This window comes from Eleginops maclovinus, chromosome 11 (assembly GCF_036324505.1).
Source record: "Eleginops maclovinus isolate JMC-PN-2008 ecotype Puerto Natales chromosome 11, JC_Emac_rtc_rv5, whole genome shotgun sequence".
Lineage (NCBI taxonomy): Eukaryota > Metazoa > Chordata > Actinopteri > Perciformes > Eleginopidae > Eleginops > Eleginops maclovinus.
Window position 1 is genome coordinate 25,381,084 of NC_086359.1, and position 121,896 is coordinate 25,502,979.

At 42.2% G+C, this 121,896-nt stretch overlaps 10 protein-coding genes and 2 long non-coding RNA genes across 14 annotated transcripts; 6 read left to right on the forward strand and 6 right to left on the reverse strand.

Moving 5' to 3' along the window:
- Window positions 1–6,395: 6,395 nt before the first annotated feature.
- On the forward strand, window positions 6,396–31,107 carry LOC134871875 (RAC-beta serine/threonine-protein kinase-like). The gene is made up of 14 exons (XM_063894874.1): window positions 6,396–6,521; window positions 7,849–8,002; window positions 8,150–8,278; window positions 8,398–8,509; window positions 8,703–8,853; window positions 12,941–13,072; window positions 19,249–19,314; window positions 20,229–20,297; window positions 20,406–20,528; window positions 21,737–21,865; window positions 27,938–28,152; window positions 28,232–28,319; window positions 28,775–28,877; window positions 28,965–31,107. The coding sequence occupies exons 2-14, from the start codon at window positions 7,957–7,959 to the stop codon at window positions 29,042–29,044; spliced, it is 1,443 nt and encodes a 480-aa protein (XP_063750944.1). The 5' UTR covers window positions 6,396–6,521; window positions 7,849–7,956; the 3' UTR covers window positions 29,045–31,107.
- Window positions 31,108–45,565: 14,458 nt separating this feature from the next.
- On the reverse strand, window positions 45,566–48,543 carry LOC134871887 (uncharacterized). Of its 2 annotated transcripts, XR_010166751.1 has the most exons (4): window positions 46,455–48,543; window positions 45,988–46,279; window positions 45,803–45,912; window positions 45,566–45,718 (listed from the first exon to the last, which is right to left on the reverse strand). It is a non-coding gene; the product is annotated as an uncharacterized LOC134871887 (long non-coding RNA). The 2 variants fall into 2 exon arrangements; XR_010166750.1 differs by having other exon boundaries at window positions 45,988–47,133.
- A 798-nt stretch (window positions 48,544–49,341) lies between these two features.
- LOC134871863 (trichohyalin-like) lies at window positions 49,342–55,467 on the reverse strand. The gene has a single exon (XM_063894839.1). It carries the CDS (start codon window positions 52,629–52,631, stop codon window positions 49,836–49,838), a length of 2,796 nt encoding a protein of 931 aa, XP_063750909.1. The 5' UTR covers window positions 52,632–55,467; the 3' UTR covers window positions 49,342–49,835.
- Window positions 55,468–57,431: 1,964 nt separating this feature from the next.
- LOC134871522 (trichohyalin-like) lies at window positions 57,432–73,852 on the reverse strand. The gene is made up of 3 exons (XM_063894239.1): window positions 73,742–73,852; window positions 66,170–68,051; window positions 57,432–62,918 (listed from the first exon to the last, which is right to left on the reverse strand). The coding sequence occupies exons 1-3, from the start codon at window positions 73,744–73,746 to the stop codon at window positions 57,432–57,434; spliced, it is 7,374 nt and encodes a 2,457-aa protein (XP_063750309.1). The 5' UTR covers window positions 73,747–73,852.
- Window positions 68,232–71,498, reverse strand: LOC134871742 (protein FAM200A-like). Its single transcript, XM_063894592.1, has 2 exons — window positions 69,109–71,498; window positions 68,232–68,990 (listed from the first exon to the last, which is right to left on the reverse strand). Exon 1 carries the CDS (start codon window positions 71,182–71,184, stop codon window positions 69,112–69,114), a length of 2,073 nt encoding a protein of 690 aa, XP_063750662.1. The 5' UTR covers window positions 71,185–71,498; the 3' UTR covers window positions 68,232–68,990; window positions 69,109–69,111.
- A 4,866-nt stretch (window positions 73,853–78,718) lies between the features above and the next one.
- Window positions 78,719–82,416, forward strand: LOC134871567 (uncharacterized). Of its 2 annotated transcripts, XM_063894308.1 has the most exons (8): window positions 78,719–79,702; window positions 79,879–79,993; window positions 80,187–80,489; window positions 80,602–80,765; window positions 80,922–81,065; window positions 81,164–81,398; window positions 81,519–81,817; window positions 81,939–82,416. In XM_063894308.1, the coding sequence occupies exons 1-8, from the start codon at window positions 78,950–78,952 to the stop codon at window positions 82,293–82,295; spliced, it is 2,370 nt and encodes a 789-aa protein (XP_063750378.1). In that variant the 5' UTR covers window positions 78,719–78,949; the 3' UTR covers window positions 82,296–82,416. The 2 variants fall into 2 exon arrangements, with proteins under 2 accessions (XP_063750378.1, XP_063750379.1); XM_063894309.1 differs by lacking the exon at window positions 81,164–81,398 and having other exon boundaries at window positions 78,720–79,702; window positions 80,922–81,045.
- A 17,876-nt stretch (window positions 82,417–100,292) lies between these two features.
- Window positions 100,293–100,799, forward strand: LOC134872382 (uncharacterized). The gene is made up of 2 exons (XR_010166795.1): window positions 100,293–100,511; window positions 100,746–100,799. It is a non-coding gene; the product is annotated as an uncharacterized LOC134872382 (long non-coding RNA).
- A 149-nt stretch (window positions 100,800–100,948) lies between these two features.
- Window positions 100,949–107,836, forward strand: LOC134871523 (uncharacterized). Its single transcript, XM_063894240.1, has 2 exons — window positions 100,949–107,548; window positions 107,783–107,836. The coding sequence occupies exon 1, from the start codon at window positions 100,949–100,951 to the stop codon at window positions 107,282–107,284; it is 6,336 nt and encodes a 2,111-aa protein (XP_063750310.1). The 3' UTR covers window positions 107,285–107,548; window positions 107,783–107,836.
- A 120-nt stretch (window positions 107,837–107,956) lies between these two features.
- Window positions 107,957–109,597, forward strand: LOC134872381 (uncharacterized). The gene is made up of 5 exons (XM_063895666.1): window positions 107,957–108,099; window positions 108,275–108,468; window positions 108,650–108,797; window positions 108,947–109,151; window positions 109,253–109,597. Exons 1-5 carry the CDS (start codon window positions 107,998–108,000, stop codon window positions 109,561–109,563), a joined length of 960 nt encoding a protein of 319 aa, XP_063751736.1. The 5' UTR covers window positions 107,957–107,997; the 3' UTR covers window positions 109,564–109,597.
- On the reverse strand, window positions 109,588–112,940 carry LOC134872380 (uncharacterized). Its single transcript, XM_063895665.1, has 7 exons — window positions 112,527–112,940; window positions 111,518–111,607; window positions 110,951–111,204; window positions 110,666–110,856; window positions 110,458–110,545; window positions 109,927–110,120; window positions 109,588–109,801 (listed from the first exon to the last, which is right to left on the reverse strand). Exons 2-7 carry the CDS (start codon window positions 111,605–111,607, stop codon window positions 109,614–109,616), a joined length of 1,005 nt encoding a protein of 334 aa, XP_063751735.1. The 5' UTR covers window positions 112,527–112,940; the 3' UTR covers window positions 109,588–109,613.
- A 1,907-nt stretch (window positions 112,941–114,847) lies between these two features.
- LOC134871994 (uncharacterized) lies at window positions 114,848–117,031 on the forward strand. The gene is made up of 3 exons (XM_063895048.1): window positions 114,848–115,362; window positions 115,852–116,067; window positions 116,243–117,031. The coding sequence occupies exons 1-3, from the start codon at window positions 115,115–115,117 to the stop codon at window positions 116,400–116,402; spliced, it is 624 nt and encodes a 207-aa protein (XP_063751118.1). The 5' UTR covers window positions 114,848–115,114; the 3' UTR covers window positions 116,403–117,031.
- Window positions 116,793–121,408, reverse strand: LOC134871993 (uncharacterized). The gene is made up of 9 exons (XM_063895047.1): window positions 120,717–121,408; window positions 120,339–120,416; window positions 119,779–119,884; window positions 118,744–119,480; window positions 118,427–118,610; window positions 117,899–118,156; window positions 117,627–117,798; window positions 117,147–117,295; window positions 116,793–117,030 (listed from the first exon to the last, which is right to left on the reverse strand). Exons 1-9 carry the CDS (start codon window positions 121,095–121,097, stop codon window positions 116,843–116,845), a joined length of 2,253 nt encoding a protein of 750 aa, XP_063751117.1. The 5' UTR covers window positions 121,098–121,408; the 3' UTR covers window positions 116,793–116,842.
- Window positions 121,409–121,896: the final 488 nt, after the last annotated feature.

The following is a 121,896-nucleotide window of genomic DNA, read 5'->3' on the forward strand; positions in this document are numbered from 1 at the left end:
CTGGTGGTAAATGGCCTAGCACTACTCACCACTAAATCACCTTCGTCTTCATCATCCAGAGTCACCTGTTCCTCTGCTTCGGTTTCTATAGCCACCTCTTCTCCTTCGGCACCCATAGCCACCTCTCCTTCCACTTCAACATGTTCCTCATCAATACCTGCTGAGCATGTAGAACTAGCAAGTTCAGGAGCTACTACAGCGGATGCTGTAGCAGCAGGAGATGTAAAAAAGCCAAAGGACGTTAATTTTGGCAGTGTATCTGCAATTCTTTTGCTCTCTTTTGCTCTCTTTCTTTTAGAATAACCACTTTCGTAGCTCCGCTTCATTTTTACCGAGTCGCATACAGTTTACTTCCCGCTGCTTTGGTTTGAAGGCACGTCATTATTGCTACGTCATCATATTATGGACTAGTCAATGCACAGTAATGGAGGGGGGTATGTGTGCTTGGACAATTATTATTTAGACATTAATTCGGTATTATGCTGATATTTCTTGTTTTTTTATTAGAAATGTGTTTTGTTTTTTTACTTCACTTAAGTAACAAATTAACATTCGTTTTTTGTGTCTTTACTGTGACTGGGATGGTCAGATTTGGGGGCCCCTATTTGGTTGAGGCCCTAGGCAATTGCCGAGGTTTGCCTAATGGAAGAACCGCCACTGACAGTGAAGACCTACCTCAGCCAGACTCCATCAACCAGGGGCTTCACAGATGGAAGGTAAAGAACCAACCTCCAACAGTGCTGGCATCAACAGCAAAAGAAACATTGAATCAGATAGAAATGCAGTGCTACCCCAACATCCTCTGTATCCTCTCCATCTACCTCACACTACCAGTGACCACCTGTTCATGTGAGAGGCCGTTCTCTGCATTGAGGCGGCTGAAGACCTGGCTACGATCAAGCATGGGAAACGACAGGCTTTCAGGACTTACAATGACGCACGTCCATAGAAACAGAGCACTGGATCCTGAAAAAGTTCTCCAGCGCTGGGATGCCTCTGGACACAGAAGGATTGCATTGGCTTTTGATAGAAAGGTATAACATCAATGCTAAATGAATCCTTGAAATAGTTCTTATTTAAGGCTATTCATGTTTGGAATATGATGGTGTATTGTCAACAAAAATTGTTCAATAATCAATTTTATTGAACAATTTAATTAAACATTGTCAACATTCATTTTCAAACGTTTCGTGATCATTTTAGCCTCTTCTGTATGTCCTTCCAAACACCTTAAAAAGCACATATCTAAATCAGAGCAAAAAAAAAGCCAGCTCTGTTTTTGGACCTCAGTATTTCCAAAAACCTGCATACGGCAATGGGTGTATTTAATATGGAACTCCACAGTTTATTCTCCATTTACACACACACAAACACACTTAACAGCCTACTACTGCAGCAATGAATGAATGACAACGAGAACCAAGAACTCTTAGGTCCCACCCTCTAACGGGTTCGTGGGGAAACACTATAACACGTTCCCCACCCACAACAACACAACGATGAATTATGTCCCTCACTGTGTCACAACAACTCAACCTTTAGTAGGAAAACATCCATCAGGATAATGTCAACACTGCTAGGTCAAGAAACACACTACTCTACCAACAGGGCCGGGGTGGGCCATTTTCTCAGTCCGGGAATTTAATTCAAATTCAGGCCACTCTGATATGGAGGAGGAATTTGAGTCCATGAAAAGATAAAACAAACAAAAAACAATTCTCTCTCAATGCTTTTTATTTGTTTTAAACAAAGGTATATAATACTTTGCGTCACTTTAACAATATATAATTCAAATTCAAATAAAATAAAGATAATGATAAAGAAGAAAAGTTATTTCACAAATCAAAGTTATTTCAAAAATCAAACTGCACATACTGTATTTAAGATTAAAACAGCAAAAGTTTCCTCAGCAAAGTGCTTGTCTTTGCGAATTCGTTAATGACAGTGTCATTGTCAATGGACATCAAAATGTCCTTTTCAACACACATGAGCATAAATGCATCAAGGAGTTCCTGCGACATTGAGCTTCGTAGCCTGGTTTTCACACATTTTAAGGCAGAGAAGCTCCGCTCGCATGCAACCTGGGTGGTTGAAACAGTCAAGAGAAACTTATAAGCCAACCCGATTACATGGTAAGCATCTGTGAGGAGGTTATATTGTGTGAGGATCAAGTAAACGCAGATAGCACAGTTTTTGCAAGAAGAGCATGTCCTGCTCTCCAGCTCAAATTCTGGCTCCATGTATGAAATTCCACTACCCTCCTCATCAGTCTGTGTGACCTCTCTTCCTGTCCTGACCACATAATCCTCCAGAGGAGACTTTTTCAGTCTCTCCCACTGGGATGCCAGGCTATACAGCTCGTCATGCAACCTGCTGACAGTCGCTCTGTCATCAAACCTCAATACACACTTGCTTAACTCTTGCAGTGCTGTACTGGGGATTCCGTTTTCCCTCAACTCAGCAAAGTTGTTTGGGTCAAGGCAAGCAAAATCTGAGGCAAGTGTTGCATTGGCTGCAAACCTCCTGTTGATACTGCCAGCAACTGTGTCCAGAATAACATTATGGACCTTGACCTCAAATGCAGTATAAGGTGAGACTGGTGGGTCATCTTCCTGGAGCTCTCCTGGCATTCTTTTCTTTTTTCTGAGTCGTTTTTCTGGGAGAGAACTCTCCACAACAAGTTCACTGTCTGCCTCTTCCAGTTTCTTGTTGGCCCAACTCACAAACACATCAGCTGCTCCTTTAACTCCCTCAAAGTCCCTGGCAAATGTTTTGAGGCTTTCCTCTGTCCCCTCAACCAAACGCTGAGCTGACAAAATATTCATCCCATGTGTCTGTAAATACTTGGATAGAGGGGAGGTGTGCCTGAAGATGCGGAGGAAAATCTGGGCTGTGAGTATAACCTCATATCTCAAAAGGGTTTCCACATGCCCCTTTGCTTTGGCCCTGACCACTGACTTCATAGTGTCATCCGCTTCAATTGCCACCAGGGTCAACAAGAGGTCAACATAGAGAGCATCCCTTGGATCGCCAAAGCTCCCAAACACCTTTGTAAGGGCCTGATCCTTAGCCCACCACCTTGTAGCTCCTATTGGAGCCAATTTCCGGTGACGTCTGTCCTCACTCATCTCCTCCCACTTTTGCATGCGTTTCCACGACTCCTTCAGAAACACTGCCACATCATTCAGAATGGAAAAAAGTGATGTGCTTTCAACCACACTGCCTGTTGTGTCTGTCAGAACAAGATTTAACACATGGGCATAACACCACATGTGAATCTGTGTAGGAGCCAGTTCAGAGAGCAATGCTGAGAACCCCTGATATTGGCCCTGCATATTGGCAGCACCATCAGTGGAGTTGCCCACACATGTGCCAATATCAATGCTGAGATCATCCAAAGTCTGTTTCAACAGGTCAGTGAAATGCTGACCTGTGGACTTCTCACAATCCACCACAGCAACCAGTCACTCATGAATCACATCTGTCACATACCTTAGTATGACAGAACATTGGTCTGTGGATGACAAATCCTGAGTAGTGTCTATCTGTACCGAAAACATGCCTGCCTCTCTGACCTCATCAGCGATTCTGCGTTTTATCAGCATTTTGAGTACATCCACCACTTTGTTGACTATGTCCTTGGAAAAAAGTGTCACAAGAGACCCTCTTCCTTTTCCCCCACTGTCATGGTGAATATTGCTTTGCTCAATGCAACTGCTAATGTGTTGCTGAAGACAGGGATCATATCGGCCCAAAAGCAGTAGCAACTCTAAAAAGTTGCCATGATTGACTGCAGTGTTTTCTAGGGTGTAAGCAGCCTCTGCCTTATCCCCTCGATAACTAAGACCACATTTTCCAATGACTTTAACCACATCAACAATGCGTTCCATTACCTGGCGCTTCTGTTTAACTTTCTCATGATGTAAAGACATCTGTTTGCCTGCCAAAAGGCTGTTTACATTTGCATCTTTAGCCATCAGAAAGTAAGCATCTGCACAATTCCTATGTATCTTACTTTGTTCATGCTCTTCAATGCGCTGATGGATATGTTTCCATGCCTTCATACCACCCTTAATGATGGGATTGTTTGTTTTAGCAGGTGGCGCAAATGCCAAACAAACAGAACAGTACAGTGATTCTGTTTTGTCACTGAAAGTCAACCATTTGCGGTTGGTGCCTTGTTTGTTGTAGAACACTTTGGCTACAGGGGGTGTTGTGGGCTGCTGAGGATGGAAACTAAAAAACATTTGTAGGTCTTGTCTCTGAGGACGAGAAAAATAATCAAATGCCTCCTCATCTATGCTATTGGCTGCCTGTGAGATCTCCTGCTGCACTCCTGCTGTTTCTAAGGTTCCTCGAGCCTCCCTCTCAGCATCTGACTCTCCTATATTATAGCAATTAGTCACATAGACAATTATTGATTAATTATTGATTGAAGTGATTACTTATTTCATTTGGGCTTATTTTGATGCATTTCAAGTAATTAGTTTTAAATCCTGCTACCTGTTTCCTCTGTGGTCCTGGCCTCTCCATGCCTACTGCATTCTCCTTCAGACTGCACCTGATCCTCTGAGGCTACAGAAAATGTTCATTAAGAGTTGTCTATGTTGCTAGAAAACATGACACACTTTATTTATCCTTATATTCACTGATTAATTCATTTATTTATTTACTGTAATTGTGGTTGTATTAAATGATTTGCATGATTTAGTCTACCACCCTACCATGGTTTTCTTCTCTATGCCAATATTTTACATCACAAATGTCTATCTTGACTAACTACAGTATCTTCCTCTACCTGGCCCTTCAGTAGTCGTGCCCTCCTTGGGATCATCAGTAGCACTGGAAGTGGTCTGCTGAGCTGTTGCTAGAAAACAATCGATAACAGTAAAAAAATATATTTAATAGTGAGTTGATAACCACAGTGTGCGCGCCTCTGTGGAAATGCACGATATGACGGCGAGACGAAATAGGTTACAGTTGCAGAGGAGATAAGCGTGACAGCACATTTGAAACTGTTTGTCAAAAAATGGAAAAATGGAATGTAAAGCAAGTGTTCGGTTCGTTTACACACAGCAAGCACGGGACGTGAACATCTCTGCATCTGCATTCGTGCTCAGTCCGAAATGGATAGAAATGGACAAGAAAACAGATTCTTCCTTTCACATCAAAGCGTCGTGCCCGCGCGGTGTCCGGATAAGTGCTCATTGCAACTTGAAAATAGAACAGTCTATTCCCTGCACGGGTCTGAGCGGGCTCAGCTCACATTATAATAAATGGGAGGGGAAGGCTTGAACATGAAACATGATGCTGATTCCCGCGGATAGAACGCGCGTGCAGACTCTCCAGTAATTAAAAAAGGCAACTAAACACCCCAACGTGCTCGCGCTGCCCCTGTTCCTGCACACGCGAACCATGTACAATATTTGCATACAGCACTTCTAAATAATTATATTTATTTTAATTGCATGTTTGAGATGCATTTAATAACAAATATCAAACAACAAATGTGATCGTCCCTATTTAATATTGCGTTAGTAACCACATGTGCGCGCCTGTGGGAATGCAGGCTACAGTTGATGAGGAGATACAGTGTGATAAAGCGTTAAGCAATTGTTCATCAGAACTGGAATGTAAAGAAAGTGTTCGGTTCTTCTTTGAATATAGGAATACACTTCTAAATCATATAAATTGTGAGATTTTACATATTTAACAACAAAAGCAGTCAGATGACAGTTGAGTTGACATTGCAAACGTTCGCCACGTTATAGCCTATTTGATCAAATTCACAACCAGGCCTATTATCCATATCTCTCAGTAACCTACCAGCTTGTCTTGAGAACATATCTGTCAATTTGGCACATTTGGCTGCCACCTCCTGTCTTTTTTTAAGCTTAGCCCTCTCCGTTCCACCTGGCCTCTTTCTACCCTCCATCACTGACGCGCTCTGTTTCGCGCCGTTGTTATTTAAAAGACGAGCCGTGGGCCAAACCATCTGAAACATTTGGGAGGAGAGAATTCCCTTACATGGTAGAACCTATTTAATCTGCTGTGATGCAGCAGGCGGCTGCGCTGCAATGTTGAATTTATGCAGACTACAGTTGAATTGATATTAATGCAAGAATAAGATAAGTGACAAAAATTAGTTACAACTATTTTCCCCATGGGCCAATCAGGCCAGGTCGATGGTTTGGGCCGGGAAAGGTCCCGGATAATACCATTGCCACCCCGGCATTGTCTACCAACAAGAAGGAAAAACTCGAGCATTTTTTGGGGGTAGGTAAATGGAGTTCACGCTGCAATACAGTATGTGGCGGCAATGCACCTTTAACGCTAGTTGCCACCTGCCAGAAAACCATAAAAATAATAACATGTAGGAGTTACCTATGCCCGATAGGCGGCAGTGATGCAACATTACGGATCCGAGCTGCCGTTGAAGACACCGTAGAAGAAGAAGCAGCAGAAGAAAAAGAAGCAGCAGAAGAAAAAGAAGAAGACGCCGTAGAAGCCGAAGAAGAAGAGTCAGTGAAACTGCGTTAAATCTTTTGATATCATTAAATGTATAAAATATTGGATTACGAGATAACAGAGGAGCCTGTTATTTATATATATATATATATAGCTAACAACTATTTGACTAAAAGTAAAGTAACACCGCTATTAGCAAGGCAAAACCCAACATCAGTAACATACAACAAGACATAAATACCTAACATATGATGGTAGATCAGTCGTTCACTAATAACGTCACGGCACAAATAGCGTATGAAAAGCACAAGTGTGTCCTTTCTTCTCTAAAACACCAACTTAATCTGCTATATTAAGCGTTAACTCTAGGAAGCAAGGTGTTTTGTGTCTAGTATGAGATTAACGTAATGTATGCTAGCTAGGTGATCTGACATTCTGCTTTTTGTTCAGTTAATGGATGCATTTCATGTTTTAGTTTGAAAGTAAGGTTAATGTTGATTATTTGTCAACGATTGTTTAAGTTATAAACTTGCTTTATGTTCCCCAATGTATATAATATCGCCCTAACGGTGAGTTAACTGTTTACTGTTAGCATACAGCTAACAGCTGTCACTGTTAGCTTATTGCTAAAGAAGAGCTAACTGTGTTTTAAATGGTAGCTACAACACCGAGAAGGGCTGTAAATGGTCTTCGCTGATTCCGTTGGTGAGGCCAAACATGTAACTGTTTTTCTTATAGGCAAACCTCTCCATGATCTCAAATGAAGGCTTTGTTACTTAACTTAACGTTCTGTTACCAGTTCGCTAACATCAGACAGAAGCACTTTTTCCTCCAACGTGCTGTTCTCTTCGATGATCAGACCACACGCTAAGCTTGGAAATTATATATAAATGTAGTATAGCAGCATAGTGTTTGCAGAGTGGTTAATGTCCTTGCTTTCAATGACAGCTGAAATTACAGTTAAGGTTCTCATTGTTCGTCATATGTGTAGGACAGCAGTAATACGAGACGTTGTTAAATGTGCATAACAATGTGTTGTATTTATATTGAAACAAAATAAATGTGATCTGGAGCTTTCCATCAATAAGTCATGATTTGTAAATGAATAGTTTACGAGTGGTTGTGCTGTTATGCTTGTTTGTAGTAGGCTAACTGTTTAAGTCAGGGAGTGATCTGGGTGAAATTTACGAACATGATCACTATTATTGGATTGTTGGCTACACATCATCAACTTCCCAAGCAAACTTAGCAACTCGTCATAAACAGATGTCACATTATTTTGGCCATACTTTTCACAGAATGAAACATTCCATTATTATAATGAATTAATGTATGCATTTATTTTAGAACGTATTCGATGCTCGTATTATTTTTGTACAGGTGCTGTCCTGATTTGATAAGAACACCTGAGTCTTGAACGGAATAAGAATCCACTTATCCCCTCCCCGACCTCCTGTTCCTTACCCTCTCTGAAACACATCTCCCACCATGAATGAAGTTAATATAATCAGAGAGGGATGGCTTCACAAAAGAGGTAAGGCAGAAGAGAAACAGTAGATGTCATGCTCAATGGGTCTATCTGTATCTTAAATCTAGAACTATTAACAGTTGGAGTCATCTCAAAATGCCAGTTATGTTCCTATTGATAAGATGTAATAATTGCTTCCCATTTTTGACCCAGGTGAATATATCAAAACATGGAGGCCCAGGTACTTCATCCTAAAAAATGACGGTTCCTTCATTGGCCACAAAGAGAAGCCTGATCTTAACGACCAGACTTCACCACCCCTCAACAACTTCTCAGTTGCAGGTCAGTTCTCAAGATGGTAAAACATCCCTCAGAACGCCATCGCTAGTAGGCTCTTCTGAGTTCCAAACTGTTCTATCATCAGCAACTCCTGGTTGATATCCTCGTTGTGTTTTTCACAGAGTGTCAGTTAATGAAGACTGAAAGACCCCGGCCTAACACATTTGTAATCCGTTGCCTACAGTGGACCACTGTCATTGAACGCACCTTTCACGTGGACAGTAATGAGGAGAGGTAAGAACACGGTAAAATATCAAGCAATGTCAAGCAAGCTTTTTTTTACCAGACTTGTGAAAAACTATTGGTAAAACGTTTCAAGTGATTCATCAAATGGCATTCAGCGGCATCTGTGTGTGAAGCACTTTGCAATACTTGGTGTAGTTGTTTGATGTACTACCTGACAATATTTGGGATTTTTACCTGTCAGAGAGGAGTGGATGCGTGCAATCCAGTCGGTAGCAAATAGTCTCAAGATGCGAGAACAGGAGGAGGAGGAACCGATGGATCTGTTCGGCTCTCCCAGTGAATGCAGCCTGGAGGATATGGAGATGTCTCTGACCAAGAATGGCTCCAAAGTGGTGAGAGGATCAGATGTCGTGTTTTAAACATATTGAGCTGACATTTCAGATCCCTTTTTTACTCCCTTTTTATTACTTAGTAGTCCATCTCCAGACCTGTGTTCTGCCAACAGTTTTCGATAGGATTTAAATTCCTGAATTCCCTCAGTACTGTGCAGCTTGATAAGAAAAACAATTGATCCTTTGACTACCTCATTTTGTCTTTTTGCATGCATAATAGAAATACTTCTATGCTGTTCAAAAACCTGACCTAAGCTTCCTGAATTAGGTTTCTATCAGTCACTTCAAAACCCTTTTATAACAGATGTTTCCAACGTTTTATTTTTCAAGTTATTCATTTTTAATCACTTTTGTGATGACCTTTGAAGGCTTTGATGTCTGTTAATATGTTGGTTCTGTGGGAATTGTAGTCTTTTATCTTCAACCAGATACTACAGTTCACCACGATGTAGAAATAATATTCGACTGTCTATAACTTTAAATCTACTCACCTGTTTAATAAAGCTATGCCAAAATACACCCACTACTGTATAAGACGGCAAAAGGATATTAATGTTATGTTAAATCTGCAATAACAGACTTTTTGCCACTTAAGTGCATCTGATTTAAAGGTCCCCTATTATGCAAAATACACTTTTTAAAATACACATAAATATGTGTCCCTGGTGTGTAAGTAAACTCACAAAGTGTCAGAAAATACAACCCTCTCTCTTTTCCTCCTTACCCACATCTCTAAAAACGGGGGTACAAACGAGCTGATCCACATTTGCTGCTGATATGGCGTCATAACCGAAATGTGGGCTGGCTTTACATTGAACTCCTGGCAACGTCCCGCCCACGTGACACGTCCCAACGTATCGTCCCCCATATACAGTCGGCGAACTGAACCCCCTCGAGACTCGCGCAGCTCTGTCTGTCTGTCTGTCTGTCTGTCTGTCTGTCTGTCTGTCTGTCTGTCTGTCTGTCTGTCTGTCTGTGTCTGTGTCTGTGTCTGTGTCTGTGTCTGTGTCTGTGTGTGTGTGTGTGTGTGTGTGTTCTGCAGGACGGACTTAGAGTTGTTGTATATACAGTGGGGCAAAAAAGTATTTAGTCAGCCACCAATTGGGCAAGTTCTCCCATTTAAAAAGATGAGAGGCCTGTAATTTTCATCATAGGTAAACATCAACTATGAGAGACAGAATGAGAAAATAAAATCCAGAAAATCACATTGTAGGATTTTTAAAGAATTTATTTTCAAATTATTGTGGAAAGTAAGTATTTGGTCAATAACAAAAGTTCATCTCAATACTTTGTTATATACCCTTTGTTGGCAATGACAGAGGTCAAACGTTTTCTGTAAGTCTTCACAAGGTTTTCACACACTGTTGCTGGTATTTTGGCCCATTCCTCCATGCAGATCTCCTCTAAAGCAGTGATGTTTTGGGGCTGTCGCTGGGCAACACAGATTTTCAACTCCCTCCAAAGATTTTCTATGGGGTTGAGATCTGGAGACTGGCTCAGCCACTCCAGGACCTTGAAATGCTTCTTACGAAGCCACTCCTTCGTTGCCCTGGTGGTGTGTTTGGGATCATTGTCATGCTGAAAGACCGCGCCACGCTTCATCTTCAGTGCCCTTGCTGATGGAAGGAGGTTTCACTCAAAATCTCACGATACATGGCCCCATTCATTCTTTCCTTTACACGGAACAGTCATTCTGGTCCCTTTGCAGAAAAACAGCCCCAAAGCATGATGTTTTCACCCCCATGCTTCACAGTAGGTATGGTGTTCTTTGGATGCAACTCTGCATTCTTTCTCCTCCAAACACGACGAGTTGAGTTTTTAGCAAAAAGTTCTATTTTGGTTTCATCTGACCATATGACATTCTCCCAATCCTCTTCTGGGTCATCCAAATGCCCTCTAGCAAACTTCAGACGGGCCTGGACATGTACTGGCTTAAGCAGGGGGACACGTCTTGAACTGCAGGATTTAAGTCCCTGGCGGCGTAGTGTGTTACTGATGGTAGCCTCTGTTACTTTGGTCCCAGCTCTCTGCAGGTCATTCACTAGGTCCCCCCGTGTGGTTCTGGGATTTTTGCTCACCGTTCTTATGATCATTTTTGACCCCACGGGGTGAGATCTTTTGTGGAGCCCCAGATCGAGGGAGATTAGCAGTGGTCTTGTATGTCTTCCATTTTCTAATAATTGCTCCCACAGTTGATTTCTTCACACCAAGCTGCTTACCTATTGCAGATTCAGTTTCCCAGCCTGATGCAGGTCTACAATTTTGTCTCTGGTCTCCTTTGACAGCTCTTTGGTCTTGGCCATAGTGGAGTTTGGAGTATGACTGTTTGAGGTTGTGGACAGGTGTCTTTTATACTGATAACGAGTTCAAAAAGGTGCCATTAATACAGGTAACGAGTGGAGGACAGAGGAGCCTCTTAAAGAAGAAGTTACAGGTCTGTGAGAGCCAGAAATCTTGCTTGTTTATAGGTGACCAAATACTTATTTTACCGAGGAATTTACCAATTCATTCATTAAAAATCCTACAATGTGATTTCCTGGATTTTTTTTCTCATTTTGTCTCTCATAGTTGAAGTATACCTATGATAAAAATTACAGGCCTCTCTCATCTTTTTAAATGGGAGAACTTGCACAATTGGTGGCTGACTAAATACTTTTTTGCCCCACTGTATAATACATAATGTCGCTGTTCTAGTGGTAAACACTGAGAAGTGTTTCAGAAATAATGCTGGATGTTGTTTGGAACATAATAGGGGCACAGCAGTATCTCTGTTAGAAACTTCTCTCTTTAGACAGAGAGCTGCATGAAGCTCCAAAGGGGCGTGGCCAGCAACAGCTAGTTCGTTTAAAGCTACAGTCACAGACTCAGCACTTCAGGAACAGGGCTGAAATAGAGGGGGATGAGGCATGCAATGGGGGATCTGTTTGGTATTTTGACCTCACAGACATGTTTGTATAGATATGGCCCTACAATATATTGTTCAAATATAGCACAATAGGAGACCTTTAAAAAGTACATGGCATTGACTTATCATATCCTTTTTAATTGAATATTTTAATGACTTAACAATGAACTGGAACTCGATGAAGCTGTAAAGCTGAGGGAGCTACAGTTTTAGTTTATATCTCTTTCTTGCTTTATCGCTACCTGGTGTTGAGGAAGATATTGCTCCAGGAGTTTCCATTACACCAGGGACACCTGTGAATTCTCACAATTTTCACATTTTAAATTTTTGTTATTATTATAGAACATTAAAGCCGCTTGAAGTTTATTTGTTCCACCATTGTTTTTTTAAAAAATATATTTTGTTTATACAGATAAACATCAAACTCATTCAGACAACGACAATTCCGAAGCAGATTTCTGTAAAAGACTCATGAGATTCCGGGCTGCTTGTGAGCTTCAGAAATACTTCTTAAAGCTCTTGCATATTCCCCTTTGCACCAAATCAGTTGTTTTTAAGAGGCCCTTATTAAATTATCCATTGATGTTACTGGTCCAACATTTAATACTGTATTTGTATTCAAATTCACTTAAATACAACTTTATAAACCCAGAAAGGCAATTTCAATTTGGGCAAGTAAAAACAGACAGTCATTTCTAAGCAAGAGAGCTTTTAACTACGCGGACTGAAGGTGAGCAGGTGGAGGGGCCATCCACTGATTTTGACATTGTTAATTTTACTTATGTTCTGAACAAAGGGAGCTAAGAAGACAACAACAAGAAGTGGAATAGAGTTTTAACAGTACAACTCTGAGTAAGACTGGGAGCCAGCCAGTGACCCCCAGTAGACCCTATTCATTTGGTCAGTTTTTAATTCAGTAATCCAAATACGAAAGTGGTTTGTACTGAATAAGAAGAGTACATAATATAGTTAGAGAAACCTATTCAATATCAGTTGTAAAACAACAACAAACTAACAAGTGCAGGAAGAATGGTGTTTGGTCCTGAAGGGATCAGAATGACTCTGTTGTAGGATGTGTTTTCAAAGACTGTTTTATTTTAATTTCGCTGCACACATTTTCAGAAAATTATTTCATGTCCTTATTCTTAGTGAACTTTCTGACCGGCCATGTTCACATTTCAGACGATGAGTGATTTTGAGTACCTGAAGCTTCTTGGAAAGGGGACGTTTGGGAAGGTGATTCTGGTGAAAGAGAAGTCTACCGGTGTACATTATGCCATGAAAATACTGCGCAAAGAGGTCATCATTGCCAAGGTAAGGTGTGTGTGTGTGTGTGTGTGTGTGGCTATTATTTCAACTGCACCACAAAACTCATCATCCGTCCGCCATTCCATCCGAACCAACGTTTTTTGACCAATTTTCAAACCGCACCTACCTGCCATCCGCCGGTTGCTTTCAGGTCTATGTATTTATTTTTTGCAAAAAGAAAGAAAGCCCCAATATAATAACACGTCATTCACATTATAGGCGAATTAACTCTATACACTAATTAACCGTCATGTCAGGGTAACATCCAGGACAAGCCTGTTCTGAAGACGTTCATTTTGACTGCATGGGAAGAGAGCGCGTCTTTTTTCAGGCAGACAGTGCAATTCATGTTATAACAGCAGGCCTAACAATCATACAAGAAACAAACTATGGAACCTCGATATTAAAGAAACGCCTACTCTATTTATTCCGAAATTCGCTTAAAGTCCACCGCACAACAGTGCAACGTGCATGTTCACATTTTTAATTGTCCATAACAACCCCAAAACTTGCCTGCTTGTCTTGCCTGCACATCTAATAAATGGGCAAAGTTTTCCAACTATTTTTCTTACCTTCTTTCTTTGCTGTGGATGTTATTGAGCTTGTAGAAGTTTAGCTATTGCGTTCCGAACATCTCACGCTGCCATTGCCCGTTGTAATTTCTAAGTCATATCACTCCATAATCTGTGTCTGTTTTAAATGCCTATTCCCCGAGTGGTAGGCTACAATGACTGGCTGTTTAAAATATAACTAATATTGAAACAAAATAACCCAGGCAGTCTCATCAACGAGACGTTTAGGCCTCCTCCAAGCAGGGCGCAAAGCTTGCAGGTTTGCTACCTGGCCTACCAAGGCGCTGCAACGAGACACGAAATGGGAGATGAATCATCGGTCAACTTGCACTTTCTTATTGCACACTGGAGAGGAAAAAAATGCTGGTCTGTTTGTAGGCTACCATAGGATACTTATTTAAACTTTTTGTTACCTTTAGTGTGTGTGTGTGTGGGTTGCTCAGTGAAACATCGGAAAACACCAATTCCGCAACAGCTGAACCTTTATTGATATCTTCAGCCATGACAAAATATCAGACAATGCCTATTTTATGTGCCAAAAGAAACAACAGGCAGGAACATTTGATTACAATAAATAACTAAATAGTCTAATATTGTAGGCATAGGCCTATAGCCTCCTATGTTTTGGCAAACAGATGAAATAAAAAGTAAATTAAAAAAAAAACGGCATAGACTACATGTGCGTCGTAAGCCTTAGGCTATTAATCACCCCCACAAACTTAAATTAGACAATGAAATATGCCATCCCTCTTTGCACAAACATAAATTCTGACCAGGATAAATTGCCTGTATCACAGATCACTCCAAGGAAATGTCAGCAACGTAGTAACTTAGTGGCCTAGGCAAATAGTTGGGGGAGGGGGAATCAAACGGACAAGTCTATGCCCCAAATAGGTCATGGACTTTAGATCACCCCATCAAACTGGAATTATAATGAAATATGCCATCACAGTCGCGACAAACGAATTCAGGCAAAATAGCCTTACATAGCCTTTCAGAGATCCGCGCTCTTGGCCTTAAGCGACGCGCCTCGGAACGTAAAAGCGCCCAAAACGCCAGCTATAAACGTAACCACCAAAATGATTCAGCTGACCGAACTCAGAAGCTTAGGTTAGACTTGGGCTTTTTTGGTGTAGCCTAGGTAACGTAGACTAATTGGTTTAATAGGTCTAACCTTAAGTCGAGTTAGAATTTATCTTAGCACTATGCGGGAATAAAATAGCATCTACAGTGCCAGGAGCGCCTGGCCTCTATAATGCGCCCTGCTGCACTGAAGGAGCGCTCGCTCGAAGCACTTGTTGCTGGAACGCATAGGATTCTCTTGGCAAGGTGCTGTAGTTGTGGGAATGACTGGCCTTGTTTCTCCCAAAAGGAAAGTAGATTTTCCTCTGCTGATCCGTCTATATGGAAGTTTGTAGAGGAATACTCCTTTACTTCAGGGGTTTTCAACCGGTGGTCCGCGGACCCCTGGTGGTCCGCGGCGGCATTGCATGTGGTCCGTGACAAGAGCCTATGTTGATCAGTTCACCATTGTTTTTTTTTAATTTAAAAATTTTTTCCCTTTATTTTCAAACTCTTTTCCCAAAAATTTCCGTTACATATCTTTGAAAAAAAAGTTTAAAAAAAATTTATAAAGGAAATTCAAGCTGACAAAATGTAGTTTTGCCCCAAAATCCATTCAAAGGTTACCTGTTTTTTCGCAAATGGTAATGATTTGCGTCCCTAACCCATTATTATTCATTACGTACTTCTTGCAAAGAAAATTTGACACACATTTAAAAGCTTTCCGCAGAGTTTTTTAAAGTTTGGGTTTTGTAGTACAGCAAACATTTTTTTACATATTTTATAGCCCCTACCCTAAAATATCTAGCACCAAGGGATCTTTTTGTATGAGGAAAGTGCCAGGGGGACAGGCGGGCCTTGACAGAGGGTCATGGCTACCCACGAAGAGGGAAAAGGGCCCCCCACGATGGGAAAGGGGGACGGGGTTTCCCGAAGCTTTTAAAACTTCGCAAAAAAGCAAAAAAAAGAAAATACAATGGGGAAATTTTTAAAAAAGTTCACATTGACGACAGACAGGGGCGGGAGGGGGGAAACCATGTTTTTTCGTATTTTTAAAAAATTCTCTGTAATAAAAGCTTTTAAGCCGTCGAAACTTACGCGGAATATGGGACCATACGTCCATTTTAAAAGGCCCCAAACCCGTTGATAAATGCAACAAAATTTTCGTGTTTTTCAAAGGCAGCAGGCTACCTTGAGGAAGAGTGCAAAAAATAAAATAAAAAACTGAAAGCAACGTATCGGGCCCGCTCCGGGTTTTGCAAAAAAGAAAAAGAACCCCCAACCATTGCAGGCAGTTTATTTTTCCAGCAGCCTTAGATATGTCCCAAGCTATGGTAAGGAAGAATGTCCCCAAAAAAATTAAAAACATTCCGTTGTCAGACAACAAAATGGGAAATTTCAAAATTGGGGGAAATGGCAAATGATGTCAAAGACCAGCTGTTTGGAAAAAACTTCAAGACAGTTCTTTTTTCCCCTTCAAACGACGAGCGAAAGATGTTCTAAGATGCCAACTTTTAAAAAATTTGTGCGATACGAGGACAGTGGCACTATGTGCGAAAAATTTCTTTTTTGAAAACCATTTCCCCGGGCAAAATCCCGGGTTGGTAAAAAATTTTTTAAAGCACTGGCGTTTTTTTTTTTTTTCAGGGAAGGCACAATAACTCGGGGCCCAAGAGGGCGTTGCATTATGCAGCGAGGGGGCCCCGAGCCATGAGGGGCGGCAAGCGGAAACTGTTTGGGGATGTAAGGAGGGGGGGCTCCGGGGGGTAATTTGGACCCCACTGCCAAATTTTTAGAAGGGGGCTTCGCCTCCAAAGATCTCAGTGTTGAGCCCCAGTGTGTTTTTTGATGTCGTTGTCAAAAGGTCAAATTCAAAAAACGAAAAGCCCTTGAATACACCCCTTTTTTCCCTCCCTATGCCATGACTTGGGGAAGTGAACACAGCTCCCCTCCTTTTTCCCTTAGATTTCGTTGGGGTTCTCGCGGGGGCTTTTGCTCGCCCGTGTGTTTTTTAACTCGCGGAGCTATCTACGAGTTCTTGGGGCCGGGAACAAATTTTATTTGGCTTTTCCCAAATTTTAACCGGGAATAAGGGGTTTCTTTTTTTTTTTTTTTTTTTTTTTTTTTTTTTTTTTTTTTTTTTTTTTTTTTTTTTTTTTTTTTTTTTTTTTTTTTTTTTAACTAAAGCCGGCGAACCCCCACCCGGGGGTTTTTTTGCAAAAACTGAAAAGTTGCAAAAGCCCATGGGGAAGGGAAAGAGATGGGGGGGAAACGGGGGCCCAAAAAAACAAACTCAACGAGAATCCCACGGAAACCCCATTTGGTTTGGGGGAAAAAAAAAGTCAAAGTGGATTTGAACGAGTGGAGAGCAATTTAACTTTGGGGGTGTTTCCCCTTTAGTTGAGGAAAAACCCTGACAGCATTACATCAACGAAACTATATGGACATTTTTTAGGAAGCTTGTGCGTCAAAATTTGCAAAGTACTTTTACTGATTCGGAAGGGGGGGCCGGACAGCAAATGGAACCTGCTCCCCCTTCAGTGACGAAAGCATCAGTAGGGTCAAGTCTGACGGCTTTTGGAAGGGAAAGCTGTTTTGGGTGTTCCCCCAGACTCTGGCAGGAGGCTTTTGTAAAGACACACAGGGCCCCCTTTTTAAATTCTGGATAAGTTGCCAAAACAGAAAAAATTTCCCCAGCTTGCTGCAAAGCCCAAAGAGGGGTCCCCTTTTTTTCCCTTTTCCCCCCACATACCCGTGGGGAGAGTGGTTTTTCTAAAACTGGCCGTACTTAAAGGGAAAAAGTACAGGGGTAGGGTTTTATCCAGGAATGAAAATTTTAAATGTTTTTCTGTCTACCTTTTCCCCCACGAAAGACCTGTTTTTGGGCTTCCCACGCCAGATATCACCAACCCGACAGGTTGGCCCAATTCCCCATGTTTTCCATGTTTTCGACCCTGGCGGGTTTTTGGGGGCCCCCCCCTGTGTTAAAGGAAACCTGTTTTTTTTTCTCTCCCTGCTTTTCTCAATTTTCCCCTCTGCTTTTCCCCAATCTCTCTGTCTTACAGCAGGGGATTTGGTTTACAGGTCTGTCCTGGGGTGGGTTTTTAAAACCCTGACCAGCCCGCAGTTGAGGGTGGGCCCTTTGGGCTTCATTTGTTGGATTTTGGTTTCTCCCCGGGGTTGTTGGATTTTTTTTTCTCCGTTGTTGTTTTTTTCCCCACCCCCTAACTGACTTTGGGATGACTTTTTGTTAAATTTTCCCAAACTGAATTCAAAAACACTTTATTATTTTTTATTCTTTCTTTTTAAAAAATCTTTAATTTTTAATTTTTAAAATTTAAAAAAATTTCTTTTATTATTTTAAAATCTGCGTGGGCCCCTTTCATGTTTATGCATTGAAACAAAGCATGTAACACCAAATACCCCCCCCCGCCACGCGCAGGGGACATCAGTGGGGCCCCGGGGGTTGCCCTTTTTAGTCCGAATGGTGGGGCCCTGGGGCAAAAAACCCGTTGAAACCCCTCTTTAAAATTTAAACCCCAAAATTTTTTGGGGTTTTCCCCTGCCAATCCCTGAATCAATCCTTTTTCTTTTTTTGATAGTGCCCCCATCAGTTTACCTACAAAGGAAATTACATTATTATAATTAAAATATAATTTTAATAAAAATTAATTAAAACAAATTGATCCCTGTCGATACAAAGCCCCAATATTTTAAACCTATAATTTAAAAACAAAACAATTAAAATAGCCTAAATTTAAAATTTAAAAGCCTAGGCAAAAGTTTGACCCACTTTGCTCTTTCTTCTCCCCTAAAAGACTGAGGGCGGCCCTTTCCCCTGGTTTGAAGTTTTCCCGAACTTGCTTAATCACTTCTCGTCTGTCCTCTTTTACCAGCATTTTCAGGGACTTAAATTTCGGGTGGAGAAAAGTGGCGATTTTATGAGTAGCATTAGGGCACATCTCACCAAGCAGGGCATACGCGCGAGAGCGGAGACTTTTCATGTAAGGTGGGTCTCCAAACTTGGGCTCACAGTGTTTTTTGAGCTTGAAAACCAAAGCAACACCATGTGAATGGTTGGGTAATGTTCCCCTTCAAGCTCACTGATTGCTAACTTGAAAAGAGTGAGTAAGTCGATCAAGTGTGTGAGTTGATCCTGGTGGATGCCAGCAAGGCGATGTTCTTGGTCTCTGTTCTCTATTGGGTGGATGGGTGGGCTGGCCCTGGTTACCCTGGAAAATTGGGCGCATGGGAAGGCTTGTTGGACATATTGGAATGAACTTACATGTCCAAGAAGGCTTCACATTGTTGTCTGCATTGACAACAATGGATTTGAGCACCCAAACAACATGGCAAGCCTCTTATGATGCCATGCTGGGGTTTGCTGGTTAGTAGCAGAACAAAATAAGGGACTACTACTGTGTTTACTATCTAATTTCCTGTACCCAAGTTTCTTTTAATATTTGGGCACTCTCCCCTTTACATAAATCTTAACCTTTCCGAAATGTGTGTTTTCAGAATTCCTGACAGTAATGTTTTGGTTTGCAGGATGAAGTGGCACATACAGTTACAGAAAGCAGGGTGTTACAAAACACACGACACCCCTTCCTCACGGTAAGGACCTTCAGGATCACATATGACACAATGAATAAAGCATGTAAAGGCACTGCTTTCTCAGAAAGGGCAGCCAGCACTCACTTGAGATGTTCTTCCTCATCAGCCCAATTGTCCTCAGGTCAGTCTGAAATCTCTCGCCGAGAAACATGTCTCACCATAGTTCTAATTTGTATGACTACTGTATGGTTCTAAGTCAGTGTCTTTTAGCCACATTAGCAGCGCATTGAAGCAATACTATTGTAGTAGTATTGGTGGGTTCAAAACTTAAATCAAGACTATAATAGTTTATTTCTATTCTATGCATGTATTGCCATGACATCTGTTTTAGAGACTAATGTTCCCACAGGAGAATTGTAATAACTTTGATCCTTTCATACAGCACCATTATCAGGTTAAAACCAGAAAAACCCATTGCATTAGCCTCAGCTTTGATTTCAGGGGTGATAATTTTACCTAAAAAACATAGGTCTGTTTTTGTCATTTTAATATTTAACCTTTAAGTCACTGCACCTATGCCCAGGGTCCAAATTCACTTTTTGTTCTGTCTGCCGATGACTGGAAAATTATAAAAAAGAATCTGCTGCACTTATATGACACTTTCCTATTTTACCATGATCTTCTGTTTGTTTTTTCATGCCACCACATACTTTCAGACTCTCTTTGCGGTTAACACAAAATTCTCCTCTGTGGACCCGACCAGTACCACTGGTAATAGAGCGCAGAATAAACCTAGTAATCACAAACCTAGTAATCACAAACCTAGCAACAGTTGACAGAGTGGGTTACTCTTAGAATTTTGACACATGGCAGCCTGCGATTGGGCACTGGCTGCATTAGTTTGATTCACCTTTGTAGATTTTTAATTGCTTTCAATTCAGAAATTCACCATCACCAATCATTTGTGTCCGCAGACACTGAAGTATGCCTTCCAAACTCACGATCGACTTTGTTTTGTTATGGAATATGCCAACGGAGGAGAGGTGAGACTTCACATGGAGATATAATGTCACTTGATGTCACAGCGTGCCGTGCTTATTGAAACAGAACTTCTCTACAAGGTGTTTCCCTCCATGCTCTCATTGTTTCAGCTCTTCTTCCACCTGTCCCGGGAGAGAGTGTTCACAGAAGACCGGGCGCGCTTCTACGGTGCTGAGATTGTGTCGGCACTCGAGTACCTCCATTCACGTGATGTTGTTTATCGTGATCTAAAGGTAAATACTCCGTCAGTTCTAGAATATACAGTATTTATGTATGGTTTTATCATGATAATGTGATGAAGGATTCTCATTTTAGATGTTACTAGGAAAGTCAAGACAATTTAGCTTTTAGTAAAAAAAGAATTGAAGAACTTTGAAATGTTAAACTGCAGTTGCAGTGTATTTTTATTTTTTGCATACATCAATCCATGTTGATTATAAATTTAAAATAATCCAGAAACCTTTATTCCATAATCGTCTTGTGGGTTGGCAATAAAAATGTTTTCTTATATATTTTTTTCTTGAAATGGCATGAATCCATTTAGAAATGTGTCTCTGGAAGATGGAAAGAGCATTTCCTGCTGAAGGGAAATGGTATTTTTTAATTTCAAGTCTGAGTGTTATGTCCGTTGCACATTGTATGGGCAGATTTTGTCAATGTGCGGCAATATAATTTGTGGTGCTCCTTTGTTACCTCATATGTAGTTGAATAATAACTCTAAAGAATGAATCTATAGTCTGGGTGAATACTCGATTCTGATTGGCTACAGGGTATCCATCAATTCCTGATAAAGTTATTTTTTCATTTACAAGTAGTTTTTGTTAAAAAACGGTTAACCCTATGACATTAATGCACTGACTGTGCGAAAAGAAGTAACCATGATAACACCTACAGTCGAAATTTTTCAACCACCATTGCACATTAGCTTTAATGGCAAAATAAACAATTTTTCAGCTGTTAGCAATAAATAAATTACACAAGAACTGTTGATGTAGTTCAATGAAACTAATAATACAAGGGTGTTTATTCAAATTCAACACAAAATGCTACTTCTTAATTGCGCTACTTTTATAAAACCTAATGTGCGATGGTAGAATCATTTCGATTGCAACTGTATGTTAAAATATATCTTAAATGAGTAACCATAGCAACACGTGGTTACAATTTGTCGTAACACGTTAAGAAAGGGTGTAACATTCCAAAAAGATTGTGGTATAATATGATTTCAGCGCAGTATACCCTGTGTAACTGAAAACTACCGCATTATTAGCCATGTTTCTGATTTTGTTTTACATTGGCGCGTGGTTCAACAGGTGGCACTGATTTTGAATCGACTCAGTTAAGATGTATCAAAATATGATGAATTGTAAGCCCAGAATCTTTCATTATACATGTTCATATCATTTAGATCTGATGTGTGTGTCATTGTACTCCCTGTCAGCTGGAGAATCTGATGCTGGATAAAGACGGCCATGTAAAAATCACTGATTTTGGCCTTTGTAAGGAGGGCATTACCCCTGATGCTACCATGAAAACCTTCTGTGGTACTCCTGAATATCTGGCTCCTGAGGTAAGGTTCTGACATGTTCAACATGTGCCTCCCATGTAGTCGACCTCTACACAAGCAGTCCCATTCTGTGACGGAGTTGGTATCTTCACTACATGAATTGTATTAACTACCACAATTAGTTTATGAGCATATGCTGCAAATATAATTACTAGGGCTGGGCAACGAGTAAAAGTTTAAATCATGATTAATCTCATGATTTCCCTGATTAATCACGATTAATCGTATTTGTACGCAAAATTTAATTAATGAATTCAAAAGTACCGTATTTTCCGGACTACAAGGCGCACCTGAATATTAGCCGCACAAGCTAAAATTAGGGGAAAATCCTGTTTTGTTCATACATTAGCCGCACCGGACTAAAAGCTGCAGGTGTTTTAATGTTTAATTACCATATGTAAGAGAATATGCACAAAGGGGATTGTCAGGAAAGAGATGGCTGTTTGGGAACACATCCCTTTTATTAACATTTTGAAAAACAAGTTAACGGTACATATTTGCATAACTTTTTACATATATGTACAAGTACCGGTAATTACAAGTACGAAACATGTACTGTGCTGTATATATGTATATGTATATGTGTGTGTATATATATATATATATATATATATATATATACGTCTATCAGGCCGATGACGGTCGTGTCGTCAGCAAACTTGATGATGTTGTTAGAGCTGTGTGTGGCCACACAGTTGTGCGTGAACAGGGAGTAGAGGAGAGGGCTGAGCACACAACCCTGAGGGGCTCCGGTGTTGAGGGTCAAGGTGGAAGATGTGATGTTCCCCATCCGCACTGCCTGGGATCTGCCCGTCAGGAAGTTCAGGATCCAGTCACAGAGGGCGCTGTTGAGCCCGAGGTCCCTGAGCTGAATGATGAGCTTGGAGGGCACAATGGTGTTGAATGCTGAACTGTAGTCAATGAACAGCATTCTCACATAAGTGTTCCTCCGGTCCAGGTGGGAGAGGGCAGTGTGGAGGGTGAGGGAGATGGCATCATCCGTGGACCTGTTTGCTCTGTAGGCAAAATGCAGGGGGTCCAGTGAGTCAGGGAGGGAGGAGATGATAAAAGTTTTGACTAACCGCCCAAAGCACTTCATGATGATGTAGGTGAGTGCAACTGGGCGGTAGTCATTGAGGCAGATGGGTTTTGTCTTTTTGGGGACAGGGACAATGGTGGACTCTTTAAAACATGTGGGGACTACAGACTGGAGCAGTGACCTATTGAAAATGTCTGTGAACACATCTGCCAGCTGAACTGCACACACCTTGAGAGCACGGCCAGGGATGCCATCAGGTCCAGGAGCCCTGTGTGTGTTGATCCTTTTCAGAGATCTACACACATCTGCACTGGTTAAAACCAGTGAGCAGGGATCCTGGGCCTTCTGTGCCTCCACAGCCAGGGGCGTCTCAAAGCGTGCATAAAATGTGTTCAGTTCATCTGGGAGAGATGCAGACACTTCCTCAGCACAACTCGTTGTCCTTTTGTAGTCTGTTATTGTTTTTAGTCCAGACCACATGTTTCTGGCGTTGGAGCCCTTGTAGTTCGACTCCACCTTGTCCCTGTATTGTCTTTTCGCACTGCTAATAGCTCTCCGGAGTGCATACCTGGAATTCCTGTACTCATCCAAATCACCGCCGCTGTGCGCGATGGCCCGTGCTTTAAGTTTAGCTCGGACCTCGCTGTTTATCCAGGGCTTCTCATTTGGGAATGTCCGTACAGTAATCCGCAGCACGACGTCATCGATGCATTTGCCGATGTAGCACATAACCGCGTCAGTGTGTGTGTTTATCTCGTCCTCCTCAAACACACACCACTCCGTGATGCCAAAGCAGTGGCGGAGAGCAGAGTCAGACTGCTCGGACCAACGCTGCACTGTCCTCGTCACAGGTCGGTCCCTCTTCAATCTCTGCCGGTAAACGGGGAGCAGAAGAAGAGATATGTGGTCTGACTTGCCGAAGGGGGGGGCGGGGGAGGGCTTTATATCCATGCCGGAAAGGAGTGTAAACATGGTCCAGTGTATTTCCACCGCGCTTGGGGCAGCTGACGTGCTGATAGTATTTCGGCAGGACTTTCTTTATGTTGGCTCTGTTAAAATCCCCGGCCACAATAAATGCGGCCTCTGGCCGTGAAGTCTCTGTCCTGTCGATAATCCCACACAGCTCCTCCAGCGCTGTGTTGTTGTCAGCGTGCGGCGGAACATACACTGCTGTTAGAACAACAGATGTGAACTCCCTCGGCAGATAAAAAGGCCGGCATCCGATCATGATGTGCTCTAGGCTGGGAGAACTGTCCGAAGAAATGATTTCCACATCTGAGCACCACTTGTTGTTAATCATGAAGCACACACCTCCTCCCTTGCTCTTCCCTGAGTTTATTGTCCGGTCCTGGCGATGAATGGAGAATCCGTGTGGAGCAATGGCGGCGTCCGGTATCGTGGGGTCGAGCCAAGTCTCTGTGAAAACCAAAACATCACAGGTCTTAATGTCCCGTTGAAATGCCACCCTGCTACGGAGTTCGTCCAGCTTATTATCCAGGGATTGGACATTTGCCAGAAGCAAACTCGGTAGAGCAGGCCTGATCCTCGCATTCTTTTCCTCCTGCGCTCTTCAGATAGAGCTCCAGCAGGTAAACACAGAGACTCTCCATTGTTTGCAGGTCGTGGTGGATTATTGCTGTCCACCAGCGACCTGATGTGTAAAAGTTGTTCTCTATCATATTGGATGATAGGGCTCGCTTGGGCGGTTTTGCATGTTGCAAAAAAAGTTAAAAACAACCAACAAATTAAAACAATAAAAACACTAAGATGTGGAGTTGGTGAGGAGCTCGAGACACGGCCATCTTGCTTACTAATGAATTCAAAAGTAGTGTATAGTGTCCTGTTATTTTAAATGTACTGCCATATGAACAAAAGTGCCATAACATATGTTTTGCAAACACTTAACATCAGCATTTTTATTCAGTAGAAGTTAAATAAAATAAATATTTTGTGTAAATCTCAACTTAAACAATGTTAACAAAACAAACACAAAACTAAAGCTTATTGCCACTGCCAGGGCATTAATGTTAAGAGTGTGGTGAAGCACCAAAAAGTTCACTGCTGGCATTTACTGTGCAGAGGCCTAGTCTGTAAAGTCTATTTTTATACTGGATTTCCTTTGGTCAAAAAAGAACCAGAAAACACTTTCAGTGCAGTTTGTAGATTCCTGAAACTTGATGTTTTTTACTCCTCTGCACTAAGCCAGTTGCTAAGGCACATGAGATTATTTACATTTTCAGATGATAAAGAAGCTCTCTTCTTCTCGACAATATGACCAGCCAGAGAAAACAACCTTTCACATGGGGTGGTAAAGTACTTCTGTGCATAGGGGGCCAGCCTGCATGTTTGGACCACCACCCTAATGGACAGGAATCTGAACTGATGGCAGGCTCTGCTCTGTATCGATACACACTGTTCTCAATTGAGTCTTCTTCCTGTTCAGAATCAGACTCAGATGAAGCAGCCAATATCGCTAACTTTTTCTTTGCTGGCTCTGAGTTTTTTTTTTTCCTTGATTTCTCTGCAAAGATCCTCTGTTCCTTGACTAAGTTGGTGACTGTGGCCCACACCTCACTCCTCTCAGCTCTGGGTATACACTAGAGGTCCTTGAATCTAGGGTCCAATGCAGTAGCAATCTTCAGATATGCAATGTTGGCATTTTCCTTACGTGTCTCCAGGTCTTTTCTGAATGTAGACTTGAACTTGGTCACGTAGGTAGGGTCATCATCTGAGCTCTCCATCACCCGGGAGAGATTGCAAAAAGCAGGCAGAGCCACAGAGCATGAGACATACTTTTCTCCTCCCAAAAGCTCAGTCAAAGACCTGCAACAGAAAATCAACTCCACTAAAATAAATAAATTGCATTGTAGTGGCCGTTTTAATAATGTCCAAAGTTCCTAGGCCACTTAGTCTGCAATGTATCTTGGTTCTGGCTCGTGTTCCAATTAATTCCAAACCTTTGGTGAAGACCCAATGTAGTCACGGGAGGCAGGTAAAACTTGAACGAGGGTTTATTCAAAATAAGTACAATGTTACCGCAGGTGATTTTCATCCACAATTACATCTCGTCCGGTCCAATACCGACTTGAAGTTGGGATATAACACCTAACATGTAACACCTAACACGTAACACGTAACACGTAACACCTAACACAGTCAAAAACTTATAACGATCTACTCTTGCAGACTTCCAGCCTGTTACTAGCCTAGCATAGCTCCTAAAACTCAGCCTTGAAAGCTGCGTTTCAGGCCCTAATTCCATGTGGAAAATAGGAACACCTAGCATTTTATAGGAAAAAGTAGTAAACAGAAACATAACCTTAGCATAATCCACCTATATCACTGTATACAAAACTATACAAAAATGATAGTATAAATGAAATAATATTTAGCACCATGTAATATTTCAAGCCAGCATAAACATTTCCCCCCAAATATGACTATGTGCTTAATTGGCTCTCACATGCATTCACTTATACACAAAAAATATCCTCTACATATTCATGCTGCATTTACAATATTTCTCTCTTACATGCACTCAGACAGGATAGTGAGAAAAATATGATGTAAAACATACCTGCAAGGCTTCAGTAGCATTTCCAACCTCGGCAGTTTGTCAATTTCAGCTTTAGTTGGCATGACGATTTTGGTGTTTGTGGTGAGGACGTTCCTCAGTGGCTGTTCGTTTCTGCGGATGCTTTTTATCATGTCCAGAGTTGAATTCCATCTGGTTGGAATAAGCGACTCCTTCTTCTGTCCATGTTGTCCGAAGCCTCGCTCCACTGTCTGTTGCGTTGAATGATTTGCTGGTATCAACTGTGTGTTTTGCATTTAGGTGATATTTTAGACTGGAAGTACTCCGGTGATAAGAAAATTCTTAATTAATCTGTACAGAATAAGACACCCTCTGACCTTATATACCAGTGAATGTATTTGCTAAGCATCTCAGTATCACTAAAAAGCATGTTGCATGTTAAGATCTCCCTCAGACAAGAACTAAAGTGTTGCTCTTGCTCCCGTAAAAGTAGTACAATGTCACCTGAGATTAAGTGACATTACAAGTTTACAACCCTTATTGTGTCTCTTATCATTGAATTTATAGTTGAATTTGAATTTATATTAAAAAGCAACTGTTATAGATCAAATAAATGGATCAAACAAGTTTCACCAAGGTTTTTGTGCCGATAAAGGGGGTTCTACTTTTCCCTTATATGCTTGATAAGTATGAAATGTGGAGAAAAAGAGATGTATAATTAGTGTAGATCAACTACTGTAGGGGCTATAATTTGTCATGTTGTACATATTCGCCAGCAAGGTTTTAGTGGTGCCGAAAAGAATTAAGGAAACCACTCCAAAATGTGATCTGATATTTATCATATTCATGTCACAATTATAAGCACAAACACAATCCGTTTTAACCAAAAGCACAAAAATGATTTGATTGTTCTTGACCATTTGGAATATAAATCATTCAAACATTCACAGTGTAATTTGTTAACCCCTAGACTTCAACAAAAACTAACGGAGTTAGTAATTATCATATTTTGTTTTAAACAATGAAACTAGGTCAGATGTGTTGTTCCAGCTATTTTGACTTGTATTAATCACTCAAATATTTTGAGTTTGCTATAAACAAGAAACTTCTTGGGATGTGAACAATGCGTGATCTCAAAAAACCCACGATCAAGAATTATTGATTTGCATAAAGCTGGAGGGAGTTACAAAGTAGTCTCCAAGAGATTAGATGGTCATCAGTCCAGAGTGAGACACATTTTTCTATAAATGGAGACACTTTAGTACTGTGGCTACTCTCTGTAGAAACAGGCACAACGTAAAATAGTCAAAGAGGTAAAAAAGTATTTTAGAGTAACAGCTGAAGGCTTAAATGTATCATTGGAGGAAGTTCATGACTCTACTATACGCAAAACATTGATTAGTTAAGTGAGGTCTATATTCATATAAAACCGGTTCTAGTCTGAAAACACTAAATCAGTTCTCACTGTTATTGTTGTGCTTTGTATTCAAATGTTTCTCAGGTCCTAGAAGACAACGACTATGGCCGGGCGGTGGACTGGTGGGGACTGGGTGTAGTCATGTATGAGATGATGTGTGGCCGCCTGCCTTTCTACAACCAGGACCATGAGCGTCTGTTTGAGCTCATCCTCATGGAGGAGATCCGTTTCCCCAGGAATCTGTCTCCAGAGGCCAAGGCCCTTTTGGCCGGCTTGCTGAAGAAGGATCCCAAACAGAGGTATTGAACCAGGCTCTTCCTCTCCATTCACTTTGGAATTGCCTATTTAAAACTTACATGATATTGTTTGGACTGGCAGGTTGGGTGGAGGTCCAAATGATGCCAAAGAAGTAATGAGCCACAAGTTTTTCATTACCATGGACTGGCAGGATGTGGTACAGAGAAAGGTAAGACACACTGGTACTGAGCATAGCTTAGTCACAGTAACATATCCTTAACTTGCTGAATAAGCAACCGTGCTGCTGAGGACAGAAATACTGAGCAGATTTAAATCATCTCTTTGGACCAGGATCGATAGGAATATTTATTCTATATGTCTGAAATTACTTCAAGCACACCTCCACTTCAAAAAGCTTCGTCTTTTCAGTTATTGTTCCTTTGTGTCAACAGATGGTGGTAATATTTCATGCTTTATGAAACAGTGTAGTGAAATTAGATGTTTTTCTTACTGCAACATACTTGCATACTGTGATCGCATGATGGCACCTTGCCTGCCCTCAATTCCAAAAGCTTCCTAAACCAGCAGTGGCAGAACATTTTGAGGATAAACTCATGATTTAATCAATGTAGTGTTTTATAAAGCCAATGGAACTTTACCAATCTTCTCCCCTTCCTGCGCCAGCTCACACCACTCTTCAGACCGCAGGTGACGTCCGAGACAGACACGCGGTACTTTGATGACGAGTTCACAGCACAGACCATCACGCTCACCCCCCCGGACAAGTGTAAGTATGACTGAACCTGTTGCAATGCTGACACTCATGGTTCTTGACTGGAATGTACCACTGACACGTGAGGTCTTGTTCTTCCAGATCACAGCTTGGACTGCGAGGAACCTGGCGTACAAGCACATTTCCCCCAGTTCTCGTACTCTGCTAGCATCAGAGAGTGATAGCATCTCAGACACACACACACAAACACATGCATACACACAAACAGACACACCATGAGGCTTAAACAAGTTAAATGACCAGAACCTCCATCTTCACTGAGTTTTAACTCGTCAGGATCTAAGTGCCTCGGCTGCAGCCATATTGTTCTATAATAAATCTCGTTGTCCACATGGACAGATGCCTGGTCACACTGGCTGTTCTTCATCAAACTGGACTTCAGTACCTCACAGTCATCAGCGCAATCACTCTCCTTTTTATAGTCTTTATGGAAGCCATACAGTATCTTCATGATGTTTCAAGTGCTCTTCTTTAGAACCAGCTTTGACGGCTGGTGATAGACAGGTTCGTATACGATGGAGGAAGATGTGGCAGTTTGTAATTTTCTTTTTTTTTAGGTGAGTGTGTGTGCGTATCTTTTTTTTCTTTGTTTATCCTTTTCATGTTTCAGAAAAAGGGGGGCCTCAAAATCAAATTGAATAACATCAGTTTCGTGAAATTTTGTTAGTGTATGAGGCTTTAATGTGACTTCATACACTGATTACCCGATCTGCATCAGAACAACAAATTGATCATTTTATTTATATGATCAAAGTGTCTCTGGGTGGATAAAAGCTCTGAGTGTTGGAGACAGGCTTTCCTTTGTGGCTGTATGCAATGAAACACATCACCTGCTTATAAGTTGGCTCTTATCTTTTAATATGATCTTTGTTAATAGATCATGTGACATCAATTGGTGGGAATTGAGAATACCTTAATGCAAATCGTGTATGTTATGTTTTTAATCAAGTTTTGTTTTATGAATAACACATTTGTCAGACAAGTTTTTTCTGATAAGCAAAACACAAACCATGCAGGGGATTTAAGGGATTTGATGAGCACTTCAGTGATTTAAACAGACCTAATCTTTTTAATGTTTCTTCAATTAACCACTCATCTAGCTGAGAGCTTCCTGGATCCGGTTAGTGCTTGGAAATATGTCGTTCTATAAAGTAACAAAAACGACTTTATTCAAAATTCATAATCCTATTGACTTCTGTGATTATAAATGTATGATTGTATAATAGATTTATTCTATTTAGATTGACACAGTTCTTGCAAGGCTGCATTCAGACAAAAGTAAACATTGGAAGGCTTTTATTTTGGTTTAATGAGGGAAAAAATGGAAAACCCTACAAAGTAAAGTATTAAAATGCATTGTATCTGTTCTATAAATGTTGAAATGTTTTTGTAAAGAAAAAAAACACCAAACAAATGCATAGCTCTGTGACCACATTACATGTGACATTTTTTTAACATTCAAAGTCACATCTGTAATATTTCTAATTTATTATTACATCTTGTGTTTTTTAGCCTTTCTATAAAAGTAGTATTTCCTTTAAATAAAGCTCCACAATTTTGTACGTTAATATTCTTGGCAATTAACAAGTTTCATAACAGGCTGACAATTCCTACGATTTAATGTGCTCCTAGTTATTGTTTCCGTCATCTTTACTGACATGTTTTTATGCTGAAAAGGTTCCCATATATCCACACAGCTGTGCTCAGGCTGGACTGAGCTTTATGATTTGGTTATGTCTTATCTGAAAAGTTAAGTCCCTATCCAACGAGCTGAGTATATCATTAACATGGTCCTAAGAAAGATTTTGTGTTTGAGTGCAATAGTGACTTGAAAGTGTGTATATTTTCAATTCTTCTGATCTATATTTAATATCTGCACATTAAATGATAATAACATATACTGTACTTGAACATTGGCACCCAAAAATGTATCTGTGCCACGATGTGGAGTCACAAGTTAGATAATTAATGAAGAGCTTTCCCATTGCTCGTAGAGCTTTATCACCTGTGCTGTTCTGAAACTATTTCACTTCTATTTGTTTCTGTCTTATTTTTACTGGTTTTACACCCTTCATCTTTCCTATACCCTGAACCTTCTTCACCTCAAACTAGGAAAATTCATAATGAAAGAAATGTATGTGTTTTCAGTTACATATTCAAAGAATTTATTTCTATGAATGTTGTTTTTAAAAGCCAGTTAAATACACATTTTTAACTGTTGTAATACCGCCTCATGTTCGTGTTCTTTAGACAGAAGTTGTTTTACACAATCATTTTAATCCTGTTACTAATAATATATATTTTCTGGTTTTGGTTGTTTTATTAACTGTGCCAGAATATTCAGAGATACAACACTCGATTTAGCTAATCTGCAGGAAAACCATGTTTTTTAAATGATCATGAGGAAAATCAGGACAGGGCTGTATATGAGTGAAATGTGGGGGGGGGGATGTCATTCCAGAATAGTTTCAAGGTCCACCCAATAATACTAATGTTCTCTTTCTTAAAAAAGGGACATTGTTTGTTTTTTTTGTTGCTTTGGAAAAAAAGAAACTAACCTCATTCACTGCAGTCGAGGTTGGAAATTACACACAACCACTCCATTATCCAAATGTTGATTCAGTGTAACTGAAGTGTCAACTTAAATCTCACCTTGACTGCAATTACCTTCATGAACAATTTCAATCTCCGGTTGACACACTCGCCACATCACTAAAACGGCTCTACTCAAGGTCACCCAGAACACTCTCCTTTCTTCTGACTCTTGTTCCCTGTCCATCCTCAGACTCCTTATGCTTAGAGCCTCCTTCGACCCCATCAACCACTCCATCCTCATCACCCGCCTCAAGTCCTCCATCGGCAATACCGGCGAAGCCTTATCCTGGCTTAAATCATATCTTTCTGACAGACAACAATTCATTTCCATCAACCGCAAATACCCCACTGCTGCTTCGGTGTCCCCCAGGGCTCTGTACTTGGTGCCCTGATCTTTATCATCTACATCCTCCCACTTGAACAAATCTTCTATCAAATACCAACTCTGGTTCCACTGTTATGCCGATGACACCCAGATCTAATTCTCCAGCTAAACTGTTTCCACAGCCACACACTCCCAACTCATCAAATGAGTCACAGATATTAAAACAGGAATGCAAAACAACTTACTGAAACTTAACTGTGACAAATCTGAAGTAATCATCATCAGCCCAAACTTACTAACCCGCTCCACCTAGGATTTCTCTCAATCCCTCTCGTCAACCCCTCCACTCACGTCTGTAACCTTGCTATCATCCTCGACCCCACCCTCACTTTCCTCCCTCCAGTGAAGTACGTCACAAAAACTGCCTTTTTCTACCTTAACAATATAGCCTGTATCTGACCCTCCCTCTCTCTTCTCAGCTGAAACTCTCATCCATGCTTTCATTTCATCCCGAATTGAATACTGCATCGGCATCCTTATGGTTGACCTGCATACACCCTCAACAAGCTACAATATGTCCAAAACCCAGCTGCTCTCATGCACACCTCCACCCGGCGCTCTGACCGCATCAACCCTATCCACCACCTCCGCTCAGATCCAGCGGCAGACATACATCTGTGGGCGGGCATTTGATTTACCAGGGCGGGCCCAATGTAAAAAAATAAATGTTTATATTTCATTTGGGTTACGACATTTTTTTGTTGTTGTTGCTCTGTTAAGCACTGGGAAAACTGCTATATAAATGTCATTTATTATCTATTTTTCATAGAACACTAGGTAAAAATATAGTCATTTCAATAAATGGTGAATTGTGAAAAGCAAAACTCCTGACTTAATTAGTTATAAGAAAAAAACACACTTGAACAAACTATTATTCCATAAATTCAACTCCAGCGTCCAATGATTTATGATGCATGATTATTTGGTATTACTAAAAAAAAATAAGCCAATCGATTATATTATGAATTGTCAATCAAACATGAGTCGTGTCCTTTACTTGGCTAGAAATAAATAAATACATAAATAATATATACAGACCAATAAGTCTACCTGTTAAGTAATTCCTTTGGCATGATGACAGAAAGCCCCAATTCCAAACAGTCTCCAGTCAAATGTCGCATTGTGTACCCTCCCTATCAAGCCCACTGAGTCTGCATCGGTCCTGATTTAACCAATGGCTGGTACTACCAGCCAGGATTAGCTCAGGTAATTTCAGGGTTTACTCTGGGTTTACAGTCCTATATGAAGGTGGTTCAATTCTTGCTGAGGTAAATTGCCATGGAAATGTATGTATTACACCTAACGTACTCTGGAGCAGGTTAGTTGTTTGAGAAAAGAGATCGACTCCCGTAAACGCACTGCTTATGACCTATCAGAACTTTGTGGCGAAGTTTAATGCTACGAGATATTATAGGCAAGAGGTTTAAATGAAGTTTAAACATGAACGACATCCCTAGCAATAAATCGCAGACTTTTAATTGTATAAATTAATGGAATATAAAAGCCCATCTACAGAACAATATGTAGCCAACCATAAATGTAAACTAAGTTTTGGCCACCGTAGTATTGCACTACAGTGGTACCGCCCACTTCCGCATTCCATTCACTTGGTAAACAATATTTAAACAGCTGATACCTTATTGTTCTATCCCGTTTGAGCGAGAGGTTTCCAGTAAGTCTCCACAATCATCGAGGTAGTGGCAGGTTAGGCTCTGGTTGTTGACTTTTATACCTTATTCAACGGATGCAGGATTCAACACCGGATTCAACACGATGCCCGACCGGCCGACACGCGTCAGGAAGTCGATGGTCCTCCACCAGTGTTGCTCCAGGTCGGTGTCATAGTGGATGGTGTCATCCACACAACGTTCCTTGCGTTCATAGTCCGAGAGGACGGCGTCAAACCGACGGTTGTAGCCATCCCCTGACGACAGGAAACCCTGTGGTGCCCTGGTGTAGCGCCAACGGCCGAAGGGCGTGATGAAGGTAGTGAGGTGGCGATCCGACTCACGCAGGGGAACACTGTGGTAGCCGTTCCAGGCGTCCGTGACGGTCTTCCAGGTGCCCTTCGGGACGCGGCGTGCGAGGTGGAACGGGGACTCAGTGGCGAAGGTCTCACGTTGGCAGAACTTGTTGAGGGGGGAGAGGTCCACGGTCCTGCGGGGGGAACCGTCGTGCTTCCGAGTGACTACCATACGATGGCACCACGCCACCGGCTTGCCGTATGGCACGCGTTCAATGACCCCAAGGGCTTAGTCCCGCAGGAGGTCATCATGAACCCTCCGCTGCCAGTGAAGAGGCACCGTAGCCGCGGTGTGGCATGCCATAGGCGTAGCTGCGGGGTCCACGTGCATCTCGATAGGTGGCCCCTCCATGCATGGTAGTGCCTGATGGGGGCAAGTATTGAATGTTGACGAGGCATATCTCCCGAGTAGCCAACCTTTCATCCGGTTATTGTTCTCTGGCGTACAAGGGAACGGCAGTACTGCGGGGCGCGCTGGGGGGACAGTGCGCTGAGGACATGAGCACTGGGCGTCCCGGGGGTTACTTGGCCCCACGCAGCCGCCGTTGGTTGACCTCGTCGCATTGATGGACAGGGGCTGGACTGGCGTGTCAGCCGTGTCAGGGCTACGCCTGTCCTTGGGCCCCCCTGCAACGTCGTCCGACGGGAAGTTAATGGGCAAGAGGCCGAGGTTGAGCAACGACTCGTAGGAGAGGCACATGGCCCGGACTGAGCTGCTCACGTATACCATGGAACGGCAGGATGTAGTACGCCCCCCGCTGCAGGTCGTCGAGAGCCTAGCGAAGAACGCTCCCTCGATGGCTATAGGGGAGCGGTTGGCGGCCGACAGGCTGAGGCTGACGGGTCGCAGGTCGTCCCGCGCGAAACCGCAGGCCAGGAACTCCTCCAGAGACCAAAGGTCCGACTGCGTGCCAGTGTCTGCGACGGCGGATATTCGAGCTCCGTCAGCCGAGCCCCGGTTGCTGGTGCCATCCCTCAGCCCGACTGGCATGTCCATCGAGAAGGTGATTAATGCCCGGGGGTGGTCTCTCAGCCTGGCTCGCCTCCATTCGCCCTTGGAGAAGATGTGGTGCTCGAGTCTGATAGGTGCAGGCCTGTCAACACAGCCGTGTGACGTAAGGGCGCGGCGTCAGCGAAGGCTCCCGCGACGTCGGCCAGGGAAGGCTCCAGCTTGCACCGACGAGACCTGGGACACCAGCTCCGACCCCATGGCGGCCTGTTGACTGTCGGATGACGGCTGTTGACGCCTCTGTCGTCAGCGGGCCCTGTAGCAGCCGATGCACACCTGGTGAGGCTTAGGATTCCACCCGCGAGGCCCCTCCGTGAAGACGTTAAAGACGCTCTTACATCCCGGGCACGAGGCACGTTTAGCCCCGTCCGCAGGGCTTGGGGCGGGGCTCGCCTGTGGAGTCGTCTTCAGGCGCCGGAATGACGACATGGCTGATAGGGAGGACGACGGGAGAGTGTTACGGGCCATCTTCTCTCATGAAAAGCTGAGTCTCCCCCCTGCAGCCCTTGGGTTGTTGCGCCAGTGGGAACGCCTCACGATGAAACAGGACCTCCTGTATAGGACATACCAGGAGCCTGATGGTGGAGAGTGGGTTGACCAGCTGGTTCTTCCAGAGTGCTTGAGGGAGGAAGTGTTTCAGCGGCTACACAACCACCATGTGCCATCAAGGTATCGAGCGCACTACTGAGCTGATCCGGCAGAGATGCTACTGGCCAAATATGAGACGAACGATCAAAGACTGGCGTCAACTGTGTGAGAGATGCAGTGTTGCTAAAAATACACAGCCACAAGTCAGAACCCTCAATGGCCATTTGTTAGCCTCAAGACCTAACGAGGTACTGGCTATAGATTTCTCTTTGTTAGAGCCTGCTAGGGATGGTAGAGAACAACTGTTGGTAATGACTGATGTGTTCTCGAAATTTACCCAGGTCATCCCTACTCGTGACCAGCGAGTTGCTACAGTGGCGGAGGTGCTTGTTAAGACCAGGGTCTCAGTTTTGAGAGCACAGTCATCATTTAAAAGTCCAGAACCACTCCCTATCACCCGCAAGGTAATGGACAATGTGAACGTTTTAATAGAACCCTGCACGACCTTCTACGCACCCTGGCCATTGAACAGAAGAGCCGACGGCCAGAATATCTCCAACAAGTCATGTTTAGCTATAATACTACACATCAAATCACAGGCCAATCCCCCTTCTTTTTGATGTTTGGCCGGGAACCCCGGCTTCCTATAGATTTCCTATTAGGTCGTGTGGAAGAGCCTATGGCAGGAGAGGTCTGTGACTGGGTCCATGAGCATCAGCAACGGCTTCAGGTAGCAGTCGATGCTGTCCGTGATAGGATGAGACATGCAGCAGCCCAGCAGAAGGAGAAAGCAGATAAACAAGCCAAGGAGGAATTGTTACCAGCGGGACATCCTGTCTACCTGCGGGATCGTTCCCATAGAGGAAGGAACAAAATTCAAGATGCTTGGGCCCCTCAAGTCTTTCGGGTGGTGAGACCTCCTGAGCCAGGAGGTGCAGTGTATGCTGTTGCACCACAAGAGAGGCCAGCCGAGGTACATCGAGTTAATCGCTCGTCGTCCTGTCCCATCACCTAGGCCAAGTTCACGGACTAGGAGTCTCGAGGAAGGGGACCTGGTAGTGATGGCTCATCCTGCTGTTGAGGAAAGAGTCCCTCATGCTCTTAGAAGGCAGACCCTGCCCAGGATTGCCTCAATGGCTCGTCCTTCAACACCGATGGCAGCTCCAGCTGTGGCAACACCCGCAGAGCTGCCCAATGGAGCCATCGCTGGTCCAGTCCTGATGTGGTAAGGAGATCTACACGTGATATGGCTGGTAGACACTCTAACCCTCACCATTTGCCAGTGGCAGTAGGGAATAGAGCAAGTGGGGCTACAGCTTCCCAGGTACCTAGCACTAGTAGTTCTACCTCAGCCTACTTTAGACCTTGGTTTTAGTCAATTGTCGGGCCGCCAATTTAAGAACCCTGGGGTAGAATGTAGCCAACCATAAATGTAAACTACCTTTTGGCCACCGTAGTATTGCGCTACAGTGGTACCGCCCACTTCTGCATTCCATTCACTTAAACAATATTTAAGTTGACACCTGATAGTTCTGTCCCATTCGAGCAAGACGTTTCCGGTAAGTCTTCACAATCATCGAGGTAGTGGCACATTAGGCTCTGGTTGTTGACTTTTATACCTTACTCTAGCAGGCTGTAGCTTTGCCCGTGACGGTAACAAGACCAGCAGTACTGTGTGGGTTAGTGAGGGGCTGCGCTGTCCGAGATACATAAGGTAGGAGCGCTCATAGTTTCTATAAAGTTAAGGTTTATGGCGGCATTTCTATAATGTGTGCTTTGTTCTTTTATAGATTGTCCGCCACTGCTGTTTTGTTTCCCTGGTTTTGATTTGTTAAAGTAGTTCGTTTTAGATGCCTATGTTTACATTATTGTTCCAATTTCTAATCTAAATTTCTAATATCAGTGTTTTTATTATCTGTATAAATCTGGATCCAATGAGCTGATATACTGTTGTTTTTTGTGTGTTTTACGAGGGATTCAACCCCCTGACGTGAGCGGCAGCCTTGGGAGTTGGGATTCAGCGGTGTCAGGCCCTCACGTGTGTGACCCACACAGAATGTGGTCACATTGTGGTTTTATTGTATTTTGATTTATAATGTAATCCTGTTTAACAGCAGTGCCTTTTCATGCTGTGGCCAATAGGTGGCACTAGTAGTGTGTTGATTGGCCGGGAAGCGTCTCTTTTCTGTGGAGAGTAAGAACCTCCTCATTCTTACGAGGGCTGCCATGGTAAAGTAACATTCTGCTCTTCGTTTTCTGTTATAACAGCAATCTGCCCGCTGGTCCCTTCACTTGGGACCTGTAACAGATTCTTGGGGGCTCGTCCGGGATTGGCGCCGCTGCCACAGGTGTACCGGTTGCTGATCCAGTGATAAATGAACATCGAGACCAGAACGGCTACATGTTGCTGGAGTGAGGCACCACCCAGCCTGTGACCACAGAAGTGGGGTGACGTGACTACAGCTAAGGAGTCATCAGTTGGTGTCCAGGAAGGGAGACCAGTGAAGAGGGTCTTGACCTGCAAGGGAGCCGAACTGCTAGCTCAGCAGGCGCAACACCTCAACACGTATCATGTCTGCAGCACGTAAGGAGCTGATCTGGACCATCAAAAAGAAGCTATACAAACTTTCTGGTCCTGGAGCTTACGAGGTAGCGATGGCACTAGGAACAGACCAGCCGGGAGCAGACAAGTTCTTCTTCTGATGAAGAAGACTGCATAGACCATATCCTTACATATATGCAATCTGAAGACTTAGCTGAGTCTGAGGACGAGGGAATGGGTCATTTGCTGTCATTGAATGATGTTGTTTTGAAGGTGATACATCAATGTCATTTGGTTGAAATGCCTGTTGTTTTAGATGAGGTTGCACAGACATCTATCTCAATTGCACAAACCACACCACCACATGTCACTACACAACCACAACACCCTAGCCCATACACCCACACAACCACGCCAAAGGTAGAACAGCTACAACAGATGTATGAGGAACTGGGCAGGAAATTACATGAATGCACGGTCAGTGCCACCACGTCGTCAAGCTTGGCAGCCACACCTGTGGGAGCTGGCCCATTTAACAGCCACACGACAGATGACCCTTCAATGACTGTTAATACAGCACAGGGTGACAGCCTGCCACATCACCACAGTCATGTTAACCTCATACCAAACCACACTCCAGAGAGATTGGTCTCCCTGAAAGATCTCGCCTATCTCCAGCGGAAAGAGTTCAGGCTACATGGGGGCCAAATAAGTGACACTACCTCTGACATGACATACAACAGCATATGCAAACAAATTGATGAAGGACTCCAAGAGAAACACACTGAGGGTGAGATCATTAGAGGGGTGCTCCGTGCAATCAAACCTGGCAACTTTAGAGATATGTTGACAAATAAAGATGACCTCACTCTCTCAGAACTCAAAAGCTTCCTCCAGTCACACCTCGGTGAAAAGAGTAGCACCGAACTCTTCCAAGACCTCATGTGTGCCAAACAACATGAAAATGAGACACCACAGCAATTCTTATATAGAATGATTGGACTCAAGCAAATAATAATGTTCACAACCAAGCACACAGCCTCTGCTGTCAAATATGATGCATCCAGAATACAGTGCATTTTCCTGAACACAATATGTCAGGGAATTGGGGTGAAATATGAGGATGTCAGACGAGAGCTCAAACCACTTCTTGCTGACCCTGCGGTGTCTGATGAGGCTCTGCTACGACAAGTGATCAAGACTACCACAGAAGAAAGTGAAAGAAAGCACAGGTTGGGCCGCAGCTCTACTCGCAAAGCAACTCAAGCCCACAGCGCCCATGCTGATCCTGACCAGAGACAACAGGTTGAAGCCCAAGTTAGCACAACCGTGAGTAGTAGAGACGACACAATACAGAGACTAAGTGTACAGGTTGAGGCACTGACACAGGCAATGGAGGCCTTGAAACAGATAGTGACACAAGTTCAAACACCAGAACAACACTACTCCCCCACTCATTACTGTTACCCAGACCAATCCAGACCATCAACAAATGCACAAAAACCTTATGGCTGTCCAAACTGTATCGCACAGGCCAATCCAAATTGCAGTCACTGCTTTTTCTGTGGAGAAGAAGGCCATCGCGCTGTTGGCTGCTTGAAGAGAGCAAAGCAGTCGGGAAACGGGATGCAGTCAAGGCAGAGGGACAACCCCTGACCGGTCTTGAGCACATGTCCCGACCCCACAAAGACTCAATAGCAAAACCAGATAAACCTAGTGAAGCCAACATAGCTAAGATTGACAACACAACCCAGCCATGTAAGTTAATAGCTCCACTCATTGGCCGCAAATCCCTATTGAAATGCAGTATGGCTGGCTACGCTGTCACTGTCCTACTGGATACAGGAGCCAATGTAAGCCTACTCGACCGTGCCTGGAAGAACAAGTACTTACCTGACCAAGATGTTCGACCTCTCAGTGAACTGTTGGATGATCCTCTGAGTGTGTCTGCCGTCACGGGAGATGACCTCCCATATGATGGATGGGTGGAGGTAGTGGTAAACCTTCAAGGCAATGATGACCCAGACTTATCCATCCGTGTACCCTTTTTGGTGAGTCGCCTGGAATTAGATAGACCATTAATTGGTTTTAATGTAATCCAAGTACTTATTAAGAACAATGAGAGCCGACCTAAGCTTATGTCCACCCTGTCTGCCCTCCTCGCTGGTGCAATGGGGATTGAAGATGCCAGTGTAAAGACCATAGTCAATTTCATACAGACTCAGAGAGTTCCAAAAGAAGAACATGCTGCAGTAAAAGTGGGCTTTAAAGAAGTCACCATTTCAGCAGGTCATGTAGCTTACATTAAGTGCCGGGTCCCAGCAAACATTAACCCCCCAGAGCCCACACCTGACAGTGCACAGTTGGAGAGGCTGAGTATAGGGGCGGGATTAATGGAAATTCACAAAACAGACAGACCTTTCATTAAAGTGCCAGTGTCAAATCACTCCAACCATGATGTGACCTTGCCAGGCCGAACTCTTCTAGGCAGCATTGAACCCACTGTCAAGGTCATAGAGACAGACTTGTCCCAGAAATTATGAAAAACTCATCCAGGTAAATACTGTTAACTCTTCACCAGTATCCAGCCCTGACCAGACATCACCCACTGCATCACTGTGGCACCCACCTGTGGACGTCAGCCATCTTACAAATGAACAACAGGAAGAGGTAAAACAAATGTTGTTGGAGGAATCAGGGGCTTTTGCTCGAGATGACGGTGATATTGGGGACATCCCCAGCCTCCAAATGACCATCTATCTCAAAGATGACATTCCAGTCCAAAAATCCTACGCCTCCATTCCCAAACCACTCTACCAAGAGGTCAAACAGTACATCCAAGACCTGCTAGATCGTTAAATCAAAGTCCCCTTTTGCAGCACCAGTAGTCTGTGTCAGGAAGCGAGATGGAACTCTCAGATTGTGCATTGATTACAGACTGTTGAACCAGAAAACAGTACCAGACCGCCACCCACTGCCTCGCATCCAGGACCTCTTAGACACTCTCGGAGGCCACAGTTGGTTCAGCATTCTCGACCAGGGCAAAGCCTACCACCAAGGCTACATTGCTGAGGGATCCCGCCACATGACAGCTTTTATAAATCCCTGGGTTCTACATGAGTGGGTAAGAATACCATTTGGTCTCTGCAATGCTCCTGCTGCATTTCAGCGCAGCATGGAGGAGATGCTTGCCACTTTGCGTGATGAATGTTGTATTCCTTACCTTGACGACATCCTCTGTTATTCCAAGTCCTTCAGTGATCATGTTGGTGCAGTACGTCGAGTACTGAGAGCCCTGCAATGCCATGGTGTCAAACTGCGACCCACAAAATGCGAGCTGTTTAAGTCAGAGGTTAGGTATGTGGGGAGGTTAGTCTCAGCTGATGGTGTGAGAGTGGACCCAAAAGACATACAGGTTGTGATGTCACTGAGGGAGAAAAGACCTACTACAGTGGGGGAAGTGTGCCAGTTACTTGGGTTCCTGAGTTACTATAGAACAGGGGTATTCAAGAAAACTATGAGAAGGTCCAGTTCAAATACATTTCCTCAAGCAGAGGTCCGGAACATCATATGTCTATTTGCAGTATGACGATATCGGAATAAATTGTGTTAAAAAAAATAATAATACAGGTTAAAATCATTTCAAAGAAGTGTATTAGCACTGAAACACAGGATAACCTTGTGAGGCTGCAGTTTAAATAAAAAATAACTAAATTATATATATATGTATTCAAAAATAAAGAAAGTGCTTAAGAAAAAATAGCAGCTTCAGTTTCCTTTTGATTGAACAATCTCAATATTTCTCCTCAACAAAACATTCTCAAAACATGTTAACTATTTTATGTATTCAAAAACAAAGAAAGTGCTTAAGAAAAAATAGCAGCTTCAGTTTCCTTTTGATTGAACAATCTCAATATTTCTCCTCAACAAAACATTCTCAAAACACCTTAACTATTTCTCTTACAGATTTCTCTCACATCTGTCTTCCCCCCTATCATTTCCCCTGCTCAGTGTGAGAATTGAGCTTTGGCTTGCCCTGCCAACATTTTAAATCTGGGCTTGAAGGAGGTCAAGGCCATTCTCATGCACATGTGCAGATGCTCATTGGTGAGCGTGGAACGATATTTTGTTTTTATTATGTTCATTGTAGAGAACGCTGCCTCACAGCTGTATGTGGAGCCGAACATGGTCAAGATAAACAGGGCCACTTTTTTCAGATCTGGGAAAGCTGTCTCAGAAACCATCTGGAGCCAGAAGGTGGTACATTCAGTTCTTGCAAACTGCTCTTTCAGGGCCACGTCTGCCTGGAGGTCAATCATTTGCATCTGGAGAGGCCCAGAGTTTGCCCACTTGAAGTGATGTGCGACATCATTTGAGAATGCTCTGACATCAGTGATGAGAAATGGATTCTGTATGAAGAGGGTGAGCTCCTCTCCAATGCTGAAGCTATCAAAGCGTTTGCTGAAGTTTTCAATCAACTTGTCAACAAAGTCAACAAAAGAGGAGACATCTCTATGGCCCTGCACCTGTTCTTTCACTTTTGGGAAGTGTGTGTAGTCTCCTTGCAGATCTTCTTTGAACAGCTGAAGTTTTCGTTGAAATGAGCGGACAGCTGTCATCAGATCACAAATGGAATTGTTCTTTCCCTGCAGCTGCAAATTAAGCCCATTCAGGTGTGACATGATATCAGCCAAAAAAGCTATGATATCCACGTTTTTCTCGTCATTTAGAAAGACAGAAAAGTTTGCTGCTTTCTGACTTTCCAGTTGTTCCAAGAAAGCTGTTACTTCACGTCTAATTGACCAAAATCGCTCTAGCACCCTGCCTTTGCTGAGCCATCTCACATTGTTGTGGAGCAAAAGATCATCAGAGTTTGCATTAACCTCTTTGAGAAATTCCCTGAGCATGCGATGCTGACAAGAAGAAGATGCCCTGAGAAAGTTTATGATTTTCATCATTGTCTTCATCAACTCAGCATACTCATCTGACAGGGCGGAGCAAAGGACAGCCTTATGAATAATGCAGTGGTAAGAGATGAGGTCAGCGTTGTCTTGTTTCAACCTTGCCACAGCTCCCTTTTCTCTCCCTATCATGGCAGGGGCTCCATCAGTGGTTATTGATATGACTTGTTTTGGCTCTATTTCTCGCTTTGATAGCATTTCCTTAATGGCCAGGTAGATGTCTTCTCCTTTGGTAGTGGTCTGCAGGGGAGTCAGGCCTAAGAGGTCTTCACAGAACTCATTTTTCTCCCTGTTTAAGAATCTTATGTAAACTAACAGCTGAGCATTGTCTACACACGGTGCCTTAGAAATAGCATCTTCCAGCTGGGACAGTGTATCTTGAGCTAGTATCTCACTTGACAACACTTGCATCTGTAAAGGGCTTTTTGTGTTTTCCTAAAACCCAAGCAACACGGAGGGAACATTCATTTGCACGCTGTTGTGCGCTGAAAGCACGGCTTAATACCCTGGTGGACTGATCATATTGGGCAGTGAGACTTCGAATTTTCTGCGCCCGGAGTTCGGACTTAGGTGGGTATGATTGGTCAAATGCTTTGTGCCTAGTCTCATAGTGACGCTTGACATTGGCACTTTTAATAAGTGCCACGGTTTCGGAGCATATGAGGCACACTGGTTTCGTGTTCGCAGGCGGAAGAATGAACATGTATGCATCAGTCCATTCCGTGTTGAACGCTCTATTTTCGGCGTTTACTTTTCTCTTTTTTGAAAGCGCCATAGTGTTTGCACCTCTTCTGACTATAACTCACGCCCTGTATTCCTGTATCATCTCCCTGCGTTTCTCGCTTCAATCGCTTTTCGCTTGCCTTTCACCTTCTCTTCCTTATCACACTGCGTGTATGTCTGTGCCTGGCTGACTGGCTACAAACCTCGGCTTCGGTTTGCTCATACAACTCGCGCTGAGTTCAAGCTGGCGATTTGATTGGCTAGTTGAACCATGTGGTTAGTATGACTCGCACGCGATTGGTTTGTAGCTTCCAATCCTTGCTCAGTGTAGTGCTGGTAAAATCACTGTTGTGTCAGATAGGGGGGAAAGTAACGCTCCGGTTTAAAATGAATTCTCCTGTCAAAATTAAAAATATTTTAACAATTTATTCCGGGTCCGGATGGGATTGCATTTGGGTCCGTATCCGGACCGCGGTCCGTTGGTTGCGGACCACTGCTATAGAATGTATATTCAAGACTTCTCTCGTATTGCTAAGCCATTGTATGAGTTGCTGCAGGTGAAAGGACAGTTGCTGCAGGTGAAAGAACACCCAGATGGGGCACAGAGGAAGGGACAAAAGAGTAAAGGAGCACAGTTGCCCTCAAAGACCCCCATCCAGTGGACCGATGGCCACCAGACCGTCCTTGAGTGGCTCATTGATATCCTGTCACACCCACCTGTACTGTCCTATCCTGATTTTGAACTGCCCTTTGTACTTCACACAGACGCTAGTCAGCATGGACTCGGTGCAGTCTTATACCAGCGACAGAGTGGAAAGCTGAAAGTCATTGCATATGGGTCAAGGACCTTGACGCCCGCTGAAAAGAACTACAATCTCCACTCTGGGAAATTGGAGTTCCTGGCATTAAAGTGGTCAGTGTGTGAGAAGTTCAGGGATTATTTGTTTTATGCCCCACACTTCACAGTGTATACAGACAATAATCCGCTGACTTATGCGATGAGCACGGCAAAACTGAACGCAGCAGGCCATAGGTGGGTTGGAGAGCTTGCCGACTTCAGGTTCAGTATTAAGTACAGACCAGGAAAAGTCAATGTGGATGCTGACACCCTCTCCCGTCTCCCACTTGACATTGACAGTTATGTTGAGGAGTGTACTGAGGAGCTCAATGGAGATGCCATCCGTGCTGCTTGGGATGGAAGTGAGGCTGCTAAAAAGCATGACATTGCCTATGTTGCTTCTCTTAACCTGACCCAAAATTCAGACTCACAAAGTACAGTGACATTACCTGCCATCAGCCAGAGTGAACTGATTAGAGCTCAGAGACAAGATGTAGCTATCAATGAGATCATAAAGCTTAAACAGTCAAAAGTAGTGCTCACAAATGACGACAGGAGGAAAGGAAGTGTCCCTGTGAAAAGGTTGATGCATGAATGGGGAAAGCTGTACATGGAGTCTGATCTGCCGTACAGAAAGGCTGGAGGGCGGAAACAGCTGGTCCTACCTTGTGAGTATCGGCCTCTCGTACTAAAGCACCTACACAATTACATGGGTCATTTGGGGACAGAGAGGGTTATTGGGCTAGCAAGAGATCGTTTCTATTGGCCCTTTATGAAAAAGGACATTGAGGCCTATGTCACAAAACAATGCCCCTGCATAAAGCAAAAGAAGCTTGTGGTCCATGACAGAGCACCGATGGGAAGCATCACGCACCCCTGGAGCTGGTGTCTATAGACTACATGCATCTGGAACAGAGCAAAGGAGGATATGACTACATCTTAGTATGTATAGACCACTTCAGTAGGTTCGCCCAAGTGTATGCGACACGGAACAAATCAGGCAGAACAGCTGCAGAGAAAATATTCAATGACTTTATTCCTCGGTTTGGGTTCCCGGGCAGGCTGCACCACGATCAAGGCCGGGAATTCGAAAAAGGCCCTGTTCACGACCCTGCAGAAGCTGGCTGAGTGAGCCACTCCAGAACGACTCCGTACCATCCACAGGGAAACCCTGCCGAGAGATTTAATAGAACTTTACTCCAGATGTTGAGAACACTGCAAGAGAAGGAAAAGAGTAACTGGAAGGAACACTTACCACAGGTTGTGCATGCATACAATTGCACCAGACATGAGGTCACAGGTTTCTCACCCCACTACCTCATGTTTGGGCGCCATCCTTGCCTCCCAGTAGATCTGCTCTTTGGCCTATCCAGTGAAGAAGAGTCGGAATCAGCACAGGGGTATGCAGACAAATGGGCTGTGAGGATGAAAGAGGCTTACCGAATAGCAGCTCAGAACAGCCAGCAGTCCAGCGCACGAGGGAAGAGACAATATGACCGTCATGTGAGGGGAGTGGTCCTGCAGCCCGGTGACAGAGTACTGGTTCGTAATCTGAGTGAGAGAGGAGGGCCGGGAAAGCTGAGGTCCTATTGGGAACAAAAAGTGTATGTGGTTAAAGAACAGGTAAATGAGAGCCCCATTTACAAAGTGTGTCCCGAGACAGGTGGCAATAAAATACGTACTCTTCACAGAAATCTTCTCCACATGGTAAATGACTTACCTGTGAGTATGCCTGAACAGTTCAAGAACAAAACAGCAACCAAAGAAAGACAGAAGAATAGGAGTCAAACAGAAAAGCATGGACAGAGAGAACCATTTCAAAGTAGTGATTCGTCTGATGATGATGTTCCCCGAGCACAATACTGGTTAAGAGTGTCCAGGCCAGCTAAGTCACAAAGTCCACATACCACGCTTCCCTATGTGCCCCAGAGACACACTGTGACTTCTCCATCCTCACATGAACAAGCACGGTTGATCACACCGACAGGAGAAGCATTACGACAGCTGAGGATCACACCAGAGGAACATGTACTGATGGAGCAGGACCAATCCAGTCAACAGGAATTTCAACAGATAAATGACAATGAGTATGAACAAACAGCAGGAAGTGACCATGCACAGGACACTGAGAATCAACATCAGAATGGTCCAGCCAGATGTGACATTGACTGATAGATCTACCACCCCTCTGTGTGAATCAGCCAGGCGACCAGTACGGGACAGGAGACCTCCAAAGACATTGACATATGAATCCCTGGGTCAGCCATCCTACCAGTCTCAGGGGTCTGTGAACACTGTTGGACTTTGTGGGGCACAAACACTGCCACCATGGGGGATGCCCACAGTCCCCATGGCACATTACACACCTTATTATGCACTATACCAATCACTGCCCTACCCTGTCATGATGCCATACACTGTCCCTTCCTTTGCATATTAACACACACATGCACACACTCACTGTATCTAATATTTGTTGTGGTTCAAGGAAAAGTGTGGAGTTCCGATTTTTTTGCTGTGAATGTCGCACGTGCACTTCACTGCTGTGTGTGTGTGTGTGTGTGTGTGTGTGTGTGTGTGTGTGTGTGTGTGTGTGTGTGTGTGTGTGTGTGTGTGTGTGTGTGTGTGTGTGTGTGTGTGTGTGTGTGTGTGTGTGTGTGTGTCCACTCTCAACAGTAATTGTCTACGCTCGTTTAGTCTGTTTTTCTAGGCTGGATACCATATCAAATAATACTCTTGTTGATGAATTACTAATAAATTATTGTTTTTACTGGTTGATGTACTGTTTGTAATGTATTAAATGTGTCTGATATTTATAAATAAATATCATATTCTTGGGAGTAAATCCTTGTCTTCATCCTTTTTGTTGACTGCCAACTGTATCTTGTTTCTAATTGAATCTGAGGAGTTTTGTTGTTTGATAGATTTGAGAAAAAGGGCAAATTTGATCAGCAGGACAGCTAACTTTAGGCCGTGTGCACGGCCGCGGTTACAAATAGGACAATAAATACATATCACTAAGTATACTTTATTATCCTGGAATGGCCCACACTGATATAATGAAAATCTGTTAATTTACGCATTGACATTTTTTTGCAAGCAGTGGCAATTGGCAACTGCCACTGTGCTGCTGTTATATTGAGTAATGTCTTCAAATCATGGATGTTTATGGTTTAACTTTTAGAGAGAATATTATAGTTCACTCTTCATATGTGAAATATGAAGCACTCTCAAATGCCATCCTGCTAAATCGACCCAGGGTTTCTCAGTATGGCTAAAAGCGTGTTCCAATGAAAGGGGAGGAGTTAGCTGCATATAGACCAATCACAGCAGGCCAGCGTTCTGAAAGCATGAGTATTCTATAATATTAGTCAAATATAATTAAGTTAAATCTTGGAAGTTTTTTTTGGAAATGTGGTGCACTTTGAGTTCCAAATTAGGGACTAAATCTATGGATACATCTCTCAACACCCATATGAAAAATGTATGTATATATTTCAATAATCAATAACATAGCCAATAACAAATAATCTGAACTTGTTTATTTTTATTTTATATTTCTTGTTGTGAATGGGTTATTTATGCATATTTTATTAATCACTGCCCTTTTTAAACTGTATTTTTTTTTAACTTTCATACCAGTTTTTATTTATTCTGTTTTTTTTTTTGATATAAGTATAATAATATAAATATATATAAAATAAATATAAAGGTGTGTGCCCTGACCAAACCGTTTGAGAGCCACTGAGATAACTTAGACTAACAGCTGAGGTTATCTCAGCCTCTCTGACAGGAGAGGACACTCCTCCACCTTGTTATAAAAAAAGTTTCTGATATTTGTTAGTGCATGTAGCTAACCAGATGCTAAACATAATAATTCCTGTAAACGGTGCGTTCTCTAAGGCTGTTTGTGTTTAACAAACGTGGATGTTTTTGCATGAGATTGCTAACCTTGGGTTCGACGTCTTTTCATTTATAACTGTAGATTACTTCAGTTGTGATTTGGCGCTTTATATTTATAAAAATAAAATACCTTGAATTTCAGGGGGGCGTGGGGTTCCGTTGGGGGGGCGCCTACAAGACAATGGTAGGGGAAACAACGGTTGAGCCTAAAAAAGGTAACTCTTGAATTAAAACGAAAAAGATCATTGTCGCAAAACACTTCATAATGGTAGTAACAAATGCTTAATTGGAGTATTTCCAGTTAATTTAAAAGTCACATTATCTCTTAAATAACAATTTCTAATCTGTTTCAAGTAAGAATGTCACTTTTATATAACTTGAAATAAGATCAATGCACCTGAAATAAACGGGATGATGTGAGGTGAAAAAAAAAAAGAGTAAACTTTTTTAGCATTTCTGTTTTATTTTGTAACATAAGATTATGTGATTCTGGTCAAATATAGTTCAATATTAGGTTGAGGATGTATGCAGCTCATGGTTTATCACTAAAACACATTACGGTACAAAAGTTAAACTACTTTCAACTAAGGACACAGTCGTAAGTGGCGTCTACACTGACAACAATGCAAAAGCGGGGCATGTGAAAGGCACCTTTTTGTTACTGCATATGTTGGTTTCCCTCAGATATAAAAGGGCCAGAGTGGCGTTCCAATGCACTCTGGCAAGGTACGTTAGCATGTCAACCCTGTAACCCCCCATACTTTGAAGGCCGGTCCGTGAAAATAATGTCTTACATGAAACTAGTCCATTGCATTAAAAAGGTTGGGGACTGCTGATATAGAGTATCAACAAGCATTAGGTGTGTTAATGAATGTAATCAGAAAATCTCTATAATATTATTTACATTTGAATTGTTTAATGCTTTATTAATTTATTGTAACATATCAAGGTAAGTCAATGAACATTATCAAACAGCAAGAAAAACTAAACAGCAGCAGCAACAACGTTTTAAGTGTTTAGGATTTTTGGTATTTAAATGGTAATTAATAATGAAGTTTAATGCATTCAATTTAATATCACAATATGAACTGAAATATAGATTCACTCTATAATCAAACACTATTAAATCTTACTTTGTTCTCAAAAAAATATAGATTTTTGAATATGCTAACAAACATCGTGCAAAAGCCAATTTAAGGAAAAGTATTTTCAATACACATGCATCTTCTCTACCTGGATTGCTAGACCACAATTGCTGGCAGTCAATGTGACAAATATTCAGGATTTATCTTTGTATTACGGCAAAAGTAAGAAAAGTAAAAATAATATATCATGCTATCTACATTTAAGTCAACATGACAGAAACACTGACGTGTCTCTCAATGTTAATCCTGACAAACTTCCTTGCAGCAGGCACAGCAGGGGCAGCAGCATCGGTAGTAATGCTGCAGCTGACAGAGGAGTCCAACGGAAGTCTCTGGAGCTGAATTCTTCTCTCTTACATTTGTCTGTTCTTCATGTAATTTGGCAGAAGCTTGTCCTTTTGTTACCTGTCCATCCTCTGTGGTTATATTGACCTTAAATGTTTGATCTTTGTTGGAAGTTGTGATTGTCTTCAACACTTTTTCTTTGTCAGAGAGTTTTACAATCTCACTGAGCTTTTGAGCTTTAAGTTGTTGGACCTGTGTTTGTCTTAAATCAAGCATTGTTCGGTCTATCTTCCAGTCACTTTGGGATGTCAGGTCCTTACCTAACTCTAGATTGAGCTTTTTCTCCAATGATTCCTTTTCTTGTAACCATGGTCTCCTCACAAACTGGTTGATCACCTTTAGTCTTTTCTCTAAGTTATTTCTCATTTCATGGCTCATGCTTTTCAGTTGATAAATCTCCTTTCGTTCCATTTTAGTGTCTTTCCAGATTGTTCGCAAACAATCCCTTTTAGACATTTTCTTGTCTGTCAAATGATCTTGTTCTAAAGCTGATAGTTGTTTATTTTGGACTTCTTCATCTTCCTTTACCATCAGTAAACCTTCGATATCTGTTTTCAAGTGTTTATTTTTTATTTTAAGATCATGTTTATCTCCTTTGAACTTCTGCTGAGAATTCTCTTCAGTCTGGATTGTGAGATCTGGCTGCATTACAACCATACATTTAAAGTCTTCATGTGTATACAAACAGTCTTTCTCAACATATGGCTCTTCATGCCATGTTTGCCATAACACCTCTGCTTGTACAGCCTTGTCAAACTTCACTGTCATAGTGTCGTTTTTATTTAATTTTTCTTTCAACACTTGCTGGTCCTCCTTGAGTGTTTGTTCTTCTTGTTTTAAAACAATCATGCTCATGTTATTGTCAAGTTTGTCTTTTTCTTTCTGAAGATGAAGGGTCAGATCTTTAATGTTGGCTTTCTGTCTGTGGATCACCTCAAACTGAATGTCTGCATGTTCTTTCAACACTTGAAGATCAGACTTTGTGATTTCTAACTTCTCTCTTTCTTCTTTCATATCTTGTGTTTGTTGTTCCAAAGTGTCACTTTGTTTCAGGATGCCTGACGTCATCAGCTCCAAGTCCAGCTTCTCCTTGTTCATCATCTCACTCTCTCTGTCCAGGCCCTCTCTTTCTTTCTTCAACTCTGCCCTCAGTTCCAGAAGATGTCTCGTTTCCAAAAAGGCCTCTTGTTTCTGTTGATTTCCCATTTCCTTTCTTTGAGTGACACTTTCTGACATCATGATCTTCAACCCTTCTCTTTCCCCCTCTAACGTCTCAGCGTAACATGACATATGTTCTTTCTGTTTATCCAGAACATCATGCTTTTGATCCAAAAGACTCAACAGTTTCAATCTGTCTTCCTTGTTCTGTTCCAGTCTGATCATTTTGTTTTTCATTTCTTCTCTCATCCGTTCATTCAGCTGTTGAAGTTTTCCCCTCAGAATTCCCATTGATCTCATCTTATTCAATAGCTGATCTTCTCTTGTTTTCATTTCGGATATTCTTCTTTCAAGTCCGTCCTTTTCATTCTTGAGCATTGCTCTTTCCATGTTAGTAGTACTCTGCATCTGATTGATTATCTTTCTCTCGTCATTGATGGTTTTCATGGCTGTTTCAACCTCTTCCTTCTTTTTGTTGAGATCCTTCCTCGAAAGATCCAGTTCTTCTCTTTCTTCCAGTAGACTGGTCTTTCTGGTTTCCAGTTGTTGTGTTTGTCTACTGAGCTGGTCCTCCTTGAGTTTTTGTTCTTCTTGTTTTAAAACAATCATGCTCATGATATTGTCAAGTTTGTCTTTTTCTGTCTGAAGATGAAGGGTCAGATCTTTAATGTTGGCTTCCTCTGTGTTGACCACCTCAAACTGAATGTCTGCATGTTCTTTCAACACTTGAAGATCGGACTTTGTGATTTCTAACTTCTCTCTTTCTTCCTTTATATCTTGTCTTTGTTGTTCCAAAGTGTCACTTTGTGTCAGGATGTCTGACCTAGTTAGATCCAAGTCCAGCTTCTCTTTGTTCATCATCTCACTCTCTCTGTCCAGGCCCTCTCTTTCTTTCTTCAACTCTGCCTTCAGTTCCAGAAGATGTCTCCTTTCCAAAAAGGCCTCTTGTTTCAGTTGATTTCCCATTTCCTGTCTTTGAGTGACACTTTCTGACATCATGACCTTCAACCCTTCTTTTTCCCCCTCTAACGTCTCAGTGTAACATGACATATGTTCTTTCTGTTTACCCAGAACGACATGCTTTTGCTCCAAAAGACTCAACAGTTTCAATACGTCTTCCTTGTTCTGTTCCAGTCTGATCATTTTGTTTTTCATTTCTTCTCTCATCCGTTCATTCAGCTGTTGAAGTTTTTCCCTCAGAATTCCCATTGATCTCATCTTATTCAATAGTTGATCCTCTCTTGTTTTCATTTCCGATATTCTTCTTTCCAGTCCGTCCTTTTCATTCTTGAGCATTGCTCTTTCCATGTCAGTAGTACTCTGCATCTGATTGATTATCTCTCTCTCGTCATTGATGGTTTTTATGGCTGTTTCAACCCCTTCCTTGTTTTTGTTGAGATCCTTCCTCGAAAGATCCAGTTCTTCTCTTTCTTCCAGTAGACTGGTCATTCTGGTTTCCAGTTGTTGTGTTTGTCTACTGAGCTGGTCCTCCTTGAGTTTTTGTTCCTCTTGTTTTAAAACAATCATGCTCATGATATTGTCAAGTTTGTCTTTTTCTGTCTGAAAACGAAGGGTCAGATCTTTAATGTTGGCTTTCTCTTTGTTGATCACCTCAAACTGAATGTCTGCATGTTCTTTCAACACTTGAAGATCGAACTTTGTGATTTCTAACTTCTCTCTTTCTTCTTTATATCTTGTCTCTGTTGTTCCAAAATTTCCCTTTGTGTCAGGATGTCTGACCTCATTAGCTCCAAGTCCAGCTTCTCTTCTTTCATCACCTCACTCTCTCTGTCCAGGCCCTCTCTTTCTTTCTTCAGCTCTGCCTTCAGTTCCAGAAGATGTCTCGTTTCCAAGAAGGCCTCTTGTTTCAGTTGATTTCCCATTTCCTGTCTTTGAGTGACACTTTCTGACATCATGACCTTCAACCTTTCTCTTTCCCTCTCTAACGTCTCAATGTAACATGACATATGTTTTTTCTGTTTACCCAGAACATCATGCTTTTGTTCCAAAACACTCGGCAGTTTCAAGACGTCTTCCTTGTTCTGTTCCAGTCTGATCATTTTGTTTTTCATTTCTTCTCTCATCCGTTCATTCAGCTGTTGAAGTTTTTCCCTCAGAATTCCCATTGATCTCATCTTATTCAATAGTTGATCTTCTCTTGTTTTCATTTCCGATATTCTTCTTTCCAGTCCGTCCTTTTCATTCTTGAACATTGCTCTTTCCATGTCAGTAGTACTCTGCATCTGATTGATTATCTCTCTCTCGTCATTGATGGTTTTCATGGCTGTTTCAACCTCTTCCTGCTTTTTGTTGAGATCCTTCCTCGAAATATCCAGTTCTTCTCTTTCTTCCAGTAGACTGGTCTTTCTGGTTTCCAGTTGTTGTGTTTGTCTACTGAGCTGGTCCTCCTTGAGTTTTTGTTCTTCTTGTTTTAAAACAATCATGCTCATGATATTGTCAAGTTTGTCTTTTTCTGTCTGAAGATAAGGGGTCAGATTTTTAATGTTGGCTTTCTCTTTGTTGATCACCTCAAATTGAATGTCTGCATGTTCTTTCAACACTTGAAGATCAAACTTTGTGATTTCCAACTTGTTTCTTTTTTCTTTCATATCTTGTTTCTGTTGTTCCAAAGTGTCACTTTGTGTCAGGATTTCTGAACTCATTATCTCCAAGTCCAGCTTCTCTTCTTTCATCACCTCACTCTCTCTGCCCAGGCCCTCTCTTTCAGTCTTCAACTCTGCCTTCAGTTCCAGAAGATGTATCGTTTCCAAAAAGGCCCCTTGTTTCAGTTGATTTCCCATTTCCTGTCTTATAGTGACACTTTCTGACATCATGATCTTCAACCCTTCTCTTTCCCTCTCTAACGTCTCAGTGTAACATGAGATATGTTCTTTCTGTTTACCCAGAACATCATGCTTTTGCTCCAAAAGACTCAACAGTTTCAATCTGTCTTCCTTGTTCTGTTCCAGTCTGATCATTTTGTTTTTTATTTCTTCTCTCAGCCGTTCATTCAGCTCTTGAAGTTTTTCCCACAGAATTCCCATTGATCTCATCTTATTCAATAGTTGATCCTCTCGTGTTTTCATTTCCGATATTCTTCTTTCCAGTCCGTCCTTTTCATTCTTGAGCATTGCTCTTTCCATGTCAGTAGTACTCTGCATCTGATTGATTTTCTCTCTCTCGTCATTGATGGTGTTCATGACTGTTTCAACCTCTTCCTTCTTTTTGTTGAGATCCTTCCTTGAAAGATCCAGTTCTTCTCTTTCTTCCAGTAGACTGGTCTTTTTGATTTCCAGTTGTTGTGTTTGTCTACTGAGCTGGTCCTCCTTGAGTTTTTGTTCTTCTTGTTTTAAAACAATCATCGTCATGATATTGTCAAGTTTGTCTTTTTCTGTCTGAAGATGAAGGGTCATATCTTTAATGTTGGCTTTCTCTTTGTTGATCACCTCAAACTGAATTTCTGCATGTTCTTTCAACACTTGAAGATCGGACATTGTGATTTCTAACTTCTCTCTTTCTTCCTTTATATCTTGTCTTTGTTGTTCCAAAGTGTCACTTTGTTTCAGGATGTCTGACCTCATCAGCTCCAAATCCAGCTTCTCTTTGTTCATCATCTCACTCTCTCTGTCCAGGCCCTCTCTTTCTTTCTTCAACTCTGCCTTCAGTTCCAGAAGATGTCTCCTTTCGAACAAGGCCTCTTGTTTCAGTTGATTTCCATTTCCTTTCTGTGAGTGACACTTTCTGACATCATGATCTTCAACCCTTCTCTTTCCCCCTCTAACGTCTCAGTGTAACATGAGATATGTTCTTTCTGTTTACCCAGAACATCATGCTTTTGCTCCAAAAGACTCAACAGTTTCAATCTGTCTTCCTTGTTCTGTTCCAGTCTGATCATTTTGTTTTTCATTTCTTCTCTCAGCCGTTCATTCAGCTGTTGAAGTTTTTCCCACAGAATTCCCATTGATCTCATCTTATTCAATAGTTGATCCTCTCGTGTTTTCATTTCCGATATTCTTCTTTCCAGTCCGTCCTTTTCATTCTTGAGCATTGCTCTTTCCATGTCAGTAGTACTCTGCATCTGATTGATTATCTCTCTCTCGTCATTGATGGTGTTCATGGCTGTTTCAACCTCTTCCTTCTTTTTGTTGAGATCCTTCCTTGAAAGATCCAGTTCTTCTCTTTCTTCCAGTAGACTGGTCTTTTTGATTTCCAGTTGTTGTGTTTGTCTACTGAGCTGGTCCTCCTTGAGTTTTTGTTCTTCTTGTTTTAAAACAATCATCGTCATGATATTGTCAAGTTTGTCTTTTTCTGTCTGAAGATGAAGGGTCAGATCTTTAATGTTGGCTTTCTCTTTGTTGATCACCTCAAACTGAATTCTGCATGTTCTTTCAACACTTGAAGATCGGACATTGTGATTTCTAACTTCTCTCTTTCTTCCTTATATCTTGTCTTGTTGTTCCAAATGCCTTTTTTCATGTCTACCTCTCGTCCAACCTTCTCTTTTTTCACTCTCACTCCTGTCCAGACTCTTTCTCTTTCTTCAACTCTGCCTTTCAGTTCAATGTCTCCTTTCGAAAGGCTCTTGTTTCAATGATTTCATTTCCTTTCGTGATGACATTTCTGACAACATGATGTTCACCTTCTTTCCCCCTTAACGTCTGTTTAACATGCATATGTTCTGTTTCCAGAACATCTGCTTTTTGCTCAAAAGACTAATTTTCAATCTGTTTCCTTGTTTCTGTTCAGCTGTCATTTTTTTTTTCTTCTTTCTCACGTTCATTGTCTTGTGTTTTTCCCCAGAATTCCATTGTCCTTTTTCAATTTGATCTCTTGTTTTCTTTCCATATCTTCTTTCAGTCGTCTTTTCTTCTATATGTTTTCCATGTCATTACTCTGCATCGATTTTATTCTCTCTCTCTTGATGGCTGTTCTGCTTGTTTCAACCTTGTCTTTTTGTTGAGATCCTTCGTTGAAAGTCCAGTTCTTCCTTTCTTCCAGTTTAGCTGTTCTTTTTTAATCATTTGTTGTTTTCATGTGTCTTCCTCCTTGAGTTTTTGTGTCTGTTTTAAATCATTCTGTATGATATGTCAGTTTTTTTTTCTTCTGAAATGAAGTCCAGGACTTTTAATGTTGCTTTCTCTTTGTTGATCACCTCAACTTGTTTCTGCATGTCTCTTTACTTAGACGACTTTGATTTCTAACTTCTCCTTTCTTCTTATATCTTCTTGTTGTTCCATAATTCACTTTTTTCAGGGCTTCCTCTCCTTCCAAATCCGCCTTCTCTTTTTCATTCTCATCTCTTGTCAGCTCCTTCTTTTTCACTCGCCTTCATTAGAGTGCTCTTTCAACACCTCTGGATCCATTTCTTTCTGTGGGCTTTGATCATGTTTTTTTCCCTTGTTTTCTCTTTTTGTTAGCAGTTTCTCAATACTTAATTTTCTGTCCCACTGATTTTGTTTCATTTGCTATCACTTTTTTCCAAGTTATTCACTTTCATTGACCTTTCATCGTTTCTTTCTCCTCTTGGCTTTTTTCTTATCTAATGTTCTCTCTCGTATTGTTCTGCCACTTTCTTAACTTCTTAACATCTCCTTCATATGTCTTTGTTTCATGTTTTGCTCGTTTGTCTTCTGTTTTCTGTTTGTTTTTTTCTGTCTAATGAGTAATATTTCTTTTTGTTGACTCAATTTCGATTCTTTCACCTATCGCATTGTTTTACTCTCCTTTTTTTCTGTCTTGTTCAGTGTACTTTTCGTGTGACCTTCCAATCGCTCTTTTCTCTGTCTTTTTCCTCTCCTTTGATCTTTTAACACTCGTCAATTCATTTTTGGATGATCAGACTACTCTTCCTCAACGTTCAGTTAACATGAAATGTCTTGTTAACTTTTCTCCAATACTTAGTTCTTGTCGTCTCTGCTTTTTTTTTCTTCTCACTTCTCAGCTTTTTCCCATCCAATGATTCTCTTAAAGCCTTTTTTTTTCTCTCGCTTTTCATTGACACTCTTCTCTCTCGACGAGATATCTTTGATGTGTGTCGCTGTTCATTTCCTTTTTTTGATCTTGTCATCTTCTCTTTTTCAGTGTGTTTTCGTTCTTGTTTTCATGTCCTTGTTTTTCTTTTCTTAGTTATTCTTCTGTAGTATCTATTGTTTCTTTTGTCTGATTTCGTTTTCCTTTTCTTTTCTCTTTTTTTTCTTTTCAATGCTTGTTCAGGTGTTGACTTCCACACTTCTGTCTCCTCTTGCAGTTCTTTTTCCTTAATTCTTTACGGTCTTGTTTCTTTTCTTGCTTTCATCTTTTTACTTCTCTTTCACGTTTATTTTGCCTGTTTTGTCACCATTCACTTCTTTTTCTGCTCAGTTCCAGAAGATGTCTCCTTTCGAACAAGGCCTCTTGTTTCAGTTGATTTCCCATTTCCTTTCTGTGAGTGACACTTTCTGACAACATGATCTTCAACCCTTCTCTTTCCCCCTCTAACGTCTCAGTGTAACATGAGATATGTTCTTTCTGTTTACCCAGAACATCATGCTTTTGCTCCAAAAGACTCAACAGTTTCAATCTGTCTTCCTTGTTCTGTTCAAGTCTGATCATTTTGTTTTTCATTTCTTCTCTCAGCCGTTCATTCAGCTGTTGAAGTTTTTCCCACAGAATTCCCATTGATCTCATCTTATTCAATAGTTGATCCTCTCGTATTTTCATTTCCGATATTCTTCTTTCCAGTCCGTCCTTTTCATTCTTGAGCATTGCTCTTTCCATGTCAGTAGTACTCTGCATCTGATTGATTATCTCTCTCTCGTCATTGATGGTGTTCATGGCTGTTTCAACCTCTTCCTTCTTTTTGTTGAGATCCTTCCTTGAAAGATCCAGTTCTTCTCTTTCTTCCAGTAGACTGGTCTTTTTGATTTCCAGTTGTTGTGTTTGTCTACTGAGCTGGTCCTCCTTGAGTTTTTGTTCTTCTTGTTTTAAAACAATCATCGTCATGATATTGTCAAGTTTGTCTTTTTCTGTCTGAAGATGAAGGGTCAGATCTTTAATGTTGGCTTTCTCTTTGTTGATCACCTCAAACTGAATTTCTGCATGTTCTTTTAACACTTGAAGATCGGACATTGTGATTTCTAACTTCTCTCTTTCTTCCTTTATATCTTGTCTTTGTTGTTCCAAAGTGTCACTTTGTTTCAGGATGTCTGACCTCATCAGCTCCAAATCCAGCTTCTCTTTGTTCATCATCTCACTCTCTCTGTCCAGGCCCTCTCTTTCTTTCTTCAACTCTGCCTTCAGTTCCAGAAGATGTCTCCTTTCGAACAAGGCCTCTTGTTTCAGTTGATTTCCCATTTCCTTTCTGTGAGCGACACTTTCTGACATCATGATCTTCAACCCTTCTCTTTCCCCCTCTAACGTCTCAGTGTAACATGACATATGTTCTTTCTGTTTACCCAGAACGACATGCTTTTGCTCCAAAAGACTCAACAGTTTCAATCTGTCTTCCTTGTTCTGTTCCAGTCTGATCATTTTGTTTTTCATTTCTTCTCTCAGCCGTTCATTCAGCTGTTGAAGTTTTTCCCACAGAATTCCCATTGATCTCATCTTATTCAATAGTTGATCCTCTCGTGTTTTCATTTCCGATATTCTTCTTTCCAGTCCGTCCTTTTCATTCTTGAGCATTGCTCTTTCCATGTCAGTAGTACTCTGCATCTGATTGATTATCTCTCTCTCGTCATTGATGGTGTTCATGGCTGTTTCAACCTCTTCCTTCTTTTTGTTGAGATCCTTCCTTGAAAGATCCAGTTCTTCTCTTTCTTCCAGTAGACTGGTCTTTTTGATTTCCAGTTGTTGTGTTTGTCTACTGAGCTGGTCCTCCTTGAGTTTTTGTTCTTCTTGTTTTAAAACAATCATCGTCATGATATTGTCAAGTTTGTCTTTTTCTGTCTGAAGATGAAGGGTCAGATCTTTAATGTTGGCTTTCTCTTTGTTGATCACCTCAAACTGAATTTCTGCATGTTCTTTCAACACTTGAAGATCGGACATTGTGATTTCTAACTTCTCTCTTTCTTCCTTTATATCTTGTCTTTGTTGTTCCAAAGTGTCACTTTGTTTCAGGATGTCTGACCTCATCAGCTCCAAATCCAGCTTCTCTTTGTTCATCATCTCACTCTCTCTGTCCAGGCCCTCTCTTTCTTTCTTCAACTCTGCCTTCAGTTCCAGAAGATGTCTCCTTTCGAACAATGCCTCTTGTTTCAGTTGATTTCCCATTTCCTTTCTGTGAGCGACAATTTCTGACATCATGATCTTCAACCCTTCTCTTTCCCTCACTAACGTCTCAGTGTAACATGACATATGTTCTTTCTGTTTACCCAGAACGACATGCTTTTGCTCCAAAAGACTCAACAGTTTCAATCTGTCTTCCTTGTTCTGTTCCAGTCTGATCATTTTGTTTTTCATTTCTTCTCTCAGCCGTTCATTCAGCTGTTGAAGTTTTCCCCTCAAAATTCCAATTGATCTCATCGTATTCAATAGTTGACCCTCTCTTGTTTTCATATCCGACATTCTTCGTTCCAGTCCGACCTTTTCATTCTTGAGCACTGCTCTTTCCATGTCAGTAGTTCTCTGCATCCGATTGAGTATCTCTTTCTCTGCATTGATGGTGTTCATGGCTGTTTCAACGTCTTCCTTCTTTTTGTTGAGATCCTTCCTCAAAAGATCCAGTTCTTCTCTTTCTTCCAGTAGACTGGTCTTTCTGGTTTCCAGTTGTTGTGTTTGTCTGCTGAGCTTGTCCTCCTTGAGTTTTTGTTCTTCTTGTTTTAAAACAATCATGCTAATGTTATTGTCAAGTTTATCTTTTTCTGTCTGAAGATGAAGGGTCAGATCTTTAATGTTGGCTTTCTCTTTGTTGATCTCCTCAAGCTGATTGTCTGCATGTTCTTTCAACACTTGAAGATCAGACTTTGTGATTTCCAACTTGTTTCTTTCTTCTTTTATATATTGTCTCTGTTGTTCCAAAATGTCACTTTGTTTCAGGATGTCTGACCTCATTAGCTCCAAGTCCAGCTTTTCTTTGTTCATCACCTCACTCTCTCTGTCCAGGCTCTCTCTTTCTTTTTTCAGCTGTTCCGCTTTTTTTTCAAAATGTAAACGTGTTTCAACAAGGTTTGGCTTTCTCTGGTTTGTCACTTTTTCACTCACCAGTTTAGAACTTCTTATCAGTCTTTGTTTTTTTATAAACTCATCTCCCTTCGTACCGTTTTTCTCTTCTTCATCCAATTCCAGTCCTTTTATCTCTTCCTGGTCAATTTGTTCATTTTGAAGATTAGAAGTCCTCTGTGTTCCTTGTGTTTTCTCACTTGCAGCATCATTATACTGCATTTTCATTACACCATTTTGCACTTTTCTGGTTGTGGCCATGCTGGACACTAGTGCTCCACCTCTGCTCTGGTCGTTTTCTTTCTGTATCTTCAGTTTCATGATTTCCAGTTCATCCCTCTCTCTGTGGATTCTCTCCAATCGCTGGTCATGCTCTTTTTTCCTCTTCTGTATCTCCCTCCTGAATGCATGTTTTTCTTGTTCGATCTCAGCCAACATGCTTTTTACATCCTGCTCTCTTTTAATGCTTAGTCGAATCATCTGTTGATTTGCTGTTCTTTTGTTCTCCAACTCATTCTTCAACATTTCAACCTCCCTTTTTTCTCTTTTAACCTCTTGTAGTCGGTTTTCAAGCCCCTCTTTTTGTTTTTGGATACTGTCCGTCATGCTGACCATTTCCTCCATCTCTACTTTTGCTTTATCACTAGTTTGTACTTTCAATCTCTGCTTCTCTTCAGCCAGCTCCTCCTTCTGCTTGTCTAGTTTCATCCACAACATTTCGGACTCATACCTCTCTCTCATGATTTCTTCCAGTCTTTGGTCTAATTCTCTTCTCATGTTTTGGGTCTCTATCCTCAATTTTCCCTTTTCTTTCTGTATGACATTCCACTTTAATTCACTTTCATCGTTTTTCTGCATATTTCTTCGAAATACCTTTTGACTTTCTTTTTTCTTTATATCCAGCTCTGACTTCAGAATCTCCATTTCTCTTATTTCTCTTTTGGTAGTTTGCGTTTTGTCATCAAGCTCTTGTTTCTCTCTTTTTATGAACTCTCTTAAACGGTTAATGTCTTGTGCTTCTGCCTCAACTTGCTCTCTTTCTTTTTTCACATTCTCCCTCTCAACTTGAATCTGTTGTTTAAGGATCTCAATCTCTTTACTTTTAGTCTGTAGTTTCACATGCTCAGTTAAAGACTCTTTCAGTTTTTCAATTTCACTGTTCTTCTGATCCATTGTCAGTTTAATTTCTTTCTCAAGTTTCTCATTTTCTGATCTGAGTCTAGAGATTTCATGTTCCATTTCCTCAATATCCCTACCCTTTCTGTTCTCTGACACGTCCCTTTGTGTATCGGTTTCCACTCTTTCACGTTTGTTATTGTCTTCCTTCAGTTTGTCAGTACTTTCCAAGGCAAATTCTCCGTCCTTTTTCTGCCTGAGTTCAGTGTTGACTGTCAAAAGTTCTGTTCTTTCGTTGGATAAGAAAGTACGTCTTTTTTCCAGTTCTTGTTTGGTAGCCCCAATTTTACTGCTCAGGTCTTCCAACTTTCTCAGTTTTACTTGGGTCTCCGCCATAACAATGTCTATGTTCTGACTTTTCTGTCTTTTCCTACTAGCGACTTTCTCTATGGTGCTCTTAACGTTAGCCAGTTTTTCTAACTTCAGTTTGGTCTCTTTTGTTTGTTTCTGTGTTTTTATTTTCAAGACTTCAAATTCATATCTGTCTCTCATCATTTTCTCCAACCTCTGATCCAGTTTTCTTTCCTGTATTTTTGCTGTAGTTTTCCTGGATTTCATGTTAAGGATTTCTTCTTTTCGATGCATTTTTCTTTGCCTCATTGCTGTTTGTACCATTTTTAAAAGCTCTTGGAATCTTTTCAGTTCTTGTAGCAATCCTTCAATTTCCCCATCTTTATTCTCATGATTTTTGTTGATATGGCTTTCTTCAGCTTGGTTTTCAAGATCTAGGTTTACTAGTCTAATGGTATTTTGTGTTTTATAAATCTCTTCCCTAAGTCTTTGAATATCATCACTTGCTGTGTCCTTTTGATCAAACCCTTCATTTAGCTCATCAGGATTGGTCTGCACATGTTGTGTTAAATCCTGACCTTGATTTTGCTCATGAACATTATTAGCATCTTCTTGTTTCACCCCTTGGCCGTTCTTCTGTTTTTGAACATTTACTTCATACTTGACGATCTCATCTGTGGTGTTTACCCTGCCTGTAGTTAGTAACCAGTTTTCAGTCTCTGGTTTCTGGATCTGCAGGTCATTTATTTCCATAATGAGCTTTTTAATCTCTTGACCTTCTTCCTCCATGTTTTCGATTGCAAACTTTATTTGCTCCCTTATTTTCTCCTCTCTATCTTTGAGTTTGCACATCTGGTTCTTCACTTCCATTTCATTCTCCAAATGTATTGCATCTTTTGTCTGATCATGTTCCATTATTGTTTCTTCATGTTCTTTCCGCATCTGCAAGAAAACATTGTGCTCTTGCTTCTTTATATCCTCACTTAGATGCCGGACTTCCAATGTTTTAAATTGTTGCAAAGATATTTTCTCTTTTGTAATTGCATCTTCAATGCTGTCTCTGTCCGTTGGAATTTCCAAAGGTTGAGCCTTGAGAGATGCCGTGTTTTTTTGTGTATCTTGAACTTTAGATGTATTCCCTGAAAAGGCCTTTTTTGTTGCAGAGTCAGTCAATATCCATTTGCTGACCTGAACTTTCTTGGAAGTCATCATATCCTTTACAAAAAAGAAAGAATTGTCAGTATTCTACTTACATCTTCTCTTGAAACATAGTAGACCAACAAACTAAAGAATGTCTTTCCTTGAGATATTAATTCAATTTATTTATATTATGCTTGGTTGTAATAACAGTCATTCTTAGAGCAAAAACAGATGTGAGTGTAAAATAGAGACTTCAAATGTTGTATTTGCAATGATACATCCAAGAATCAATCACTGCTGCACTGACAAGATAAAATGTTGACTTTAATTAAATGTATTATATCAACAAGTTCCATAAAACTGTATTAGGTTAGTTGAAAGCAATAATATTAAGTTGAACCTAATATTTTAGATTTAAAGCTCCCCTATCATGCTATATTTGAACAATATATTGCAGGGCTATATCTATACAAAACATGTCTTTGAAGTGTTTTGCTCAAAATACCAAACAGATCTCCCATTTTAGCATGCCTCATCCCCCTCTATTTCAGCCCTGTTCCTGAAGTGCTGATTCTGTGACTGTAGCTTTAATGAACTAGCTGCTGCTGGCCACGACCCTTTGGAACGTCATGATCCCTCCTCTGAAGAGAGTTTTCTATCGGGAGATACTGATACACGTGGCACATTTTTCTGATACAGCACAAAGCTTGTTATTTCTTCAGTGTTTACCACTAGAACAGTGACATTATATGTACTATATATACAACAACTCTAAGACCCTGCTGCGGAGGGGATTCAGCTCGCCAACTGTATATGGGGGACGATAGGTTGGGACGTGTCACGTGGGTGGGACGTTGCCAGGAGTTCAACGTAAAGCCAGCCCACATTTCCGATATGACGTCATATTGGCAGCAAATCTGGATCAGCTCGTTTGTACCGCCGTTTTTAGAAACGAGGGTAAGGAGGAAAAGAGAAAGGGTTGTATTTTCTGACATTGTGTGAGTCTCCTTACACACCAGGGACACATATTTATGTATAAAAGGCATAAAAAATTGCATTTTGCATGATAGGGGACCTTTAAATTGAATATTAATGCTTTCAACTCACCTAATACAGTTTTGTGGAACTTGTAAACATAATACATTTAATTAAAGTCAACCTTTCAGTTTTTTCAGTGTATGTTCCTGAGGCGGGCAGCAGTGGTGGATTGGGTATTCACATGTTTATGTTAAGTAAAAGTAATAATACCAGACACCAGTAAAATATTATTTTTATTGAAAATGTTGCTGTGGCCAGGTATTAGAATTGTTCTTTTATTGTTAATGTTTCTTTCTGAATCCTCATCAATGAGTTTATTTTTAGTATTAATATTAATATAACGTTTAAAATGTTAAAGGAGAGTTATTGTAAAAATGTCTGTCAGAAAAAGTTCAGATGTGAGATGTTACAATAAAAGAATATCATTCTAAAGAACAACTTTGGAGCAGTCCAAGCTATTGATCATGTTCATCCTGTCGGTGTTTGTTTTCATTTATGACCCGCTCGCACTTTATCACTTATTCCACAAAGGCTTACTGCAGGTAAAGCAACTTTAGGAGTAGGGTCTGTTTGGATGTTTTGAAGTATGAAACATTATATCGCAGCAGTTCCATTTTTCAATTTTATTGCTTGGATCCAGAGACGGCTGGCCCATAGGGGGCGCTGGTGCTCTGCCCCACCAGCTGTTGAGGGGAAAAAATATTTTTTGCATATTTTTTTTTAAATCAATGTCAGTTTTACTTAATAGTGTGTGTGCCTACATGCAATTTAAATCATTTAAACAACATTTCCACCAACTAACACTCATTAAACAGTGAATTTCCACTGACAGACAGTGTATCATTCTCTCATGGGGTGATCGGCAAAGTGCCCCTGACCGGCAGCTAAACAGCCAATCCGGTTATGGTTGCTAGGGGGAAATTATGAATAATTGGCCTATCAACGTCGCCAAATTTAACGCCGGTGGGGCGCTGGAAATTTAGCCCCAACTGCTACGTAAAATGCGTGAAGGTTTAGGATTGCTGTAGCTACATAAGGAGCCAGCGATAGTTTCTTTTCGTAGTGCGACTCCCAGACTCTGTCCTACGCTACGTGGGGAAAAAATACGCGCGACGACGCTTTGTTGTTTCTCTCAGGCAGTGACATGCAATGACAACTTTGTGGCACTGATGCTGTTTTCTCCAAGTAAATGCATTTTTCCTTGAGAGAGGGTATTAAAATGATCTGTTTATGTAAAAATTTTTGAAAATAACTTGGTTCTAAATTCTTTGTATATGTTACATTTTAATAGGAAAGTTCTGTTTCATTCTCTCTTCTCAACCCACACTCACTCATTCACTCACTCACTGTTGATTTGTATAGATTCAGCTGAAATCATACCCTTGTTGTTAATTTATCCCTTGATTGTATTGTATAGTATTTGATAGCATAAAGTCTAATATAGCTGTAAATTGTTACTTTTTCTGTGAAGCTGGAAACTGTGAAATTAAATTATTATTGTGGAACTGTAGTCATTTTCCGACTGTTCATTTGAATGCTTATGCTAGATTAGGCAGGGAAATCTGTTGGCACACTAGCCCCACCAAGATTTTTTTTCACCAGCCGCCACTGCTTGGATCCTTTTTAACAGGAAGAAGCATTTGATGTAAGTTCAAGATGTTTTAACCTATAATTAAACATCTTGGTGCATCTGGGGGGAAATATTTACAAAGTTATGACAAAACATGGTGATGACACAATATTATGCATGTATAAATGATTTATCCATTTGAATGATAAATGAATTGGTCATTTTGGTCTGTCAATTATCAACCAGTAATAAATTATGTTCATGGTCTTAGAATGTGACTATGTTAAATCCCACATCTTGTAAGGCTGAGAGGCAGGGTAGTTGGAGGCACCTACATCCCTAACAGGTGGCTCCACTCTCTACCAATCAGCAGTATTGGGAGCATGTGTGGAGACCCACACAGCAGGTGCTAATCTAATTTTTGGTGGGCACACGGAGGAAGCAGGAAACACCCTCTTCTGAAAACAAGTTTGGAGAGCTGGTAAGTGGGTTAGCGGCCCAGCTACCTTAGCTTTGGTTTTGAAAGGTATTTTTGAGTTAAGTAAAAATAAAGCCTTTTTTGATTCAATCACTGCCTTTGTTTTGATTGCTGCGCTACCACTTTCCTCTTTTGTCGGCCCAGTCCTGTTACAATCTGTAGACACTCTTATGTCAAGAAGGCAGATTCATTACATGAATTACAATGGGGGAAAACATATTTACTTACTTCCTGACTTACCATGTACTTGTTGATGTGTTCTTTGTTCTGGACCATCTCCCTTTGTACTTGAAGTATCTCCTCCCTGGTGCTCTTCATCTCTGTAGTAGCTTTTTCCATGCTAGCTTTTATCTCCCCCATATTCAGAAATGTAGTTATTGTATCTTTTAGTTTTTGTTCCATCTCTTCCCTGACTTGTTTTATCTTTACCTTCATGATATCCAGCTCATCTCTCTCTTTAATGGTTTTCTCCATCTGTTGGTCGAGCTCTCTTTGTTTTTTCTTAAATTGAAAATTAATCCATTTGTTTTTTCTCTCTTCTGTAATGTCTGTCCTGCTCTGCTTTGTATCTGCTCTTACCCCACACAGCATCTTTCTGATTTCTTCTACTTCAGGAATGTGTCTCTCCATGTCAGCATTCACTTGCTGTGTTATGTCTCTGGTTCTGTCAGCCAGAAGAAGTTGTTTCTTCTGCTCATCAGATGTATGTTCCATGTTCACCTGCTCCTCAGTCTTGTCTTGTCCTTCCTGCATGTCTTGTTTAGCACGCTCCGCCTTTTCCATTATGCTGCTGGACTCTTTACTTTTTCTCTTACTCATTCTTATCATTTTTATTAGCTCCTTTTTCTTTATTTCAATTTCACTGTTCAACTCTTCTTTCTCTCTTATTTCTTTCTTTGTCCTTTGTAACTTTTCATCCAGCTCCTGCATTTGCCTTTCAGTACTCTCCCTCACACAAGTCAATGCAATCATTTCTGCATTAGCTATCTCCCTGTCTCTCTCAATGTCGTCTCTCTCAGTCTGTATGTTAGTCTTGATTTGATCTATTTCATCTCTTTCAGATTTGACCCATGCCAACTTTTCCTCTATGTTTTTGTGTTGCCTCTGCATATCAGCTTTAATCTCAGTTTGCCACTGTGTTATTTTAATGCTTACATCTGTGTCTTCTCTTTGCTTTTGAGAGTCACTTGTAATGTTTGCAATTTGACTGCTCTCTGTTTTCAGCACCATCTCCTCCAGTTCATCCCAAAGCTTCTTCATGTCCTTCTGGAATTTGCTGAGGTGAATCTGCACAATGCCAAAGGCATCTCTTCCTTCTTTCTGCCTTTCTCTGCTTCTCATCTCTGGGACTGCGGCTTTCTGCAGCTCAACTCTCTCAGCTCTTTGAATGTCTGCCCACCTTTGTTTCATTGTGTTCAATTTTAAATGTATATTATGTTTGATGTGCTCGAGTTGTTCTCTATGGTTGGGAGTATTGTTTTTATTCCTAATAATCTCTTGCTTTATGTCTGTCATGATTTTCTCCATATGTTCTTTTTCCTGCTTTGTTTCAAGCATTATTTTGTTATTTTTGTCGATGAGGCTGAGCAGACTGTCTGTTATCTCCTCTATCTGCTCCATTGCTTCTTTTGGATCATTACATTTTGGTGTTGCCCTTTCAATCTTGATCATTTCTAACTTGTGTCGCTCATTGAAGAGCTCATTATGTCTTTTTTCCAGGGTCTCTTTTTCGCTATATATTTCAGTTCTCATTTTCAGAAGTAGCAATTTTTCTTGAGCTGCTTCATTTTTAATCTCCTCAAGTTTATCAATGTAATCTATCTGTGATCTCAGTCTATTTATTAATAGATGCTGCTTCTGATTTTCAGTTGTCAGTCTGATGATGTCCTCCTGTTGCTGCTCTGTTTTTATCTCCAGGTAGTCCCTTTCATTTCTTTCTCTGTGTGCCTCTTCACAAAGTTGTTCAATCTTCCCTATTAATTCCCATGTCAATTGTCTTTGTCTTTCAATAATCTCCATTTTGGTTTTCATATCCACTATGGTTTGTTCATCATCTGATCGCTTTCTTTTTTCCATTGTCCATTTCTGTTCTGTTTGGTCATCTAAATCCTCTGTTGCTTTGCTGTCAGTCAAGAAAATGAACAGAATATTACTCAACACTGTGTCCTATATTGTGTAAAACCAAGTCACAGCCACTCTCCAATTGGACAACAAATGAGATGGCCAAAGAAGCACAGTCATTTAAGAAAGAGTATGTTTGTTTTCTTAATGGACCCCAAAAACAAGACAATACAAAAATACATTGAATTTCAATAATTTTTACTTATAATCGGTTATTGTTTCTTCTCACTTTGCTCTCTTCTTAGAAAGGCAGTTATTTCTGTGCCCTTCGGAGAATTTAACAACACAAGTGTGTGAAGATCAATATTGTTACATTGGTGGTTATTTACTGTGAAATGTGTCTTTCAGTTTTCAGGGTATATTTTCATGTTAAACATGTAGAAGTTAGGGTTAAGACCTGACAGCAGGTTAATGCTTTATGGATATAAGAAATCAAACAAATAAAATAAACAAAGGGGAGAGTGGGTAAGATGAGCCAGTGGTTAAATTGATCCACCCTGTTATCTAGGGCAGGGGTTTTCAACTGGTTTTGTCCCAGGGACCACCATTCGGACTAGAAAGCAATCCGCGGCCCACTGATGTGCCTGCGCGTGCGCGTGTGTATTTGGTGTTACATGCATAGCTCAATGCATGAAACATGAAAGAGAGGCCACGCAGATTTTATAATAATAAAAGTAGATTTATTAAATTAAATTAAATTAAAGATTATTTTAAAGAAAGAATAAAGAATAATAAAGTGTTGTGCAATTCAGTATTGGGAAAAGTAACTAAAAATGTCATGCAAAGTCAGTCTAGGTGTGTGACAAAACAACAACGGAGAACAAAAATCCAACAACACCGGAGAACCAAAATCCAACAAATGAAGACCAAGGCAGCCTCAACTGCTGGCTGGTCAGGGCTTTTATAACCCAGCCAGGACAGACCTGTCACCAATCACCTGCTGTAGAGACAGAGAGATTGAGAAAAGCAGGGAGAGAGAACAGGCTTACCATTAACACAGGGCGGGGCCTAAACCCGCCAGGGTCGTAACAGTGAAAACATGGGAGAATTAGGCCTACCTGTCAGTGTGATATCTGGGCGTGGTGAAGTCCACACAGCCTGTCTATTCGTGGCGAAATGGTAGACAGAGACAGTCTCATGTCATTCTCTGGATCCCTGTACTTATTCTTTAAGTACGCCAGTGTAGAAAAACCACTCTCACACAGGTATGTGGTTGGAAAGGGCAAAAGACACCTCATTGCTTTTGCAGCAAGCTGTGGAAATTCTGTCTGGCAACTTATCCAGAATTTAACAAGGGGCTGTGTGTCGTACATATGCCTCCTGACAGAGTCTGTGGACATCTCAATCAGCTTATCCTCTTCCACAGCCGTCAGACTTGACCCTACTGATGCATCGTCACTGAATGGGAGCAGGATCCACTTGCTGTCACGGCGCCACTCTTCCGAATCAGTGAAGTACTTTGCGAATTGACGCACAAGCTTCCTCAAATGCTCACATATAGTGTCGTTGATGTCAGTGCTGTCAGGGTATTCCTCAACTGAAGGAAACATCGCCAAGTTATTGCTCTCCACTCGTTCGATCCACTTTGACATTTTTTTCACAAATGCGTCGAGCTTCTCGTAGAGCTGCATGACGTTTGCATCTCTCCCTTGCATGGAGCTGTTCAACTTGTTCAGCTCTGCAAAAACATCTGTGAGGTACGCCAGCTTAGTTAACCAGTAACTATCGTTGAAATTGGAAGCCAGATCAGAATGCTTCTCGCACAAGAACTCGTAGATAGCTCCGCGTAGTTCAAACACACGGGCGAGCACAGCGCCGCGAGACAGCCAACGCACCTCTGAATGATAAAGGAGAGAGCTGTGTTCACTTCCCAAGTCATGGCATAGGGATGAAAACAGGCGTGTATTCAATGCGTTTCGTTTTATGAAGTTGACCGTCTTGACAACGACATCAAACACACCACTGAGCTCAACACTGAGATCTTTGGAGGCGAGAGCCTCTCTATGAATCAGGCAGTGTGTCCAAATTACCCCCGGAGCCACCCTCCTTACATGCGCAAACAGTCCAGTCTTGCTGCCACTCATGGCTCGGGCCCCATCGCTGCATAATGCAACGCACCTCTGCCACGAGATATTGTGCTCCGTGAAAAAATCGTCCAGTGCTTTAAATATTTCTACACCGGTAGTTCGCCCGGGCAGTGGTTTGCAAAAAAGAAATTCCTCGCACATAGTGCCACTGTCCTCGTATCGCACAAATGTTAACAGTTGCGCATCATTAGTAACATCTGTCGTCTCGTCGATTTGAAGGGAAAACAGAACTGTCTGAAGTTTTGCCATCAGCTGGTCTTTGACATCATTTGCCATTTCCCCAATTCGTCTTCCGATTGTGTTGTCTGACAACGGAATAGTTTTTAATTTGTTGGCACATTCTTCGCTTACCATAGCTCTGCACATATCTATGGCTGCTGGCAATATAAGCTGCTCTGCAATGGTATGGGGCTTCTTACTTTTTGCAACCCTGAGAGCGACCAGATACGATGCTTTCAGTGCGTTTTCATTTATTTTTGCACTCTTCCTCATGGTAGCCGGCTGTCCTTTGAAATCACGCAACATCTGTTGCATGTACTCAACGGGTTTGGCCTTCAAGTGGACGTGATGCGTCTCCATATGCCGCGTAAGTTTCGACGGCTTCATAGCTTCATTACAGAGAATTGTTGAACATACGAAACACAGTGGTACCTCCTCTCCTGCTCTGTCTGTCGTCACTGTGAATCCATATTTAACATATTCCTCATTGTATTTTCTTTTTCGTCTTTTTTGCGAAGTTGACGCTTCGGAAGCCTGTCCTTGCCCTATCGTGGCGGCCTGTCCCTCTGTCGTGGCAGCCTGACCCTCTGTCATGGCAGCCTGTCCCTCTGGCACTTTCCTCACTACAAAACGATCCATTGGTGCTAGATATATAGCTAGACTAGTACATATGTAACAAATGTTTGCTGTACTACAACCTATCTTAAAATACTCTCGTCGGCTATGCTTATAAATGTGTGTCAACTTTGCTCGCAAGACTGTACGTAATGAATAATAAGTGAGGTTAGCGACGCAACTCATTACCATTAGCGAATCACAGGCTACCATAGACTGGATAGGCGCAAGGCTACATTCTGTCAGCTTGAATTTCCTTTATATTATTTTAAAAATATTTTTCACGATATGTAACGGTATTCTGGAAATGTGTTGAAATATCAAAGCGAATTTATATTAAAAAAAAACAATGGTGAACTGATCAACATAGGCTCTTGTCACGGACCACATGCAATGCCGCCGCGGACCACCAGGGGTCCGCGGACCACCGGTTGAAAACCCCTGATCTAGGGAAATGTGTTGTCATGTGACCATCAATTCAGGAAGCACTCATTATTTCTCTTTGGCTGTGATTATGAAGGTAGATATGGTGCAAAAAGCCAGAGCTTGTAAAACTTGATGTGAGCAGTTGTAGAGGACAATGTGAGAACTTACAGAAAAAAATTCTGAGCTTGTGTGCATACATTTACACTTGTATAAAATGTCCATGTATCTGTGAACACAATTTGAAGTCACAAAAAAATAACTTTTATAGCTTGTAGATAAAAAATGAACTTACTGATGAAATTTTACCACTGGATAGCATTCAATGTCTGACTGTCACACAAGCAGCTGATGCATACCCTACATCCCCATCCTGAATGTGATTCAGTCTGAACTGACGCTGTTTGGCATCACAAAGCTGTTATGAAAGTTTCTCTGAAATAAGATGAATGATTTTATCATAGCAACCAAAGCTAATCTGACTGTCTTGACTACTTGCCATCATATTGTGACATAAGCCGTTTATAAGTAATAAGGCATATTTTACCGGCATATTTGTCATTATGATTTTACTTGTTATAGTCTGACATGGCAACCTGTGTATCTTGATTCTATATGATAACTGCCATAATACAAAACAGGAAAACGTCTGCTTGCTCTTCCCGATGATCAATAACAGGTAATATAAACAGAATCACACTGAACCTGGTTAGTATTGACTGACTGTATAAAGTGTGTGTTTTTTATAAGTGTGTGATCGCGATCTAGTCATTTTGCTCAGCGCTACTGCTTGTTACAACTTGTATTTGCCGTACTCGCCATGAACTCACTATACGGGTATATGACTGACTGTGTGACTGACCCGAGCTTGCGCCTCGTCGTGGTGATTGCTCTGCCCCTTCGCTCCAACCCCCCTCCCTCCCCCACATCTAGGCTACAAGTGAAAATGACTTTAGCGGCACATTCATCGCAAGAACTTTAGCAAAAGTCAAGGCTGCAGATTTGTGGATTTATACTGCCACAGAGCAGATTCCTGACATTGTAATGACTGATGTGAGAGGTTGTAATCACCAAGTTGCAGTTGTAATGGAAAATATATTGAAAAAATATATATTTTTCTGCAAGTGAAAATGTCATCTCTAAGTTCATTGTTTTCCTATTTGTGACTTCAAATTTTGTTCACAGATAGGCCTACGTGGATATTTTATACAAGTGTAAATGTATGCACACAAGCGCAGATTTTTTTTCTGCAAGTTCTCACATTGTACTCTACATGTGCTCACATCAGGTTTTACAAGCTCTTGCATTTTGTACCATATCTACCTTCATAGTGATGGAGAGAAGCACATGGTAAAGTCGTAAATGTGTTTTATTCACAATAAACCATGTTCTGTTCATCAAAGTACATCTTCAACGTGTCAGGTTTAATTACTGTCCTGTCAAAGCTAATGTATCCTGCTCTGAAAATATGTATCCTACATGTTGATTATTCAGCAAGGTGTAAACCATGTAAATCATTTAGCTAAAGATTAGCAGGAAGGAATCAACCAGACTGTTGGGCAAAGACTGAGGAGATGGAGAGAGCAGCCACTGATGGCGAGGGTGGAGAATCCATCAGAGCAGTGGCTAAAGACAGAGATATTGACAGGTCCACCCTGCGTAGATACATAAAAAGGGACAGGAAGTGGAGACAGTACAGTGGAACAGCAGAGGCAGAGAGGGTCTTCACAGAGAGAGAAGGAGCTTCAGACCAGATCAAAGAACTGCTGACCAGTTGCAGGGCCTTACTTAGAGAAATGCTTCAAACTGGCTTTGAATTACATAAACAACATTCCTGTAGCAAACAACTCAGGTTTAAACTTGAAAAGGCAAATCGGTCCATTTCACCCCCAGATGGCTCACAAGTAAAGCTACAAGATAAATTCCTTTGAAAAGTCATATTTTCATGCTAATTTGTTATGATGCATTATTTTCATTTTGATGGACAGAAGACATCCTGAAATAAAGGTTATTGTTGTCATTTTACTTCCATCTTGTTTTGCTTTGCCTAGAGGACAACCAGGGCTGTACTGCTGCCGGAGTGCACCAGAACGCCGCTCCGGCACCTCAAAACTTGCAGTACCAGTACCCATAAGTAACAATTGGCTCATCTTACCCCACTCTCCCCTAGCATGGCCTCTGAATAAATATTTACATATCCTCATACACATTTAAAACTGGTGTTTCCCATATGACACATATTTGACTAGAAATGATATAAATTGCAACAATACTGGTAAACTAACACAATGGACAACATAACTAACATATTGAACCATTGCAAATGTATATGTTTATTTTTTCTTACCTCATCTCCCTTTTAGTCTAGAGTACAGCTGGTATTTTGAGAAGTTTGCTGAGATGTTCTGCTCGGTGCAAATCGGACCCTGAACAGTGTTAATCTTTTCAGCACGCGCGTGTTGACCACCAGTTCAGCAGTGACACCCTGTAGGTGCTGAGTGACGAGAGGGTGGGGAAACTGTCTGCTCTCAGCTGATAAGGGTGGGGTCCATGTTTGGATTGGTGGGTTCTCCTGATGTTTATTGGCAACGAGTTATCGCTATGAACACGTATGGCGCTGGCTCCCAAACTCTATTTAGTATTATTTAATTATGGCAGAAAATAACTTCACTAGAATGTATTACATTAACTATTATGGATGAGATAATATTATATGAATAAGAATAACAAAAACAATGACTGCACTGCATATGAGTGGACACTGGTCTTTTGGGGCTGTATTTATGTTGTGTAAAGGGCCCACTTCTGAGAAACATGACAGACATTTGTAACTACTCCCTTTCTGTGCACAAAGATAACTCCAAAGCTAACCCAAAACACAAACTCAGATTAAAAAGCACTTGTGACAGTCATCAGAGAGCATACATTTTAGGGGAGAATGAATGATGGATTAAATGTATACTCATATTTTATTTTTTTCAATATAATTAACACATAAAGCAAATTGACTTGAGGTAATTTGGGTGCTTTTACTTAAAAAGTTAACCTGACGTATTTTACCAATATTTTTTCCATTAAAGTTTATGTAAATTGATTATTTGTGGGGAATTTTTGATTCAATTTGCCTTCTGTATTGTGTTTTTTATTGATTTCAAAATCATTTAAAAATGTTTCTTTAAAAATTCAGTGTTTTCTTCTCGTTGACGATTTGCCAATGTTTGAGTAGTTCTTTATTTGTTTTAACTGCCTACTTTTACACATTATGAAAAAAAGGCTGTACTGTGCCACCATCCTGTATGATTAGAAAAAAAACAAAAGCCTAAATTTAAAATAACAATTTCAATAAAATGTATTCGCAGAAACTGAAATAAGTGTCAAAAGAAAGTTTAACTGATTATGGATCATATACTTTTAAAAAAAATTAAATAACCGGCTCACAACCCGGGAGTTGGCAAAATAATTTGAAGAATCAAAATGCGAATCAAAGACATAAATATGATATGATGAATGTGCAATCTATATGTACAAGACAAAACTTTAATCCGCTTTGCATGATCTACTTTTTCTTTTGGAGTACACAGCCCCCTGCTGAGCAGATATCACTCAAGCAGTCACACAAGATGTCTGGACCTTCTTGATTCTCAATCAGTATTTCATAACTTTACAGTAAAATCACAAACAAATAAGTCTATATATAGAATTATTTCAAAGTCACTGAAACAAAAAGCTCTTTCTTTGGAAAGGAACATTCAGGCTTTAAACAAACACAACATCCAAAAATGTTTTCACAGCACTGTCCGAAGACTTTGCGGCATCTCTTGATTGACCGATCAACAGATGTTGAATGATGCGTTCAGGCAGGACCACAGCAACAGGCAGCCCAGTTCCTGACCCAAACGTAACTTATCTGGAGAACAATCGGATAGAGAGAACATGAGTGCATGCAGATAAAGTGCAAAAAATAAAGGTGATAGGATAGTATCCTGACAGTTCTGTAGCAGCATCACTGGTGACAGCAGATAACCAAAAATAACGTACTTATTTGGTACAAATAAATACAATTTTAGTTACTTTAATAATTACAGAAAAGTATAAACATACCTTGTGGATTTTTTCATTTTCAATTTCCACCTAGTATATGTATAAATATATGCCTTTCTCTAAATATCTGATGATTATTTTCAGGGATACATGTGATATGGCAGACACGGTCCCCTTTGGACATTGGAATTTCACGTTTTATGGTAATGGGAGGTTTCAATCATTAATTTTGAAAAAACATCCATTTCAGAGAGGGACGAGGAAACTTTTGTTAATGTATTTATTAACTGTGTGTTTTGACTGCTATTTATAAATCGACATATATTCTAAGCACAACACTACATTTGTAGTATTTGAAGTGATATATATAAAACTGAGGAGGGATCCTTTGTGCCTCTCCCTTTCCATCTCTCCGAGTTTCTTTGTACTCATTATTCCATTATCTTATTATTACTGTTTTTTATGATTATTGTATTATAATAAATAGGCTACTAACTGCAATAATAATCATTTGATGGTCTTTCATACACAATTTTGGTGTCCGGTAGAATGTTTGTTTGTTCAGACTTGAGAGGAGTTGTGTGGATTTCTTTGGGAGCGCCCCATCTCCTCTATGGTTGCAACAAGATACCAGCATCATGAAAAACAACACCAGAAAACAGACCAGTATGCCTTCAAAATAAAAGTATAAAGACCAGCCAGTCTCCCCCCTGGAGGTCTAAACAGTGTACTGGGCCCTCCGGCTTGTTTCTGACAGAAACTGCTTTGAGTAATGGCACAATTAACCTTCTTGACATAAAACCGCCATGACATTTTTTGTAAATATTGTAGACATATATTGATTTTGGTGCTTTGAGATATTTTCTTTTTTTCCCCATGGCCACCAAGACTTGAAAGAACTGATGTCAAGAGAATTTAAGACTACTTTTCGCCGTGGGATTTGAATACATTTCTGTTTACATTTTCGTCTTGTTTTTTCTTGTGTACTTATGTTCTCATAACTGTTTGTACATCCTTGTGACATCCCTGTAGCCTACATATGCTGATAGCTTAGTTGTTATGAAAAAAGCATGTATATTACTTGATGATGCAGCACAGGGTTCATGTTCTCAGATGGTTACGCCTGGATCCTCGGTCATGAGTCCTGGCTGTGCCTGTTGCTGTGGTCCTGAGTCGTCCTGTTGCTGTGGTAATGCCTGATGCTCACCTTACTACTTCTTTGATGGCACCCAGAGGTCTGTTGATAACATCTTCTTCTTATGTATAGTCACATGATTTTTAAAAGCATTTAGACTAGCTATATTGTAAATGTATTATCTTTTTAATTTACACATGACACCTACTGCATATCCGTCCTAGGAGACTGTTGCTCTCCCCGAGGTTTTTCCCCCCATTAACTGTGGGGTTGCTTTGGGAGTGTTTCCTTGTCTGATGTGAGGGTTGAAGGAAGGAGCTGCCATCCATGGAGGAGCTCTAAACCCAAAGGGGTAGGAAGCATAAGACTTTTGAACTCCTGGGCTTATTTCTTCGGAAAACAAAAGTAATGTAGTTTTACCTTTATTCCGCTTTACTTATTGTCTAACAAACTGTGTATATCTCTGCTTAGGCTATAGGTCTATGTATGGTTTATCATTATGGACAGGCCCACAGTACTCCTTCATCTACTTAATTAAATGTTACATTAAAAGTCCCCTATTATGCAAAATTACTTTTTGATGTCTTTTATACATAAATATGTGTCCCGGGTGTGTAAGGAGACTCACAAATGCCCCTTTTCCACCAAACCGGATCCGGTTCAAGATCAGATCTTTTGCTTTTCTGTTGCTTTTCTGGTTCTAGCCTGTGGCACCCCTTGTGTTTCTACTGCTCAGAGGCCGAGTGGAGCTCAAGTGAAGCTGCATCATTGTGTCATCGTTTGCGTCATGACATAACCGTTTACGTGCCCTCTTATGACCCCCACAACGTTTTAGTCGCTGATTTTCTCCCCAACTCCGCTCACAACAACATCAATTTTTAGTCTACCGTTAACTCACGGCGGTGTTCACTGAAAAGTATTCACTGTCTGACTGTCACACAAGCAGCTGATGCATACCCCTCCCCATAAGTGAATGTGTTTCAGTCTGAATTGACGCTGTTTGGCATCACAATGCTGTTATGAATGTGTGTCTGAGTCTGGCATTAGACATGTGATGTTAGCATAGCAAGCGAAGCTACTCTGACTATCTTGACCAATTTGCTATCCTATTGTGGCATAAGCCGTTTTCTACATGCATGTTTTACCGGCGTAGTTTTCATTATGATTTTACCATCAGAAATGGCAACTGTAAGAAATAATCAATATATTGAAACAGAACATTAAAAAATAATTCACTGTTTCTGGACGGATCATATTTGTCCAATTCCGGTAGTATTACCGGATGTTGTTTTTAGCCTCAGATAGCATATAGCTAATATTGTATTGTATATATGAGTAGAGGGAGAAGGACGCGTGGAGTTACATACTAAACACACCGCCTCTACCTCTCACTCATTGATGCTGCAATAATACTATTGCGTGTTTAGTAACTGATAAACTTCAGAAGGATTGCATAATAGAATATCGTAGGTGAGAGCTTCAGGACATCGCTAACAAGATGGCGACAGTGACGTCATAGGAGGACCCGCTCCCGACAACGTCAGCCTATAGAAGAGTCCGGAGAACCCCATGTGACGACAAGCGGCCAACAGGATCCAGCCCCCGCTACCAACCAATGAGAGGACGAGAACGGAGCTCGTCTTATTTTGAAGTTGTTTATTTTATGACCGGAAAGGGATGGTTCTATAAAAGATGTTTGTATTGTGAAATCGATCTCTCTTTTGTTCCGACAGCAACTACTGATGAGCTCCAGTCATTCAGTGGCCTGTGGACGCGTGTACCGGGCTATTGAGCCAAAGCTGTGAAACCTTTGTAAAACCTACTGATGCATCCTTTTATTAAATACTCCTTTTAAAACCTATATGAGGAGCTTCACTTCACATTTTCTTTTAAATCGACTCCTGGGCTTCGAATAAAAGAACATTTCTTACACAACCTGTGTAGCACCATGTATTGATTCCATCCGATAGCTGCAATAATACAAAACAACAGGAACACATCTGCCTGCTCTTCCCAATGATCAATAACAGTGAACGAATGGTGATTTAAAGTAAGCAGGGTTCCCGCGGGTCCTTAAAAAGTCTTAAAAGCATTGAATTTATGAATTTGGAAATAATACCTTAAAAAGACTTGAAAAAGTCTTGAATTTTGATACCTGGGTCTTACATTTGTGCAGTATGTAACTTCTCCGTATATCGCATTCTTTTAAAAAGTTTAATTTGTCAACCACTATTACTTTGATTAAATAACAGCCTAAATAAAGAGTGGCGGAACCAATAATTGAGAACGAACGCTGCCCCGGGTCGGAAGACGTCACTTTGCTACAGCATCATAGCAGCACAGACCAGAGATAGACAGACCAAGATACATTCTGTGGTTATGGGGAAATGCAAATTTAATGAAGCGTGGCGAGACAAACGAGCATTTCACTGGGTAAAACCTGTGGAAAACAACGTATTCGAAGCTTTTTGCACAGTATGCAAAAAAAAAATCCAGCTTGGTACCATGGGCGTGAAGGCTCTAGAGTCTCATGCTAAATCAGCCAAGCACATCAGTTCCATGAAGGTGAAGGATCAAACTCCCTCCGTCGCCGGGGTGTTTCAGCCTGCTAATGTTAGCCAGCTAGCTGATAATGTGTCTGAAGTAGCAGGTAACGTGAACCAGCCAGCTGCTAACGTTACTGCTACAGCCCTTCCAGCTACTAGCGCAACGCCCGTTAGTGTGGATCTGCGCACAGCCTTTGGGTCCACACCAACAATGAAAGCAGAGGTGTTGTGGACTCTCAACACAGTCGCCAAACATCAGTCCTACAATTCAAATGAGAACGTTTCCGATCTTTTCAAATTTATGTTCCCGGATTCAGACATAGCTACCACTTTCACGTGTGGTCCCGACAAAACGGCGTACATAGCCAAATTCGGTTTAGCGGTGTTCATCAAAGAGGAACTGGTGTCCAAAGTCAACAAATCGCCGTTCGTTCTGATGTTCGATGAGAGCCTCAACGAGACTACAAAAAATAAACAGCTGGATGTGCATGTCCGCTTCTGGGACGAGGGACAGGTTCAGTCCAGATATTTGGGCTCCCGGTTTATGGGACATTCCACTGCACAAGACCTGCTGTCACATCTCAAAGTAAGCATAACCTTTTTTACTCTGAATATTTCTCAGTTTATATTGATATCATTTTTGGGGTATACACAGTCCTGTAAAGGCAATGTCACAATGACCAATTAGGCACTTCCCTTAACAATATGTGCTGCTCATCTATTCATCTTATCTTGGGTAATCAAATGCAGCACTTTTTTCAGGAATGTATGGACAAACTGAACCTCAAGGACTTGGTGTCCATTTCAATGGATGGGCCCAGTGTTAACTGGAAACTGTTCGAACTTTTCCAGAAAGATCAAGCTGAGCAGTACGGAGGTGAGGAGTTTATAGGCCTAATGTTATTTCTGTGTGTGTGTGGGTGAGAGTGTATGTGATCCATTAGTAATATTAAAGTAAAATAGTAAGTATTTGTAGTGCAGTTTACATTGAATAAACAAGTTCAAAGTGATACAGAGAACTGCTATGGAGAATTTGGTTTCTAATATCAAGTTTGCAATGAAACCCTCAGGTCTTCAGCTCATTTGTGTGGGGAGCTGTGGCCTACACACGCTACACAATGCTTTCAAGTGTGGGTTCACTGCATGGCTGCTGGACAAGTTGCTGAGAGCAATGCACACATTGTTTAACAATGTGCCTGCCAGGAGAGAGGATTACGTCACCGTAACCAAGTCCAGTGTGTTCCCCCTTTCTTTCTGTGCCCATCGTTGGGTAGAAAACCTTCCGGTTGTGGAGAGAGCCCTGGTAGTCTGGCCATCACTTCTTCTGTACATGGAAGCTGTGAAAACAAAAAAACTCCCTAACCCTGGAACAGGTGGGCCCTACTAAAATGCTGTGAATAGGTCTGTGACTGTGTCTTTACCCTGGTGGTGGTGTGGCCTTTTCATAGTTTTTGTTGAAATGTCCTGCCTCTGTCCCTTTCACAGGATCTTATGACACAGTTGCAGCAGCCATAAAGGATCCACTCATTCTGGCCAAATTTCACTTCTACGCAGCACTTGCCAGGACCTTCACGCCCTTCCTAACAAAATATCAAACAGACGAGCCGGTGCTCCCATTCCTCTCCAAGGACCTGACCGAATTGATGATAGTAATAATTTACTTCACGTTATAATAACCAATGATTGGGCTCAATTGATACATTTTGACAATATGGGGCTTTTGGTTTAGAGGTGTAAAAAATGATTGAAGTTGGTGATTAGGAGATAAAGCCGCACCAGACATTTTTGTGTTTGTCTGTTGACAGAGTCTACTCAGACGCTTCATAAAGAGAGAAGTTCTCAACGATATCACTGCCCTGCAGCTGACCAAACTGGATGTCACAGACAAGACCATCTGGCTCAGCCCACAAAACATCAGCATTGGTCTAGGTGCAGAGTCAGTTCTTAAGGTAGTGGGATGTTTTCAAAGATCATTTTACAAATGGTTAGGCGAAACCAGGTCAGTGAAGGCATGTTCTATATTCATGGCTAATTTCTTTCTCTCTAGAGCATTAAAGGTGCAGAGCTCAGGGTGCTAGAGTTCAAGAGAGAGTGCATGCAGGGACTGTGTAACATCATCAGGAAAGTGCAGGACAAAAGCCCCCTCAAGTATCTGACTGTTAGGCAGATGGTGTGCCTGGATCCGTCAGTAATGTATAGAGAACCAGAAAGATGCAGGAATCACATGAAAGGGCTGGTTCAGAGGTTTCTCCAGGACAAACAGCTAACTAATACTTCTGCGGGTAGGAATAAGAGAGGCAAATTATAGGCTACACATGAATTTATTTTCAATCTGATTTTCTGGCAATGCCCAATGATTTATCTATGTTTTTCTCAAATTTTTCTCATCTGTTTTGTCATAGGGGATGTCATACTGCAGCAGTTTGACAGTCTCCTGTCCTTGGAGAGCCGGAGTGAGGACTTCCTCTACTTTGCTCCCATGCAGAAGAGGCTGGACATCTTCCTGAGCAGTGCCATGGAGCCTTATCCAGAGCTGTGGGCCTTCTGCAAGAAGCTGCTCATCCTCTCCCACGGCCAAGCTACTGTTGAACGTGGATTCTCCATCAATAAAGAGGTGGAGTCAGATAATTTGCATGAGGACACTGTGGTCACACGGAGGCTGGTGTGTGACTACATTATACAACATGGAGGTGTTACCAAGGTAAGATGAATCCTGCCTGCACTAGTAATATGCTGTTGACTTAAAAGTTGATAGAATCAACATAGTTGGTCTCTAGAGTTTGTCACTGACTCTGGTTCTCTTTTCCCAACCCGATACCCAGGTTCCACTCAGTAAACCACTACTGACAAGTGTAGCAAGAGCAAGGACAAGGTATCGTATCCACCTTGAGAACGAAAGAAAGAAGAGGGAGGCAAAAGACCAGGCTCTCAAGAGGAAGGAGGCAGAGGACTGTCTGCAGGAGCTGAAGGTGAAGAGGATACGCGTAAAGGAGGTATCTGAGGGTCTGGCTAGGGATGCGGACAGGCTGGCTGAGCAGGCTGAAGCAAAGGCAGGGAGCAAAATGGCTGACCTGATCTCCAGGTCCAACCTCCTGCGGAGAGGCCATAAGGAGAAGTTGGCAGAACTGGTTCTCCTTGATAAAGAGATCGCTGCTAAAAGTGAAGAGCTTAGGAGTTGACTTTGATCTTTATTTTATTTATTGTTGAGTTGATTTTCTTTGTTTGTTGTTCTGGAGTCTCTCTACTCCCCATATTCCCAGCATGGAATAAGCTAGCTAATAAATAGATTTGTCACACCTCTGTTTGACTTGTTGTCTGTTGTTTGTGCTGTGATGCTGTGGTGTTGTACTCACTATTCACTACTGTGCTGCAAGTTACATAATTCTTCCATAAGGCTTTACAGTCCACATTTTCACATTTGTTTGAGAAATAATAACGTTATTAATCATAATAAACACATTTAAAAAAAAAAAAGTTTTTCTTTGCCGGTATGTCTGTGAAATAGGCCGTGAAATAGGTATTAAGTTTTGACATGAATGGTCTTAAAAAGGTCTGAAAAAGACTTGAATTTGACTTGAAGAAACCTGTAGGAACCCTGAGTAAGGTACAAATAAACAGAACCACACTGAGCCTGGTTAGTGTTGCCTGACTTTATAAAGTGTGTTTTTTATAAGTGTGTGGTCTAGTCACTTTGCTCAGCAATACTGCTTGTTACAACTTGTATTCGCTGTACTCGCTATGAACTGTTCATGGGGAGTATAGCTCAGGTTAATCTCGCCCCCCTCCAAAGTAAGCGTGACGTATTTGGTTCTTGGATCTTGCGGGGCGGCCGAGTGGGGCCAGAAAGATCCGGCTTTTCGGCGCTTAAAGCCGACATGAGTAAATTCTTAAGAAAAAAAATAAGATGTTCCTAAGAATGTTCTTAAACGCTATTCACCATTTTTTTCCTTAAGAATTGTCGTATGTCTTGGGAAACTTCTTAGTTTTCTCACTTGAGACTTTCTTAGATTTTGAAATTAAGATCACTCGCATGACTACAACGTTTTTAACGTTTAACTAAAAACGGAGGATAGTTTACATGAGATCAAAATGCTGAGGCATGTCCAAGAGCAGCTCCTGCAGGTGGAGAGGGAGAAGCTGCTCATCAAGATGGAGAAGCTACATCTTGCCAGAGCAAAGTTTGATTTTAAAAAAAAAGAATTTTGAAACCATAAGAAAATACGAATTGCTCACATAGGTTTTCACGTGTTGTTTATTATCTTTACATGAATCTTCTCCTTATGAGGACTTGTCTCACTTTTATGCCAGATTTACATGGGGCGGGGACTGAGCCTGGGATATCTCCCTCAGGGCCACTACCGTTTGAAAACACCCCGAGGCATAGAATCTCAGGGCAGCCATAATCTGCAACACCACTGGAAGAGGTGTCGATCGCCTTGTTTCCCTTTTGATCATCTGTCAAATGATCAGCCAGAAAAACAATTGCGGGCCTAGGGAGCCTAAATGTCTAATTAAGACATGATCAGGGAGTAAAAGGGATCCATTCTGTCTCTCAGAGGCCTTGGCGGATTTTCCTCCCTAGCTGCTACCCAAAGAACTTCCATCCAAAAACAATAATAGTAAGGACATGGTTTCAGTTACTTGGCCTACTTAAATAACATGTTCATAGTGATTAATTAAGAAGTATATATCAAATACAACTGCCTCCTTGATTTACTTTCTGAGTACATTGTAGTGTTATCTAGGAATAGGCCTACATCCCAGGCTGAAAGGCCCATTTCAGATCTCAAAACATGCTGTCAAAACATGCTTTATGTGATAAACTACATTCACACAAAAGTACTCTGACCAACTTAAATTAACAAAATGTGTTAACACATTGTCTATGGCTAAACTAAATATTAATGAAATCAAATAAATGTAATACAAAATTGTTCAAGTAAGACTTACCTTTTCACTGCAGCTGTTTTAAGACTGGTGAGAGCTTCTCTTAAAGTTGTGAAGAAATTTGAGAAGAAATCTGTGAACTTTGTTTTTGAGAATCTCATTTGTTCTTAAGTTCTATCTTAGGAAAAAACGTAAGAAGAAAGATAAGAATTAATTCTTCATGAATACCAAATCTTTTTACATGTTGTCTTGAGAGCAAAGTTAAGAAAAAAGTGGCACTTAAGAAGCATTTTATTCTTTTTTTTTGTGATCAAATTTTTATTGAGCCCAACAACATGCACAACCAAAAACACAACACGTCTCCGAACAAAATAACTAAAAGTACACAAGAAAAAGAAAAACCAGACAACAGCAACCACTCACAAAATGCAGAATACATATGCAAGCTAAAAATAACAATAGACAAACAAAAATAAAGTAAAGCAAAACAAAACAAACCCAACCCTCCCTCCCAGACACACAAACACAAGCAGACACAGACACACACAGGGCGTCCACTGCTCGGTGCCAGCACTGCACCAGCGCCACCAGACAGAGGCGCACACACACACACACACACACACACACAAACGCTATGGTCACCATTTGAAAGGCTGTGGATTAGGGGAAGGAAGAAATCATTCTAAAAGATCTTTGAAAGAATCAACTGCAGAGCGCCAATTGTTTACATTGGTGTTACTTGTCCCATTAATTCGGGCAGTTGACAACTCTAAATAAACAACATCCAGAGAAGCAAGGACCCAGTGTCTGAAGGTGAGGGAATTAGGAGGCTTCCATCGAACTGCAACCATCTTTTTAGCAGCTGTTAGGCCAGCTAGTAAAATGCGCATCTTAAGCTTGGAAATATCGAGCTTGGACAGATCATTTAACAGAAGGAGGGGTATAGTCACCGGCAATGTCAGTGAAAGTACACAAGCGGACAGTCCCACATCATGTGAATAAACATGCCAGGGGCCTTCATAGTGCATAAACTACATAAGGGATCATCTTTCACTTTCATGCAGTAAAGTTTGCGCGGGGTTAGATATGTTCTGTGGACATAGTTAAAGTGGATCTGTTGGCTATCAGGATTCTGAGAGGCCTTTTTTATGCTTGACCAAACACCCTCCCAACTGAAATCAGGGTCCAAAACTGGACAATCATGTCTCCATACTCTGTCCAGCGACAGGCTATCGTAGGAAGTCTCCAGAAAGAAATGATACAGTGTGGACACCATACCCCTGTTTTTTCCTTGTACAGTAAACAATTTATAAAGAGGATGAACGGGCAAAGGTTGTTGCCATGGGACACCATGTGCCTTGAGAGCAGATCTTAGCTGCAAATAAAAGAAAAACGAGCTACCTGGCAGATTGAACGCACTCTTAATTTCTTGAAAGGCGCGCAAACCCCTGTCATCATAAATGTCGCTCAAGTGGTGAATGCTGCTGTTGCTCCAATGAGAGGATGAAACAGGTCTCTCAACAATTAGCAGACCTCTATTGTCAAATATATTAGAAAGTGTGTGCCAGGCTTGGAATTTCGTCCTTTTAGGGGCAAGGCCATTTGGCCTTTGGTGTCACACATTTCTTTAGGGCACAAAGGCCACATGCCAGGGCACAAAGACCATTGAGGGAAAAAATAGGATTTGGAGCTTACAAATAAATAACTTCACTTTCTGATAAGAAAAACACAAACACATGGAAAACAAATCACTTTCTTAATATCAATAATGTCAAACATTATATCATATAGGCCTATGCCTCCTTTTAGAGTATTACCGTATATAAATTGAAATATGGATGGATGGATGGATGTATGGATGTATGGAAATTGAAATACTCTACTTTGAATAATTAGTGTTTGGTATGTTTTCTATCTACTACTTCTTCCATTCAAAAGTGTGTGTGTGTGTGTGTGTGTGTGTGTGTGTGTGTACGAGAGAGTCTCTTTAATCTGACTCATCATCACTTGAGGATCGACATAGGGAGGTAAGTGGAGTAGGGCTAGCTTCCTGTGGGTCAGGGTTGAAGTCCAGTCTTCGCCCATATGGTTGAATGTTTGTTCTCTTTCTCAAGAGGCAAGCTGCACACCATCTTGCCACTGCCTCCTCGCTCTCGTATGCAACAGGCTCACAGCCCTGGGATTTGATTAAAAGGAGATCCTCGATGGCCGAAGTCTTCAGCCTTAAGCGCCAGTTTCCTTGCATACACTTCATTGTGGAAAACCTGGCGATGTGGAAACAGGGATACCAGGACAATCCTGACGAGATGTAGTAAGTTGGGGTACTCGCTCTCCTTTTCCGTCAGCATCCTCATCTCCATCATATTTGGCTTTTAACCATTCCCTCTCCACCTCTGCCACATTGCAGCCATTACTGGTGAGAAGTGGCTCGAAATGCTCGCAAAGCTTACGCAGCTCACTGTCTCCATACTGCTGAATGGCACTGACGTTATCTTCAGCTGGCATGTTAACAGGATCGAAGACTTCAGCAGCCAGGAGCACAGGATCTGTGGAGAATGTGGAGAAACGCTGACCAATACATGCAGTGATGGTGTTAACTATTTCACTCCTTTGGCGATGGAAGCCCTCAGCAGATGTTAATATGGTGCTGATCTCCACTCCCTTGTACATAAAGACACCAGTGCGGTGATGACAGGGTGCAGGTAGGGGCCAGGTTGTTCCTTCTGTTTCAGCAGAGCAGCCTGGGAAGCCATGACCCTACTCCTGACAGAGGAAAGGGACAGCTCATCTGACTGGGAGTCAAGGGAGAGCTCTGCCAGGTCCGCCAGCAGATCCTGGTACAAGGCCATGTAAAAGGATAAACCTGGACGATGTTAGTTGCCGCCAGGAAGCCTTGAGCTTCTGCTTATCTGGACCATAAATCCTCCTGCCTTTCCAGAAGGTTTGCTACAATGCATCTGTAGTTGGAGGCGAGGGCAGATAAGGCCTTTCGCCTGTGGTTTATCCATGTTGTACCCTGAGAGCGACTTGGCTTCATGACATGCTTGCTCTTCAAGAGCCTCTCCAATGGCCTTGAGCTCCTTCCATTTCTTGCTGGAACAACGGTACAGGGAGTAGAGGTGCATGAGCAGCTCATCAATCTCAGGCAGCAAAAACAACATAAGCAAATTATTCCATACTGTGATGGTGTAAACAATAGTATACACGTAGAACATGTAGCAAAACCATACTAAACAATTTTCTCAAAATGTATTGTTAATTAAATATACCTGTGTGAAGTAAGAACCTTTAAAAGCACCCTTCAGGCACAGCTCAAGCCTGTGGGCGACGCAGTGCACCTTGATCATCCACGAAGCGGATTCCTGCTGGAGATGGGTAAGGACACCGTTTGTCGTCCCAAAATTGACAGGAGCCCCATCAGCTGCTGTTGCAGTCAAGCAGTTTCTGAGGTTAAGACGGTTCTCCTTACACTTTTCTCCTTCAGTCTTCCTGCAGCATCACATGAGTCTGGCTCTGTAATACTGAGACGCAAAAGCAGAAAAATACATAGTTATTTAAATTACTTATTGAAATAGTTTCATGCTGTGTGGCACTGACTACAGAAATACAAGACTTTTTGATTGATATCAAAGACATACCAAAACAAATGATCCAAACACATGAATATGAAGAATACAAATCTTACCCAAGTAGTCTGATTCCTGGTGTGCCATTTTCAATTAACTTGATGCTGACCACCTCTTTCTCTGATGTGCCTTTGTCGATGCTTCCATCAAAGTGCAAGGAGCAGTAAAATGGCTTACGTTTAACCAAAGCATGAAGATGGTCTGTCATGGTCCCCGCAATGTGCTTTATGAAGATGCGACAGGCTTTTGAGTTATGATACGTCACCCCCAGCTCCACACCATGTTTCCTTTCCACGGACACTAAGGTTTTAAACAGCCTGAAAGGCTGCTCAGAGTAGGCCACAGTATGCTATATCAAATAGCTTGCACATCTTGTCTTTGGTCTTATCATGTAGCTTTTGTAGATTTTGCACTGTCTCAGACATGATAGCTGTTGGGGCTGTGAAAACTTGACATGCTGTTGCATGGGTTTTGGACTTGTGTGTATTGGCAGTGTATTTTTTCACACTTGTAGTCCCTGAAATATATGGTTCACTGCTGCAAAGTTTTTCTTGACTTGTGTTCAAATGACACTTTCCCTGACTCCTTTCATAGTAATCCCTACATATGCTACACCAGATTTTGGTAACGACACCGCTTTCTTTTTCATAGCAGAGCCAGTTATATCCCCAGGAGTCCACAGTATGGGCTGTTGTGGTCCTGGTTTTCAGTTGGCCTGCCTGGGTTCCTGTCTGTGCTTCTCCCAGTGCTGCTTGTTGTGTCTCCATACTCTCCAACTGTGCCTCTCATTGTGCTTCTTGTTGTCTCTCCATACTTTCCAACTGTGCCTCTCGTTGTGTCTTGTAAGAAATGTTCGTTTATTTGAAGCCCAGGAGTCGGTTTAAAATAAAGAAAGCAAAACTCCCTTAAAAGTTATAAAAGGAGTGTTTAATAAAAGGATGCAGTAGTAGGTTTTACAAAAGTTTCACAGCTGTGGCTCAATAGCCCGGGACACGCGTCCACAGGCCACTGACTGAGTGGAGCTCATCAGTAGTTACTGTCTGGCGGTCCGGAACAAAAGAGAGCTCGATTTCGCAATGCAAACATGTTTTATAGAACCACCCCTTTCCGACCATACAATAAACAACTTCAAAATCAGACGCGCCCCGCTGTCGTGCTCTCATTGGTTGGTAGCGGGGGGCTGGATCCTCCTCTATAGGCTGACGTCGTCGGGGGCGGGTCCTCGTATGACGTCACCGTCGCCATCTTGTTAGCGAAGTCCTGGAGCTCTCATCTACGACATTCTATTATGCAATTCTTAGGAGGTTTATCAGTTATTAAACAGGCAACTGTATCATTGCAGCATCAATGAGTGAGAGGTAGAGGCGGTGTGTTTAGTATGTAACTCCACTGGTCCTTTTCCCTCTACTCATATATACAATACAATATTAGCTTTATGCTATCTGAGGCTAAAAACAACATCCTGTAATACTACCGGAAATGGACAAATATGATCCGTCCAGAAACAGTGAATTATTTTTTAAAGTTCCGCTCTAATATATTGATTATTTCTAACAGTCTCCCCCTGTACATCTACTGTCTCTCCTTGTGGCTCTTGTTGTCTTTTTCCCTGTATGTCTCTCTGTGCCTCTCCTTCTGTCCCCTGTTGTCTCAGTCCTTGTGCACATCATTGAGCCTGACTGGCTGTAGCTGTCGCTGAAAAGGTGTGCCAATTTATTTGTTGCATTAATATTTTTGTATATTATTGTCATGCAATATTTTTGGTTTAAGGTAGTTTTATGTTCTTATTCTTTCTCTATTTCATATATAATTAGGTTAAATGTGAATTAATAATTTGATGTGTAATAATGACGTAATGACGTGCACAGGAAGTCTTGTGATAAACGTAATAAGTAGTTGGGAAGACGTGCTTTCAGTCTTTTGGACCTGCGCTGAAGGCGCACACGGTATGAAAACTGTTTTTTTTCCTGTACATTTTATGTTTAAATAGTCTGTAAGATTTCATATTTAAGTTTCATGAAGGCCACATGGATATTCACGGACTGTAAAAGATATTGGCCTAAGATATTCATTTGTTTGGAAGATGACGATGTTAAGACTGTTATATTTATTTCATTTCAGTTTTTCACGGTGTTTGGTGTTGGTGTTTGGTGTACTTTGTGTCTGAAGACATTAAATATCCTTGGAAAAAATAAACATCACTCTCATTAAGCATCAGTCGATGCGTGGTTTAGCTCTGACCAGAAGAAGAGCGTCAGGGGCAGCTACAGTGAAAAACGTATTCACCGAGGGGAGTGAAAAACGTATTCTCCGAGGGGAGTGAGAAACATATCCTTCGAGGGAAGTGAAACTGTCTGCATAAAGTGAAGAATACGTCGAGGAGAGTTGTCTCGACCGAGTGAAACGCAGCATACACCCGACAAGAGCGTGCTCCTGCAGAAACTTCGAGGTGCAGCGTTCGATGGATGGAGGAAGATTTTGCATGGTGACTGCGAGACCGTCGATGGAAGGAGGACAGCGTAAACACCCGCGAGAGGGAACAACAGCCGTCGGAACAACAGCCGAGGTGCATCAGCTTTCCTGTGAAACTCCGAGGGCCTGCGTCTCCAGAGCGTTGGCTTGACGTGGTAGGCCAGCGCGTGGACCTGCCTACTCACTCTGGCATCTGTTCAGCGAGGCTGCGCGAGCTGCAAACCAGCGCGGGAAAAGGGCACAGCGCAAGAAGACGGTGCACACAGGGCCGTAGCCAGCATTTTGGAATAAGTGAGGTCCATGATGGCGATTTAAAAAAATATATATATATAAATATTTTAAATTATATTGTTTTTTAGATATACATTTATGTATATGTATAATATATATATATATATATTATGTATTTATTAAATTACAAGTCACACAAGAGTTTTATTGTTTAAATGTCTTTTAATTGTATAAACCAGCATTTTCCCCCCAAAAAATGTACTGTACTATATTTAAAAAAATTTTTATAGCAATAGTACACCACCATGTTTTTAAAGAATATAGGGGGTAACTTTGAACTTGATGAACTGAATGATGAATGATTCCAAAATAAAAATAATATTCAAGTAGAAATAAATCATTGCAAATAACAGCCCCTAAAAGTACAAATGGCATCACCTAAAATCTCAACAATCAACTTTTTAATCAAATGCAAGCTGAATCCTCCTATGACCAGAGGCATCCCACCGTCGAAGGATATTCTCCCGGTCCACTTCCACTTTCTGATGCACATGCATCATCGTTTACTATCTCCATCTCTGTCCTTTTCTTTCTTTTTCTTTGACAGAAATGCATCCATTGTGTTTTGTTTTAATCTCTTGGACATGGTTGGCCTGCTCTTTGTGACTTGTTTTAACTGAACATTAATATCTAAAGGTGCCCCCTCCAAATTTAACCCATAGCCTAACCCAATAAAGTCAATAAGACTAGATGCTTATTAATCTACCTGAAAAGGAAGCTTTGGCTAATCCTACAGTATGGGTCTAATGCCAAAGTAGCCAACAAATGAGCTAAAATATCCGTTGAAGTCGTGGACAGTCCCAAAACGGATATTTAAAACGGATATTTTGCTCATTTGGACACTATTTTAACGGTACAGGGTAAAATAGTAGCCTACTTTCACTTACCAAATGGTTTCTTGACGTTGACACAGGCTAGAAGTTACTGTCTTTACTGCTATCATTCACACACTGACTTCATGTCGGCTGAACATTCTTATCCTCGCTTCGCACGCGCGCTTTGTGTTATTTTTTTCGGAGTGTCTATTTGCACCCCTGGTACAAATAGCCTTGGCCACACAGCTGAGCTATTCACACCCCGTGACGTAACACCAAAATAAAAGCTGCTGGTTTGCACAAAAAACATGGCGGACATCCGTTTTTTCGTCATCAGAAAGTGAAGAATACTGCTAGGTTTTGGCACTAATATCTGTTCCAATTAAAAACGAGATGGAAACATTGTGTTTTATTTTCATAATCGATGTGAACACATTACAACCGTCAGTTTGTTAGTTTTTAGAAATTACGCGATCATTACGTTCAGCCATATTAAGTATATTTTTGCTTGCAAACCACAGACTTGTTATAGTATTAATAGCCTCCTTGCACGGTAACCGTAAATTCTACTTCCGCTGTTACTTGTATGCGCGTCTAAACTTCCGGTCGAACACTTCCGTGTTATGATAGCGTTTGACAGCTGGATACCGGTAACCGGCTTTTACTATTTAGAAGTGTACAATGAGTGTGTTCACAATAAAAGAAAGACGACTGACCTTTCAAAGGGTGGGGACATCGGCACTGCACTGTTGTGTACCTCAGTGTACGAATTCTTCGAGGTACAATAAGCTACTTTCCTTTCATTCATTTCCCGTTGACCCGGCGGTACGGGCCGAGTGGCTGAGGAGAATCCGAAGGGATAATTTCAGTCCGACGAAACATTCAAAGGTCTGCAGTAGGCACTTTAAAAGCACAGATTTTGTCGTGACAGCCGGGGGACTAAGAAAACTCCAAAAGGGATCAGTCCCTGTTCTGTTTTCTTGGAACGGGTTTGAGCTATCGGCACCTAGACCGAGTGTTTGGGAGAGGCGCCCGCGGCCAGATGTGGAGAGTCCCGATGTCTCTGACAACGACATGGAAATCGCGGCTGTAGCTACTGACCACGACTACTCGGTGTTGCCACAAACGGTGATACGAGCAAGTGACTTGGTTGAGGACAACGAAGCCTTGCGTCGGAGGATTTTGGACATTGAACATTGAAAAGTCGAGCAAAGACCACGTTAAATTATAAAAGTAAGTAAAGCTATTACCACAGTAATATCACTATGTAAGCGCTAATGTTAGCTATGTAGCTACAATAATATTGTGCCATAGTTACAACTTACCTTCATAATTGTCGATATAACTGGATAGGTACATTTTGTATCCTTTATCACGTTTGCTCTTCGGTGTAGAACTGCCCATCCGAACAAGTCGGTGGACATCTGAGATGGAAATGTTTGGGAGATCCTGCAGGCATCTAGTGTAGAAACTCGCCATGTTTGACGTTCACCGATATCACACCGGAAGTTTAGAAGCGCATACAGTAACAGCGGAAGTAGAATTTACGGTTACCGTGCAACGAGGCTATTAGCGTAGCGGTAAGCCACTTGGGTTAAGATGCGGGAGTCCCGGGTTCGATTCTTGCCCGATGCGTTTTGGCAGTGAGTAGTAGAAGTGATAGTCCGCATACCAACATCTCTGCAGAGAAGGCGCGCAATTTGAAAAACAATTCAGTTCTCAAACGGAAGTTTTGATTACAACAATTAGCTAGTGCACCAGGGTGTAAATAGCACACGTTGCTATAAATAGCATACATTATTCTGAATGTCTATTAGCACCCCTGGTACAATAGCCTTGGCCACACTATTCACACCACTGATCTGAATAGTCAAAGAAGGTTCTTTATAGATCTGTGATTCACACCCCGTGAATTACCACCAAAAACACCTTGCTCGTGAGCACAAAAGCCATTGCGGACATTCGTTTTTTCTTCATCAGAAAGCGAATAATTCTGATGGCACTAATATCTTTTTTAATTGAAATATAGATGTCTTTCTTAACTCTTAGTTGAGGATATCTCTGGCCTAATGGATAGCGACGTAATCCTCCATATCATTTCATGCTAAATCACCTCTCCCATTTAAATCGTTAAGCTTGAAGTTATGATTATTAGCTATATAACCAAAGCAACCATGAAACAAAACTTTAGTTGCCTTTTCAGTTTAATATTTCATAATCATCCTTGGGTTCAATTTGAATGCGAGTATAGCCTAGATCGAGATATCTTATGCCCTGTTGCTTGAAGCATATACCTTTGACCTCCGGCATTGGTATCCCTTTATTGATCACCTCACGTTTGGATAGAAAGTCCATGTTTTGAGAAATGTTTCCATTTTCGCGATCAAGATCAAATAGGAAGAGAGGCGGCAGAACAAGCACACACTCTACCGGTGGGCTATCGCACGCCCCCCTCATTGACGAAGAGGTACTGTTTGCCTCACTGTGTTTTTTTTCGCTGCGGTTCTGTGTCAGATCAGCAAGACTAAATAGATTCTGCGGATGCGCTTAACCCTGGTGGATTGCGCAATCTGAGGAGAGGCACAAAAACCTACTGCTGAGTGCACCGGGGTACGAATAGCATTCACTTCTATTTGCACCAGGGTACAAATAGCATACAGTGCTAATTGTACCAGGGGTGCAAATAGCCTTACCCTATTTTTTTTCTTAGTTCTGCACACGTAAACGCAAAAAGCCGAAAGTGCACACAGGAAACCAAAAACAAAGCCCATGGATGTTAACCACAATCTGCAAAGCACGTTTCACAGAGGTTTAATGAGAGGTTTTTAATGTTTGATTCAGTTGGGCATTTTTGACGTTCAAAAAAAAAAAAAAAAAAAAAAAACCTCGGATGAAATAAGCGAGGTCCGGACCTCCCTTACCTCTAATGTGGCTACGGCCATGGGTGCACAGGGACAATTCGGCTGACGAGTAAGCCTACCTTTGCAACGGATAACAGGTCAGATTGTATATTTTCCAACTTGATTTAGTTCATTGAACTGGACAGATTGAACTGAATATTTCGTGCTCCTTTGTTGGGGAAAGAAAGAAAAAGAAAAAAAAGAGAGAAAAGAAAAATGTTGCATTTTGACAGTTTGTAAATTGAACAGTATGTAACTTGTTTTCTATTTGTGAATGTGTAATTTCATGACGGGTCCATAGTTATGGTTCAGTAGTTTACATTACATTTAAAGATTTAATATTACACTAAGTTGCATGCTAAGTGTTGAACAAAATGGCAGAGGGCAAAACAGATACAAGTGTACTAGAAGGAGTAATTGAAGCTCTGGTAAAAGAGAAGACAGACTTAGAGGCAAAATTAAACACTGAACTTGAAGAATCAGAAAGACAGGGCATTGAAGAGCGCATAGCTGAAATTAATGCAGATCTTCAAATTCATAACATAGGGCTCGAACCAACACTTCAGTCTGAACAACAATTGAGGCGATCTGAAAGAGAGACGCATCCAACTGAAAAATGGGTTCAATACTTCAAAGAGGAGAGATCCAAAAAGGAAAAGAAGTTCATGTATGCTTATGTTAACTTTAAGGCTGAGGTTCATTTCATCAGGACCAAATTAAAGCAAGAGTGCACTAAAAAGGAACTAGGCGACATGATTCAATCCTTAGGTGTATATGAACCAATATTAAAGCAAGAATATGATAGCTTGCGCACCATGACCACACCATCTCCGGACATTAGGAGAAAAATGGATAGCTGCTCTTCTGTGACAACAGAAATAGTCAAACTTCTCAATACACGCTATGCAGAAGCAGACAAAGAGTTTGACCCCGACACAGTGAAAGAATCACTCTTGAAATTGCTCGAAAGAGATGACGCCAAGTCAATATACGGCTCAACAGTGTCGAGAGCTGCAGGGGGCAGTCTGCCTGGTAGTCAGGTGTCCCAAAAGAAGGTAGAGGTGGCAGCGCGATTGGCTTCAAAGCGTGCTGAAATTACAAGGGAAAAAGAAATATCCGAACAAAGGAAAGAGGTGATAGCCCAACAAGAGAGGTTAAAAATGATGGAAGATAAGAGGGATATTGAGGCCATGGAGGCTGAATACACTGTATATGCTGAAGAGGAATTCAAGTTAAATGCTGAAATAGGAGAAAGAGAAATAATCACATTGCCTCCACGTCAGCTTCCCACGCAGCATAACAGCACTCCACCCATTCAGGTGCCCCAAAATCTCTCAGGCTTGCCTAGCTCTGAAAGCAAAGTAGCCCCAACTTCACATGAAACCTTGCTGGTTGAAGCCTTAAAACAGTCCCTGGTAATGACTAGACTACCAGCACCAGAACCATTCATGTTTACAGGAGACCCACTCAAATTTACAGAGTGGCGCACTAGTTTCAAGGCGTTAATTGAAACAAGTTGCACAAACTCAGCGCACAGGCTCTTCTACTTGAAAAAATACATTAGTGGAGAAGCACTTTGTGTATTAGAAGGCACATTCTATCGGAGTGACGAAGAAGCTTACACCCAGGCATGGGAAGCCCTGAATAAACGTTATGGCCATCCCTTCGTTATTCAAAGAGCATTCCGGGGGAAGTTGAGCAGCTGGCCTAAAATTGGACCCAAGGAGTCTCTGAAGTTGAGAGAACTTAGTGATTTCCTCATCTCTTGCAAGAATGCAATGCCACATGTTGCTGGTCTAACGGTGCTAGATGATTGTGAAGAAAACCAGAAATTGCTGCAGAAGCTGCCTGACTGGTTAACTACCCGCTGGAATCGGCTTGTGAGTAAAGCATTGGATGAAGGAAAACCATATCCTAACTTCGAGGAGTTTTCAAGCTTTGTGGCAAAAGAAGCATGTATTGCGTGCAACCCAGTCTCATCCCTTCATGCACTGAAACAAATGGATGAGAAAACTGATAAAGAGCAGAAGCGTCCTAAGGCCAACACCTTGGTGATGACAGCAAGGATGCCAAGGGAAACCTCCTCTCAGAAGGGTTCAAGCTCCACAGAGGGTTCTACAGCCAGTCTGCCTGTAACTCAACCAAAAAGGCCCTTAGAATGTGTCTGCTGCAAAGAAAATCATTTTATCTACAGGTGTGAAAAATTCGCAGCCATGCCTCTTGAAGACAGGAAAAAGTTTGTTATCAGCAACAACATGTACTTTGGGTGTCTTAGAGTCGGCCATGTTGCCAAAAAATGCCGAAAGAGAGCAACTTGTAACATTTGCAAGCGGAATCACCCAACTCCACTCCACGAGGATTTTCCTCAAGGTAAGAAGCAAGAGGTACCATCGCAAGATGAAAGTTCTTCCACAAGCTTGTGCAATGTGAGAATGGACGGTGACCGTACTTCCATGATTGTCCCAGTTTGGCTTTCCAGTGCGGCAAAGAATAGCCCAGAACTCTTAGTCTATGCATTATTGGACACACAAAGTAGCAGTACGTTCATAGATCAGGATGACTGCCAGAAAATTCAAGCTCACACAGAACCTGTGAAGTTGAAACTGTCAACAATGACTGACAAGAGTTCTATTGTGAACTGCCACAGAGCTGTTGGACTTAGGGTGAGAGGGTATCACTCACAAGAGAGCATTGAGCTACCACCAACGTATACACAGGAATATATTCCGTTGGAGAGGAATAGTATTCCAACAAGTGAAACAGCAAAGAGGTGGGCTCATCTTCACAGCGTGATTGAAGAGATGCCAAGCTTGTTGAACTGTCCAGTTGGACTCCTGGTTGGCTATGACTGTGCAAGGGCTCTGAAACCACAGGAAGTGGTATCTGGAGAAGAACATGAACCCTATGCAGTCAAGACGGCATTAGGCTGGAGCATAGTTGGAGCCACGGTGCCTTGCTCTAGCACAAATAATGAGACCAGATTCTGCCACCGTGTCTCTGTGAAGGAGCTTCCGCCCATCACACCGGCCTCAGTGATTAAAGCACTGGAGACTGACTTTCTTGACACAAACCCAAAAGAAAAGACAATATCACAGGAAGACATTCAATTTCTACACATGTTGAATGACAAGGTCAGGCACAACGACGCTGGACATCTGGAGATGCCACTACCATTTAGGGCGCGTCCTCAGTTGCCAAACAATAGGCAGCTTGCTACAGGGCGCCTGAAACATTTAAAAAGAAAAATGGAGAAGAATCCTAAATACAAAGAGGATTACATCAAGTTCATGGACTGTGTGTTTAAAGATGGGGATGCAGAAGAAGGCAGCACATGGTACATTCCGCACCATGGGGTGTATCATCCCAGGAAGCCTGAAAAGATTAGGGTCGTATTTGACTGCTCCGCCAAATTTGAAGGCACTTCCTTGAACGACCATCTGCTCACAGGCCCAGACTTAACGAACACTCTGACTGGAGTCCTGTGCAGATTTCGCCAATACAAGATTGCAATCAACTGCGATGTGGAAAAAATGTTTCATCGTTTCCACGTCAGCCCAGAGGATCGTGAATACCTGCGATTCCTTTGGTGGGACAATGGAAATACAGAAAGCGACCCTAAGGAGTACCACATGCGTGTCCACATATTCGGCGCTGCATCATCGCCGGGATGTGCTAACTATGGCATGAAACACCTTGCCACTGAATATGAGGAAGACTTACCACTGGCAGCGACCTTCCTTCGCAAGAATTTTTATGTGGACGATGGGCTGGTCAGCGTCACGTCTGTTGAAATGGCCATCCAGCTTGTCAGTGAAGCGCGACAGATCTGCAGCAGGGGACAGCTGCGTTTACACAAATTCGTCTCCAACAACAGAGAAGTTTTGGATGCAATACCAGAGAGTGAACGTGCCAGTGCTGTCCAAGATGTAGACCTGAATTACAGTGAGCTTCCGACACAGAGTGTACTTGGCATAAGATGGAACATTGAGCTGGATACATTTGCATTCAATGTCGTCCTCACAGAAAAGGCAGCCACACGGAGGGGAATCTTATCAACAGTAGCCAGTGTTTACGACCCACTGGGATTTCTAGCTCCCTACCTCTTGAACGGTAAAAGAGTGCTGCAAGAGATGTGCAGACAGGGCGTGGGATGGGATGAACCCATTCCCCCTGAACTGAAGCCAAAATGGGAAGCATGGCTCCAAGACTTACAGAGTCTTCAAAAAATTGAAATTCCAAGATGCTTCATCCCTGAAACCCTCGGCACAGTCAGAAAAATTGAGCTGCATCATTTCTCAGATGCCAGCACTAATGGCTATGGCCAATGCTCATACATTAGAGTTGTTGCAGATGAGAAAGTGCACTGTGCATTAGTCATGGGTAAGGCCAGAGTGGCACCCATAAGGGTTACCAGCATTCCCCGCCTTGAGCTCACAGCAGCAACAGTCTCTGCTGCTGTTAGTAACACCCTCAGAGAAGAGCTGGAGCTGGAAATAGATCGAGAGTTTTTCTGGACCGATTCACAGGTAGTGCTCGGTTACATAAAAAACGAAGCCAGACGCTTCCATGTATTTGTAGCCAACCGCGTTCAGAAGATAAGAGACACAACTGATCCTAGTCAATGGTTCTATGTTGAGACGGGTAAGAATCCAGCAGACCATGCGTCACGGGGCCCCAAGGTGGCAGAAAGAGTACCTGTCTAACCTAAGCCTCAGACAACAATGGCATGTGCCCAGAAGAAATGTGAAAGTGGGGGACGTTGTCATTGTCAAGGAGGATAATGTTCCGAGAAATGAATGGAGACTTGCCAGAGTTGTGGAAGCAAGAGAGGAGGATGATGGTCTGGTGCGCAAGGTTAAAATCCAGATAGCACAAAGTAAATTAGGAAAGCGAGGTGAACGCTTAACTCAACCAACCTTTCTAGAAAGACCAGTTCAAAAACTAGTAGTACTAGTTGAACATTATTAGACAAGTATCAAAAAGCACTTTAAGCATGCTGATCTTTAGTGTTTAAGATCTTACACAAGAATAAGTGGGAAAGTGGTTTTCTTATCTTAGGGAAAATTCCAAGATTTAATTCCAAGTTTCAAAAATGAGTAACATAAATCTCTGGATTTTGGTGGCAGTGTAGCTGTCGCTGAAAAGGTGTGCCAATTTATTTGTTGCATTAATATTTTTGTATATTATTGTCATGCAATATTTTTGGTTTAAGGTAGTTTTATGTTCTTATTCTTTCTCTATTTCATATATAATTAGGTTAAATGTGAATTAATAATTTGATGTGTAATAATGACGTAATGACGTGCACAGGAAGTCTTGTGATAAACGTAATAAGTAGTTTGGAAGACGTGCTTTCAGTCTTTTGGACCTGCGCTGCTCATGGAGCAAGATGTGTGCAACAGTGTGTCCGTAAAGCCTTAGCAGCTCCTGATTTTCCGGTCAGAAGAATCCGTGTATCATTCGTTCATTTGTTTTTCCGATTTAGTTGAGGATTGAAAAAATGAAAATAGCATTTGATTTAACGTTTTTCCCATTTCAAAACCAAAACCAGAAATCGGATTACGGTTCGTTTTCTCGTTTTTTCGATTATGCACCCCCAAACGGAAAATGGAAAATGAAACATTCGGATAACAAATCCTGGGAGTGTTAGTTGTCAGGGAAACCGATCGCGAGCCAACAACTGACTCATGCCACAACTGATCTGTAAGGAAACATGGCTAATTTGGAGTCTCACTACGAGATGATAAATCAACTCTTTCTGTCGGGGAAAACTCACGCCGAAATGTCTGAGACATTGAAGAGTATGGGAATTAAGGGGTCCTCTGAGATGTCGGTGAGGAGATTCTGTGGCGACGTTGGGCTGAGACGGAAGGGGCACATCACAGACCAAGAGCTGGAAGAAGCTGTCCTGACATCTATTCAAAAGGTGAGTAAGCCTAGATCTAGAACTAGGCATTTGTTTGAATATTATTGCCATAGCCTTATGAATACCGAAAACGATTCAGGGCCAGATGAGCCCCAGATAGGAAATAGATCGGGCCAAACATATTTTGCCGTCTGGGCTAAACCGTAGCCGAAATAGCCTAGCCTCGGCCTAATAATTGAATGTAGGCTAGGCTACACACTTGTAATCCTTTATGACTTTATTATTAGGGTATTTGTTTGTTTGTTTAGTTGTGTGTTTGAAAAGACTCCCTGGATTTTCGTCCTTTTTTTTCAGTTATCTTTCTAATATGGTGAATCTGCCAAACTGAATCCCACTCCACCTGCCAGCTAAGGGGCGGAGACTATAAATAGCCTGCTCACCCTTTAGTTCATCCTTTGCACTCCCTGCCAGCACACCAATTTAACCCTGTGTCCTGAGTTTCCTCCACATATCCTGAAGTGTGCGTCTTCAAGTTAACGTGAGTGGTCAATTCATTGTTTATTGTTTCATTTGTATGCCTTTGTGGTAGTTTTGCTGATCCCTTTGTTCTCAGACATGTGCTAGGAGCCATGTGGGAATTGTTTGTTGCTTGTTGGTTACTTTGCTGTTTAGTTCTGAATTGTGTATTTGCACATGATTGTTGGTTTCTCTGTTTGATTGACCACTTCGTTATTTAATTGTAGTTGTATTGTTTCTTTGTTTTCTCATGCAGCACACAAAATAATCAAGACCAAAAGGGAAAATAAATACTGGTTCTTGCATTAAACCCTGCCTTCTCCTTGCCTCATTGCATCCTTGCCCTTTGGGTCTTCTGACCGAGACCCTGTCTGCTCGCCACACTCACTCTCCCCGAACCAAATCACCCCTACAGTTCCTTCAATGGTCCTTCGAGCCGGATACTGAGTGAGTGATACCATGGCAGGCAACGGTAAGGAGTCAAGAGAGTTGACGTTGCCAGAGAAGGCCCCCCAAGCTGGAACCAGAAGTGAGGGGACGGTATCCAGACCTACACGAGAGAGACGTCCACCTGACCGCTATGGCTTCCTGGATCCTGATGGGAAACTCTCCAGCCAGCCCAAAAGCCTCCCTCGTCACAGCCAAGCAGCCGTACTGCCGCCTCCCCCCCCAGGTGCTGTTGATGTCCAGGCGGATGACCATGAAAACCCTGATCAGACGCTGAGAGAGAACACAGCCGCTGAGGAACGAGGAGTGGAGGAGGAAGAGACGACAGTCGAGGAGGAAGAAGAAGAGGACTATGAAGTTACCCACGACTATGTCCAGCTTGAATCAGCAGCTCTTCAGCCCGCTCCACTGCCCGCTCCCCTGCCCGCTCCACTGCCCGCTCCACAGCCAGCTACACAGCCAGCTACACAGCCAGCATCTGCTCCGATCCACCTGAGAGATGTGAGACCTGGCAGATCCAGGGGCAAGAGCGACAAGCGTGAGCCACCACCAAGGTCGAAGACGGCCTTCTCTTCTAGCTCCACTTATGCTAGTGGAAGCTCCCGAAGCTCACGCAGGAGCCAACAGGTGGAGCTCACCCCACAACAGGCGGCCATGGTCGATGAGAGGAGGAAACTTGGAGAACTGCAGGAGATACAGCGTCAGATTGAGGAGGAACAAGCTATAGATGAACGGGCACAAGAACTGGATAGGCGAGCACAAGAAGCTTTGAAGGAGAGAGAGAGGATGACCCGGTCTCTTACTCTACAGCGACGACTACGGAAAGTCCGAAGAGAACTGGAAGAGGCTCGATTAATCACATCCTTCACTGGGGATGTAGGAATGACCACAGAACATCCACCCGCTCCGCCAGCTATGTCCAGTGTGAATGACCCACCTCAAGTGCTTGCTCCTTTTTCCCTGAGCTCCAGAGTCCTGGATTCAGCTGAACCTGTTGATCTGTTCTCCGAGCAGCAGGCTCCCCCTGAGGTTCCTCAGACATCGGTCTCCTATCAAGTTCCAGTGAGTGAACAATCTCTTTCGTACCACCACTTACCTCCAGCTGTGAGTCTACCTGTAGATGCTGTGAGTCAAGCAGCAACTTCTGATCCTACTGCTGAGAGTCACACATTACTTCAGACTTCCAGTCCCGAGCATGCGGCTCCATCACCTCCTTTGTTTCACCACATAGCGCTGACCGCACCTCGTCCGGCCAGGAGTCAGAGGCCTTCAGATCCGGTTCGTGAGAAACCTGCACCTCTTTCCTTGCCTAACCCCATTGAGAGGGTATCAGAGGGCGCTAGTATAATGGAGCTTTTAGTAGCGACTGCATTTGGCATCCCGAAGCCAAGATTGCCTTATTTTGAGAGCGGAAAGGAAAGTGACTTTGTTCTGCTTACCATGGCGTTGGAGAATCTCTTAGATATCCACGCTCACCTTTCTGAACAGTACAAGTTTCAGGTCCTTATGGATCACTTGAGGCTGCCAAGTGCATACAAACTGGCAAAGTCCTATATGCACGCCTCAACTCCCTACACTTCCGCTCTTGCTGCCCTTAAGGCAAAGTATGGCCAGCCACGGCAGTTGGTCCAAAGTGAAATAGCTAGCATCCTCAATTCACCACCTGTCAGACTTGGTGACAGCAACGCTTTCCAGGACTTCGCTCTTTCTGTACATTCATTGATTGGCATGCTGAGGTCAGTGGAAGGTGCAGACGGAAGGGAGTTACGGTGTGGCTCTCACGTAGACAGGCTTCTTGCCAAGCTCCCCATTCAAAACCGAGACAGTTTCATTGAGCACTGTTTGCTTCGTGGCATCTTGAAAGAGGGTTCAGAACAATCATACACCTTGGAAGATTTTTCAGCATGGCTCAAGGTTAAAGCCCGGGCCAAGAGTATTGCCCAACAAGTCTCGGGACCTGCGTCAGTGGAGAGACGAGAGCCAGTCCAGAAGAACCTGGGGAGAAGGGCGACGCCGACCACGATGTACCTGAGCAACACCGCCACTGTGGAGAGCCAGCCTGATGTTCAACCAAGCCATGGAAGGGGGATGACAATCCATGGGAAACCCAAGTTCCAACCTTTTTGTCCATACGGTAACAACAAGGAACACTTCCTGGGAACTTGCCCGAAAGTTAAAGAATTTAGCCCGTCACAACTGAGAACCTGGATAGAGAGGAATGATCGTTGCTACAGATGTGCCCGCTGTCATAAGCCAGATAATTGCACCCTCAAAAAGCCTTGCAATGTCTGCAAAGAGTTGCATCTCACCATCCTGCATAACATCATACCTCAACCGTCAACATCTAAAGGCCCCCATGGCTCAGAGAAATCAGCAACGGGAAACACCCTCAATCTGCTCGTCCGTGCACCTTGTTCTGCAGACACTCTGTACATGGATCAGCCAAACAGATCTCCCCGTGTGATGTTGAAGGTAGTCCCCATTTTCTTGATCAATGGCCGGCAGAGGCTGAAGACATATGCCATACTTGACGATGGTTCAGAAAGAACGATCATCCTAACCTCTGCAGTGTCCCAGCTGCAACTAAAAGGACCAGAAGAGGTCCTGAATCTCAGAACTGTGCGTCATGAGGTGATTCCCATAAGTGGTGAGACAATCTCCTGTTCAATCTCCCCAGTGAGCCAGAAGAAAATCAAATTCCTTATAGCCAATGCCTTTACTGCTCCTGTCCTCAACTTGGCTGAGCATTCCTGTCCCGCCTCTGACCTGCAGAGGGAGTATTCCCACTTACGAGGCCTACCCTTACCGGACTTTGTCCAAGCCCGGCCGCTGATCCTGATAGGCTCAGATCATTCCCACTTGTTGGTGCCCAAAGAGCCTGTCCACATGGGACCTTATGGGGGACCCATCGCCGTCCATACTGCCTTGGGTTGGGCTGTTCAGGGCCCAGCCAATGCCTTACCTCGACTTCAGACTTCTGATGTACAAGCCTTGTTCACACTCTGCAACACTGTATCCTGCCCAGCTACTGCTGAGTTGATGGAGAATGTGGAGAGACTGTGGAGACTCGATTCCTTTCCACACCGTAAGGAGAAGGAAGTAACCCGCTCTAAGCAGGATCATTATTGCCTGGAGCTGCTCGAGACGAAAACTGCAGTGAAAGAAGCAGGTGGAGTGTCTCGATATGCTACCCCATTGCTCAGAGCACCGAACAGTCCACGGCTAACCTCTTCAACCCATAACTTGTTGCCATGGCTGCGAGGAACTGAACGCAGGTTGAAGAAGGACCCTGAGCTCATTGAGATCTGCAACCAGGAGATCCTGAAACTGGTCGAGATGGAGTATGTGAAGGAGGTGGATCCCAAAGATGATCAGCCAGGTTCAGAATCTTGGTATGTTCCACATCACATCATCAGACAAGCGAGTGGAAAACACCGGCTGGTGTTCAACTGCTCTTTCCAGCTTCATGGCCTGAATCTGAATCGCAGCCTTCTTCCTGGTCCAACTCTGGGTCCCTCTCTTCTTGGCGTGCTCCTCCGTTTCCGTGAGCACAGCGTGGCCATCAGTGGTGACATAAAATCTATGTTCCACCAAGTTCATCTACTCCCTGCTGACAGGCCACTGCTAAGATTCCTCTGGCGAGCTATGGCTCAAGATACCTACCCAAAGACCTATGAGTGGCAGGTGTTACCTTTCGGTACAACTTGTAGTCCTTGTTGCGCCATTTATGCCCTGCAGCGTCAAGCCAAAGAGCACCCAGAGAGTGATGAGGGAGTGATGAACTCAGTGTTGAGGGCATTCTATGTCGACAACTGCCTGCAAAGCTTCCCTTCTTCGGCCACAGCCAAAGCACTTCTGGACAAACTTCGTTCCACACTGTCTCGCGGGGGATTCGAAATTCGCCAATGGGCGAGTAATGACTCCCGCGTTGTCGAACATCTCCCTCCAGAGGCAAGATCTGCTAGCACGGACTTGTGGCTCTCTCAAGCTGGCATTGACCCCCAGGAATCCACCTTAGGTTTGCGCTGGAGCTGCCTTCCTGATAGCCTGGGATACAAACACCGTGTGACACCCATCAAGATTCCCACACTCCGCCTAATCTATCGCACTCTGGCCAGTCAATATGACCCCTTAGGGTATATCTTACCTTATACCACCAGGGCCAAAGTGCTGGTTCAGGACTTGTGGAAGACCAAACGAGGCTGGGATGACCCCATCATTCCATCTGAACTGGTTGACCGATGGCTGAAGTGGGAACAGGAACTGGCTGACCTCTCAAGCATCAGACTGCCTCGCTGCTATGTGCCCTCTTGTGCTGACCAGTCAGGTGTACACAGAGAGCTGCATGTTTTCTGTGATGCCTCAGAAAGGGCCTATGGCACTGTGGTCTACTTACGTGTCCATGACAGCCAAGATCATGTTCATGTGGCATTCGTCATGGCCCGCTCCAGGGTGTCACCAAAGAGACAGTTGTCAATGCCTCGACTTGAACTGAGCGCGGCCTTGGTAGGGGCGCAGTTGGCCACTACCTTGAAGTCTGAACTTACCTTGTCATTGGCCCGAACCATCCTTTGGAGTGACTCCACCACAGTGCTGACCTGGTTGAAGTCAGAGTCGTGCCACTACAAGGTCTTTGTTGGCACTCGAATCGCAGAGATCCAAGAACTCACAGACTCAGATGACTGGAGGTATGTGGACAGTCCAAACAACCCAGCTGATGACCTGACCCGAGGCAAGACACTGCGTGACCTGGCGCAACCTAGCTGCTGGACGGACGGACCTGCCTTCCTTCAGCACCCTGAGACTTGCTGGCCTGTTGCTCCAGGTGTTTCCCACACCTCATCCCTCACAGACAGCACAGAACTGAGGAAGGCTGCTACGTGCCTGAATGTTTCTGCTGCCCCCAGTGTATTGCCGAATGCCTCTAAGCATCAAAGCTGGAGTGACCTCATCACCGCTACTGACCAAACATTGACTCAATCCGACAAAGTGACCGAAGGTGCAGCAGCGGAAACCTTCATTCTACAACAAGCCCAGGAGTCATGCTTCCCTGAAGAACTCAGCGCTCTCCGTAAAGGAAAGCCTCTCTCTAGGCAAAGTAGTCTACTTCAACTCTCTCCTGAGCTTGATCCAGATGTTGGGCTGATGCGGGTAGGAGGAAGACTACGCAGGTCCCAGGACCTAGACCCAGACATCATCCACCCAATCATTCTGGACCCAAAGCATCCCACTACGCAGCTCATCATTAAGCACTATGACGAGTCCCTGCTGCATCCGGGGCCAGAGAGGGTCTTTGGAGAGTTGAGACGCAAGTATTGGATCCTGGGAGGAAGACCAGCCATCCGTAAACATCAGCACAGTTGCAGAGAGTGTCAGAGGTGGAAATCCTCTCCTGAAGTGCCCAAGATGGCTGATCTGCCCCCGGCAAGGCTGCGTCTCTTCAAACCACCATTCTGGTCCACTGGTGTAGACTGTTTTGGACCCTTTATCATTCACCATGGCCGTAGAACAGAGAAGCGATGGGGAATTATCTTTAAATGCTTAACCACTCGTTGCTTACATCTGGATTTGCTTGGAAGCATGGATGTCGATGCCTTTCTCCTAGCACTCCGTCGTTTCATCTCCCGTCGTGGCAAGCCCTTTGAGATCTGGGCGGACAGGGGAACAAACTTCCGTGCTGGGGACAGGGAGTTGAATCAATGTTTCCAGGCCATGGAACCCAAGCTTCAGGAACACTTGGCCAATCAGCAGATTTCCTTCAACTTCAATCCGCCATGTTCTCCACACTTTGGAGGAGTCTGGGAGCGCGAAATCAGATCAGTCAAGAACGCCCTACGAGTGATCCTCGGGAATCAGACCACTTCTGAAGCTGTCCTTCACACTGTCCTGGTTGAGGTAGAAGGCATTATGAATTCAAAGCCTTTAGGCTATCTTTCATCTTCTGCCAGTGATCCTGATCCGGTCACTCCCAACTTGCTGCTGATGGGGCGGCGGGACGCCTCCCTGCCACAAGCCATCTTTGCCAACAGCAAGCTCCTTGGGCGAAGGAAGTGGCGTCATAGCCAGATGTTGGCGGACCATTTCTGGACACGGTTCATTCGTGACTACTTGCCTAACCTACAACCCAGAGGAAAGTGGCTGAGGGAAGTCCAGAATCTGGAAGTAGGGAAGACTGTTCTGATCCTTGACCCCCAACTGCCGCGGGCCTCTTGGCCAACAGGTCGAGTAACAGCTGTCATGGCCGGTAGAGACGGACGTGTTCGGTCCGTTGACGTCCAGGTCGGCCGTCAAACCTACACCAGACCAGTGTGTCGTCTGATGGTGCTTCCAGAGTTGGAAGAAGAGTGAGTCTTTCTTTCAGGAGGAATTGATCCCAATTCCGGGGCGGCTATGAAAAGACTCCCTGGATTTTCGTCCTTTTTTTTCAGTTATCTTTCTAATATGGTGAATCTGCCAAACTGAATCCCACTCCACCTGCCAGCTAAGGGGCGGAGACTATAAATAGCCTGCTCACCCTTTAGTTCATCCTTTGCACTCCCTGCCAGCACACCAATTTAACCCTGTGTCCTGAGTTTCCTCCACATATCCTGAAGTGTGCGTCTTCAAGTTAACGTGAGTGGTCAATTCATTGTTTATTGTTTCATTTGTATGCCTTTGTGGTAGTTTTGCTGATCCCTTTGTTCTCAGACATGTGCTAGGAGCCATGTGGGAATTGTTTGTTGCTTGTTGGTTACTTTGCTGTTTAGTTCTGAATTGTGTATTTGCACATGATTGTTGGTTTCTCTGTTTGATTGACCACTTCGTTATTTAATTGTAGTTGTATTGTTTCTTTGTTTTCTCATGCAGCACACAAAATAATCAAGACCAAAAGGGAAAATAAATACTGGTTCTTGCATTAAACCCTGCCTTCTCCTTGCCTCATTGCATCCTTGCCCTTTGGGTCTTCTGACCGAGACCCTGTCTGCTCGCCACACTCACTCTCCCCGAACCAAATCACCCCTACAGTTCCTTCAGTGTTTATTTACTGTCCATAGACCGGTCCAACGTACGGACGGAAATTTATGACAGGGTACCTGTCATCTGTGGGGGTGAAAGTGGGTGAACCGCGAGTGGGAAGGATCCTACGAAACGTCCATCAGCCCTACAATGAGCTACGTCGTGAGGTAGGCCTAACGAGTGCGCAAAAAATAAGCTCTAAAATTGCTGACATCATGAATGTTAACTTAATGTTGTGTGTTTACGAGGCCTACATAGTAATCATATTTGCAAATGACGTGAATGTTTCTGTTGATGTTATTGTAGGCCTATTTTTCATTGATTGGATTGTACTTCTTTTAGGGAGCAAGAAACCTGAACCCAGTCCCTTATCACGCAGACTACACGGGCCATAAATTACACATGGACCAAAACGAAAAGTTGGGTATGTTCGGAGTGACCCATGTGTTGGCTGTAGATGGGTACAGCAGTAAAATTATGGCTCAATTCACGATGCCCGTGAAGAACAATCTGATCATCTATGAGGAAGTTTACAGGCAAGTTGGAAATCCTCTATGTCTACATCAGTGTTACATGTGTGCTCAAAAGCAAATGTACTACACAAGTAATAGCCTACAAATGATTCATTAATCCATTCATTAATGTCATTAATTAATTAATGCCAATTTACACTGCTTTTTCATTTCTTTCTTTCTTTCCTTCCTTTTTTAAATACAGGAAAGCAGTTGTCAACAACGGAATGTGGGACCAGATTAGAGTTGATCACGGCAAGGAGTTTTATTTGACGTTATACATGCAGGAGAAGTTGGCTGAACATCGACACAACACCAATAGACTCCCTTACCTGCAGACAACCTCTTCAAAGGTATTTTTTCTAGTAGTACTAGGCTACTACTACTACTACTAGCCTACTACTACTGGGATCTGTCTTCAGCCTTTTATTACTTTTGGGTGGTTAAAAAATGTCTGAAATGTCATATACAAAACGTTTTTTTGTGTGTGTGATTTAAACAGAATCTTCGAGTGGAAAGAATTTGGCCAGAGGTCAACAACCGGGTCAACTATCCCATCAAACAGGCCCTCATCCACCTACAGGACCAGGAACTAGTGGACATGCAGGACAACACAACTAAATTCTGTGTGTCAAACTTGGCCTGTCAAGTCAGTGCAATAGGACTTGCTCGAGTTGTGCAGTCCTGGAATGCACATAGGATACCAGGTAAAGTGTAATAGCTTACAAGTGTAATAGCAGTTTTTCACTGACCAAAAAAAAAGGGAAAAAATTGTATAAAATGTAAAACTTTTTTTTACTCATTTTAGGCAGAGGGATACCAAACCAACTTGCGGCTGCTAGGTGTCCAGCCAGCTGTCCTGTAGAGCTGCTGCCCAATGCTGCTGAGGCAGCACATATGTACGAGGAGGAGATGGGATCATCTCTGACTTGGGTTTCAGCCTTTGGCTCTGACCCGTTTTCATCCGATGAACAGAGAGGTCTAGCAGAGCAAGCGTTTGGGGAGAGGTACCCGGACATGTCTCATCTCTTCGATACGGTCGTTAACCAGGACTACACCATGTTTCAGGAGGCACTGCTCCATCTAATTAATGTCTCTGACATGCATGCAACATTGTAAATAAATAAATACATATGAATCGTGTTAAAATCAACATCGTTTTGAATTATTTATTTATTTAAAAAAAGCTTCCTCAGCACTGCCAGGGCCTCGTCCAACCCAGCCACTTCATTTGTCTCCCTGTCTTGACACCGACACTTCGGGCAGTAGTCGTGGCTGTGTTCCCACTGTTGAATGCACGACCTGCATCCGATGATGCTTCTGCAGCAAGATGAAAAAATGGGTTTTTCCACAGGACCTGTAGATTAAAAAACATAACATTTTGGTAGACCTTAATTGTTTTTCCTTAGGCCTACGTGTTTAGTTTACCTTCTTGACTTGGAAATCAACTTGATAATCAACTACAAGTAAAACTGTACTAACCTGTGCACACAAGGCAGCCAAAGACAGTCTTCAGGGCATTCACTTCTCCCTCTTGTAGGCACAGTAGAGTTGCTTTGCCAGTCCCTTCTGTTACCTCCTTGATGCTCTTGGTGACCTCCTTCAGGCCCTGGGCTGCCTCGATCACCTCCTCTATCTCGGCCACCACGTCTTGAAGACCAGTGTCTTCTCTACGACTGAAAAAACATTTTGAATTTACAATGTATTATTTATTATTGAATAATGGAAAATATAAACAAATGACTGGGAATTTACAGTCCCCTTTAAGGCGAGAGGGCACACCCCCGAATGCCATTTATCTCAAATGTGGGTGATTTTGATCCATTTACATGTCTTCTTTCAAAATAGAAAACTTGCCATACAAAAAAAATTAGGTTTTTATGCCCCTAATAACTGGAGAAGTTTCAAAGTCCTGCCTATTAATCCGAATCTAGGTGTGCCCTCTCGCCTTAAAAGACTAAATTAAATTGAAATACAGCATTTAACTATTTAGATGTTATGACAAAAGACTACCTTAGCCGCCTCCTTTTGCCAAGCTGTCCCAGCTGAATCTCAGGAACAGCAAAAATCTTCCTAGAATTCTGCTTCCAGAAGTTGGATCCTACAGTGACAGCACAAGAATACAAATATCCATAATATAATACAATTCCTTATTCTTTTTTATTATAGTTCTTTATCTTTACTTCAGCCAAACTCAAGTAAATGACCATTTCAGATTTACCTCTGGTGCCCTCGGAGTCAAGAATGGCGTCCCCCTGGCCATCTCTGAGGATAATTTCCTCCGCGTCGCCAAGTGCCTCCACAACCTTCCCCAAGATGGATGGCACATTAGCCTCAAACTCTGAGAATCTGACTGTCACAGTTTTGCTGGTCTGCAGCCTCCCCTCCATCACCTCACCGATGTAAATATTCCTACACATACAGTACAACCCCAATTCAAAGAGTTAGGACACACAACACCAGACTTTTTGAAATCATTCAATCATACATTACTGTTATAGCCTACCTTTGAAATGCCTTTGTTCTCGCGACAGCACTGGCAACAGGCCGCTGAAAAGCAAAACGTGGAAGTTGGTCCGCTGCTGCTGCTGTTGCTGTTGCAGGTGGTGGTGGTGGTGCTGCTGCTGCTGATGCCGAGGCATCCCCATGCACCTCGTAGTGGCCCCGGTCCACCAGATCCACAGAGATGAAGTGCCCGTTCTCCTCTGGGAAGATGGCGATGTTGTGGTCATCTGTTAAATAAATAGTGTCCTTCTGCACCTGTGTGATAAGAGATGAGATTATGATTTGTTACATATAGGGGAGACCGGGGTAAGTTGAGCCACTTTTTACATAAAGGCGTAATTTGAGTGATAAAGGCGTAATTTGTTTCAAATCTTCACATCATACCAAATTTCAAAGTGTCATGTTACTATTAATGCAAAAACTAATTGATAAACTTTCATGGTTAAAATAATATTCTCTTTTTAAATATGTTTTTCAGGTGGCTAATCTTACACCATGCATGAATAAAATAGTGAAATAAAAATTAAATAGTGAAATTAGACAGGATTGTGTGATATAGGCTACTTACTTGAAAGATGACAGCTATTTTTTCGGTCTTGAGGTCCTCTGGTCTCACTGTGACCCTCTTTTCTCTCAAAAAAAGTACGTAGGTATCCATCTGCATTATAATAGTAAACGTTGCATCAAATATGGTTGTAAAGCGCTGAAGGTTTATCATGCTAGGCTATACTTTGTGTAGCACTTACTACAAATATTAAAAGAGAGTTGTTGTTGTTGTTGGACCAGACACTAGGTTCGTAGGAAGAGCAGTAATTGGTTAAAATAATAATTAGCAAGAGAACAGAGAAAACACCACAGACCAAAAGATAAGTTTAGAATTGCCGGCTTTATCAAAAAAGGAAATGGAAGTAGTAGAAGTATTATTTAGAAAATGGTACCTTTAAGACATTACACATACAAAACATACAACACAAGAAAAACCATTTGCATAAATGCAAAGTGATTCAAAGAAGAATCTGAGTTTTACTCAGTTACCCTTTAAGTAAAGAAAACTATTTTGAATTCTTAATATCTAGTTAACTTAAACTCAGTCAGTTTCAGTAATTTAGTTAGTATCTCAGTTGAGCTCTTATAAGTGTTCTAGTATTGGTTTGTTATCCAGTTAGTTTGCAGTCATTTGGTATAACTAGTTCTTGAATTTTCCATCTTAATTATTAATCAACTTAGGCCTATTTTAGTTTTAATTAAATCAGAAGCATTTGGTATTACCCTCTATCAGTAGGTTATTACAACCAAGAAACATAGGGCATCTTACTAAGCCCACAAGAGAAAGTTAACACCAGTAAATGCAGTATCAATCAACCTTACAGTTAAACACATTCACAGTATGCACATAAACATCAACACAAAATGGTTAACTCTATCAATGTCCATTAAATCAATTCCTTAGTGCTAAACAGTCCTTTAGTGAGAGAAAGGGAGAAGTTCCCTTTCACACAGCAGCGCGGAGCAGTCCACGCACTGCTCACGTGATCCAGAGGGGAGAAGTATGGCGGCTACTACTGGCACAGTCTTACCGCAGTTGGTGATTGATTCTCGGCAGGGAAAGGAAGGGAAAGGCTGAAGCACCCGGCCCCTCACTACGATGTCCGCTCTCCTCGAATAGGAGAAAAGATGTTTCTTTCGACGTACAAACACAGTTCAACGTTGCTCCTTCCTCGGGTGGCTCGCCATCCAATGTCGTTGACCACGCGCTGGATGCGTGATCTTCAAAAGCAAACTGTATCTCCGCGAATCTCCTCAGTAACTCAAAAACTAAAACGCTAAACAAAACCACAGTCTATCGACATAGACAGAAGGGTAAACAAAACACTCACAGCAAGAAAATAAATCGTCAAATACACTTAGATTTCTTAGCTCTAATATCTTCTTACTGGAGCTACTCTCAAGCGTGACTTCACCTGTTCTTGCTTCCTCGATTCTCACGAGAATCTTCCGGAAGAGAATGACTATCAGCACTGTGATTAGCTGATAGATATGACCTTTCAACTTCAACCAATGATAAAATAAATTACCAAAACCACGAAATAATGTTTTTAATCCTATTTATCTGTTTAAGATGTTTTTAATATCAATAAAGTAAATTATTTGAAATGATGAAATTCTGTTTGATATTTATTCTTATTTATTAACTATTTAATAACCATGTCTATTTTCACCTGGGTTACATTTGCATTGAAGCAGTTAACATCATAACGCTCTGTTTTGTACAGCTTGAAGGAAGAGTGGACAAGAACAATGCAGTGGTGAGATCTTCTTATGTATTTATTCTAATGTCATTAGTTTCTGTTGTTTTGTAAGGATGTTATAAGTCTAACAGCGTGGAACAAGTGGTGATTGGAACCCAGTGACTCCCGCGGAAAGCTGAATGAAACTAGACGTTCTAGGCACGTTAGCTAGTTATACAACAGCTAACTTCATATTCAGCTAACAGCGGCAGTTTCAGCATGTCAAATAAACGTAACAGACGGCCTGTATCTTTTTCAAAAAGTTAATATTTCGTCTTATCGCTGCTAAGTTGGGTTTTTATCTCTCTCTCTCTCTATATATATATATATAAAGAGACAACACGAGAGGAAAATGGGTCCACAGTCTGACTGGGGTGTTCTTTTTAGGTTTTCAGTTCCCCCAAGAACAATGTCTAGCCACAACATTAAGCGCACAATGGAATAATTGGTGTAGCACTAACTATGTCCTGTGCTAGTGTTTTGCTTACATTATACATTTACTTATTCTATTATTACTTTGGCCACCTCTAACTGTTCGCGTAAGGCATTTTTTGTTGAGAGTTCACTCACCTCAGAAGAAGTAGTAGTATCGCGACGCGCTCTCTCTCGACTCTGGCACTTACTAACCCAACAAAGTTAACGTCGTCTCTAGGGCGGCGGGCTTTCAGTGCACGAGCTTGCCGAAACGTTCTGGTTCCACTTAAAGGTTTTTGGGGGTACGCGTTAACTATTCGGTCCGTCAAACTACCTGGTTGTAGGCCTAACTGTGTTACTGCATCATCACAACATTGCTATGAGAATGCAGAGTCTCAAGTAAGCGATTTAGACTGTGTCATTACCATTTTAGTGACAATAAGGTTATGGGTATCACAAAGTGCCTTTGGGACATTGTAATTCCTGTTATAAAGTGATGTCAATGCTCCATATTGCAATGTAATACATATGTAATGTATATACTCATACCTGGTTTTTTTCTGTCTTCTTCCACAGCAATGTGATGTTCCTGATTTGGGATCTGCTTCTCTTGCGTCTGTTTCCGAAGAGTCTTACTTTGTTATCCCACCGGACAGTGTCCTTCAAGTTCCATTGGATAGGCCACAGTTCTCCAAGACTTCATCTTTATACCTCAACATTTTTCTCTGCAGTCTATGACATCACTCCTGCTTAAGCTTCTCTACGCTGACTACCATAAGAATTAAGATTTATGATAGAGGACCCTCTCATCCCCTTCATCAACTCCCACCAGACAGGAGATTCAATCTACTACCACCAACTACAAGAACTCCTCAGCAGAAAGCTTTCTTAACGGACAATAAAGTTTATTTATCTATCTTATCGTATTGTTGTATTTTGTTGATATCACCCACGTGATAAGCAGTGTTGGGAATAAAGCATTACAAAAGTATTTAATTACTGTAATGCATTATTTATTTATTTCCTGTAACTAATGTAAGGCATTGCAGAGGGGGGAACTGTAATATATACTAGTTACAATGCTAGTAACTTAAGTTACAATACGTTTTACTGTAACCTGGATTTTAATGGTGTTCAGTGTGGTGGGTCAGAAAGCTATTCCTGAACCTGCAATTTTTTTAGTCTGTTAAAGTTACTTAAAGACCTCATGACACGTGGAAAATAAAGTAATATACATACACACATTGAAAGTACACATACAAAATAGTCACTTGAAGTTGGTTTTAATCATTATGATAGAGAAATTGAGTTTGTACGGCCTTTTAAAAGTGCGATTTTTGCGATCTGCTACCGACCTTCCTATTAGTCAGTCACATGACCTATGACGTACACTCCGGAACGGCTCCTTGGTCAAGACACTATCCCACCTGTCACTCACGACTATCCTGACACCTGTCAACAACATGGATTCTGACAACTCCGATTCATCCTCGGATCCTGACACATTTTTCGAAGTGGCAGAGTCCGACCCAATGCTGGAGGACAATGTGAGGGGCGTTATGCCCTATAGATACGAGCCATACTTGGATGAGTTGGAGCCACAGGGTTCTACGGAAAGTTCGGATGGCGAGGCAGAAGGCGCTGTTGGTGGTGCTGCTGTGGCAGACGGTCGGATGCCTATGGATTTTGGCAGACTACAGCACGTGGAATGGTAACTTCCTTCTTGTTCACTTTTCTGACAATGAACACTCCGTAAGATATTGTACTTTGTAATATCCACCACAACCAGCGTTTGCACCAGCGAGCATGTGTGTGTGCAGTCTGCCTCCTCACCTCCCAGAATTAGCCAAATAGTCACCATTACTAGCCTACAGATCGCAAAGGGCCATTGTTGTTTCCCGGTGCTTGTCATAGTCTTAATCTTTATTTAGTTATGTTATTTTTTTTGAGAGCGATGAAAATACCAATTAGGTCTACTATATTAGTTTGCCCTGCGTCATACTCATACAGTAGCCTATGCTATAACCCAGTAGTAGCCTATGCTATAACCTAGCTCCTGACCAGTGGCCATCCTTCCGCGATTAGGCTAGTTCTACGTCGGCTTTTCACGCGAATCAACCCATGACATTGACACTTTGTAAAGTTCTGTGACAATTGTAAGATTGTTTCAAGCCCCTTGCCTTTATCTGTTATATTTTAGGTGTTCTTGTGGGAGATGTGAGCCAATGCCACTGGTAGTGGAGTCGGTGTGCTGCCGCGAACAGTCAAGAGTGTGCGAGAGGAGAGAGGAGGAGGGAGCAGACACCCGCTGCATCACAGAACATTCTGGCTTTGAGCCAGTTTGTCTGAATCTGCATGTTCTGCGCACCGCACATTTCCACTATCGGCAAGAATACGGGGATGTAGAGGGAAACGAGTGAGTATACAATCCTATTGTAAAATCATTTGTATGGACTAGTAGGAATTGTATGATTTGATATCACCAATGACGTAAATGTATGCGTAAAACGAACTGTCATGTAGGTTACAGTAGGCCTAGGCCTACATCTAAAACACCTGTGTTTTTCTTCTGATTTTCTTTCAACTTTTAGGTGGAAGAGGTACACTGGATACAGACAGTTTGTGCGATGGTGCTACGAGTACCTGGGAAGACATGTCAGGGTCCCCATACCTTCCTGTGTGGTGTGGTGTATCCGGAGAACTTTTCCCTCCATTGATTACAGGGGGTTCCAGGACACCAACAGCCCGTGATGATACATGTATGCTGTTAACTTGTTAATTTTGTTTTTTTAGTTTAAATACATGAGTTTGTAAATACATGAAAATGAATGTCAATACATGATACCTCTGGCTTCACATGAATGTGTCTTCATTTTTACAACTTACAACAGCTTACAACAAATAGGCCTAGCAAATCAATTTACACCTTCACCATGGAAGGGTAGCTGATATTTTTGATCATACGGTGTCTAAGATGTGCTGTACTTCAGGGACAATGCAATACAAGCCCACATGGATAAGGGGGAAAACTGTAGCAACACAGACATACTACACACCCTGTAATGACACTTTTCAGAACACCAAGGTGAGGATGGAGCAGGAGGTTCCCAACACAGTAAATCAAAGCACTCACGGCAAAGATGAAATTAAGTTTGTGTTTATTCCATTCAGTCCGGTTCTCATGTGTACATTTAGGTGTTATTTGTAATGCTAAAGCGGGTCATATGTGCATTGACTGCTGCCCTCTTATCCGGCTTTTCGAATGATGCATTGAGTGGCTCTGTAACAGGGGACGGGTCTGGGATGTCAAAGTCATCACCGTTGTAGTCCTCACCTCGACACATGGCCTCCACCATCCGCATCAGCTCTTCAGCATAGCCTGTTGCAGAGGAATATGGGACAAGGTTCAAATTAATCCAACCATAGATATGACACACGACTATGTACATCTCAAAATACAAATCATATCTGCAATCAACTTTCTATTATGCTTACCAAAAGATGGCTCCTGTAAGACTTTCCTCACAATGTAGCCGCCCTTCTTATACTTTGGATACCGCAGGTTGAACATCATCTCGCCATCGTGTCTGCTCCGCTGCTCCCTGTTGGCATTCTCGTTGAAATGCAAAGCAGCCAGGATCCCTCTAAGAACAGAACACAAACAGAATAATCAGGAACAAGATGACCATTCTTAACAGCGAAACATAAACAAGTCAACCCAAAAGAGCCCATGTTACCCCTCTATTTATCAGGTTGCACTGCCTAACAGTGGCTGCCCAAACCAGGCACAAGGCCCTGACCCTTGCCTACAAAACCACTTCAGGACATGTACATTTCCTGTGCACTGCAAATGTTGCAAGCTGTGATTTTGTCCTCGATTGTAAGTCGCTCTGGATAAAAGCGTCTGGCAAGTGTAATGTAATAGAATGTAATAATGTCCTAAAAGAATGTTTCACGGAATATTTCTTTGATTACCTGCTCTCCATCCCTTTGTATGAAAAGTGGCACATCTTTGGCGCAAAGTGGGTAATCACGCTATGGAATGCTTCGAGGTAGGATGTCTGGTGTGACGGGGACAGGCGTTGTATATCTGCACACAGCCTCTTGTTCCGGATGATCTTCTCCACTTCAATAGACACCTTCGTATCTGAAGAACATTGTACAAAATACATGTAAATTATGCAACATGATGCAACATGATACTGTGATCACAATCTCTGTAAAATAAACATTAGGAGTATACTAACGACAACTCAGCCACGGTTTACGCTGTTCCCTGCCTTCCAGGACTCCGTGCGCACAAGAAGAGAACAGTCCCTCGAACCCGGTGTGCCTGTTGTGGATGTGATCGATGACTGATGTCCATTTGTCCACCACAAGTTGTCCACTGCCAGGAGGCGTCGAGACCACGGACCAGTACAGATGGTTTATAATACTTCCCACCCAGGGTTTGAGGTCCTGGCAACCTCTAGTTTGTCCAAGGCTCTGCAGCTTCTTCTTGACACCTGAGTAAACATGTGTAGATGAATAAATAAATAGAAATCTAATGTACTGCTTGAAGGTCTTGACTCCAAGGGCATAACTAAAACCCTTTTTAGATACATGAACAGCCTGTAATAGCCTGAAATAGGCCCTGTCCTCCACACACACAAGGATTTCACACATAAAATTTGTCCAAACCCAAAAAATCATATCTTTCAAAAAGGAATGTCAAGGTAGTGCTTCAAGTCTCTCTTAAAAATTACATTAAACAGGTTTAAACATGTTGCACTTACTCTTGGCTACATGCCATATGTCAAACTGGTGCGTGATGTCTGGATGGTCCTCTCTAATCATCATGTTGATGCCTATGTGTCTGTCTGTCACGAGAGTTCCGACATCCACAAAGCCCTGGACTTTCTCAAGGGATCGCTGCAGTCCCACTTTCTCCATGTGGTAGGACCCTCCAACCTCATTGCTCTAAAACATAAAAAGCAGGAGATTTTGATGAGCATAACATTGACTAGTATAAAATTGTCCTTACTACGACAGAAGAGTGTGTTTTCTATACTGGGCAGGACTCACATAGAGGCATAATACATCTGAAATGTACCTGTACAAGTTGTACGTCAATAACAGCTGTTTTCCGGAGCTCCATTGTTGAGTAGGTGCCGTACTTAGCGCAATGCCCTGGGGTGTCGGCACGCCCGTCACCACCACACACGATGGGTTCCCCTTCTGCCTGTAGCAGACAGAGCATGGCAAACTGCTGCTCGCCCCAAACTCGCTTCACAGCTTTGAAAAGCACCTGGTCCTGATGTCTGAAGAACGATCTTTCCGACATCACAGCAACGCCCAATCTGGATAGGACACGCAGCACCTTGGTGACAGTGGCCCCACTGAAGAGAATGGCAGCGGACAACAACACATTCCCAGCTGCTGTTCTGCCGAAGAAAGGTTGACTGTTCCATAGTCCTTGGTTCCCACATCCCCCGCACTGGATGGTGACCTGCAACTGTGTTCCTACTTCTTTACACTGCCAGGACAGTGACCTGCTCCCACAAAGTCCACAGCTGCACCATGTTGACAACAGCGTCACCAGGCATTCCCAGAACACAAGAAAAACGCTACCTGCTGGCGCCTCAGGTGGCGGCACTGGTGGAGTATTGTGTTCAGGACTCTCTTCAGCTGAATCATCAGAGGACGGCAGCTTGTAGTCGGGATCATCTGTCGACATGTTGTCATCTGAGTCAGAGCCACAAGAGGTTGAGTTGTCGGTGTTGTGAAAGCAAAAGCAGTCATCCTCAGTCTGAGTCCCAACAGTGACCATTGATGTAGTAGCCTGCACACCTGGGGAAAAAACAATGTTTAGTATATAGAAATCAGTGTCAGCTTGAAGGAAATCTTCATTCAATACACACAACTTTTTGTGAAGCTTGCTCGCACTAGTAAATTTGTAGATTGTAAAATAGTCTTTTCCTAAGACAGATAGTTTTTCCAACATTCTTGTGTAGATGTGAAAATAGATGTTTGACATAGAAAAGGATTGTCATTAGTGATGTATCTATCTACACAAGATGCAATGCTGAAAAGACCCGTTTCCCCGGACATCTGTTTGGCTAAAATACGTACATAAATGATAAAATACCTTTAGTCCGTCCCCTTCCTTTGAACTGCATAGCCACCGTCCTTGTTGGTGGCCTCAGACACACTTGAACGGAAAAGTCACTGTGCTGATCTTCTGTTGAATTCACCTGAATAAATAAGTAAGTAAATAAATAAATGTGTGTATACATATGTGTGTGTGTGTAAAAGTTAAAAAAAAAACTAAAAAATAGAGTTTCCTTCCAACACAGGTAACCTAGTAAAAAGTAGACCAGTGTATTTGTCTTACAATCAGCTGATTCTGCACTGGTTGAATTGAGTTTGTGGTGGGTCCTTGTTAGGTTTTTAGTGTTTTTCAGTAATGACAGTCCATCTATCTAGTTAGGTACAATGGAGTAAATGGTGTAACGGTTATGTTATATGTGCTACTGTTGTAATTACACCACAAAAGTACTTTTACTTTTAACACCTCTGGAGATGGTGAGGGTGAAGGTCTGAGAGAGGGGGCACTGGCACTTGATATACTGTAATGCTGTGTGTAGTTAGTCAAATAAAATCTTTAGTCAGTAACTTAGTTGACCTGAACGCTTTCCGAAAACTTACATCAGTAGATGGGTCCCCGTCAGGAAAGTCATCGCTTTCCTCTTCAGCAACATACTCAGACTGGCATTCCTGTAGTACCTGAAACATAAATAAATAAATCACAAGATTTAGCGTGAGTTGGAGGGGGAAAAAAACGCTACCGCAAACCTAAAACAAACACTTGAGACTTGACTTTTTGCTAACACTCTGAGGTGAACTTAGCTGAATAGCTAAAGCACTTAGCACTAGTAGCCAGCTGAGCTGAAGTGTTCAGAGCTAGCGCCAACTTCAACTATGAAGAACCACCGCAAGCTGTTTACACAGTGCCAAACACTCATTCCTTTGCATTTCATTTCCCTTCCATTATTAAAATATAGTCCAAAATAAGAAGGTACGTACCTCCAATCTCTGCCTTTTCTCCAGAGCATGAGACCTCCGGCTCTTGACGTCGCCGTTCGCCCCCGGGGCTAACCTCGAGCTTGTCCCTCGATGAAATATACGCGGAACCGAATTGGGCAGCAAAACCTTCTTCAGACGAACATCAATACCAAGCTGCTCCTTCAGAGCGGGGATCGAGTCGTAGCACTCCTCTTCAAAATGCGCTGAGCAAAGTACAGACGACGAGCTTGGCTTCCATACTGTTCCTTTCGGACCAGCTCTTGTCCTACAAACTTGTTGCGTCCAGAGTTCACACAAAGCAGGGTCTTTCGGAAACCGATGAAGGGTAAAACCGTTCTCCCTGGTGTTTGAACAATACGCTGCAACACACCGCTCAGGCATGTTCTCAACAAAAATATTAAGAACAAAACTTTAAAGATGCTAAAACTGCGAGTACGACTTACTGTGACTAGAAATGATCAAGGTCAAGGGTGGCAGCAGGTGCAATCAGGTCTAAAAGCGTTCCGGAGCATACGTCATCTTTATGTTGGAACGTTGTCAAGACACTGGCCTGTGGATTTCAGTGGCTTGCGTACAAATTTCGAAAATAACAGAGAACCGGGCATATTTATCACAATTATGTATTTCAAATCGAAAATAAAAGTTATTTTAGACTAAATAAAAAAAGGTAGTCTCTAGGTGTCATGAGGTCTTTAAGTAATGCAAAAGTAATGCCTTAGGCCTACATTTTAAATAGTAATAGGCCTATGGTAGTGTAAGGGTTGAAAAGACAGTAGGCCTATGCCTATTGGGTAGGCCTGATCAGTAGGCTGCTTTACAGTTTTTGAGTAACTTGCCCAACAGTGGTGATAAGGTCATTTCCTAGGTCTACTCTTGTATGCCTATGGACTTTCATGGGTTTTTCATAGTAAGCTAGCCTGATATCAGCCAACAACAACAATGCACATAACAATGACAGACCTACGCGAATAGGCTACGATGGAGATTGCTAAGGTAAGGATTAAACATATGACGTATTTATTTAGATCAAATGCTCAAAACCCCCATGTTACAAGCTGCTTCATACAGTAGGCACCGATGATCTTTTACCCTGTGGCTCGCGATTGTTTGGTTTCCCTGACAACCAAACGAGCCCTGCCAGCCCTGCGCAAGCGGCCAGGATTTGTTATCCGATTGTTTC

Excerpts from the sequence above, each read along its gene's own strand:
- LOC134871522 (XM_063894239.1), bottom strand. Across the intron at positions 62,919-66,169 it reads AACACATCAACAAGTACATG|GATATGATGACTTCCAAGAA; the intron begins GTAAGTCAGGAA and ends TTTTTTGTAAAG.
- LOC134872380 (XM_063895665.1), bottom strand. The coding sequence starts at position 111,607 with ATGGATACCTACGTACTTTTTTTGAGAGAAAAGAGGGTCACAGTGAGA. Across the intron at positions 110,857-110,950 it reads AGAACAAAGGCATTTCAAAG|GAATATTTACATCGGTGAGG; the intron begins GTAGGCTATAAC and ends CTGTATGTGTAG. Across the intron at positions 110,546-110,665 it reads TGACTCCGAGGGCACCAGAG|GATCCAACTTCTGGAAGCAG; the intron begins GTAAATCTGAAA and ends CTGTCACTGTAG.
- LOC134871523 (XM_063894240.1), top strand. The coding sequence starts at position 100,949 with ATGGCAGGCAACGGTAAGGAGTCAAGAGAGTTGACGTTGCCAGAGAAG.
- LOC134872381 (XM_063895666.1), top strand. The coding sequence starts at position 107,998 with ATGACAGGGTACCTGTCATCTGTGGGGGTGAAAGTGGGTGAACCGCGA. Across the intron at positions 108,469-108,649 it reads ATCTATGAGGAAGTTTACAG|GAAAGCAGTTGTCAACAACG; the intron begins GCAAGTTGGAAA and ends TTTTAAATACAG. Across the intron at positions 109,152-109,252 it reads GAATGCACATAGGATACCAG|GCAGAGGGATACCAAACCAA; the intron begins GTAAAGTGTAAT and ends TACTCATTTTAG.
- LOC134871567 (XM_063894308.1), top strand. The coding sequence starts at position 78,950 with ATGGGGAAATGCAAATTTAATGAAGCGTGGCGAGACAAACGAGCATTT. Across the intron at positions 79,994-80,186 it reads TCAAGCTGAGCAGTACGGAG|GTCTTCAGCTCATTTGTGTG; the intron begins GTGAGGAGTTTA and ends TGAAACCCTCAG. Across the intron at positions 81,818-81,938 it reads AACATGGAGGTGTTACCAAG|GTTCCACTCAGTAAACCACT; the intron begins GTAAGATGAATC and ends CCCGATACCCAG.
- LOC134871742 (XM_063894592.1), bottom strand. The coding sequence starts at position 71,184 with ATGGTAGCCTGTGATTCGCTAATGGTAATGAGTTGCGTCGCTAACCTC.
- LOC134871993 (XM_063895047.1), bottom strand. The coding sequence starts at position 121,097 with ATGCCTGAGCGGTGTGTTGCAGCGTATTGTTCAAACACCAGGGAGAAC. Across the intron at positions 120,417-120,716 it reads AGAAAAGGCAGAGATTGGAG|GTACTACAGGAATGCCAGTC; the intron begins GTACGTACCTTC and ends TTTATGTTTCAG. Across the intron at positions 117,031-117,146 it reads CTTACAGGAGCCATCTTTTG|GCTATGCTGAAGAGCTGATG; the intron begins GTAAGCATAATA and ends CCTCTGCAACAG.
- LOC134871863 (XM_063894839.1), bottom strand. The coding sequence starts at position 52,631 with ATGAGCATGATTGTTTTAAAACAAGAGGAACAAAAACTCAAGGAGGAC.
- LOC134871994 (XM_063895048.1), top strand. The coding sequence starts at position 115,115 with ATGGATTCTGACAACTCCGATTCATCCTCGGATCCTGACACATTTTTC. Across the intron at positions 115,363-115,851 it reads AGACTACAGCACGTGGAATG|GTGTTCTTGTGGGAGATGTG; the intron begins GTAACTTCCTTC and ends GTTATATTTTAG. Across the intron at positions 116,068-116,242 it reads GGGGATGTAGAGGGAAACGA|GTGGAAGAGGTACACTGGAT; the intron begins GTGAGTATACAA and ends TTCAACTTTTAG.
- LOC134871875 (XM_063894874.1), top strand. The coding sequence starts at position 7,957 with ATGAATGAAGTTAATATAATCAGAGAGGGATGGCTTCACAAAAGAG. Across the intron at positions 8,003-8,149 it reads GGGATGGCTTCACAAAAGAG|GTGAATATATCAAAACATGG; the intron begins GTAAGGCAGAAG and ends TTTTTGACCCAG. Across the intron at positions 8,279-8,397 it reads CAACAACTTCTCAGTTGCAG|AGTGTCAGTTAATGAAGACT; the intron begins GTCAGTTCTCAA and ends TGTTTTTCACAG.